This window comes from Mustela erminea, chromosome 10 (genome assembly GCF_009829155.1).
Source record: "Mustela erminea isolate mMusErm1 chromosome 10, mMusErm1.Pri, whole genome shotgun sequence".
NCBI lineage: Eukaryota > Metazoa > Chordata > Mammalia > Carnivora > Mustelidae > Mustela > Mustela erminea.
Window position 1 is genome coordinate 81,094,211 of NC_045623.1, and position 138,749 is coordinate 81,232,959.

Consider the following 138,749-nt stretch of genomic DNA (forward strand, 5'->3'; position numbering starts at 1 on the left):
GATGGCACCAGGGGTCAATAATGGACTCTCTTCAGGGCAATTGGATGCTCTCTTTCTGGAATGGGCTAGGGACCCTGGGAAACAGAAGTGGATCCTGGGCAGCTACACTATAAGGTGGCAAAGAGTTGAGGCTGTGTTGCGCCATGAGTGGCCATGTGGAAGCAGAAGAAGCGGGTCTTCAGAGAGAAGTCACCATTGCACAGAGTGGCGATGAAGGACCAGGTGGCCTCATAGAGGGAGGGATGGAGAATGATGACCCATCTCCTCTCTGGTCCCCAGGAAGCAGCCCATCTCTCCTATGTTTTTTAAAGATTTTATTTGTTTATTTGAAAGAGAGAGAGATCACAAGTAGGCAGAGAGGCAGGCAGAGAGAAAGGGGGAAGCAGGCTCCCCACTGAGCAGAGAGCCCGATGCGGGGCTCATACCCAGGACCTTGAGATCATGACCTGAGCTAAAGGCAGAGGCTCAACCCACTGAGCCACCCAGGCACCCCCCCCCCCATCTCTCCTATTTTTGTTCCCTGTCCTTGGATGCTTGCAGATCATGGGTTGAAGCCTTCCAATAACCTCCTTTCTCTTGAGCTGGCTTGCCACCGATGACCTTGAACTAAGACATGAACATTCTATGTTAAGGGTAAAGTTCCTAGGGCAAGGAACATAGAATGTTCATGTCTGGCTGCAGAAAGTGGTAGCTATCATTACCTCATTTACTCCTCAAAAGAATCTGACAATGGGGCGCCCGGGTGGCTCAGTCTTTGAAGCACCCAACTCTTCCTTTCAGCTCAAGCACCACATCAGGTTCTGCGCTCAACAGGAAGTCTGCTTGAGGATTCTCTCTTTCCCCTCTCTCTGCCCCTCCCCCCACATTCTCACTCTCAAACAAACAAATAAAATCTTAAAAAAAAAAAAAAAAGAAGGTGATGAAACAGAATGTATGATTATTGGGAAAACAAGGAGACCAATTCTCACTGATATATTCAACGAATACTAGTTGAATTCCAGGATCGGTGACACTGGAGTGACAGGGTCCTAGCTTTGAAGATGTCAGTATTCTAATGGGGAAGATGGACAACCAACAAACAAATAATCCACAAGAGAACATCAGGCCAAGATTAAGGGCAATGAGGAAAATAATTCAAAATGGGCTGTGAGCGCTACTTTGGACTAGAGAACGCCTCTCTGAGGAGGTGACATCCGAGCAGAGACCTAAATGACAATAAAGGAGCTGAAGAACACTGAAGGAAGAAGGGAAAGCGTGTTTGGGGCACGCAGGGGACAGCAACGTAGCTGCCACAGCAAAGTAGGTGAGTAGGGGCAGACCCCAGGGGGGTTTTGAAGTGGGGGGGGATATCTGTCTCTAATTCTAAGTGCAGTGGGGGACCCATTGGGAGGATTTAAGAGCTGTGCTAGACATCCCCTGAAGATATCTATATCTGAATCCCTACAAACTGTGCATATGTGAAGGACCTTGAGATGGGGACAGTATCCTGGGTCATCCGGGGGGCCCATACAATCGCAAGGGGCCTTGTAAATGGCAGGTGGGAGGATCGGCATCAGAGGAGATGTGGTGATAGGAGTGAAGGTCAAAGTGATGCAAGGAGGGGTCATGAGCCATGTGCATGGGCAGCTTCTGGAAGGCGGAAAAGGCACGCAGACCTAGTAACCCATCTCAGACTTCTGACCTCTAGAGCTGTGAGATGATACATTTGTGTGTTTGAAGCCGCTGAGTTGGTGATAATTTGTTACAGCAGCCATAGCAAACTTATACAAGGGCTATGATGTGATTTATGTTCTTTAAAAATCAGAGCGATTTTACAGATCCGTCTGGCTGCTACAGTTTGTGGGGTAGGAGGGAAGGTGGGAGACAGCACCAGTGGGCAAGTGCTGGCAGAATGGATGGAGCCCAATGTGTGCATCCGGGAGACCCTGTGGGGTTGGAAGGGAAACAGCTTGTTGTGGGATCAGACCTGGGGAGTAAAGGAGATGCCAGCCAAATCTCTGGGGTTTTATCTCGAGCAGTTGGACAGCTAGAGTTGCTATTTAATGATATGAGCAAGACCGGGACTTGGATGAGAGCATCCACTCAGCCAGTGGCCAACCTGGAACAAAGACTGGGGCATCTGGACTCTCAGACCCAATGGGCTTGGATCTGTGAGAGTAATTTCATTAAGGAAAAGAGTTTGGGAGGGTTTTAGTTAACATTTAGTCATCGCTTAGTATATTAGCGTTCCCAGGGAAACAGAAACAATTGTGTGTGTGTGTGTGTGTGTGTGTGTGTGTGTGTGTGTGTATTTTAGGGAATTGTCTCACATCATTGTGGAGGCTTGGCAAGCCCAAAATCTGCAGGGTAGGCTGGCAGGCTGGAGACCTGGGGAAGACTTGGTGTTACTGTTTGAGTCCAAAGGGTGTCTGGTGGCAGAATTCTTTCTTGATCAGTGGACTTCAGTCTTGGTTCTATGAAGGCCTTCAACTGATTGAATGAGGCCCACCCATGGCATGGAGGGTCATCTGCTTTAGTCAGAGTCTACTGACTTAAATGTTAATCTCATTTAAAAACTACCATCACAGAAACATCTAGAATGATGTTTGTACCATGGCCTACCCAAGCTGACATAAAATTAACCATCACATTTACTTCTCTTACTATTGGATATTGTGCCTTTTATCTGTATTACTACATGGTTGAAGGGAAGGGCAGAGGGCCGGGGATAACCTTGCATCTGCCTACAGTTAGGACCTGGAGGAGAGGTGGGCAGGAGGGCAAGAAACTGGAACCACGATGGCGGAGAGAATCATTCCAAGAAGGAGGGGGTATCAAGGGTTGCAGAGAGCTAGAGAGAAGGAGAAAGACATAGAAGTTGTTGAATATGGTGATTCAGAGCTCGTTGGTGACCTTAGCAATGTGTCCTGCAGGGCAAGATGTCTGTGAGAGAGAGGAGGACTCTCTCACACACAGGCACCGGGAACCCTAAGCTGTGAAGGGAGCAAGCAGGAGATGATTACCAAACACGCACCCAATAGAACGAAAAGGAGAAGGAGTCAGTGGTTGGAAAGGATGGGGGAGCTACCGAGATGGAGTGGTCAGGATGGTCCTTTCGACAAAGGGATGCTGAAGCTGCCCATCTGAAGAGCTGTGCAAAGGCCCTGAGACAAGGAAGTGGTCAAAGACTTGAAAGAAACCCAGTGAGGCTGAAGCCAAGAGAGGAGACAGATGAAGCCGGAGGGATCCGGCCTTATAAGGGATGGTGTTTGGATTTGATTCTAAGTACGATGGAAAATCACTGGAAGGTTTAAACAGGGTTGTGAGTGATGGGATCTGCCTTATAATTTTTAAGATTTTTCTCTGGCTACTGTGTGAAGCCTGTGCTGGTTGAGGGGGGAGGGGGAGTGAGAGGAAGTCGAGGGAACAGTAGGGACGCTTCTGTGCAGGCCAGGTATACAGCAGCAGTGAGGTGAGCGGTCCCTGGGTTCGTGGATGGTCCACAGGTAGCTCCAACAGGATTTGACAATAGAGTGGTGTGGGAGGGCTGAGGGGTGAGAATGGAAAGTATCGCCAGTTTCCTGTTTATCAGGTTCACTGCTGTTTACCAAGAAGGGGAATGTGGGGAGAAAGAGGTTCTGAGTAGGATTCACGGGTTTAGGGGAAGCAAAAGGAAATCGAAGGAGTCCCCTAGCTGTCCCAGCTGTCATGACCAGCGTGGGGCCCCGGGTGGCTTGAGGGGTCCACACTGGTGGCCGAGGGTCCAGCTGAGCGTGGCTGTGGATCAGCAGTGAGACTATCCCAGGTAGCGGGGGATGAGCCCGCGGAGTCTGGCAGGAAGAGGCAGAGGGTTTGCCGTTGAGACGTTGGGGCAAGGTCAGTGCCTGAATCACTACTGAGTGGTCCAAACGGGAAGAACCAGGATTAGGACGAAGGGAGCAAGAGATCTGGAGCAGAAGGAGGTTATGGTGAGGGTCGGGGGGTCTGGGGGCCTTAGAATCTGTGGTCTCAGTGAAGGAGCAGTTGGAGGTCAAGAGGGAGGGGCCGTGTGAGTGGGAGGCGGGAGGAAAGCAGATAAGACTAGCACTGTCCGCGAGGTCCAAGAGTGAGAGCGGCTCAGACATGGACAAGGAGGTCTTGAGCCTGCCATGGAGAAGACCTGGAGACGGTTGTCAGAGTCCCGTGTGAGCGAAGCAGGCAGCATGGGCTGTGTGGCAGGGATCTTAGGGGAGGAGAAGAGGGAGGTAGAACAGTAGGAGTTTGAGAAATTCGGGGGCATTTGGAAGATGGTGGAAAAAGGGCCATGAAGGGAGGGTCGGGGGGTCAGGGGGAAAGGAGGCGGAGACACAGGCTCCTTACTCCTCATGGGAAAGACTGAGCGGTTTTCAAAGACCCCTCAGGATGAGGGCTGCATGTCCCAGGTGTGTGTTAGGGGAGCCCCATCTCTGCTACGATGAGGTAGAAAATCTGGGAAGGTGTATTTCTGGTGTACTGGGCTTCTGGAGGACATAGCTGGCCTCTGGAAGGGATACTGAGGAGGGAAAGGGGAAAAGGAGAGCAATGCTCTTTGAAATGACCTTGTCCCGTCTCTCCCCTTCAAACTCAGCCTTCACAAGAGCTGCCAGGCAGCCCCAAACCCCCTCAGAAATTCTAGGGGCCACCCACTGTCCTCAAGATGCAGTTCCTGCTCTTCAGCTTGGTACACAAGACCCTTCTGGAACCATCTCTTCTCTTGCCCGCCTCTCACTTCTCTTATCCTAAGTCTCCGTACAGCAGAACCACTCTGGTCTCCAAGGGTGCCATGGCGCATGTGGCCTCTGGGCCCTCGCACTTGTCGTCCCCTCTGTCTGGGACAGTTTTTTGATCTCATGTGCCTAGAAAATGCCAACAAGCCTTTCAAGCATCTCCTCCTTGGAGAAGCTTCTCTGACTCCCTCAAGGAGTTGAGATCACACCTTCCTTCGTGCTGTCACTTGACCTCATCTTCCTTGTCTTATTAATCTCTCTCTCCCACCAGACCTGGAGTTCCTTAAGAGGATAGACAGAGTGATGTTCATTTCTCGGTCCTCTGTACTCAGCCTGGTACCTGGGATACAATCACACTCAGTTAATATTTAATGAAGGAAAGGACAAACAGATAGCTAGTTATAAGAGCCAGCATGTACTAAATACTTACTACTATCATTCCCAGCATTGTGTTATGCTCTTTGAATCCATCACCGAATGTTATCCCCGTAAGAAGACTGGTGTACATATTGTTCCTTTACCCATTTTACAGATGAAGGAACTGAGCCTCAGGGAGGTAAAGTGACTTGTCCCAAGGGCGTTGAGCTAGTTGGTGGTAGAAATGGGCTCTGAACTCAGGGCTAATTCCAGTGTCCGTACAGTTAGCCATTATCTATGGCCTCTATGAAAGAGGGAATACAAGATCTCAGAGAGTAACAGGATCACGGAGACTAAGGGTGCAGGGGACTCCACGACAAACTGACAACAAAGTCAGCCTTTTTTTTTTTTTTTTTTTTTTTAAATAACAGTGATGGTCACAAACACTGTTGGTTGCCTGCCCCAAAGCCCATTTTTCCTTCTTCTGTGCCACAGAGTTCTGCTTTAATCTATGAACACTCTTCCCCATATAATCCTGACTGGTGTATGCTAATCCTAGCAGCAGCATCCTTCTTGTCTGCAATGGGTCCATCCAGTTAGCTTAAAATTTTTTTTTAATTGTGATAAATACACATAACAAAGAATTTATCATTTTAACCATTTGAAAATGACAATTAACTCTTTAAAAAGAGACTACTGGACTTGTTGCTGGACTCCGTCGATGAAGATGTGTAGCCTGGAGCTGCTGCAGCCATCTTGTGATCAGGAGGCCAGTAGCTGATGTGCTGAGGATGGTAGAATGAGAATATAGGAAAGAATCTGATTCTTGATGTAGTTGCTGAGCTGCTGGATCCTTCCTACCTCTGCCCTTCTTGATACATGAGATAATAAACCACGCTGCTGTTTAAGCTCTTTTGAGCTGGTCTTCTGTCACTTGAAGCTGAAAGTATACTTGTAAAGGGACAACCCAAATGGGCCAATAGTTCTCACCTGGTAAAGGATGACAAAAATGATAAGGAATTTTGTTAATCTCCAGGAGCTACTGCCCAGGTCTGGATCCACTGTCTTCTAATGAGAATGGTGATCTTGGTTTGAGTGAGGAATGATAATGACCTGTGAATAAGCGGTCGGAATCTACAAAAGGTACAATCCTAGCCATCCGGAGGTTCAGCTCAGGAAACATCAGTTAGGCATGTCCATGGAGCTGGGATCCCAAGGATGAATCAGACACTGTTTTTGCCCCCAAAGGGGCTCATAGTGCAGTGGCAGACAATCACGGGCCAGTGATGAGTGATGGACAGATCTACACAAGGTCCAGAGCCTGACATGCAAAGTGGCTGGGTGAAACTTCATGTAGGCATTTTGAAGGATAATAAGAGAAGGGTCAGAGAAAAAGGCATTTCTTGGCAGAAGAACAACATATGCAAACTCAGGGCAACACTGCTGTCACAGGGAAATTACAAGCCATTTAGCATAATGGGAACCGGGCTGGCCTCTTGCAGGTCATATGTCTCTGAGCAAATTGCTTGATGTTTTTGAGGCTCAGAATTCACATTTATAAGAAAAAGAGAAAAGGGAAAAAGGAGGAAAGTAAAGTGATTGTGAAATTAGGCAACAGAATATATATGCCAAGCCCAGGGCATGTATATGCCAATGCCCTGGAAGAGGCATATAGTAGCTGCACAAGAAATGTCCTTTATTTATTGTCACATGGTTCTAATTCATTATCTTCCCTGACCCAGGTGGCTTTCTTCCCTTACTCATTCCTGAGCCTAGTAGTGAGGCCCCCCAACTCCCGCAGACTTTTCCTCAGGCAGGAAACCCGAGCCCATGGTCTGGCCTTAGACATCTTCTAGGGCTGGGTGGTTTGTGTGATTCCTTCTCTTCTCTCTCTCTCTTTTTTCCCCTAAATGCAACAAAATAAAACCAAACAAAAAAGCCCAACGCCTGGCGTGGCTTGTCAGGGAGTTATGCAAGTGTGTAAAAAAATAAAATAAAATAAACATTGAGTTTTCAGCATTTGGGGCTTGTTTGATTAGGCGCAGAGCAGAGCCAAGGGCCGGTGAGACATAGGGAAAGCTCAGGGCAGAGGGGAGAGGGGAGTTGCTTGAGAGGGAATTGGGGGTGGGGGCAGGAGCAACTTGGAAGTGGCTTTTAATCCTCCTGCACACTTGGCAATGCTGTGGCTGAATGAACCCAGACGCTGGGCACTGGGGACCCAATCGCTCCACATGCTCTGGCCATCCACCATCCCTGTTCCCTGGTCATCAGGACACCCCAGGGGTCATTCCATCTATTCCCGTCACTATAAAACACCCTGCACCCTTGTCTCAAGGGGACTCAAGATTTAGGGCTCCCACCTCCCCCTCCTAAGCAGATTCCACAGCCTGTCTTGATTGCTTACCACCCCTATCCACCTCCCCCCATCAGTGTAGCTTTTCTGCTCTAACTTAACTCCTGCTAACTACAGCTTGAGCCCATGTTCCTTTTTCCAATCTGAGCTAAATCTGGAGAAGAGCTGTTTGTGGCCCCGAGAAATGTCTCCCCGTCTTCTTCAGGCTTGACTTCAACATCATCTGGGTCACTGCAGGTGTCTGCAGCCCTTTGAGACTCCTTCCACGCTCATGGATAGAGCCCCTTCCATTTGCTAGGCTGTTGGATCTTTCATTTCACTAAACCCTCCAAACAGATGAGGCTCAGAGAAGTTAGGTAACTTCCGTATGCCACACAGCTGGTAAGTGATGGAGCAGGGATTTGAATCAAGGGTTTTTCTTTCCAGATTTCCCTCACTCTTCCACAGCAGCTCACCCGGATTCCCAGGATCTTACAGCCTCACATTTCCTTTGAACTGGGAAGATGCTCTGGAAGACTTGACCCTGAGAGGAGGAGGGCGTGGCCAGGACCACAGGCCCCGGTGAGCCTGGTCCTTGTCACTTTCTGGATTCCTGATAGGGAAACTGAGGTTTCTCGAGGCTCTCAGACCCTGTTCTGACCCCCAAGATGCCTGGAACTGCGGCGGGGGCTGTGGCTGAGTGGGATCCCCAGGGTGCGGAGCGTGGGGAGGGGAGGAGGCTAGGGCAGAGGGTCTGCGCCGGGGTCCGGAGGGCGTGTGCGGCTGGTAGCCCCGCGCTCCAAACGCAGCGCCCCAGCTGCTGTGGGCGAGGGCTTGCGGGAGGGGGCTAGGGACTCCCGGGCCTGGCACTCCAGTCCGTTTTTTGCTGCGGATCCAGGCAAGGGGGGCCGGCTCGGGGGGTGGGACTGCAAAGGGGGGGATTCCCTCCCTCGTGCGAGCAGAGGACTGGCCCCTCTCCGGGCTGGGAGCTCCGGCAGAGCGGAGGCGCGACGGAGAGCACCAGCACTGGGCGGAGAGCGGGGAGCGGACCGCCGGAGTGGGGCATTGCGGAGAGCGAGGGCCGGACCGAGCCGCCCCAAAGGACCGATGCGCCGGGTGGGGCGCTGGCCCCGGAGGGCGTGAGCCGCCCGCAGATTGAGCAACTTAGGAACGCGCAGGCGGAGCGCGGGCGAGCCGGGCGCCCAGGACAGTCCTGCGGCAGGCGGGCGAGCCGGCCGCGCCCTCGCCCCTCCCGGGCCTGCCCCCGCCGCGGCTGGCAGCGCGGAGGTGAGTCCCCCCTGAGCTGCTCCGTCCTCCTCCCTAGCGTCCCCTTTCCCGGGACCTGGGGTGCCGGGGACTTCCCGTCGGGGCTCGGTCGAGCTGAGTGCCGGGGGGACGAGGGGGGGAGGGGGCGACAGCGAGGGGAAGGGGACTTCTGGCTGCTGTGGGGTCAGAGGGCGGGAGAGGGCACCTCCTGGAGCCTCTCCTGCTAGTCTTTGCCGCCGCCATCCGCGTCATCCCTCAAGTCGATGGGCAGCCCCCTCCCGGTTGCTGCCTCGGGTTCCCCTCAACCCCGCAGCCCCCGGTGATCGTCCTCACTCTGGATTGATCTCATCTGACTCTGAATCTGAAACTGATGGAAACTGATCGTTCTGGATTCCCCAAGCCCATCAGTCTTGTTCACCCCTCTTCCCCCAGCTCTTGATCCCTGGTGCTGTCGGCTCGAATTCCCCTGAGACCCGTGGCCCCTGATTCTTTCCACCTCAGTCCCACAGCCTGAGTCTGGGTCCGACGTGGCAGGCTGCGAGCACGACCGCCCCCAGTGCGCTGCGAGGTGGCGCGACTCGCTGGCCCTCGGGTCGGTCGCTGAGGGACGGATGGTACTGCTTGGTTGAGGAGAGGTGGGGGGCTGTGTTCGTCCGGGGCTCAGAGGAGGACAAGGACGGATTCTGGGTGCGGGTGCTTGGGGGCTGAGGCTTTCTTGTGAAACTGACCTCTTGGAGAATTCTCTTGGATTTGGGGGGGGGGGGAGACAGTGAGAGGGACTTCTGATCCGCCTCCCCTCCCCCTGCACCTGCTGGGCCTCTCCGGGACAGGAGAGGGAGGAAGAATTTGCGCGCACGGGGCAGAGATGGAGGGACGTGCAGGAGCCTTTCCCGGCTGCCCTCGGTGTTCGAAGGGTGGGGGGCGGCCCCAGCACCTGGCTTGGCTCCGGCCGACACGCTAATCCCGACAGGTCGGGCAGGCACGTACTTGGTCCCGCCCCCCGCCCAGCAATACCTCTGCCCCCGCCCGCCAGCCCGCTCCGCTGCCGAAACTCCCCACCCGTAGCCGGTCCCAGGGAGGGTTAATGAGACATTATCGGGATGGTTTACATTTTTGGGTCTGTATCCGGCCCCGGACGGAGTACCAATTTATCCTGATAGTGTTACAGGGAAGAAGGTGAAAGTTATTGCAACCTTGCGGGGGCACCGAGTCCCCGCCCTCGGCTCCCCGCCCCCCCTCCCCCCCCCCCGCCCAGCTGTGTTCCCCTGGGCAGCCTGTGCCCTCCCCTCCCCAGACCACCTAGCCTGTGCGCGGCCTCTCCCCTCAGTCTCCCGCACCAGCTCTGCCTCTGCTGCCAGTTCCTTCCCCACCTCCGTGGTCAGCTCCCTGCTCCCCTGTCCCGCCCTCCAGACACCCAGTCCTGAGCAACAAACCCCACTCGGTGTTCACTGGGCTAGATCTGTCACCCTGAGACCCTTAACCTCCCAGTGCCAATACAGTGGGAATAATTCACTTCTTTCCTAGAGTTATTCAGAGTAAATGCGGGCCCAGCACATGTCAGGTAGGTCAGGCATCTGATGAATGTGAGCCCTTCACCCTTACCCTGGCAGAGACAAAATGCCCTTCCTTCCCCCCACAGATGCCTGAGACCTTGATTACTGCCAGCAGTTCCCATTGCTGGCTGTGCTCATCCAGGGTAGTCTCTGTATGTGCTTGGATGGGATGGGGAAGGAGGGAGGGGTGGAGGGACCTGTGACCTTCTGGGGGCTTTTTCCGCAGCATCCTTAGTCTGAGACCTCTCCAGCTTTTAAAATGGGATTTCACATCAAATTCTGAGTTTTCAACTTCTCTTTTAAAAAAAAATCAGAAGATTTGACAATATTTAATCATTATCTCTGCCCATCGACAGTCCACTGGAGTTGAATAGCACCCGCTCCCTTTAGATGAGACATTTGCCCCCCAGCACACCCCCTCCACAACTGGCTGGCTGCCCTCCTATTTGTTGCTTATCCTCCTGGCCTTAGCTCCTTTTCGGGGTTGATTATATGTGTATATACTTCTTTTTAAAAATATTTTATTTATTTATTGGACAAGTAGGCAGAGAGAGAGAAGGAAGCAGGCTCACAGACCCCAGCTTTAACACCAGGTTGGTCGGATGTGGCCTTCTCCTCCAGAGAGAGAGAAGGAAGCAGGCTCGTTGCTGAGCAGAGAGCCTGATGCGGAGCTCGGTCCCAGGACCCTGAGATCATGACCTGAGCTGAAGGCAGAGACTTTATTCAACTCACTGAGCCACCCAGATACCCCATGTATATACTTTTTAAAGTGCTTGATTCTCCTCCCATCTAGCGATAGGTGAGTGAGGTCAGTGTTAGCTGATCCCGTGTTATTCAGATCTGAATCCTCCTGTCCGTTTCCCAGCTGAGATCATGGTTCCAGTGATTCAGGTGGGAGTGGGCCAGAAGGGCCTCACCGGTGAGGACCGGAGGAGCATGGCCAGAAGAAGGCTGAAAGCTCAGACGTAGGAGGATTGAGGGGAACAGAGGCAAAGGAGAGGGAAGGCGAGGAAGGAAGCTGACCTTGGTTGAGCCCCCCAACCTGGTGTGCCAGGCCCTGGGCCGGGCAGGCACAGGAGAGGCAAAGGAGATCTCTTCTGGCCCTAAGATCCCATGGATAACCGAGCTCGCAGTAAAACCAAATTCTCACAGACCCCGGCTTTAACACCAGGTTGGTCGGATGTGGCTTTCTCCTCCAGTGTTTGTCCAGTGTAAGGACCCACGGCACCCCAAGAATGTATCTGCCAGGAGTCTTCAGTTTCACAAATGCCTCCGTCAACCCTGCCATAGTGAGTGATCCCACGGGGATGAATGCGAGTATGGAAACTGCATAACAGGTCTCAGTATTAAGGCCCGTATCCAGATGATACCAAAACAAAACACCTGTATTGCTTTTTGGATGACCACTGGCATGTAGACACAAAATTGTGGCTTCCTGGTCATAGAAAATACAACCATGATGAGTGAGTCCTCCTGACGTGCCAGGTGCCCTTCTAAGGCTTTTCATGTATTGGCTCATTTAAACTATAAAAACCACCATCCTGTCACAGATAAGGACCAGCTGAACAACTAGGCTGAGGTAACAGCTAATACACAGCGCTACCCACATTAGAAGCCCAGCGTTCTGCTTCCTCCCTTAACCATCATGCTCTCTACAGCTGGCCTCTGGCTAAAGACCCCGGTCTGATAAGCTCAGCTGGAGGACCGACCACAGTTTGCAGGTGAGGGAAGTGTGTGGTGGAGGCAGGGGAGGAGAAGGGCTCCGGCAGGGCACATGGGGAGTCCTGGAGGGGCACGCAGAGGCTGGCGTTTGGAGGTGGCTGGGGGCATCCCCGCCCCAGCTCGGCTAGGCTGCAGGGCCAGGTGGGACCCGTCAGCCTCGTGTAAACACTTCTCACAAGGGCAGCTTAACCACTTGAGTGTGACTGGCCTTCAAAGCTGGAGGGAGAGGCCGAGCAGGGAAGTGCCGAGCTCCCTTGAGGGATAACGATTTATCTCCCGTGCAGGTGGGCTCCCTGGGGCCTCCCCCAGAGGCCAAGGGGAAAGGGGTTGGGACCGTGCTGGAGGGGCACTGCCGCTCCAGCATTTCAGATTTCTCATTAGTAAGCCAAAACTCAGCCAACTCTCAGAACAAGCCTGTGAAACAGGCATCTTTATTCCCATTTTAGAGATGAAGAAACTAACGTTCAGAGAGGCTGAGTGATGTGTCCAGAGGCATCTAGCTGGCAGGTGGGAGGGCGATGCTTCCTGGGCATCTACGAAGCTTCCTGAAGCCTGGCTCTTTTCCTTCTGTCCCTGGGCGAGCATGGGTGGGTCTGCAGCCAAGTGTTCAGGGCAATGCTTTCCAGCATGCCTGGGCTGGGAGAATGTGCGGGAGTAAGTGATCCCAGAGTGTGAAGCTCGGTGTTCGGCTCGGACTCCCAGGTCGGGCTCCAGACACACTGCTCCGGGGAGGGACCAGCTGCCCCTGCCCCCATCACCCGGCCAGCAGGCCAGCGGGTCCAGAGACCTGGCTCTCGCTGGGCCAGGGGATTATCCCCATTCTCTGTGTCTCTGGCCAGGGCGGGCACTGCTGCCTCTTTTATCCTCTCACAAAGGCCAGGCCCCCAGGGCCTGCTGTGTCAGAGTTTCTGTGGCCGGGGGAAGCCTTACTTCCTTTTCTCCCGCCAAGCCCAGAGGGCCACGCAGAGTCTGCCCACTTGTTGGGGGGCCACCACTAGAGCTCCACAGGTGAAAGGCACAGGGGTGACTCAGCACTGGGAGGAGAGGGCTGAGGGGTCACTCACAGAAGGACAGAGAGCTCCTCTTCAAGACAGAGGCTATTCCTGCAGTATGAGGTCAGAAGGGTAGATCTAAAGAAGCACTTCCAGTCAGAGCTGGCCAATATCGGGCAGGGGTGGGGCCAGCTGGTTCACAGGGATCCACAAATTGGATGTGAGAGTCTGCCATAGTCCAGCTGCTTGGGTAGCCGGCTCCAGTCCCAGGTTAGGGCGTTCTGTGAAATTCCCAGGAAAAGGTGCAGATTTCTTCTACAGGGTGGGGGCTGCGGCGGGGGGCAGGTGGGTAAGTTGTCCTATTCAACCATTCGGAGTTCTCACTGTCTTCTGGGTAGGAGACCACGTGGGACGGTAGGAGACATTAGTTAGCGGGACCCCAAGGTTCCCCAGAATTAACCTCTCTTTATCCTCCCCCAACAGGTTGGTTTTTGGAGGTGTCCCCGCTGAAGTGGCAAAGAGCTCTCCCATGTGACACACCTGAGGTGCCTTTGGGGAAAGCTCTCTGGACCTCCCAATGGGCTGATGAAGAAGTGGGCTCCCCACACCCTCTCTGCCCCCAACTGAGATTATGGTGGATTTGGGATACGGCCCAGGCCCGGGCCTCCTGCTGCTGAACCAGCCCCGCAGGTGTTAGCAAGAGCCCTGCGCTGTCCACCCCCCCATCCCCCAAAGACCACCCCTTCTACCGGGGGCCTGGAGCTGGCAAGTGACTATGCGGCTTGGGCTGTGTGTGGTGGTCCTGGTTCTGAGCTGGATGCATCTCGCTGCCGGCAGCCGGGGGATCAAGGGCAAGAGGCAGAGGCGGAGTGAGTAATGGAGCAGGGCTGGACCACTGCTGGCCTTGGGAGCGGGAGGGGGCCGCCTGGGGACCTGAGGGCCATCGGCGGTTTCATTCGGTGATGACCATGGCAGATTTTACTTTGTCTATTACAGCTGTGTAGATTACTCAATAGATTATCCTGTTTGTGGATTATCCGGTGTGTGGATTAATTTGTTGAGATTAGCCCCTCTGTAGATTACTTTTGTCTATTTTCCCCTTTGTAGACTCTGCTTTCTAGATTAACCCCTCTCTTGTGAGGATCCAGTGTGTGGATTATGCCTTTTGACATAACACCAGCTTTGTGTGGTATCCATGGAGATGGGGTCCCCTGCTGCTGGGGCCCCAGCTTCAGGGTGCTTGGCCCCCTCCTCACTGATAGGAGTTCTCAGCTCTTTTCTTTGGGTCTTGGCTGAGTGTGGGCCCCCGGTAACCCCTTGGGGCCAGGAGCTCTACTAAGCTTGGGGAACAGCTTCCCTGCCAAGTTCATGGGGGCAGATACAGCAGAGTAGGGAGGCTCATGAGACTGTCCACTCCCATGGTTTTTAACTCTGCACAGTGGGATTCGGGGAGCTGCACTGGGGGCTGAAGGGGAGGTAGTGGGAAGGAGTGTGGCCCCACTGCCTGTCCAAGCAGAGGACTGCTAACTCTTTCCTGTTTTCAGCCAGATTCCACATAAGATGTCACTGGAAGGGGTTCTCACAGTTTAAAAAAAAAAATTAAATTTTTTTGTGATACAGATAGGCCTAAGGACACCTGGTTGATACTGGAACCCAATTCCCATGAACCCTGTCTTCCTAAAAGCAGAGCTTGACAGAGCTCATGGTGAACCTGTCCCCACAGAATCCCATCCCTGGCAGACCTGAGAGCCCCCTGGCCTCATCCTGGCTCCTGCCATGGGGGGTGGGGGGTGGGGGATGGGGTATGCGAACCTGCCTAGTATGTGAAGGGAGTCGATGCTGGCTGTGCCAACTGGCTAGGGAGAGGGAGGGGCCCTCTGGTACAGACCCCAAGGGCTCTCTCCCTTTCAGCGTCCCCCATAAGGCATGTCACTCCCACAGGTGGGAGGCTCCTCTGAAGTGCAGCACAAGCCCCTCTTGCTTCCTCCTGAGGCTGTCAAACCCAGCCCCACCAGGAAATTCGGGAGGCAGTGGAGTTCTGTTGGGTCCCCACCGGTGCGGTCCAGGCCAGAACCCAGCCCAGGGAGAGAAGCTCAGAAAATTGGTGAAGCTGAAAATCCCTGGCTTAACACACAATTAGAGGCAGTTAGGTTTAATCATCATCGAGGCCTTGATTTTCTTCTCTGCTCCAGTATCTTGGGCTTCACAGGCCCAATGTGGTTTCGCGATTTATAACCAGTCTCCTTTGTTTCCAAGGTGGGGGGGGGGTGGGGGCATGAGCTGTGTCACACTTCCACTCACACTTTGACTCAGCCAGGGGTCAAAGACCTGGGTTCAAGTCTGTTGTATCGAAAACAACCACAACAATAACAAAGTACTGCCTTGAGCATCAGAAAGACCTGGTCCCTGCAAAGGCCAGGTGAATGCCCCAATTTGATGGGACCACAGCCCTGTACCGGGTGGCATGAGTGCAGACGTCCTTGATGGTGACATGTGAGGGTGGGGAAAGACTTGGGGTGCAGTGAGGACCTGGAGAGGGATGAGGGTTGCTAGACAATGCTTGTTGAATAAAACCCATAAAGCTGGAAGGGTGATTGCAAAGGGATATAGTACAGCCTACGGGAGGTTTTATTTATGCGTGTATATTTGGTGGGAACCCTTTAGAAAATAGCAAAGCTCTGTCTAGACTTCAGGATACATGTCGTTGTCACATGAACAATGTGTGGACTGTTTGGCCCTAGGGTTTCTGGGGAGTAGGAAGGGAAGAAAGGACCACGATGCCGTGTGTGGCTGCTTGACCTTGTAGCCACTGGGGGGGCAGTGGGGAGCCAGCGTGGGGAGGTAGGCTGGCTGTGCAGATGAGCCTCAGATCTGTCGACTCTGATAGAGCACCGATCAGGAGACATATACCAGTCTGGAGTGCAGAAATGGCTGATCTCAGACTTGGGTGATGGTCTCCCTGCACGGAGGGAGTGAAATTGAGAAAAGGGCTCTTAGCTGTGAGTTAGGAACCCTAGCGGGGTGATTTCCTCCTCCCATTCACTGAGGACCCTCCGTCCCCTCCCTAAGCCCCCTCTTCACTCAGTTAGCCTCTTGTCTCCTCACTGGCCCTCGCCTGCTCCTGAATGCTTTCCTGCCTGGGCCTCAGGGTGCCCACCTTGACTCCCCACTTCTCGCACTGAGTACTCCTTCTCCTTACTGAGACTCTTTTAGCTGATTTCTGGGTCCCTTGCTCAGTCCTGCTGCCTTGAGTCCCTCATTTCTTCACTGAAGCCCGGCTCTCCCGTCTGACCCCATCCAGACTTTGTGGGGCAGTGAGATCAGGGGAGACTTCCTGGAGGAGGTGGCTTTTGTTTTGAGGCTTGAAGGAGTTCATCAGGCTCGGGAGGTGGAAGAGAATGTTCCAGGCAGAGGGACCAACTTGACCAAAGGCACGGAGGTGTGCAATGATGTGATGTGTGCAGACAAATGAAAATAGTTCTGTTTGGCTGAGGGGTAGTGTTGAGAGATGAAGTGGGTAGGATCAGCTCATGAAGGCTTTTCAGGCCAGGTAAAGAAGTTAGTAAGACCAGACGGGTCTCAGTTCTGCTGGTGATAGGGAGCCATCGATGGATTTTAGGAAGGGGTGTTTTGGTTGTAGGAACATCAGTTTGCAAGGGTTTTGTGCAAGAATGGATGAAGGGGCCTGAGAAGCCCCAGGGAATGGAGGGGGGCACAGCCTTGCCTTCCCAGCCTGGGGAAGTGGGCTTCACTGAGGACTTGGCGGGGGCAGAAACATGTGAGGGGGTTTTGTGAAGAGGTCGGGAAGTAGGCTCCATACTTTCTCTGAATGCCCTCCACTTCCAGCCCACCCAGCCTCCACAGCGAAGCTATAGCCCTACAAGGCTGCCTCCCCTGCGCGCCTCCCTCCATCATGGACATAGGAACCTTGCATGTGGTGAATCTGGCCATGCCCTTCTGAGGTCCCCTTCCCTGCCAGTAGCATAAAGCCCTATTTTCCATTCTGTGAATGCACTAAGATGTTCGGTGCCTCAGAGCCTTTGCACAGGCTGTTCCTCCTGTGTGGCACACCCTCTTCACCTAGCCTGCTGGGTAAGGGAGTGTCTTCCATTACTCATCCACTCACACAGCGTGAGCCAGCCCTGCTTGCCGCATCCCTGGGTGGGCCTTTGTTTATGCCTCAGCTCTAGCTCTAGGTCCCCAGCTCCCAGCCCTTCTGGGCACAGGTTAGGTGTGCAGTAAATGTCTATGGAATGAATGAGCCTCACTTTTTTCCCTTTGAATCATTAGGCATCCCCCAACACCCACCATCTTCCTTGGACCCCGTTTCCCGCACATAGAGCCCCCCTCCCTGTGGCTGTCTATTTGCACCCTACTGCCCATGCACCTGTCTCATTAAGCTGAGAACACCCTTGGGTTCCTATTCTTCTTGACCAGCATCCCCTTCCTCACTGAACTGACCCCTGCCTGTCACCGAACTCCTCTCCTCCTTGATAAGCTCTCCTTCTCCTTCCTGTGTCCCCAAACTTCATGGAGCTCAGTTCCCTTTGTCCTTGTCTCAAGCCCCAAGGCCACTCTGCTTTGCATTGCAACTCTCCTGTATCCTCGGGTCTTCACTCCATCAGTTCACCCAGCCCCGGAGTCTCAGAGGCGCGTGATCACAGCCCCTGCTCCCCGCTGCTCTCCCCTCTCTATTCCTATGTTCTCGGATGCTTTCTGGCCCTCTCCTCCCTTTACCTCCATCTCCACCCCTTCCACCCGCTTCCCTTCCCCCACTCCACCAGAATTGCTCCTTTTGGGGTCAGCCAGTGGGTCACCTCCCCATGCCGGTATGTGGCTGTGACCTCCTCCCGGCTGTCTCTGCACATCTCCCCCTTTGCAACTTGGCTCCCGTGCCCACTCTCCCTCAGCAACCCCCCACCCCTACCCCTGGATTCTTTCTCAGTTCTCTCTGAGCCCCTCCTCCTCGACTGGCCTGTTGAGTGAGTGTTGCCCACTGCTTAGGCTCTGCCTCGGGATGACTCCCTGTCCCATGACTTAACCACTGATGACCACAGCTTCCAAAGTAGGATCCCTGCATTCTCTCCCCTGCTCCACAGCTGATTTCTTGAATGAGATGACTCTCCTTCCTCTGCTCCTTGACCCCTGCCTTCTGCCCTCTGCCCCTGTCAGGGGCACCATTGCTGCCTCCTTGGCTGACACCTCAGCAGCTTTGGAACACTGACGCCTCCCTGGCCTGCCCAGTGGGCTCTGCTCTTGGCTTTCATATTCACTGTGCCTTTGAGTGACCTTTCTTTCTTCTGCCCTTCCCTTAAATTCCTGGTTCTTTTGCTCATTCTCTTGACCCACTGTCCTTTCTGTCTTGTGGACGCTCATGCCTTTATGACTGTTTTCATATTAAAAACGCCACATTGAAATCTCCAGCCAAAATATTTCTCTTGACTTCCAGACCCACAGGTTCAACTGCCTAATAGACACCTCCCCCCAGATATCCCACAGGAGCCACAACGTCACCACATCTAAAACCTGACTTCTCATCCTTCCCCCACCCAAACCTGCTCCGCCTCCTGTGGTCCCGACTTGGTGAAGGGCGAAGGGCCACCTTGTCACACAAGCCTAACACCTTGGAGTCACCCTCAGCTTGCACTTTCCCCAGCCCTCAGCCCCATGTCTGGCCCACATCACCTGGTCTTATTGATGCTCCCACCTGAGTATCTCACCTGTGTCCACTCCTCTGCATCTTCTCCATCCAGCTGTCTCTTTGGGCTTGAGGTATCTTCTTGTCTCCAGACTTGCCATCCCTATGACCCATTCTCCCTATCACAGAGTGATCCGACCATGTCTCTGATTTTAAAGCCCCCAGTAATTCTTCACTGCCTTTAGGACAATGTCCAAATTCCTTTGTCCAGATTCAAGACCCTTTCTTATCTTGGCCTGTCTCCCCTTCCAGCTTCACATCTAACCCCTCCCTCCATGCTCCCTGCCCCCACGCTGATTTCAGATCCTGAGGGCTCCACACTTTCTCTTGCTGTGTCACTGAGAGATCTGAAGAGAAATGCACACAGAGATGTGCTGGTTGGTTGGGAGATGGACAGCAGGATTCTGAGAGGGCCTTTTGCAAATCTGTCCTTAACAAAAACGACAAGGATGAAGACACAAGCATGGGAACATAGTTATATGGCTGGCAAATAGGACGCTCGGATCAGTTCAGTTATTGAAACCAAGGCAAGGATAGAGGGGACATTCATTTCAACAATGAATTCAGTAGAAACTTTGAATAATAGAGAATATATCTTTGAAGTAGAAGCAGTACCTAAAATTTAAACAAACTTATTAATTTGTAATACAACCAAATAAAGGACCAAAGTGGAAAAGGAAACCCAAGGGCTCCCTCATAATGCCAACGCAACACTTAAATATTTTTGCTCCTAGAAGAACTAAACCAAGAACAATATTAATTTTTAAATACATTGATTAATTAACATCGGCTCTATACAAATCAATTCTATATATATATATTTTTTTTTTTTTTTAAATCAATCTACCTGAACTTCTGGTCTCCACATTACCTCATGTGGTCTTGCCCTTGACCTTCCTAAACTTTGTTCCCTCTGCATTGGCACACATGCTGGCTGCAAATCCTTGTTCAAGTCATTTCACTTCCCCGTGCCCTCCTCTGTAAAAACAAGGCTTACAAACTAATAATCACACCTGCTGCGTGGGTTGTAAGGATTTAGTAAGTGAACGCATGAGGAGACCCGGGAACAGAGTAAGCGTGCCACATGGGGAGTCAGCAGCCGTGGTGGTTGTGAAACGGCTGTGTTTTTTCCAGCCCCTTCCCCTTTTGCTCATGTCCTTAACTCTTTCTTGCTCATTCTCTGGTTCTTGAAATCAGGGATCGCTCCTGCAGCTGGTACTTCTCCCAGTAGCCCTCCAGAGTAGACATCCTCACATCCGTTTCCAGTGGTGGGAAAGGAGACACAAGAGACACCGTGTTTTGCCCCAGGGCACAGGTCCAGCCTAAGCTCGGGGTCCCCTACACTCCGTGATCTCGTGTCGTCTGTTCTGATTCCCCCCGGCTCTCTACCCCAGCCTGCATCGCCAGCTCCTTGCTTCATGCTTGCTTCTAAGTGGCTCATATCCTCTCTGTGTGTTACCTTCTCCACTTGCTTTTCTTCCTGTGGGGAGGACCTCATTTAGTGACCAGCCCCACTGTCCCACCACCACCTACCCTCACTCTGGCCCCAGACTCCTCCCTCCTGTTGGTCTTCTCTGCCAAATTCTCTCAAATCTTTTTCTGTCCATCTCCAACTTTGCAGAATTTTATTTAAGACGTTCTCTTCTTTCTCACCTGGTTGATCTGATCAGCTTCCTTGAAGATGGTCCTTTGGTCCCTGGTCTCCATCCAGGCTGCCAGAGGAACCTCTCAACATGTAAATCAGCTCAGGTCCTGCACCTTGCCAATAGCTTCCTACTGTCTAATCAGTTATGAGAAAGCTCCCAAGAAAAACTCTGCGAAACAGGGGTCCTTTGGCCACAATATTTGGCAAGTGAAGCTTCCTCTGTCCCCCTCTTAGGAAGTCACTCTGCACAGGAGCCTGGGAAAGCCTGAAGAATCCTGTGCTAAAGAACCCTGTTTAGACCCATGGACCCAGTGTTCTGTCTTCCCTGATGTCCTGGCCTTTTCTCTATAGCCTCTAAGGAACATTTAGGAGAAAGTGTGTTCCAGGAATGCTCTTTGGGAAACGCTGCCTGGCAGGATCAAGTTCAAGTTCTTAGCATGATTGTCTTTCACCATTCCCCTCCCTGTCCCTTCTGCACCCCAAATCATCTGTAATTCCCTTTGGGTTCTTTTCTACCTCTGCGGGCCTGCTTCTAGAAGGACCCTCACCTCTACTTCATGATGGACAAATCTCTACTAATTCTTCAAAAGTTGGCCCAAAGGAAACCTTCTTCATGACTCCTTCCTTCTTTTCTTTTTGGGTTCACTCTTACTAGGCCTTGTGGCTGTCAGCGTTTACTTGTTTGCAGGTCTGCCTGCATCACTGAAAGATCGGTTTGGAGTGGTCAGGAGAGCCTCCCTCCATGTCCCCAGTGCTCACCGGGCACAGGATACTTGGGAGGGGTGCAGGGAGTTTTGGTTAAACAAGTGACATCAAAGGGTTGAGACCCCATGCTGGGGCTGGAGGTCACACTGCCTCAAAGGAAGGCCAATGTTTCCCAAACTTAGCATCACCGACATGTTGAACCAGGCAGCTTGTTGTGGGCCCCCCACCGCATGCCTTGTAGGATATTTACCAGTACCCCCAACCTGTCTCCCCCAGATGCCGGCAACAGCCTCTTCCCCAGTATGACTATCAGAAGCATCTCTAGATGTTTCCAGATATCCCCTGGGGAACAAAATCATTTCTGGTTGAGACCACTGTTCCAGAGCCAAGTTATTCCATTTGTCCTCCTGTGTCCGAGCAGATGATCTTTTTCTCAGATAGTTTAACCCGTTGTCCTTCTTGACCTTAAAACTTTCGCAAGGATAAAAAAAAAATCCCCTTCTTCCATACCTGAGGCTGAGCTTTTCTTCTTCTTGGGAGGGCTGGGGAAGGTTCCAGGAAAGGTGCAGCTTCAGGAGCTCCTCGGGGAATGGCTAAGCAAGCCTGGAGAGTAAGCCAGTGTTGTGCCTGGAGGCGGGGCAGACATTTCGGAGGGTTGGGGGGTCTCTTGCTTCAGACATCTGTGCCAGTTCCCTTGAGGGATGATGCTTGGAGGCTTGTCAAGCGGCCTTACAAGGAGTGGACATCCTGGCCTGTACTTTCTGAAAAGCACATTTGTCGTGTAGGAAGAAACTCTTTGGCTTGCTTCCCACCCTCGTGGGAGCCTGGGAAAGATGGAGGTCTCTCCTACAGCCGCCTTCTTACCCCTCTTCCACCCTTGCAGTCAGTGCGGAGGGGAGCCAGGCCTGTGCCAAAGGTTGTGAGCTCTGCTCTGAGGTCAACGGCTGCCTGAAGTGCTCGCCCAAGCTGTTCATCCTGCTGGAGAGGAACGACATTCGCCAGGTGGGCGTCTGCTTGCCTTCCTGCCCCCCGGGATACTTCGATGCCCGCAACCCCGACATGAACAAGTGCATCAGTGAGTGTGGGGAGGGCTGGAGAAGACGCTGGACACTGGGGGAGGGTGCTTTGAATGGTTGGTGGCAGGCAGGAGGAGGAGAGGGGACATGGAGAAGGGGAGATGAGGCTCTGTGTCAAGTATCCAGCAGCCAGCCAGACATCTCAGGGAGTCCCTCCACCTTCCCAGCTCATATATCCATATCAGAGCCCTATCTCCCGCTTCCAAACCTGTACCCACCTGCACTGCCGTGGTGTCCTGGGCCACTCACGCCATCGACTCGAGAGCCAGCTTGTCCTTCATGTCATCTCCCGTCTGTCTAATGACCAGATCGTGCCTGCTGCCTCTCGTTTCCGCCCTTACTGCCATAGTCTCGCCCGGGGTCCCTGCTGCCTCTCTCCTGGACTGTCTCAGTAGCCTGCTTCTCTGTCCTCCAGCACGTATCCAGTTCCCTTGAGCCCTCCCTCCGCATGTCAGCCAGAAAGATGCTTCTGAGACACGTGTCCTGTCCCATCACACTGTGATGTGAAAACCACCCCGGCCCCACGGACCGCAGGGAAATTCAAGCCCCTGCCAGCCTGTCCGTTCCCCGCACCCTCCTGCCCCACCCCCGTGTCCAGGTCTTCTTGCCGGCTGGGCTGGGCTCCCCCATAGCCGCTGTAGCTCTGCATGTTCGAAGGCACATTCTGCCCCACCTCTGTTCAGGCTCACTGTGACATACTGGGGGACAGGCAGGGAACACACTCCAGTGAACAATGCCAGTGCCCCTCCCATTCGCTCAGGGCCTGGGAGATTAGAATGCATTTCTAGATCATGTGTCCGTTGAGCCTCACAACAGCCTTTGGAGGGAGATGGGACCTAAGTGACAGGTGCCCTTTTTTCGGAGGCTGATAGCAATGAGGCCTGCAGGGGAAATGGCTGACCCGAGATCAGCCTTGGGTTCTAAGCTTAATTCTGCTTCTTTCTCATTGTACAACTTCGCGTGTGTTGCAGCCTCTCAAAGCCTCATGTCTGAAACGAGAGTGCTAGTTTTCCCCCTAGGGCTGTTGCCAGAGGCATATAGAAAGCCCTTAGTGGCGACCCTTACTGTAGGTCCCCTGCAAGCAGACCCAGGAGTCTGAGCAAGGAGGGTGGAGTGGAGGAGAAGGAGCCTCCAGGAGGCACAGAGGAGGGGTCGGGTGCAGTGGGATGGGAAGACTTTGGGGATGGAGGGGGGACCCTGGGGCTGCCCTTTTGGTCCTCAGGGTGTTTGGGGTAGGAGTTCCTGACTGAGCCAGCTCCCGCAAAACTGGCAGCCCCAGCTGCAGGTGCCAGAGGCTGGGAAGAAGTCAGCCTTGCCCACAGTCTGGGAAGGGAGAGGTTGTGAAAGACTCTGCCTGCTTCCAGCCGGGGCCCTGTGACCCTCCCTCCCCCAACTTCCCCAGAGGAGGGAGAGCTGGCAAGAGGGGATCAGGGAGGGACCCAGGAGTCCAACCAAGGTGGTTCCTGGAACTGGGCCTTGCAGAGGGAGAGGAATTTGCCCTGAGATCTCTCCTTCCCCCTCCAAGCGGATTCTTTTCTCAGGGCAGGAGGGGAACCAGGGTTTGAGGTGTCATGGATGTCTAGCTATGGTGAGAGGAAACCATATAGCTGTGAGCGGGGATCATTGTATTCCTCAGTTCAACTCTGATTAGGTGGTCCTCTGGTGTGCCATGATGCGCTGGGACCCTTCTCCCCCCCCCCATCCCCCAACGAATCCCAGAGGGTCCCACCCTGCTCCTCTGAAACCAGCTCTTCTGTGCCTCACCTTGGTTCCAGGGCCTGGGATTGGGTTTGGGGTGGTGGTAGCTGACCGGCCCAGCCAGCCCTGAAGAGCGACACCTTTGGCTTCCTCTGCTCACCCTTCCCTTGCCTTCCCTCCCTCCCAGGACTCTCCTGCGGTCATGGCAGCTCAGGGCCAGGGTCCTGCCCTCAGGGTTGGGGGGGCTGCCCTCAGGGTAGAGGGGCCTTGGGGATGGGGGTGAGCCAGAGGCCCCCAATCTGGCCCTCTCCTCAGAGTGCAAGATTGAGCACTGTGAGGCCTGCTTCAGCCACAACTTCTGCACCAAGTGTAAGGAAAGCTTGTACCTGCATAAGGGCCGTTGCTATCCGGCCTGTCCTGAGGGCTCGGCGGCCGCCAACGGCACCATGGAGTGCAGCAGTCCTGGTGAGTTTGCGGGGGTGCTACGGGCCAAGGGGGTTGGGTCCCCGGGAAGGGGCAAGGAAAGCCTGCTTATCCTCTACCTGCAGCCCCTCCCCCGACAGCCCTGTGGGGTTTGTCCCAAGGTTTTTCTGGCCTCTGGACCAAAGATGCCTCCAGCCTCAGGCTCAGGCAGAGAGCAGGTGGGAGGGGCTCCCCTGGGGCATTCTGGGGTACCCAGAGGTGACCCCCACCTCCCTTTCTTTCTCTCTCTCTTCCCTCCTTTCCTGCCAGCGCAATGTGAAATGAGTGAGTGGTCCCCATGGGGGCCGTGCTCTAAGAAGAAGAGGCTCTGTGGCTTTCGGAGGGGCTCCGAGGAGCGGACTCGGAGGGTGCTCCATGCCCCTGGGGGGGACCACACTATCTGCTCGGACACCAAGGAGACCCGCAGGTGCACAGTGCGGAGGACACCCTGTCCAGAGGGTAAGCTGCGTGCGGCCTGTGCCTCCCCGGGGCTGGGAGTTGGGGACAGCCATGGAGGTTTGATCACTTCTGCCTCCTGCCTGTCACCTAGGAAAGGGCCATAGGCTGGGGCCAGATGGGAACCTCCAGTTCAAGATGCCATGCTGGGGGAACCAGTGCCGGGTTCTGGCAGAGAGCAGTCCCCAGAGCTCCATGTGGTGGGAGCTGGAAGCTTCAGTGTCTGTGTCTTCCAGTTTCCCCATTTTCTCTGAACCAGCACGTGATGGCATCAGAGGTTTCCCTCAGAGGTCTGAGGGGGGCCACAGAAGCAGGTGCTAAGACTCAGAGAGGTGTAGTGATGTGACCAAGGTCACACAGCCTGTAGTTGGCCATGAGGTGGCAGCTGCCCCCAGAGGCAGTGGAGTGGGGCACAGGCGCTGGGGGTTTTCCTGCTTGTCCTGAGAGCTGCACCAAACATCTTGGCCCAGTGGGTTTCAAGGTCTGTGAGAGACACAAGCAAGAGGAGGGTATCTGGTTCATCAAGGGATGGGGGGAAAGGCTCCTGGGACCCCCGTCTCCATAACCATGTTGTAGGGTCCCCTGAAGTGGCCGCTAGTCTGAAGAGGCCTTGAGGGGGACCGCCACAGCCTAAAGGCAGTAACTCCACCCCCCCGCGACTTCCTCCCCAGTCCCCTCCTCGAGCCCTGGGCCATGCCCGGGGCCTCCTCGCTTGCTGCAGAACGTCCTTTGTTGACTCTTCCTGCTGTTGGGGTTGCAGGGCAGAAGAGGAGGAAAGGGGGCCAGGGCCGGCGGGAGAACGCCAACAGGAACCCGAGCAGGAAGGAGAGCAAGGAGGCGGGCGCCGGCTCTCGGAGACGCAAGGGCCACCAACAGCCGCAGCACCAAGGAACAGTGGGGCCGGTCACGCCTGCGGGGCCCACCTAGGGATGATTGTCACCTCCAGGCTCACGCAGGAAGAGTCCAGCGCTGCTCTGTGTGATGGAAGCTTTACCGAACTGGAGCGCTGGGAGCAAAGCGTGTACACGCTCTCCATGCATATATGGACACACAGACACACACACACAGGGCCCATGTTCAAACATGCAACATACATACATGTATGTGCACATGTGCACGCGTGCACACACACACACACACACAACCAAGGCCACCAGAAGACACGTCTATCTCTCGGACATCACCGCAGGAGCAGGGTGGGGAGGTAGAGGGGGTCCCCTTTGCCTGGTAGAGGGCCCAGCGACACAGACTTGGCTTGCGATGCTCCCAAGGGACATGTCAGAGGAAACATTTCCCAGCTTCCAAGCCCAAAGAGAGTGGATCCTTCTGGAGGAGCTGATAGGATCGGCCCAGCATGGCAGACAGGAGCCAGAGCTTGGGGACTGTTCAGCATTTCCAGCTGTGTGACTTTATCCTTGGAGAGTACTGTTACACGCCCATGATCCGTATCAGGGCTGCCCCGACTCTGAAAACTGTTCACAGGTTTATTTCAAATTAAAAACAAAACCAAATGACAACGGTAGCCACAGGCACCACATTCCTTCACAGGGGACAAGGATTGGTGGGTTACCTGGGAGCAGGACAGGACAGGGCTGAATTTCGAAAGACCCCCTCATGGGCCCCTGGGCAGAAGGCCCAGAGCAAGAAGAAAACTTTGAGGCTACTCTGAGGGTGATAACCAGGTTCTCTGCAGCCTTATTTGTCACTCAAAGTGTGGTTTGTGGACCAGCATCCACGTTATCCCTGGGCAGTTTAGAAGGGAGAGTCTCAGGTCCCATCTCAGACCTGATGAACTGGAGTCTGCATTACAGTGAGGTCCCGGGTCACTGGCACGCGCATTCAAGTTTAAGAAGCTCTGCTCTGATCACGTCTATGGTGGGAACCAAGGTCCTGGCCAGCTTATCACAGGAGGGACGCTGGTCCTCCTGTTAAGGAAGACTTCCCATCCAGGAGAGGTAGAATCTGAGTCCTAGAGCACTTAGTGACACCCTGGTAGGAGGGAGTGTTCAGGCTCTCCAAGACAGCTGGAGACTGTTGGATCCAAGGACAGGACATCAGACAGCATGACCTCCTGTGGCATTCTCAAGTGTCCACTGATAACCATATGTGCCATATGGGCCCTGGACTGAGGGGTTTCTAGGGGGAGCCAGGAGTTAGAAGTTGGTCAGGGTAACAGGCATGAACAAAAGGAGCATCCCAATAAATGTGTAATTACCAATGGGTAGGGTTAAGACCAGGCAACTACTGGCACATACACAGAGCTATAAAGGTAAATAAAAATAAGGCTTTATCTCAGGGAAGCTTTCCAGAGGAGGTGGTATTTGAGCCGAGCTCTGAAGGATGAGTAGGTGTTAGGACAAAGACAAGGGATGGTGTTCTAGACCAGTGCTGTCTGATAGAAATACCAGATGAGCCACTGACATAATTTAAAATTTTTCTAGTAGCCACATCTAATGAGTAAAAAAGCAACAGGTGAAGTTCATTTTAATTATAGCCATTTATTAATTTAATTACTATGACACCAAGTATATGCTCAAATGTTATCTTTTTAACATGTAATCAATATAAAAATTATTAACATCTTTCACATTCCTTTTTTTTTTTTTCCAAACTAAGTCCTCAACATTCTGTGTATTTTTGCACTTCACAGCGTATCTTAATTTGGACACTAAATTTTCACCAGAAATAACTTGACTTGTATTTAGATTTCATAAAAATGGAAAAGTAGACTCACATACTGAATTCCTCCTTCAGGAAGAGTTAAAAATTTTCCAACAATTTGAATTGACTAAATTTTAAATTTTAAATTTAATCATTAAAATTAAGTAAATTAACAATTTGGCTCTTTGGTTGTACCAGCCATGTTTCAAGGGCTCACTAGCTACATGTGCCTAGTGGCTACTGTGTTGGACAGCAGAGCTCTGTATAGATGGCATTGCACATGCAAATGTCCTGTGGCAGAAGGGAGATTGGTGTTCAAGGAACTGAAAGAAGACCAATATAGCTGGAAAGTCTGGAGGACAAGTGAAGTAAGATGATTCTAGAAAGGTCTCCTGGATTTGGGTCTTTTTTTTTTTTTAAGATTTTATTTATTTGTTTGACAGAGATCACAAGTAAGCAGAGAGGCAGGCAGAGAGAGAGAGAAGCAGGCTCTCTGCTGAGCAGAGACCCCCAATGCGGGGCTGGATCAAAGGACCCTGGAATCATGACGTGAGCTGAAGGCAGAGGCTTAACCCACTGAGCCACCCAAGCGCCCCTGATTTGGGTCTTTATTCTCAGAGCCAGAGAAGCTGCTAAAGAGTTTTAAGCAGCAGACCAAGATGAACAGATTTGTATTTTACAAATACAAATACAGATTCTGATGGCTGTAGTGTACAAGGCAGATTGAAGGGAAGCTGCGTTGGGGGCTATTGCTGTCATCCAGGCGAGAGGTGTTGCAGATACAGGCTAAGGTGGAAATGGAGAGATGGATAAAGTCACAAGGCATTTGGAGAATAAAGGTGGCAGAGTTTAGTGATAAACTGGAGGTGGAAGAGGAAAGAAGGGGAGAGAAAGGGTCAAGCACAAAATCTCCATTTCTGGCTCGAACACCCCCAGGGGGATGGTTCAGTGTTCTGAGATGGGAAACTGGTCAGGAAGCCTGGTTTGGGAAGACAAGGTTTTGATCATGTTGAGTGCGAGGTGACTTTGAGACATCCTGGTGACCATGGCGAGTAGATAGTGTGTAGACACAAGCGAAGGTCTAGCCCGCACAGGGCAAGTTGGAGCTGGAGCATGAACTGATGTAGAGAAGGTAATTGAGGGTTTGGAAGAGAGAGCATAAAATGAGAGTTGGAGGAAGAGAAGGCTGGGGGACTCAGCTGTGCGACCCTCCAGGTCCAGATTTCCGAAGATGGGGATCAATCAGCAGAGAAGGCAGAGCAGGAGGAGGAGAGGGAATGAGGGAGTCCTCAAGCAGGAGAGAGATCACGAGGGCCTAAGGTGCTCAGGGACCAAGCAGACAAAGACTGGAAATTGTCCATCAGACCTACAACTCGTGTGCCGATGGTAACCTCAACAGGAGCCATTCGTAGCAGGCGCGGGAGCCGAAATCAGTACGCACCATTCCTTCAGGAAGTTTAGCTGAGAAATGGGGAGAAGCCCGACAGGGGCCGGAAAGAGAGATGAGGGTGGAGAGAGTCGTTTTTCCTTCCCTTCCCTTCTCTTTTCTTTTCTTTTTTCTTTTTTTTTTTTTTTTTTTTAAGGTGGGAAAGACTTGAACATGTTTAAAACCCACTGGGAAGCGTCCAGTTTAGAGAAAGAGGCTGAATCCACGGGAAAGGAAAGGGAAAATCAGTAGTGGAGGGCTCCCAGTGACGGGACAGCTAGACGGGAGCCAGGAGAGGCTGGTGCAGGTGAGGGAAGGATGGAGGTTTGGAAGGTGGGGGACCTCAGGTGTGGGCACCTGACCCTCTGCAGGGCTCTTCCCATCCATACCGGATAGCCCCCGCACTGCAGGCCAGGATTTGGAGGCTGAGCTATATCGTGGGGGGTCCGGCTGCCCACAGCCCCCTCTCCCTGACCCTGGTGCTATCTTTGCCATCTCTCTGGTCATCTGTCTTCCATCTCCGGTTTTGGTCTCTGCCTCTGCCCCTCCCTGTTTCTCTGACTCTCTCCTTGTCTGTCCCTCTTTTCGCCATTGTGTCTTTCTCTTTTCCTACCTCAGCCTCTGATTCTAGTCTCTCTGTGGTTCTGCCTCTCTTCTGGGCATCAGCCTCAGCCCCTCCACATCTTGGCTGCCTCTGGCTCTGACGTGCCCTAATGTCCCAGATCCCCTCGGTCCTGGATACTCAAAAGTGTGGCCGTGGATCAGCAACCTCAGAGCCTAAAAGTCCAGAATCTCACTCCCCTCCCCAACCTAAAGACTCTGAATCTGCCTCAGATCCCCAGGTCCTTCACATGCATGTTAAGCATTTGAGAAGCATTGCCTTAAGCTTTCCTCTAAAACAACATCAAAGCAAAAATCAGAATCTTAGAACCTGGAATAATTTGAATCCTCCTGCATCTCCTGCGTCACCTTGGCGACACTCGAAGGCATTCACCTTCTCTGCATCATCTCCTCGTGCCTTCTAGAGCTGCTCGTGAAGCTCTAGGCCACTGAGCAAGGGAACATAATGTGGGTTTCTGTGGGTCTTGAGGGCTTCTGTGGGTCCTGAGCTTCCACACCTGCAGAATTACTGGTGGGAGGGAAGTCTCCTGATACCAATATGCTGGTTGCTTCCCGGTGGGACTCCAGTCCCTCCTTGAAAAGTTAGCCCGCCCGGACCTGTCTCACCCCTGTCTCACTCTTATCCTTTCAAGACTAAAAATGGTTTTTTGTTTTGTTTTGTTTTTGTTTTTGTTTTTTGAGCTGGCGACAAGGTATATTTTTCATGATGGGGTTCAGTTACCTGCACGCAGCCCCCAAAGCAGCTCACCTGGGCCTGGAGACTGTATGGGTTGGCCAGAAGTCCCACCTGGTACGTTTTAGAGTGAGCAGGTGCTAGAGAGAGGGAGTCCTGTCGAGATTCCTAACCCTACTCCCCGGTTTAGGCAAACACAACCCATGATTCATATGTGGCTCTTATGTTCCCACATTGTCATTTGGGAAGTGTTAGCTTTGCCCTCAACAGGGTCACCTTTCTGCTTGGACTAAGACATTTCTGGCCACCTTACCCAGTGCCAGCTCTGGTATGTTTCAGACCAAGTCTCTAGAGCATGGATTTGTTTTCCACTTCAGTATTTTGAGTGATGGAGTTGTTTTCTGGATTTGTTTTTTTAGGTGGTTTTTTCCCCCCTCTCTGATTTGTTTGGTTTGGTTTGGTTTGGTTTGGAAGGACTGAGAGAGAATTTAGGAAAAGGGTCAACTTCCTGGGCCCCATTCAAGCCTTTGAGCCAGGGCCAGTCACAGAGGTGCCGCCTCCATGCCCCGACTCCTCCAGTTGTGGTCCAGACCAGACTTACGCGGACCGCTGGCGAAACCCCCCCGAAGGTGGTAAGGAAGCGGAAAAGCCACCAGAGAGCACAAGTGCCATTTTGGAGGATTAAAGAGGTTCACAGCAAAGGGGTTAGAGCCCTGTCTGGCTAGTACAAGTGAACGGGAACAAAAGCCTTGTTCTAGGAGAGTAGAGGAGATCTAAAGATTAGCTTCCCCCCGGGGTTGCTGAGGCCGAGCATACCAGAGCTGGGCGCACCTGCTTTGGTGTGGTGTACCTCCTGGCTCTCCCGAGGCAAAGAACCGACACGGGTTGAAGAATAAACAGGTTTTGGCTGGAGGCTTGGTTGAGGCTCCTTTAGCATGGCCGCAGAGACCCTGCACGTGAAGCCACGGACAGGGAAGGTGGGAGACATGCCGAACTGGGACCCCCTTTCTCTGGCACCTCCAGCCTGCCACCAGGTCGGTGGTAAGAAGGATAAAAGACCCGGGCCGGTGGCGAGAGAAGGTGGCTTGGGTCTTACCCTAGAGCCTTCCAGAACTTAAGTAGGAAATTGCGAAACAGAGCTACATTTTGAAAGAGAAAGTATGTGAAATATGGCTCCTCCCTTGCCTGTTCGCTCTCCCGGAGCTTGGTGCAGGGAGGTGGGTGAGATGGATTCCTGGCTAGACTCAGGCTGGTGTGGGAAAGAAGGCAGAGCCAAGCCCCCCAGGGCCCCTCGGGCCAGGCCACACCAGCTGCCAGACTTTGATTATTGATTATTGTGATTGGGGTGTACTTTCGCCATCTGTTGAGCGTCAGCCTGGCCCATGGAGAAGGCCAGCTCCTTCCTCTGGCCGAAAAGGCTGGCTTCTGAGGGCTCCCTCTGCAACCCAATATGTACCATTGCTGCTGATTAAATACTTGGAATGTGTTCAGGTCGAGCCAGGCCTATCCATAAAATGGGAGGCATTTTGGCAGTTCCGAGGCCCCTGGCACCCAGTCTTGGCACTAGCCCGGCTGTCTTCTTCAAGGAGCTGGGGTGGGCTTCCCGCCAGCATGCTTCCCTGGGAAACATCGAAGTGAGTTAAAGTCAACAATGAGTTCATCTCCAAAAGGAATAAGCCGGCAGCCTTCAGGGCAGGGGAACAGGATTGGGGGGGCGGGAATCAGGGATTGGGGGCAGCAGAGGGGGTTAAGTGATGCTGGAACAGCCAGACCAGATCCAAGCCTGTCAAACAAGTTGACAGCTCCAGGAACAAAGAAAAGTGCTTTCCCAGGCCAGCCCTGGAAAGCTCACTTGGCAAAGGTGGTCACAATAAGGATATTACAATCCCAGGGACCATGAGAAGTGTCCTGTCAAGGATCAGGAGCTGCAGCAAGACACCGACATGGAAGAGGCTCGGGCGGTGGGGTGGGTGGATCCGTGAGCTCTGGGTCTGTGGGCCCGTGCCTGTCCTGGGCACACACAAGGATGGACACTCGGGCTGTTGAACTCTACCGTCTCATGCTGGAGGATGGACACAGGAGGGCCTCCGTGTGAAGGCCACGTGAATAGCCGGTTCATGATAGCAGAACCTGGCATTTTGTTTTATTTTATTTTTAAAGAAAGATTTTATTTATTTATTTATTTGACAGAGAGAAATCAAAAGTAGGCAGAGCAGCAGGCAGAGAGAGGAGGAAGCAGGTTCCCTGCTGAGCAAAGAGCTGGATGCGAGGCTCGATCCCCGGACCCTGAGATCATGACCTGAGCTGAAGGCAGAGGCTTTAACCCACTGAGCCACCCAGGCACCCCAGAACCTGGCATTTTAATCTGAACATCTCTGTCACTGCTTTTATTTATCTCTGAGAGCTTTGCATTTGGATAATGGTTCCTGAGCTGAGCCAGCCGCTGGCTTCTGTGCTCTTGACCGCCAGGGGCATGAGGAAACCACACCCTTAATGGCCCTGGGCTGCTCTGGGGCTCCCTGGATCCAAGGCGCTGTGGGACAGGGGAGCCCGTGACAGAGCAAAGCCCAAAGCGAGCCGCACTCTGGGACTGGACTGAAGCCAGGGCCACCTCCCTCTCGGCACTGAGTGGCGTTAGGGCCTGCTGGGGCCACCGCAAGTGCTGGGCTCCGAGTGGAGGGTGGGGAGCAGCGCCTGGGACACAAAAGCCTAATGACGGCCCAGCAGCAGCAGCCTGTGCCGGTGAGATACAGAGAACCAACCCATCCTGTCCAGCCCTCCTGGGATCCGCCCCGGGGTCTGGGAGCCTGGCAACAACCACCTCGAATCTATACTTGGTTTTTCTCCCAGGGGCAGGACCGCTGCCGATAGACTATGTTTGAATTCTCTCCTGCCCTCTCACTTGCTCTCACAAGGTACTTTATTGTAGGAAGTATTTTCCTACCATGCATATTTATAATTCTTTTCCTGCCACCAAACCAACTGAATGTCCCCAGACATTTCGGCTCGATTTCTCACAAGCACATTCTCATCATCACATTCCCATGGCTTACCTTTGCCTAGTTCCCTCTTTAAAAACAAAAAGAAGAAAGAAAGAAAAAAGAAAACACAAACCAAACAACCTGTTCAACTTTCTGGTCCTCCTGATTGCTCTTCATGTCGGCCGAGTGGGCATTTCTGCTCTCCCGAGAGTTTTTCTGGGGCCCTTCCCACCTTTCCTTTTGATGTTCTTCCCAGCCCGTATTTCCCCTGAGTTTTCCACCAATTGCACTTGGCTTAGATGTTTGTTGAATGAATGAAAAAAAAAAAAAGTGAATGGATGAGAAGGTCCCCCTTAAGTGGGTTTGTTGTCCTCTTATCCCCGGAGAGCATACTTATTGATCGTGACTATTTTTTCCTTCTGGGAGAAAAAATGAGGCCAAAAGCAAAGTTCCTGAGGACCCTGAACCAAAAGAAACCTGACCTTGATCTTTTGGTCATTTGGCCACCACCAGTGGGGACAACCCAGCTTGTCAATCATCACCAGTCACTCCCTCCCCGCTCCTGTCTACTGATCTACTGAGAACTACTCATTGGGGCTGTACAAATTAACTTTCAGAGTTTTTTGGTCTGTGCTGTTCCCTCCTCCTAAAATGTGCTTTCCCCTTGCTCTTATCTGGGGATCTTCTACTTATATCTCATACCTAGACCGAAGAATTGTGCAAAGATGTTCCTCCCCTTGCGGCTATCTCTTCCCTTCTCCGTATGAAACACACCCACGTCGATGCCCCCAGTCACATGCCAGGTCCTGAGAGCAGGGACTGTGCGATTCCTTGCTGCATTCTCTGCTCTAACCCACATCCCAGCAAGGTGTGTGTGCTGTCGGAAGCATACTAGTAATAATCATAGCAAAACGTTTAATCAGAGAGTAGTGTCAACTACTCTCTGCCTTTTACGTGCATCGCCTCACTTAATCCTCAGCCCAGCCCTGCCAGGTGAATTCTGTGATCATGCCCATTTTGCCGATGAGGACACCGAGACATAAATTGGTGAAGGTATGTGACCAAGGGCACACAACTGGTGAATGGTGGAGGCAGGACCAGAACACAGGAAGTCTGGCTGGACGACCGTCCCGCGGGGTGAAAACTCACATTTTTTGCACATGCTCTTCCTCATGCCGTGATTTCCAGCCTGTTCAGATCTCACTTGTTTATTGGGAAGAGGAATGGGATCTAGGGTACAGATCCCATGAGCTCACCACTAATGCCAAGAGGGGCCTCACAGCCATCCTGCCAGGCTCTGCCTCTCCCCTTCAGCCCCTCACCAGGGTCCATTTCTCATGAAGCTCTTCAAGAATGCTTTAGCATGGCTGCCACCCTGGGGGCCAGCATCGGGCCACAGGGACGGGGACTGCCTCGCAATGCTCTGTTCCTACAGTCGCCCATGCTGAGAGAAGCTCCTGAAGATTCCCAGATACCAGAGCCACTTTGGGCCAAGCTGAGAGTCTCTTCTCTACCTGGGTTATACTTGGCCTCAAGGTCCCCAAAGGTGGTCCCATAAAGACCCTGGGCAAAGGGGCTCTTTGGATTTCTGGTTGAAGCTTCATTCTCTTTGGGGTCCAGAAAAATAATCCCAGGGATCTGCCAGGGGACTGATAGACCCGTGCTGCTCCATCCAGACCCCCCTTCACAAGGGTCCCTCTGCCCCCTCCCCAGGAAATGTAAACCTCTGTAGAGAGTCCTCTGCTAATCCACTAGTATCACCTGCATTCGGGGGTGCAGCCAACCCCCTTGTTTGAATCCCCTGGTCAAGAAAAAACAAACAAACAAACAAACAAACCTAAATGTACCTTCACATGGGGACAGACAGGGTTCACTCTCGGAGGGCAGTGGCAACTGACAGCCCGCTAGAGTCAGGTACATTGCTGCTCCATGCACAGAGCATACACCAGACCCCTAACATGGGGTATGGGCAAGCTTTTCCTACAGAGAGCCAAGAGCTACTTGTCTCTGTCCTTGCCGTGCAAAAAAGCAGGTGTAGATCACATGTAAACCAATGGTGGCACTGTGTTCCCATAAAACTTCATGAACACTGAAACTCGCATTTCATGTCATCTTCACGTGTCACAAAACTTTATTTATTTATTTATTTATTTATTTATTTATTTTTAAAGATTTTATTTATTTGCCAGAGATAGAGAGAGAGAGTACACACAAGCAGGCAGAGAGGCAGGCAGAGGCAGCGAGAGAAGCAGGCTCCCCGCCGAGCAAGGAGCCCGATGTGGGACTCGATCCCAGGACCTTGGAATCATGACCTGAGCCGAAGGCAGCGGCTCAACCAATTGAGCCACCCAGGCGTCCCCAAACTTTATTTTTTTTAAGTAGGCGCCACACCCAACATGGAGCCCAACGTGGGGCTTGAACTCATGACCCTGAGGTGAAGACCTGAGCTGATTATCAAGGGTCAGATGCTTAACCAAGTGAGCCACCCAGTTGACCCAAGAAAACCATATTCTTATTTGATTCTTTCAACTATTTAAAAATGTAAAGATTATTCCTAGCTTGTGGGTCATAGAAAAAAAAAGCAGCTGGTAGGATTTGGTGGGCAGGCTGTGGTTTGCCTACTCCTTGGTTTATGCCTGGTACACCCGTGGTGGGGGTGCGGGATGAGGGGTACGCAGCAGAAACCTAGGTCCCTGGGTCCTGGGCACATCATGTCCAGGCACTCTGTTAGGAAGCAAAATGATCAACTCTGAAGTCTCTCAAAGGGAACTTTAAAGCATTTGGAATTTTCCTGCAACCTGGTTTTACATGGAGTCAGAAGGACTGCTCCCCCCTCCACCCCACCAAGGTGGGGGAGTGGCAGACTTGTCATTTTCTAATCAAGCCTCTATAAAGTTACATAAATCAAAATTTTCATCTGTTCTTCCTCTGCTGCTTGAAAAGGTATATTCATCCTGACTTTCTTCTACACCTCAGCCTTCGTCTCTACGTCGGGCGGCAGATTTTGTTTCCAGTCTAGACTAGACCAGACAAGGGGGCAAGAGGGTTGCAGGAGGCCATGGAAAACCTTAGTGTCTTGCTGGGCAGAAGCCCCCTCTAGGGCAAGAATGACCTTCTGACAGACAGAGGCCCTCTGACACCCTGGCTTTAGGAGTTGACTTTGCAGATTCTTGAATGTGACATTATTCTTCTGGAAACAATCCAAGGGACCTGGTTAACATTTTTAGAAGTGTTTTCCTAAGGAAAAGGGGGGAGGTAGGCAGGAGAAGAGGGGGTAAAGAATTACACACAGATTTAGTCTAACGGCTTAAAAATCAAAAGGATCATTGGACAGATAGATATCGAGTGTAATAGGAAACACACTGATCCTGGGGAGATGACTTAATATGGACCCTTCAGTCTCTTCGGAGCTTAAACAATTACCTACGATTTGGAATTACACTTTAAATTCCCACATCAGTGTGTGTTCTGGATCCATTTATCGGGACGCGGCCAGCAATCTCGAGTTATCTAAACTAGGCCGAAAATTAGAAGCCATTAATAGCCTCTCATAAAATTGCTTCTCAGATTTTCATAAGCAGAATCTGCTGAGGGCCACAGGGATTCAGCAATAGAAAGGACCAAAATGCTGCTAGTTATTTTTCTGAGGCTTAATCTAGGGATCTTTTTGAAGAGCTCCTTGCCCAGCAAGACGATGAGTGCCAAGACCAATACAGACCATGTTTCTCCCACTTAGAAGTGGTGACCAGATACACTGCTCATGTGGAGAAGCTTCCTGAGGTTCCCAGAGGTGAGCCCCCTCGGCCTACCAGCTTGCTGGACTCTTGACCCCAAACTTCCCAGGCATCCTAGACGGAAAACAGTGGGCAACCTAGCCTACAAAACTCAAAGTTAACACACCTTCTTTTTCTTGTATTCCCTTATGAAACATTGAGGTTATAGACCGAGGATTCTTTCTTTTTGTTTTATGCAGATGATACAAAACAACGAAACTCTGAACCATATCTTCCGAGGGCTTCTCTGTTCTTCCAGAGTCCCAGACCCTCTGCTGGGGTTGGGGTGGGGGTGCGGGGGGGATGCAGGGCCCCAAAACTGTTTCACACTGAGCAGCAGCCAGCCAGGGGCCCAAGCCTTGGTCCCAGCCGGTGGGGGCAATTCATCAGGGACTTGCCAGAGGACAGACACAGGGGACTGAATAGAGAAGCCTCCTCTCAGTTCAACTGGGAAGGATAAACCAACAAGCTGGCATTAATTAAGAGCTAATGGCCTTACAATGGAGCGTTGCCAAAGGATAACGACCCTCGGGCTACAGCATAAATATCAAGGCATTTGGGAAAGAGCCAAGACATATATTTTCAGAGTGCATTAGACACTGCTGCAGCCTTCCTCACCCTGGCTTTGCAAGAAAAAGGGATTTAAGACAGGTGGGGAAGGAGGGTGTTGTGCTCCTAGGGTTGCCTTCTGGTCAGTTGTCAGAAAGCCTCAGGGTGACTTTGGGGAAAGCCATTGCTTTTCAGATCTGCTGCATACCAGAATTACCTGAGGAGCTCATTAAAATGCATATCTTACCCCACCCCACCCCCTTTCCAGGTCCAGTGAGTTTGATTTCGGTAGCTCTGGGGCAAAACCCAGGAGTCTGCATTTGTAATCAGCTCTCCCATGTGGTTCTAGGATGCTGGTGGTCTTCAGACTACACTTTGAAAAATGCTACTGAGGAAGCTGCTGTTGTTACTTGCCCGTTAGATCCTAAAGAAAACGTTTTTACAGAACAAAGAAGTGAGGTCAAGGAAGATTCTCCAGTTCCTGTGAACACGGCCGCCCCGTCTTTCCTATCAGAACTTGGCACGAGGCTGTATCAGAAAGGTGGCATCTCCAGCCGCTTCCTGTTGCGATCTTCTCATTCAGATCAACCTGTGGTTCCTGGGAGCAAGCTTCCAGGGATCTGGAGGCTCCAGAGTCAGGAAAGGAAGGTCTAACCATAGGTCTGGAGGAAAAGATCAGACAGCCCATATGCATGATGTGTAGCATGTCTGTAATGCTTTCATATACCGTAATTCAAATGACCATACTGTAACCTTTCAGGGTAGTTAAATAAATACATCTGTTTAAAAGTTGAGGAATCACAGGCCTGGAGGTGCGTCTTGCCTCCTCTGGTGACTATGACAGGACGAAGGAGGGTGAAAAATGGTCAATGTATTACAATTACATGAGCAGGGCAGGCAAATCAAACCAACAACTTTGGCCTGACCTTCATAGATCAAACGTATTATTGGCCAGTTGAACTGAGGTTGGTTGTTGGGATCGGCAAATACTTGTAAAAGGATTGATGGGTCAGATTATAAAAATAGATGGGAAGTTCGTACGATAAACGCAGCTGAGTATGAGAACAGGAGAGAAACAACCCACCATATCATCTGGGAAAATGAAACTCCTTGGCAAGACTTCACAACAGCCTGATTCAAAATTTCATAATGAAATTATGTCTCTGATCAAAGCCTGAATGAGCTCATGGGCTGATTTTTGCCATTCGTGTTTATTCTGGTTCGAAGCAAACTGAGGCATCAGAAACACATTATCCTAGTCTTTTCTCCAGGAGTGGGCTATTACACCCATTTTGGGGGGGCAAAGGGACAGTGTGAGGAAGAGGGGGACAATCTCTGGATCCTCACTGGGTAATGAGGTTGTTTCTGACCGTCACTCAAACACTCCCTTGGGACACCACGTCTGGGTCAGGGCCTTTGCGGCAAAGTTGTGTTTAATCTCATGATACTTGTCCTTGGGGCAGTAAAAGGGAATCTCAAGGAAGAGAAGGTCTTTCCCACTGCTGTCCAGGACGTAACCTGCCTTTGCTCTCCAAAGAATGTTTTTTGGTTTGTTGTTTTGGTTTGTTTCAGACTCAGAAAATAAAGACTCGATCATCCCTCCACTCCCACCCCACAGAGTACCTTCTTTATACCAAGTTGTTTGTTTTTAGGGACCGAGCTACACCACTGGTGGGAATCCACCTTCCTCCCGCCTAACCACCTCATTTCTGGCCTATCCGCAAGGCACAGCGTTGGGCACTTTCTGACAACTTGAAGGGCGAAAAACAGAGGGAGGCCTTCTTGGTTGAAACACAAGCATCTAGAGATTTTCCGTATTTTGGCTGTAGAAGTAACAACTGCTGGGTTTTACCTTCAGGGCAAGAAGCATTCCCGTCTGCTGCTGACTAAATGTTCGTGTTCGCCTAAAATTCATCCACTGAAGCTCTAATTCCCAGCAAGAGGGTGTTGGCTTGTGAGACGTAATTAGGTTTAGATGAGGTCCTGAGGGTGGAGCCCCTGTGATGGGATTAGTGCCCTTATAAAAAGAGGAAAAGAGACCACAGTCTTCCTCACTCCACTCTAAGGACACAGCGAGAAGACAGCTGTGTGCAAGCTGGGGAGAGAGTTCTAGGAATGCAACCATGCAGGCACTCTAACTTTGGACTTCCCAGCCTCCAGAACTGTGACAAATGAATGTTTGTTGCTTAAGGCACTCGGTCCACAGTATTTTGTTACAACAGCTAAAAACACCATCTATTCAGTCCTTCATTCTGTGAATATTTATGAAGACTTTACTGTATGTCAAGTCCTAGTCTAAGTATTGAAGTTACAGTAGTGAACAAACTTACAAGATCTCTGCTCTCAAGAAACTTACATTCTAGTTTTGGAGAAGCTCAGATAAACCTGTAAATAACATAATTTCAGCTAGTGATAAATGCCATGAAATAAATAAAACAGAATAACTGCTGAAGGGCAGAAGAAGGCTGATTTGGAAAGGACAGACAGGAAAGTCTTCTCCCAGTAGAAAGGACTGCCAGATAAAATCGTGGATGCCCAGATAATTGTGAATTTCAGATACACTATTACTTTTTTTTTTTAAAGTAAAATTAGGTCCCAAATAATGCACGGGACGTACTTACACTAAACATTATTATTTATCTGAAATTCAAATTTAACTGGGTATCCTGTCTTTTTCTTTGTAAAATCTTGCAGCCCTACCAGTAGGTGACATCCCAGTCAAGAACAGAATGACCACAAGGAACTTGCTATGAAAGGTTCAAGGAAGAGTGACTCAGGGGGACGGATCCAGTGTAAATGTCAGAATAATCAGAGGGAGGGAGGTCCAAATCAGGTCGGATAAATAGGCAGGGGCCAGATCCTGCAGAATTCTGTAGGGATGGCTAGGAGTTTTGAGTTTCTCTCTCTCTCTCTCTCTCTTTTTTTTTTTAAGGTTTTATTTATTTATTTAACAGACAGAGATCACAAGTAGGCAGAGAGACAGGCAGAGAGAGAGAGAGAGAGGAGGAAGCAGGCTCCCCACTGAGCAGAAAGCCCGATGCGGGGCTAGATCCCAGGACCCTGGGATCATGACCTGAGGAGAAGGCAGAGGCGTTAACCCACTGAGCCACCCAGGCGCCCCTCTCTCTTTCTTTAAGTGTGATGATGCGCGACTGGAGTTTTAAGAAGGGTGACGAGGTATGACTGATACTTGGCTGCTATATGGTCAGCACTTTTGGAAGGGCTATAGGACAACCTCAGGAGATAATCGAACTTAAGCTTGTGCTACTGATCTGGGAAGTGGGGGTGGACCCACTAGGAGCTCGGGGCAGCGCGTGCCGGGCACCTAGGCAGCCGCTGGGGAGGAGCAGCTTGGCGGTTGCTAGGCAGCGAAAGGGGCAGGGGCTTCACGCAGGGTGACGGCTAAGCGACGGGGACGGGGGCGGAGTCAGGAGAGCGGCGGCGCGCGCCGCGCGTTCGCAGGAAGTCGCTCAGGGGAAGCAAGGGGCCCGCGAGCGGAAGTGACGTCGCCCGCGCCCACGTGGTCAAGCGTGGTTCCTGAGGGTCGTGTACTGCAGGGCCTGGGAAGTTAGGAGTTCGTGTACTCGTCCAAGACCTGGCCTAGCGCTCCGGTTCCGGTCCCGTCGGCAAGATGGTGAAGCCCAAGTACAAAGGACGGAGCACCATCAACCCCTCCAAGGCCAGCACAAACCCTGGTACCGGCGGCGGGGCTCGCGGAGGGTGGAGCTTGGAGGAAGTTTGGTGGGGAGGGCTAGGAGGAGGTCGTTGGGGAAGGAGGGACACTCGGGCGGCGTTGCTTGGAGTGGCCTCGAGCCGAGCGGCTACTGGGGACGAGAAAGGAGAAGGTGGTTTTTTCATTCGGAGGCACTGAGGAGTGCTGTCGTCTTGAACGCTTCTCAGGGCCAGGTGCCAGGCACCCTGTCTAACGTCGGGAAAAGTGAACACTTAGGCCTGACATCCTTGGGGCGTCTCCAGTTGTGAGGTGCGGAGACTGGGAAGCTCTGCGTTGGAAGGGACAGTGATCTTGATCTCCTCTCCTGTTCCTCTCCCTCTCCCCCAGCGTATTTCAGTCTTGTATGATTACAGTTTTCCAGCTCAGGGAATTGTTAGCAGTAAATTAGGTAAAATCAGATTACAAGTAGGTCGACCCAGCTGGCGTTTTACACTTGACCACACTTGCCTGCCACTCTTGCTTGGACCATTTAAATGAGATAGGGATCCTACTTTGGCTCTTGGGAGCCATCCCACCTGGTAAAGGGCACAGAAAACCCTACAGATAGATAACTAATGAACATTTCAATAAAGATGTTTTTAGAGATGTTTATGAGTTTTGCTGAGTTTGCACCTGCAGGATGAACAAGGTAGTCTTTGGGGGAGTCCTTTCTATTGGGTTTAGTTACCAGAACTTTGTTTTAAAATATGGTTTAAAGTTTTTTTTTTTTTTTTTTTTTAAAGATTTTATTTATTTATTTGCCAGAGACAGAGGAAGAGAGAGAGAGCGAGCGAGCACAGGCAGACAGAGAGGCAGGCAGAGGGAGAAGCAGGCTCCCCGCCGAGCAAGGAGCCCGATGTGGGACTCGATCCCAGGATCCCGGGATCATGACCTGAGCTGAAGGCAGCTGCTTAACCAACTGAGCCACCCAAGCGTCCCTGGTTTAAAGTTTTTGAGGACTTGAACAAATCCCATGGAATGTTTTCTCTGGATTGCTGATAAATTATTCAGTTGGTGTAGACTGGAATCTTAGACTGTTAGACCCAAAAGGGCCCTGAGAAGTTACAATATAGGTGAAGAGGTGGGGCCAAGATTGGGAAGTGGCTCATCACGGTTGGCACACTTGGTGAGCAGTAGAAGCACCAGTGCTGGGATTTCAGCCTGTTTTCTACTGTATCACTTCAGGGGTAGGTGACTTGAAGGTAGCCCCAAAAAGAAAAGCTAGGCTAGTATCAGCATGCCTATTTGTCCTTCTCTTTCTCTCCAAGATGTAAGGCAAAAATCCCTACTTAGCTGTTGATTAAACTAAAACATTAGGAAATTAAGAAACTGGTACATAAGGAACACTTAAGTATCAAAATCGTGGTCTCTGCATGTAGCCAGCTCAGCTGAGACCCACAGTCAGAGCATAGATGGCGATCGAATGTTTTTGTTCAAATTCTCACTTTGCCATTATCTAGCTGTGTGATCGTGGGCAGGGTGCCTGACGCCTGTGCCTCAGTTTCTTAGCCTGCAGAATGAGGATAATGTATCTCTCTTTATAGGATTATTCCATGGATTACGTGAGGCGATGGCTGTAAATGTGGGTCCCACAGTGCCACAGTTAATACTCAAAATGATCAACTCTTACCAAACACTGTCGTACTGAGGATCAAAGATTAGGTCAGCTTTGTCAGACCAGGTAGCGTCCAGTGATAAGAATTCTGTTGGAATGATATAGGGAGAGAGTAGACATTTTGCAGCAAAGTGGCAGCATGCCTACTTTGAGTGAATTAGTTAGTGTGTTTGAGGCAGCGACCATACTTAAACTTGGTGATCAAATAGTTTGCGGTCTACTTCTGTCTTTCCTAGATCGAGTGCAGGGAGCAGGAGGCCAAAACATGAGGGACCGGGCCACAATCCGGCGCCTGAATATGTACCGGCAAAAGGAGCGCAGGTGAGTATTCCACACTGCCATCCTGTCCTTTCCTTCGTGCCTTGGATTCCTAGCTCAGACCTAATCCCCACCCCCTCTTCCCCCAGATAGGAATAGCATATTTTCATATATCGTCTTATGGGGGTGCTGTTAAGAAAGATGGCGAATTTTCGGTTCAAGACGTGGGTAGCGGGTGGTGAAATAGTGATTGTGTCACAACACTGTACGACCAAAGGAGGTTTCATTCCTCAGCGGCCTCAGCCTCCACGGATAGCGCATTAAATCTCAAGTTAAATATCCCTCAAGTAGAAATCTGGTTTCTTTAACAAAGCATATAGGACTGTAGTTAGTGAGAGCAGCCAGAAAACTTGTTTTTTTAATGCCAAACTTTAGATCACAACATTGTGGCACTTGGAAACTCATCACAACTGTAAGTTCTGCTGAGGCAGCCTCTACCATGAGGACTTGCTGAGCCTGGCATTTTGCTGGCTGGTCTTAATTTGTTTGGTAATTAGATTCTTCATCCGTTCTGAAAGATGTGTCTAAAACACAAACGTCAATGAACTTAATCTGCCTTAGTCACCTACTCTTCTGTTTGTTTTAGAATTTTGAGTTCCAGCATAAATCACCCTCTACTTAAAATTCATTTAAACCAGTCTTCAAATAATTACCCAAAAAACTCAAGTATGTGGTTTTTTTTTTAAGACAAATAAACAATAAACAGATTTTTAAACATCAGCATTATTTGTTATTCATCCAGCAGAAATCATTACGTGCTCTGTTGCAAGAGGTTAAATGACTTTTGAACAATCTGTTTCAAATGTAGAAGTACTTTTTGTTTACTGAAATCTGTGTTTCATGATCATTTAAAACCAAAAAAAGAAAAAAGTTCCTTTTGATGGAAAGGGTGTTCTGGAAACTTTGCTCTTGCCTTTCTTCTGTCATCAACCAGAATCTGTTACTTCCTCAATTTAGGAACAGTCGTGGCAAAGTGATTAAGCCTCTGCAGTATCAGTCAACAGTGGCTTCCGGCACAGTGGCGAGAGTGGAACCAAATATTAAGTGGTTTGGTGAGTATCGGCCTCTGCCACTTGTGCTCTATTGAACGTGTGCTGTATGGAAAAAGGTAGGCTTAAAAGGTGTCTAAAGGGCAGAAGTTTGGGGGTGAGTCGAACTGTCAAGGATTATATGAGAAAGGGCTGAGAAGTGCCCATGGTGGGAAGAGTGCTGAGAAAAGTAGTAGTAGTGGTGGATCCCATAAACAGGTTCTTTTTGTAGAGCGTTCATCATTGTTAATTGTAAGTGAACCCTCTAAAACAGATGAGCCCATCCTTTACATGTTAGTGACCAGCCTTCCCAGACCAGAGAATTCTCATCTTTGCCTTTCTGGTGGCCTGGAGAGCGTGGTTGTTTGAGAGTGGCCTTGCAGATAGGTTGGTAGCTTTAACTCGAAGTGTAAGTGCATTCGCTGGCCATTCCTTTGAAATGTTTCTTAATGGGGATTTGGACTGACAGTGGAAGGATCTCTTTTTGGTCTTTCCCAAGAATAACAGAATGGGATCAGGGCTTCTTTCTGGGAAACCCCACCCACACCTCAGTCTGGGCTTTCCCTTAGTCCCTGCGAGGTGCGCAGTCAGATGGTCAGACCCCATCATTGGCCCAGTGCTTGACCTCCGTGGTTGGTGGCAGATGGCAGCTACCTCTCGGTGTGTCTTACATCTGTTGACAGGATACGCTCTAGGAATCTGCCACTCAGGAAAGTGTCAAGGAAAACTTTTAGAGAGATGTTTATCATGGTGGCTGTTTATGGTGACTAGGTCTAGGTTCAGGCTGTCTGAATGTGAATCCTAGTTCTTCCATTTCTGTGACTGGGGGCAAGTTACTATATCTCTCTGTTCACCGGTTTCCTATCTGTAAAATGAGGATAAAAACAGTCTGTATCTTGGAACACTGCTGTGGGGATTACGTGGGTGAGCCTGTGTATGGTGCTCAGGGCCGTGCACAGCAGGCCGTGAGCCCTGTGTCATCGGCGCATGCATCTTAGCCCTCATCACCTTGGGTTCTGCGTTTGTGCTGCAGCATGCTGTTCCGTTGCCTATGTGTTTCGGGCCCCCTCACTTACAAATTGTTCTCCAGGTAGTGTTACGTAGCTTTATTTGGTTTCCTTTGCATGGATTTATTGGCTAATTTAATAGTCCTTTCAAACCCTTATAACTGTAAATAGCAGCAGCGCGACCTGGGTTCTGGGCTTCAGCATTCTCTCCGTAGACTGATAGATCAGCTCTGGTTGGCTCCGGATTTCTTTGCCAGATGTAGCAGGAAGTGTCGAACATTTGTCAAATCTCCGTTCCATTCAGTGATGTTGATTTTTCGGTTTCATCCAGTCAGGAAATTGGGCTTGGAAAATTCTTGAAACCCTTTGTGTGTCCGGGTTGGTGGATTAGTTCATAGTCTATGAGTGCAGGAGAGGCAGTTTTTTTTGTTTTTATTTTTTCCCCCCCGGAGTTTGAAAACGGATACATGGGATGGGCGTAGCAGGTGTTTGGGTGAAGCCAGGCTCATTCGGAGGTTTGCTTTTCCCTGTGCCATTGGGAAGAAGGATACAGAAGCAAAAAGGACTTCTTCATTAAAAGGCAACGTTCTTCTATAAAACAGGAAACACACGTGTGATTAAACAGTCATCATTACAAAAATTTCAAGAGGAAATGGGCACAGTTCTGAAGGACCCATACAAAGTTGTCATGAAGCAAAGCAAGTTGCCCATGTCTCTTCTCCATGATCGGATCCAGCCTCATGTAAGTTGGAGGATATCCCTGGCAATGGAATTTCTTAGGCACAGTTGATGCCAGTCCCTTTGGACCATCTTTGTCTTTCTTTCTTACATAGAGAAGAGTGGCTTTGATGCAGTCCTGATAAGCTTTCCCTCTGTCGGGGTCTCGCCTTAGTAGGAACCGCATCGTGTCAGGAAGGTGTGGTACCTTGTGGATCAGGGCCTTGGGAGTCAGGCCTGACTTAGTCTTTGCTCTCCCCTGACCTAAAGCCTTCATCGGTTTCTCCCTGAGCCTTCACTTCCGTGGCTGTAGAATCAAGAAAATCCGCCTCCTTGGGTGATCCGATGCAGATGAGGCATTTGGTGCATATAATGTGCACATAGCACACCGCCCGATAGCTAAATAGGCTGTGGCTATTATTAATACTAGTTGTATGGTTGTTTTTGGTTAGGCAAACTAGTTTAGGTGGTGACTCCAGCAGACTTCAGGGACATGTAGGGTCAGGATTGGGTTGTAGGAGGGAGGCCTTTGGTGCTGTGTACTTTCAGCTTCTGTGAGACCCTTGGAAGTCTTTCCGGCGAAGGAAAGGGTGCTGGTCAGATTGGTTCTTAATGATCGCTGGAGTTGAAGGACAGTAAGGACTGAATCCAGCTTGAAGTGGAATGAGTTTCACACAGAACCAAAGAAATGGCCTAATGTTTGCACGTTTCTACTCGTATTGAATAATAGTTCCCAGAAATGTAGCCAGTGTATAAGCCTCGGTTCCAATGTAAGGAGGGGAAGGAAACATTGACATGCATACATGGATTAAACAGTTCAAAGAAAATTGTTTACTCGCAGAACAAAATAAAAACCGAGGCCTGGTTATTGCCTCAGGTTTTGTCAATTATGCTTTGTTTTATGACAGACGAGAAGAATGGCGCCTATTAGTGGAATGACTGTTTTCTTTCAGGGAAACACATGAGTGTAATTCATGAACCACAGACAAGTTGCTCATTTCCCTTGTTCTCTTTTGTCTGTTCTCCCTAAAGCCATCTTTTAACAAACTATTGAATCCTGTTTATGAGAAGAACTGAGAGGTTTTTTATTATGGATTTATTGCTTTGTTGCCCATCCCGGTTGTTCAGTGCTTCTAAAATTCAGACGTCAGTCGCTGGTCCGGAGTCCGTGGGGCCCACAGCTGCAGCGCTCAGCTGGGGTTTTGGTGCAGCTAGGTGCTCAGGGTAAGGGAGGAGCTTTGTGCTTTGGCCTTGAAAAACCTTCCCTATTTATTTTAGTGCGGTATCTACTACTGGTTATAAAACTTAATTCTCAGATGGCCACACAGGGCAGTCTAATCAGATACGCTTTAACTTTTAGCCCCGTGCACATTACAGTCACTGATTCTGTAGCAATACAGCAAAAATACTGTAACTGATTTGATTTGCGTCCTTTATTGCCCTACTGCCTCTAACTGCGTGGCGCTTGTCAATGTACAGCTTTCCACGCACACGTCTTTGTGTCTACGGTGCTCTGTGTGCTCTGTAGGTGACTTGTGAGATTTCCAAGGATAACTGTGATCGCAGTTTTCACGGCGACGTTAATATCTAGTTCCAGTGTGAAACCCAGCCTTCTGTTCGGGGATGTTCCCTTGTGGGAGGGTAGCGGGTAAAACTGAACTAAGAGATGGGTCAGAGAATCTGAAAAGGTGACTGTAGTGGGATGCTGGGTGGCTCAGTGGTTAAGCGTCTGCCTTCGGCTCAGGTCATGATCACAAGTTCCTGGGATCAAGTTCCACATTGGGCTTCCAGCTCAGCAGAGAGCCTGCCTCTCCCTCTTCCTGCTTCTCTCCCTGCTTGTGCTCACTCGCTCTTTCTCTCTCTCTGACAAATAAATAAGTAAGATCTTTTTTAAAAATTAAAAAAAAAAAAAGTGACCATAGCTTAAGGATCTGGGAATCGGAGGGGGTAGGATCAAGGTCAGAAGCCACAGGGGAGGCTTCGTCATCCACATTTAGTAACTGGTGCTTACAGAGGAGCTTTGTACTGAGGGGCAGAGGCCTTTTTTTTTTTTTTTTTTTTTTTTTTGAGGATATTCTCTGCCGGCTGTTAACATTCTGTTACGTGATAGATCCTAACTCAAACTTTGACTTTTATCCTGCTTCAAAAATTCCTATGCCCGTAACTCCTTTACAGGCACAGCAAGTTCTAGTTAGTATCAGGTTCCTTTTATCACATCTGAACTATTATTTTGGACTCTTGCTAGATGTTTTTCATCTGAAGACTTTCCATGTGCATTTAATAAAAACGTTACCTAAATTAGGGAAAATGTTATCTGAAACTAAAATGCATCTTACAAAACAAGCAATTCCTTTTAGCCATGAAAGAAATTAACTTCCAAGAAAAAGTTGGCATTTACAGTTGGTTTAAAAAAACACACAAATTTGAGTATGATTGTCCTTGACAAAATCTGTGAATTTGGCGAATTTTATGCACTTGTCTGAAAGCTCAAAAAAAAAGTCGAAAAGATAAGTTAATGTTCATCATTGTAGCCTTAATTACATTTGACTGTAGTTTATGATAAATGAAATAAAGCAGAGTTTTTGGCAAGTATTACACAACTGTTCATACTTGCTTTGACTATTTATATTACTTTGTATTTCTCCAAGGAGTCTTCTAGAACTTCAGAATGGGGGAACAAGTGCTTTTGCGATTTCAGGCTGATTTGAAACTAGGCTGCATCCATGTTGTAGTTTTTGGTATGGGTTGAGCTTTGGAAAGATAAAAGAAGAAAACCTTTCCCGGGTTGGTTTTTAACTTTTGCTTTTGCTCAGTGCCTTCCTTAGCTTTATGAATAATTCTCTTTTCTCTTTAGAACTCAAAGGTGCACATTCTTGATACTGAAAGCTTTGAAACTACATTTGGCCCGAAGTCACAGAGGAAGCGACCAAACTTACTTGCTAGTGATATGCAGTCTCTTCTAGAAAATGCAACAATGTCCACTGAGAGCTATGATCAGGGCAAGGATCGTGACTTGGTCACTGAAGACACTGGTGTCAGGTACAGTTTGAACGTTCATACCACTCTCATTTTCTCTTCTGCAACAGAACATTGTCTTTACCTTTATTGTACCTACATAAATACCAAGTTAAAGCTCAGTGCTTTAACTCCTTTTTTTTTTTTTTTTTTTTTAAGATTTTATTTATTTGACAGAGCATACAAAGCAGGGGGACTGGCAGAGGGAGAAGAGGAAGCCAGCCCCCTTGCTGAGCAGGGAGCCCAACACAGGGGTTGATCCCAGGACCCTGGCATCATGATCTGAGCCAAAGGCAGACACTTGACTGAGCCACCCAGGTGCCCTGGTGCTTTAATTCCTAGAAGGAGAGTGTTCTTCCCTTTGACTAGAAAAGTTTGTGAAGCTGGGGCCAGACGGAAAATAATTTGAGGTGGCTGGTTTTTTCTAGGTCTCTTTTTTCATTTCCAAAATAAAAAGAAACTTTTTTTCTTCATTATAACAGCAGTGAAGTCTAGGATAGACAATTTAGAATATAGGGTTGAATTAGAAATGCAGCACAAAGAAATTAAGAGCTCATAATCTCAGCGACCATATTATTGTTAAAATTTTGAATGTCAGGGCTTCCTTAAACAGAGACTCTAGACCATGGGGATTCACGGATGGCCTTTGAGTTTCCTTTGACCCTTTGAAGAGAACATGGAAAATGTATGTACATGCATAAAGGTGCCAGTGTTTTGTCGGTCTTATATTTGTTTTGGGGAGAGGGAGGAAAAGGATCAGTAGCTTTGTTATATTCTCATAGGGGTACATACCCAAAAGAAGGTCAAGAATCAGTCACTGTTAGATATATTATTCTAGATCTTTTTTACATTCCGTGTTCATTTATAAATATCTTAAGACTGTATTTTAAGATTTTTTAAAAATTTATTTATTTGACAGAGATCACAAGTAAGCAAAGGCAGGCAGAGAGAGAGGAGGAAGCAGGCTTCCCGCAGAGCAGAGAGCCCGATGCGGGGCTCGATTCCAGGACTCCGGGATTATGACCCGAGCCTAAGGCAAAAGCCCTGAGCCACCCAGGGGCCCCTTAAGACTGTATTTTAACTTGCCCTTTATATTTTTAAAATATTTTATTTTAGTTTTTAAAAAATTTTGTTTATTTGAGAGAGAAAGGGCGAGAATGTGAGAGAGATATGGAGATCATGAGCCCGGGGGGGGCCAGGTAGAGGGAGAAGCAGACTCCCCACAGAGCAGGGAGTCCAGTGCAGGACTCAGTCCCAGGACCCTCGGATGGTGACCTGAGCTGAAGGTAGATGCTTAATGACTGAGCCACCCAGGCGCCCTTACATTTTATTTTAGATAAATATTTAGAAAAAAATTTTTTTTAATTATTAACAAAAGATTTCCATGTCAGTACTTAATCGACAGTCCCACTGTAGAACATCTCTATTCTTCCTTTGCTCATTTGTTTTGTTTCTGAAAATCCACACATGAGTGGCATCCTGTGGTATTTGTCTTTCTCTGAATGACTGATCTCACGTGGCATTATACTCTAGCTCCAGCCATGCTGTTGCAAATGGCGCGATTTCATTCCTTCTGGTGGCTCAGGGGTGTTCCGTCGTGTGTGTATATCGCAACTTCTTTATCCATTCATCCGTTGATGGCTGCTTGGGCATCCACCTGGCTATTGGCTACTGTAAATAATGCTGCTGTAAACATAGAGTTGTCCATATCTTTCCAAAATTGGTGCTTTTGTGTTCTTTGGGTGAGACCCAGGAGTGTAATTACTGGATCACGTGGTATTCCTATTTTTAACTTTTTTATTATTATTTTTATTAGCGTATAATGTATTATTTGTACCAGGGGCTCAGGTCTGTGATTCTCAGTCTTAGACATTTCACAGCATTCCTCTTTTTAACTTTTTGAGGACCCTCTGTCCTGGTTTGCATTCCCACCAGCGGTGCATGAGGGTCCTTCTTTCTCCACGTCCTCGCCAACACCTGCTGTTTCTTGGGTCGCTGTTTTGTTTTGTTTTGTTTTGTTTTTAAGATTTTATTTATTTATTTGACAGAGATCACAAGTAGGCAGAGAGGCAGGCAGAGAGAGAGAGGGGGAAGCAGGCTCCCCACTGAGCAGAGAGCCCGATGTAGGGCTCGATCCCAGGACCCTGGGATCATGACCTGAGCCGAAGGCAGAGGCTTTAGCCCACTGAGCCACCCAGGTGCCCCTTGAGTCACTGTTTTTAAGTTAAGTCTTTCACTGTGGTGAACTGCATAAAGACTATACCAGTTCAGTCCCTTGGAAGCCTGCACTGCAGTGGCACTGGGCACATCCATCTGGGTATGCAGCCGTCACAGCTCCTTGTCTGCTTCCAGAACTGTTCCATGTCGTCCTGAGCCGAGAGTCTTCACCCCATAGACAGTAACTTCCTAGTGCTTGGCCGCCACCCTACTGCGGTCTGTCTCTTAGCAGTTTGACTGCTCTGCTGAGAGGTACTCGGTCCTACATGCAGTCCCGCAGTCTCTGTTCTTTCATGACCAGAATGTCGCTGGGGCCATACAGGTTGTGGCCTGTGTCAGTACTGTGTTCTTCTTCGTTGCCGAGTAACAGTCTGTTGTGTATACTGCACATTTTTAACCCATCCCTCCACTGATGGGCATTTGGCTTTTTCAGTGAAATTTGCTTTTGCCCCATCTCCAAGTAGTTTTGATGCCCTTTTCCTGCGGGGCATCGTCATGTCCTCCCTAAACATCCTTTTTGTAGGGTTCACTTGCTCACCTGGAGTGTTTTCTTATTTAGAAGTGAAGCCCAAGAAGAGATCTATAAGAAGGGACAGTCCAAAAGAATATGGGGTGAGCTTTACAAGGTAAGACTTTCAGTTCCTTCTTGTTGTGAGCTTCCTTTGGCTTTCATTATCTTATATGAGAAAACTGATCTTAATATATGGAAGCTCTCACAAATAAAGCACAAACTCTGCTGTTCATTCCATCCATATTCCCCTCCAAAACCAGGAAAGATGTGGCTAAGCACATGCTACCATTGTTCTGGATAACTGTGCTTTGCTTTTTTTTTTAATGATAATAAAAGCTATGTTCCATAGACTTTGGATTTATCATACATGGTTAGAGCTGCGTGGGGGGGTTTTAAGTTACTTAGCCTTGTCATTTATAGATGAGAACACCCGTCTAGAAAGGTTGAGTACCTTACCCAGCTCACCCCACTGGTTCGTGGAGGAGCCTTCGCGTGTCCCGAGTCCTGGTTCAGCTGGCTGAGTTTGATATCCGAGTACTCGAGATAATTCTTGGTCACTAAAAGCTTCCCAGCACAATCTCATAATCCAACAGTAACCTAACAGGAAAGTATACCCTGAAGGTAAACTAAATGTTCTAGATTTTTGTAGAATACACAAAACCTGTGACAGTAGAAACTTTTAGAAGTTTAAGAAGTAAGTGACTTCATTCAATAATGAACAGTAGTTGTGAAGTAGTATGGGTTACATCTAAGTTAGTTTTCCTCTTTGAAATTCTACAAGTTTCTCCTACTCACAGGATGGAAAAAGTTCCAATCATTGGACACTGAGATTGGCCACAACCTATCCATGTTTTGAAGTTCTCACTGTTTTATTTTTCCCAGGTTCCTTTAAATGTCCTCCATCTCCCACTTCTCATCTCTACTAAAACAAATCCTTTTCGCTTCTTTGAATCGCAGGTGATAGATTCTTCAGATGTTGTAGTTCAAGTTCTTGACGCTAGAGATCCGATGGGTACCCGTTCCCCTCACATTGAGACTTACTTGAAGAAGGAAAAACCCTGGAAACACCTAATTTTTGTTCTTAACAAATGTGACCTTGTTCCAACCTGGGCGACAGTAAGTATGGCTGCTTATCCAGAATAGACTTGCAGAGGGAGGCCAAGCTCTCTGTCAATAAGGATGTTTCACTTCAAATGAGATCTGAGACCTTAAAGTACTGGACTTTTTGACCTAGTAGTTGTGGAAGCTTTCTCACTGGAAGCAAAACGAAAATGTGCTTCACTGACCGTGGGCAGAGTTAATGTTTTACTCGCTGATGGTTGGCGAAGGGATGGCTGCGGGACCCAAGGGATGGGCGATATGGCCCCTTTGGGAGGAGAAGCTGCTGTAGCTGCTGGCCTGTTCCTCATTCTGTTACATTAGTTGCGTTCAGTCTCGATGAAGGCGTTTTTGTAATTGTTCCATGTTTGTGAGACAAAAGAAAAAGCATTACTTTCCATTCTTTAAAAATAAAATATTTTAAAGAATTATAGCTAAGGTTTTCCTTAGCTCTGTATGTAAAAAACAGTGTGTAACTTAAGCTATGAGTTTTCTTGGCTTACGAATAAACAAGTGTCTTGTCTTTGCCTTTTAGAAACGTTGGGTGGCTGTCCTCTCCCAGGATTACCCGACCCTTGCCTTCCATGCAAGTCTTACTAACCCCTTTGGCAAAGGAGCCTTTATTCAGCTTCTCCGGCAGTTTGGAAAGGTACTGGACCTGACCCGCCTCTCCTGGAGTGTGTAGCTGTGGGTCCGTGGGAGACTTTCTCTTGCCAGTTGCGTTAGGTTACACACCTCAGTTCTGCCATCTTGGTAATGTAATAATAAGTATGTGTCTGAGAGACGTAAAAACTCCTAGAGCCTTGGGGTTGTAAGGGATTGTGGAAAGTGTCTTCCAGCTCAGCCGTAGCCCCTACCTTTTACAAACATTGCTTCCCTTCCTGCAGTATCCCTGGCTCCTGATGGTCTGTCCTCTGCTTGAGAACGGCCCCTCCCCCACACCCCTGTGTTCCCCATCCTGCTTTGCAAGGCCTGCAGTGCCTCCTCTGCCCTCAGGCCTGTGCAGTTTCTGAGCACCCCCCAGGCCCCCTGCTGATCCCTGGTCTGATGTCACTTTCTCTGGGAAGCCCTGCGGCCAGGTCACCCTCGCAGATGTTCTCGGAGCTTCCCATTCTGTACCTGCAGTTAGGTCTTGGCATGTCTCATTCATTCTACCTGGCTTCAGACAAAGGACGCACATCCTCTGCCCCACCCTTCCCCAGTTCCTGGAAGCAGACACTTCAGCTCGTGGCTGTTAGTTACCTCCCTTATTTTCTTCCATATTTTTAGTACCTGCTTTTGATTCTGTTTCTGATCTCCCCTACCCTGCACCCTCCCACTCCTCAGCACCTGCCATTTTGGACACTTGCTAAGTCTGTGCTGTGGAAAATGTGTATTAAGTTTCTTACAGCTGTCCTCTCCCCACACGTACTCCCCTCCCTCTGTTCTCTCTCTGTTGTTATATGTCATCTGGCTAGATGATCATTTCCTTCAGCGTGTACATTATTTTGACCTAGAGCATCAGTCACAGTCACCCACATGGTGCTGTGATTGTAATTTCTTTCTAATAGAACCTTCTGTCCTCTCTGGTGTTAATTAGCTCCTTGTCCTTTGTCACTAATGTGTCACCAAATCCGCTGGCAGAGTGGGAGCTTTGAGAGTGTTAGGGACCCTACCTTCCAGTCGGGACTGCTGCCCCCCGGGCTGGCTGCAGAGTTGTCCTCCTGGGATGTCCTTCACCGTCATCCTGAGCATTCCTGTGGCTCTCTCCTGGGTTGGTTACCTTGTTCAGTGGGATCAAGGGATCCAACAGGGGATCTTCTTTCTTGGTTTTTCTTCTAACCTGGTTTACTTTTTCCTTTTAATGGAACATATTTTCTAAAAGCTTCTTAAGAAGCTGAGCTTAGAAGGGTACCTTTTTTGAGACCTTGTGTTTTGAAAATACCTTTATTCTGTCTTCACACTGTTCTCCCTTGAATGCTGAGAGCACCACTGTGTTATCTCCTGGTGGCTTCTGGCGTGCCGTAGAGAAATCCGAGGCCATTCTGACGCCCAGTCTGTTGTGGCTGGGATCTCCAAAAAAAAATTTCCGTTTTAAAGTTTTATAGTGATGTGGTTTTAGGTGAGTCACTGTCAGTGAGATAGGCACTGGACAGAACTTTGTCTGATGTTGTCCTGTATTATTTCTTAGAGATCGCCCACCCTCTACCCCATCACCTATTCTTGTTCAGGAAATTGGTTTTATCACTTGGTTTAATTTTTAAATGTTCTTTGCTTTACTTTGGTGCCTTTGTGATGTTTTGCTGTATATCATGGGAAGTTTCTCTGACTTGACCATTTAGCTGTTCTTTAGTAACATTTATTTTGCCTCTCACTTTTAAGCATTGGCCTGCCTCTCTTCTTGTGTCACAGATGAACTTCCATCTGTTTCTGAGAAGTGTAATGATACTGTATTTTGAAATTTTCCTTTCTTCCCGCATTGACTCTGTTTCCTGCCAGTTTTTTTGTGTTTTTTCTGTCTTTTGTACTAGTCACAGGTTAAATTTCTGGTTGTTTTTTACTTTTTGTTCATATATAAAGGTGAGCCACTAAAAACCCAATGGAAGTTTTATTTGTTTGGGGGTGGGGGGGTGACTATTGATAATAGACTTCACTGTAGGGTAACTAGGCAGAAACCCAGTATTTTGTTGGAGGGCACCCTCGGTGTCAGTGTCTGTAGGTCTTTACTCCTGGATCTGAGAGTTTCTCCGTAAAGGAGTGTTCTAGTTGAGCGCAGGGATGTATAAGCTTGACTGCCGGGGTTTCGGGAACTCAGCGGGAGGAAGGACGTCGATACTTAGATTTTCAGGTAATCACACTGGGAATGCTCGCCTTTAGCTGCTGTTATCCCTAAACATAGGTTCCCATTTAGGTTCCCATCTAAAATTGAAAGATATTTTCAGAGATGCATGCAGGGTTTCCAAAAAAATCCATATCTGGAAAGGCAGTGGTGCAGAGAAGCTGGGTGCCTGTGCTGGGGGAGGGAGAGGTAGAGTGGTGTCCCTGCTCCGCGGACTTCTCACTGGTCTTGATTTCAGAGTCCCTGAGCGGTAGCTGTCTTGCCAGTTCCTGAGGGCATTTGTGATTCTTTGGCAATATTTTTGCTGGGCTTTTAGTTTTCCTACCTTAGCTTTCATCTTTGTAGTGGGCCAAGTCAGATACTACTTTCTAGCCGCTAGTATTTTGCTAACATTGTCTGTTTGTTTTTATTGTCTCATTTCCAGTTCATTCTTTGGTTTTATATGCCGGGTTCCATGGGTTCCCGTGTATTCATTCTCACTGCTGTCCTCGTAGTGGAGTCTGCAGAGGGAGTGAGGCCGGTGTGGACGTTCAGTCCGCCATCTTTAATCGGAAGCCCTCAGCTGGTTGCAGGCTTGTTGTTGAGTTCTGGTCTCCTTGAGACTCTCATCCAATGGTCTAACTTCTGCGGTTGCTTTTTTTTTTTCTTCTGTCATTTGTTTTTGGCAATGAAAATGCAAAATGTATTGTGCAGAGAAAAGTAGGGATGGGTGTTGGGATTGCCAGTTGGTGTTATCTGTGGATGGTGTTAAACTGATGACTAACAAGTTCTTTTTCCCTTTGATTTTCGACCTATGTACTTTTAACCTTAAAACATTGAAGAACAATAGCACATTGACAATTGAGGAAATGAGTCACATCTGATTGATTCATAAGCGTGTGTATGTGCAGCCCACTCAGATGACATAGTTGGTGTGTGTCTAGGCTTTAGATCAAGTTCTAGTGACACTTTTGCCCTGTGTTCTTTGTTTTATGAGCAAAGTAACACAACCTATTTTTCTGAGGGGATGTTCATGACCATGTGTATGTGGTGTGTATTCTCTTTAACAGCTACACACTGACAAGAAGCAGATCAGTGTCGGCTTCATTGGCTATCCAAATGTTGGCAAGAGCTCTGTGATAAACACATTGCGCTCCAAGAAAGTTTGCAACGTGGCCCCCATTGCAGGTGAAACAAAGGTACGTCTGGCTCAAGAGGGCCTTATTTATGTCTCCATATTTTATTTTTACAGAGGGTGGTTGTTTAGGTCGTGGAGCTATCTATCTACCTCTCTTGAATGAAAGCCACTATTGAGAGTTTAGTCTCTATGTGATGGTTTGGAGTCTGCCAGAGTTGTCTCTACCCATTTGGGTAAGACTGAGAGTACTTTGTATGGCACTCTGTGCCTTTGCCATTCATTTTAAGTCTGTTTTATTTATTTTTTATTTTTTAAAGATTTTATTAATTTGACAGAGATCACAAATAGGCAGAGAGGCAGGCAGAGAGAGGGGGAAGCAGGCTCCCTGCGGAGCAGAGAGCCTGATGCAGGGCTCGATCCCAGGATCCTGAGATCATGATCGAGCTGAAGGCAGAGGCTTTAACCCACTGAGCCACCCAGGTGCCCCTTTAAGTCTGTTTTAAATTGTTACTCCAGCCTTTCTTTGGCAAGTAAAACTAACCCAAGAATATTGGTGCCTGGGTTATGAAAGAAAACTCAGTGTTACAGTAGATTCTGGCAGTTGGGGACAGACCCTAAAGCACAGAGTGTTAGGGGAGCAGCATGAGTTCTGCTGAAAGCAAGAGGAGTCAGACAGTATTAATCTTCGAAGAGTACTTGGAAAAATTAGGAAAAGGTTGACTCGGTATTGACCGGCCTCACTTTTAGACTCTTTGCCGGTGGCAATGGTAGTTGATACTTTGTGGAAGTGCCTCATGAGTGGCCCAAGTAGAGGATAGCCTTTGTAGCTTTGTGAGATCAGACTGAGGGTTTGACCCAGGGGTCTCTGGCTTTCTGCCTTCAGGTCTGGCAGTACATCACCTTGATGCGTCGGATATTCCTTATCGACTGTCCAGGTGTGGTTTATCCCTCCGAAGACTCGGAGACAGACATTGTGCTGAAAGGAGTGGTGAGTACTTTTGGTCCCGACAGGCTCTTTGTTTGCTCTTCGTGGGGAGCTGTGGGGCGGCGGGGGGACCTTGGATACCTTTGCGTTTCACTCATGGGGGAGGCTGTTCGGGGTCCGCCCGTCTGAACAGACTTCAGGAACACGACACTCAGCAGGGCGGCCTCTCCATTCCGCTGTAGCCTGCTTGGGGAGTCTGGAGCCGCGGGCAGATCTGCTCAATGTCATCCCACAAAAGAGTTTGTAGTTTCCACGCAGGATCCAGAGGGAAGCAGGGCCTGTTTATGTTTAGTGATCATTCATCTTCGAGGGTTTATGGGCTGAGTCATTTTGGAACTCAAGTGTTTCCTCACTTGTTTCTGAATATGACCAAAACCTTTAAACGGCTTCACTTAACCTTAGCCAGGGCTGCTGGCCATACATCCTGAGCACATTCCTCCCCTCTCTCCTTAAACTATCGAATTCTCTCTGTGTCGTGGCATTGGCAGGCTTTTCGCCATTTCTGCAAGTGAGTAGCATGAGACGGTCCAACTTGAAACTGCTTGCAGAACCACACAGTGTGTGGTGAGCAGGGATCAGTGCCGAGTCCTAGGCTCTGTGGTGGTGGCCGGCATGCAGGGACCTTCCAGCCGACCGCGGCTGGCCACTTCGGAGACCGGCCCTGCCAGGCTCCGCTTGCACAACGGTGTTGAAATCTATTTTCAGATATTGTTACAAATGTGAACTTCACTGCTTCCATATAAAGTCTATAAGGCTGGAATTTTCCTGTTAATATCTAGGTTCAAGTTGAAAAAATAAAGACTCCTGAAGACCACATCAGTGCTGTACTTGAACGAGCAAAGCCAGAATACATCAGCAAGACCTACAAGATTGATTCTTGGGAGAATGCTGAGGACTTCCTTGAGAAGCTGGCATTCCGGACTGGGAAGTTACTGAAGGTGAGCGAGGGTCTGTGCAAATGCAGACCAGGACACGTGGCAGGGTGGGGAGGTCGGGGCGGGGGGTGCGGGGGGTGGGCAGGGGGTGGTGTCGGGGGTAATGGGCTTTCTTTTGTTTTGTGGTTTTGTTTTGTTTTTTGGGTTTTTTTTGTTTTAAAGATTTTATTTTTAAATGGGCCTTCTTTTATTTTTTTGTTTTGTGTTGTTTTGTTTTAGAGATTTTATTTAAGTAATCTACACCCAGTATGGGACTTAAGCTCACAAGCCTGAGACCAGGAGTCTCATGCTCCACCGACTGAGCCAGCCAGGCTCTGCTGGACGTTTTTTGTTGTGAACAGTACGGAACTTAAGCAGATGGTGATGAATAACTGGGGCGGCTGCATCTCACGCTGGGAGATGAATTTGTTCTTGATTTTTTTTTTTTTTTTTAAGATTATTTATTTATTTGACAGAGATCACAAGTAGGCAGAGAGGCAGGCAAAGAGAGTACGGGAAGCAGGCTCCCTGGTGCGCTGAGAGCCTGACGTGGGGCTCCATCCCAGGACCCTGGGATCATGACCGGAGCCGAAGACAGAGGCTTTAACCCACTGAGCCACCAGGCGCCCCTTGTTCTTGAATTTAACCGGCAGTCTTCCTGTGACATTTCAGGGTGGAGAGCCGGACTTGCAGACTGTGGGCAAGATGGTTCTCAATGACTGGCAGAGGGGCCGGATTCCTTTCTTTGTCAAGCCGCCTAATGCAGAGCCCCCTGCGGCCTCCCAGGTAAGAGACCAGGGTGGGCCTGCCTTCTGGAAAGTGTGGTTACTGACCTAGGTGTAGTGCCTTTGATCGCCTTCCGTTATGAACCACCTGTTTTCTTTGGGGCGTTTCCCTCTACTGTCTCCCATCCCATAGAGCTGTCATTATGACCTTCTTGGGGTGGGGGTGGCATTTGGAAACTAGAAAGTAGATTTGTGATAGAAGACCAAGTCTGAATACCAGTCTTTAGGGCCTAGAACAAAGAGGGCTCTTCCTGTAAGTGCTCTTCCGATCCTGTGTATTTCCTTATTCATGAGGAGCAGAGGCATTTCCAGGATTGGCTTTACATTTATCTGTTAGGCCCAGCCATGTGCCTGGCACAGGGAATATAAGAATAAATAACAGTCATTGCCCTCAGGGAGCTCGTGCTCGGGTGGGAAAGGAGAGTGGTACAGTTTGTAGCCAGGGAAAGAAGCCTTAGATTTCGGGCTTCTGGGCTGGACTGAGAAGCTTCCCTTCTGTTGCGTTTCCTTCTCCCTGGCAGTGGACTGCCGCAAGGCTCCAGCTGTGGCCCTTTGCTTTTCTATTTCTAGGCTCTTTTTCAGAGCTCTGCTAAGCCTTTGGAAGAGGTGGCTTTAGTTTCGCTTCCGTGCTGGTGTTCGGTTTCGTGTCATCCTGGTTCCCTCTTACCTGAACTCTGTTCCCAGAGTTTCAATTATCAGCTAGAAACTTTCGGTTGAATATATTTTCCAGCATTTCAGAATCAACGTACCTGCAATATATGTTAACTTCTCTCCCTCTCCCCGCTGAACCCCCCTCAAACAACCAAAAAAGCCAAAACCTGGTCCTCTCCCATCTTCTTGGTTTGTTAAGTCGTTGGCTGGTTGAGTCGTTCCGGTAGCACCAGCGTGCGGAGAATGTCCTCTGTGCTCCGTACTCCGCTGGGCGCTGGCGGTGTTGCAGCGGAAGCAGACGGGTCCCCGCCTCATGCCCTTCCATATCTCTGGGCACTCTGATACCCATACCAGCTCTGCAACTCTCTGACTCCAGTTGAATATCCAGTAATTCAGTTCAGTTCTGACACTTGCTCCAAGAGTTAGCACAGACCTACAGGTTAAGGGTTTAGTCCCACAAAGCAGCCCCCACTTCAGAGGCCAGCTGCAGGTGGGGTTCTCAGGCTGCCCACGCTTCTGCCCAGCCAGCTACAAATTCAGAGCTTCTCAGGTTTGATGATTTGCTAAAACGACTCCTAGAACTCAGAAAATGGTTTATGATGGCCACCTTGTTATAGAGGATATAGCTCAGGAATAGCCGAATGGAAGAGATGCCTAGGGCCAGGTGTCGGGTTGTGGGTGGAGTTCCTGTGCCCTTTCTGGGCCTGGTGCACTCCTGGCACATCACTACATTCGACCCAGAAGTTCCCCAGACCTTACCCTCAGGGCTTCCCACGGACGTTCCATTATATTGGCCATCAGTGATCGAACTCCTGTCTCTCGCCCTCTCATCAGGTGCTTGGGTCTTTTGGTGACCAGCCCCCATTCTGAAGAGAGGCCCCCCCCCGCGAGCATGTTATCAGCATAAACTCCTGCGTGGTGGAAAGGGGCTTGTTAGGAAGAATGGCAGGCACCCTTTTTTTACTCAGGGGATACTAAGAGGTTTCAAGCTCTTATGCCAAAATCAAACATGCATTCTGATACTATAGACAGACAGACAGTAAACAGATAAATAGAAAAATGTCAGGAAGCACTGCTGACTGTGAGGAAGACAAAACCAGGGTCGGGGCGTGGGAGACAAAGGAGTGTTCTTGTACGTGGGGTGGGCGAGGGTGGCCTCTGAGGAAGTGGCATTTTGGCAGAGACCTTAATGGTGTGAGGCAGGAGCCGAGCAGCTGTCTTGTTGGGAGAAGGGACTGGCCGAAGGTGGGGCCTGCCTGCTGTGAGAGGAAGTCATGGGGCTGGACCGCAGCGGCACGAGGCACAAGGGACTCGCGGTGGGGAGGGTGTCGTGGTAGGAAGGAGATGTGGCAGGGTCTCTTGTCACCCTGTGTGCACATCATAGGGTTATCTTGAGCGCTTCCTCCATGTCTGGTCATTGAGTTTTAGATCATTATTTCCCCCAGTCTGCGATTTTCTTCTTTTTTTTCTCTTGATAGTGGCTGAAACTCTTTCAGAATCTAAAAGCTAAAAACTTAGCGTCAGGAACAGGTATAAAAATGTACCTACAAATTTTGTATACAATTCCCTGAATGTTCTGGATTCCTGACTTATTGAGCACTTGTTGTGCAACCACTCTTGCCTTCGGAAAATCCCTGAAGGTTCGTGAATCTCTGTTGCAAGGATAAAAAGATACCACCAATGCGAGGCGCCAGGATAAAGCCTGCCACACACTTCTTCTTTGCCTCAGAGAGGCGGCTTGTTTCCCTGTCCCCCAACTCGCCTCCTCATGGTCTCTCATCACCAGCTTCCCTTTTCTTGGTCATCACACCTTTCCTCTGGGGGCTTCCCCTGCACCCCACCGCTTAGCAGTCTGCTTTCTGTCTGGGGCACTTGTGTGTGCTCGCCTTGGGTGTGCCTGTCTCCACAGCCCCAGTCCTTCCCCTCCTCGGGGAGGGTGGAGGGAGGCAGATGCTCTGTGGGACATGGCAGATGGTCTGAGTGGTTCGATACTCACAGTGGGCTCATCCTTTGGAACCGCAGCTGAAGGCCTCGGAGCTGAGTCGCGGCTTCTGGGTGCAATGGAGCTTGGCCTGTGGTAGATGAACGACGGGATTCCAGTGGGCGGGTTTTCAGTTCTTTCCCTTAGTGCCGAGAAGAGGACTGCGTCCTTCAGGAGCAGGCTGTCAGTTCGGAAATGGTTTTTATTTTCTGATCCCATTTCTCTCCCTCGCCTGTCCCCCTTTTTGGCCTGAATAGCTCCCGTCCTCCTCATCTTTGGAAATTGCCACAGAAACCAGCCAGAAGGACGCTGAAGAGGAAGTCACCGCAACTGTAGGGGAAGCCTCAGAGCCTGTCACTGAGAAGGAAAACGAGAACAGTTGCTGTGACACAGACTCAGAAATGCAGCAGATTCTGGCACGGGTTCGGCAGAATTTCGGCAAAATCAATGTCGTGCCTCAGTTTTCCGGGGATGACCTGGTCCCTTTGGAGATGTCCGATATCGATGAAGAGCTTGAGAGCTTTTCCGGAGAGGAGGAGGAGGAGGAGGAGGAGGAACAGGAGCAACCGGAAGACGAGGAAGAGGAGTGTGGCCCAGAGTTCCAGGGAGAACACGTGGGAAATGACACCAAGGCCGTTATTAGAGCGCTGGATGAAAAGATTGCTAAATATCAGAAGTTTTTAAACAAAGCCAAAGCTAAGAAGTTTTCCGCAGTCAGGTAGTATCCTCGTCTTCTCACAAATTTTAGTTTGCTCATTCCTTTCTGAGATGCTTGCCACGAGGACTGGAGCAGTATTTTTATGGGAGGTGGAAAGGAATTAGTGCCGTTTTTTAAAAATGTGGTTTGTCCATTTATGAGAGGGAGCTCCCTGAACTGTGAGTGGCTTAAGTCCGCCTCTGCCGAAGGCCCAGGGAGCTGCTGGAACTGTGGGGCTTCACCGCCTGCCGGTGGGCTGTGGTGGCAACCATGGGAAGGAGGGTGGCTTTCTGCAGGCTTCGGGGTGGTCCCTGCCCCTGGGTTGGCACATGATTTGGCAGCTGAGGGGAGTGATGGGCAGCTATGTTACTTGGCTTTTCTCTTGCAGAATATCCAAGGGACTAAGTGAAAAGGTTTTTGCAAAATCTGAAGAACAAAGAGCAGCTGAGGAGGTTGCAGAAGACACAGGTAAAGTTAAATTCATCAAACCGCTTGGGTGCGGTGTGCACCCTGTGGGACTGTGGGACTGTGGGACGTGTGACTTTCATCTCGACACTTGGGGGATTGTGGTGTTCCCCGCACGGTGCTTGTCATTATGGGCAGGTGACCCTGTTCTGTATACTGTTTGTTGTACAGCTTGGGTTTATTCGCATTTCATTCTGCACATTTCTTGGGATTAATTCAGGAGGCTTCCTGTAAAAAGAGACCATTAGTAACCTTACAGTCTAGGGGTGAGTCAGCCAGATTTTTTTTGTGGGAGGCAGGATGGGTCAGGTATCTGTTCTTTACTCCATTGGACTCACAGCTTCTATGTGAAAATGTGTTTCCGTGGCATAAATGCAAACCCCGGTATGGCCTGCAAGGGTCCCCCTGGCTTGGCGCCCTCCCAGCCTCATCCTGCTTTTGCCTCGCACCATGCCTGCCACACTCCATGCACACTGGCCTTCTTCCTCCAGCACAATCAGGCTCATTCTCATGTTAGCATTCACAGACCGAGTTTTGAATAGAAAATTCCTGATTCTTTTCTGTATGTTCATGTGTCACGTTTCCAGCACCTACCAAAAAGGGAAAGAAAAGGAAGGCACAGAGGGAAGAGGACCGTTCAAATAAGACTCGTAGAATGCTTACATCTAAGGAAGTAAGTGGTTTTGGCCTTAAATGTCACCCAGGAAGTAAAGAGGAACAATCCATTTCCTAAGAGACATGCTTTCCAGAATTGCTGGTCTGGAGTTGAATTTTCAGAACCCCAGTCCTAAGCGACCTAGTTGCGATTAGTTCAGTAGGATTAAGAGTTGGCCTAGTGGATGAAGGTCCTTGAGTTCTCGATCACTGTCCTCAGACAGGTGGGCTCCCCTCTAGAAGGGTCCGCTGGTTTTCTGTGGTGAGCAGAGCTGTTTTGGCAGACAGATTCTGCCCACAGCTCTGTTACTGGGCTTATCAGAGCTGGGGTGGCCTCCCCGGGGAATGAAGAGCTTGTTACTAGAAGTGTTCACCCTTAGAGGACCACTTGTCAGGGGTGCGGTAGAAAAGATTCCAGCATTGGAGGACAGTTGGACCAAATGCCCGTCTAGAACATGGCACGGTCACGAGTTACTGTGCAAGAGCACACTTGGGTCTGTGAGGGGAGCCCTTCCTTGTTACTAGCACTGCTTCTGGTACTTGGGGGAGCAGCATAGGAAGGGAGCACAGAGAAACAGAGGGGCTCTTCTGGGACTTTTCTATGATTGACTGGGTTTGTTGTGGGTTTTTTTTGGTCATTTTGGTTTTTTTCTTTCTTGCCATTGTTTATAGCGGAGGCGAGCGGCACGGCAGCAGCAGTCCAAGAAAGTTGGTGTACGCTACTATGAAACACACAACGTGAAAAATAGGAACAGGAACAAAAAGAAGATCAATGACTCAGACGGACAGAAACACAAACACAAAAAATTCAAACATAAGCAGTAACATTTTAAAAGTTTATTAAATTATACAAAAATATGCAATTAGAAACTGTGTTCTTCTCTTCATGCCCAGTTGGCATTTCTAAGGCCCTGATGTATTCTGAGGTTTGACAGTTGAAACCCTTCACCAGTGCTGTTAAAAGAAAGTCCCTGCAACCCCAAGGCTTTAGGTGGTGGGGTCCAGGGGCACTTCTGACACCTCCACGAGCCCTCTTAGTTCCTCCAGAGTGTTAACGTGGCATGCAGGTCTCTGACAGAAACAGGGATGAGGTCTACAGCATGGAAAAGGTGGTATTTCTGTCGTACCGGCAATTAGTTTGAAACAAGTGTGAAAACAAAATCTCAAGGATGTAGTGTACATGGCCCAGGCTTTAAAATAGGAGGGGAAAATGCCACTCGAGCTGTCCCTGAGTCGTTAAGGACATAGGTGCTTCACTGCCAAGGACACTCGTGTCTAGCCCATCTCAGCGAGCGGAGCTCTTGCCCACGAAAATGGCAGCCCACAGGTGATTGTAGTGGTGCCTTAGACTGCCCGAGGACATGTGGACAGGGGTAAAAGCTGGCTTCTGATCTTAGAGGAGAGGGGCAGGCTTGACTTGGAACTCAGCTCTTCTTGTCAGACTGCCCTTCCAGGGAGCCTTAAGAGGGACGATGTTAGGTTAGAGGTCTGTTACAGAGAGTCTCTCCTGGCCCCTGAGGGCAGTACTGAGCCACTGGAGACAGCATAGCCCAGTGGACACACTCGTGCCCTCCTAAGTGTGTTCCTCGTGCAATCTGCATCTGCAGGAAGGAGGGCAGTCACTCCTCTTGCTGCGCTAGCCCACTCCGGGCTGCCCTGAACGAGAGATCTGTGTTGCTCACGTACTGTACTGCCTATGGAACCAGGAGCAACCCTGGGCCTCTGAACTCCGGGTTGAACTTGGGAGGAGTAGTAAAATGCAGTCTCCAGGCCGCAGCCTCCTCATGAGTAATTAGACCTGCGTGTGAGGTTTGGGTGCCTCTCCAGGCTAGCTAGAGGGCTGTAGGGTTGCGGTGTGATTCCCTGCCGAGTAAGATGAACAAAGGAACTCAGGGCTGCTGAGGTGCAGGCAGCTCACGGACATCGTGGCTTGTGTTTCTTTCCCACAGACGTTAGAAGCCGCGGCTTTGACTCTGCCATTGCTGCCTCACCTGGGCAGCCTGAGACTAGGGAAGAGGCTGTGGTGGGTATGGTGGGCAGGTGTAAAATGACCTAGTATAAACGCACAGCTCCTGCAGCAGTCCCTACAACTGCACTGGGGTGGGGACGGTGAAAGACCTCAAGGGAAAGACTGAGGCCACAGCAGCCCAAGGTCAGGTACAAGATGCATCACGGACCAGAGATGGGACAGGGAGGCGGTCCATTTGGCTAGGAGTAGTTGGTAGGAGGGAGCAGTGGTGGGAAGGCAGTTGTTTCACCTGCAAGGGATATGGCAAAAGGCTTAACTTTCTGGGTTGGCAAATCCCAAGGCTGGCCACCTACAGAGACTGTTGGCTGCACTGCCTTCTACAGCCCAGCCAGGAGCCTGGCTGCCAGACTTGTGTTCCATGCCACTGGGGCAACGTGTGACTTCTGACAAACATGTAGTTGGGGGTTGGGGAGAGGGTATGGCCTGTTCACTCAGGAAACTAGCTTTTTTTTATTACAACGGGCTTAGGATGGGGTAGCAGTGCTCGCCGAGACCCATGTGGAAATGATCACTTCTTTGGTGCAATAATACCTTCCAGTTGGGCCTGAAAAACAAAAACAAACTCCATTAATATTTCAAGCTTGCAGCCTTTAGCTGAGAGGTGAGAAAGCCCTGGGAAGAAGAATTCAATGCCGCCTGGCCAAGTGTTTTCCCCTCCATTCCCAATTCCGTATTTCCTAGATTAGCTGGTTTCGGGCTTGGCATCCAGTCTTGCTGCAGGAGGAGAAACCAGAGCTGTCCTGGTTTCCATATGATAATGGTTCCGTGTAGAATATAAAGCATAGAAAAGGAAATTGAATAAAAGTTGTTGAAATAGTGGTTTTTCACGGCTCAGATTTCGGGCCTGAAATGCTAAGGTAAACATCTGGCTCTCTGGGTTGGGATCCTGGGAGCTCTGTGCTGGGACGAGAGGTTTGGGAAACAGCCATCTTTCAGCCACCGAGACAACTTGACACCCAATTAGAGGAAATTGCTACCAGTAAGTAGGGAGCTGTCCATCTTGTATGTAAAGCTTAACACGCTTGGGAGTTATTTACTCTGCTCCTCCGGCAGCCAGTAAAATAATTTACTATCATGGTGTGTGGACAGCTCTTTAAGCAGGTCTATCTTGGGGACTACAGGCACTGCTTTATTTGCAGTGCAGCTTGGAGCCAATAAAAATAACTCACTTCTAAAGAGTCCTACACCCTGGGGATGACAAGGTTGCTTATAAATGTCAGAAGCCAAGGTATTCCACTGTGCTCCTGCTGCTGGTAACTGCAGGAGGAACTGAGGAACTCGGGCTTACGGTGAAGGTAACACCGCAGATAAGGCACGCAGCTTCAGAAGCTGCTAAGTAAATAGATTTCATGTCTGGCTGTGAAGTTTCTAGCTTTTCTTCGTTAAACTCAGCAACAGGAAGATCTGTCGTCTCGCACTAGCAGTTCATACAAGCCCGTCTTTATCTTAAGTGCCTGGCCTTGGTGGAGCCCCAAGAAGCCTGCCAATCACAAGAATGTAAACTTCCCACGAGACTAGGGAGGAAAGGGAGACAGCATCCAGGGGCCCTTCTGGCCAGGGCCATGGGAGACCACCACCAAACACGAACAGGTCCGCTCTCTAGGAACAACGGTCCTCAAACTTCCGCTGCAGACCTTGTTAGGTTGCTGGACCCCAGCCCCGATGTTTCCAACTCAGTAGATCTGGGATGGGCCCAGTGGTTTGTATTTCTGAAAGTTCCCAGGTGATGATGCTGGTCTGGGGCCCAGCCTTAGGGAAACTTCAGATTCCACAGAGAATGTAGAGTTTCAGGGGACTGGCCCCACTTCAGCTCGGCTGGGTGAAAGCAAAGGGACTTGGAAGAAAAACACCTCCAGCTGCCTTCCCTTGACCATGCACCTGGGGAAAGTTCCTAATTTGAAATGGTTCTCCCTCTCAAAGGGCCTTCCCTGCCCACCCCAAAGGCTATCCCTCAGAGGGGCCGCAGGTGGGAGAAGCCCTCCCAAGAGAGCCTGCTGAAAAGATCCAGCCCATGCTGTCATGGGAGAGAAGTTCCACTTTCTGCCCTATCTGCCCCTCCCGGGGGATGGGTGACTTATTTCCAAGGGGAAAACACCCTCCACTGGAGAGTCGGGCTGATGTGTTGTGGGAATCCAGAGCCCGATGGCTGGAAAAGATACATAATAAATCTTCACCGTCCCCTCCCCACCCCACCCCATCCCCACCGCTGCTTCCTTTACTCCTTGGCAGCGCGTGGGCCTGGGGGAGGCGGTGGGGGGGGCCCACCTTCAGCTGCTGGTTCGTCCGCTTGAGGAACTGAATCTCCTCGTTGTGCTTCTTCTCCTCCACCAGTCTCCTCTCAACCTCCCGCTTCTCGATGGCCTCACATTTGGCTTTCTGCTCGTTCACTTGCCTCTCCAAATCTTTCTTTTCTGCTTCCAATTCTGCAATCTGAGGACAGAAATTTGGGTCATCCTGGGCTGCCACCAAGGGTCAGTGGAGGGGACCTGGGCACAGCTGTCCAAGCTGACATTATCAGGGTCTGTGCTGCCACCCAGTGGGGGGTTTGTGACTGGTACAGCACGTCCACTAGGAGTGGGATCTGCCGGCGCCAGGCTGACCAGCCGCTCTGAACCCAAGGGTCCCCGTTGGCAGGATGGCCGGAGCCCCCTCAGAGGCCAGAGTTTCATCTGGAATGGCAACCCTGTGGCCCTGAGATTGACAGAAGAATTCACAGAGGGCTGAAACCTCATGGTCAACCCCACTCACTTTCCTCTCCATGTCTGACTTCCCCTGTTCAGCCTGCAGCGCCTTCCTCATGCCAAAGGCCACACTGCTCTCATACAAGGTCTGGTAGGCGGCAATGGTCATGCGGATCTCGTCCCGGACTCGAAGCAACAGCAGCCCCCTCTCCGCACAGTTGATGGTCACCTCTCGGATCAGCTCGTCTTCCAAAGTGCACACACAATGAGTTCAGGAGGGCAGGCGGGAGGGAAACCATGCCACGTCTATGGTTCACCACCCTTCCTACTGGGGACAGCATAGCGTGTGTCCTCTCCACTTGGGGACAGAGGACCCAGGAGCCTTGCCAGATAGCCGCTGCTCTGAATTTAGCACTTGGGAGGACAGGCAGTCAGCGAGCCCGGGGCAGAGGGAGACAGGAGGCCTCAGGTTTGCTTGTAGCCGGAAAGCCCCTCTTAGCCACCCTCAGAAAGAAAGCCCAGGGTACTAGTCCGAGAAATTTGACTTTTCAGTTTGAGGATGACGACTTTAAATTTAAAGCAGCTGGGAACTCCGGTGTGCCCCTTTGGCTGGACCGGCTTGGGGCTGCAAACAGTAAGAATCCAAGCTTGCCCACCCATCTCTCCCACAGATGCTGACCTGGCCGGCAAACCCTAGTCACCCTCAGACCGAGGGGAGCCTGCTGGCTGCAAAGTGTGGTGGCAGTCTGAATGACAGAGTCCACTCAGGCCAGGGAGTGTGGGCTGGGGGACAGCCATTTGACACTATCACTTAACTCTTTGGTGACTGTTGGTTAGTAGCAAATCACCCTGAAATATTTTCCTGGGCGAAGGGCTGAATGTTGATGGGTGGATATAAATACGGAACATTAATCTTTCTAATTAAAAAACTAACATGCTTAATATTTAAAAAATCTTTTTTTACAAAGATTTAAAATGGAAGTTCTGATCTTTAACCATTAGCTAAGAGGTTAGGAATCAGGTGTCCAGGTTGGCTGGAAGATGGGGGGACGAGGACACCTTTAGCAGTTCCTGGGGTTGGGGGGCAGGGAGTGGGAGAGAAGACAATTCCAGGATGGGGTGGGCTTTGGCTCGGGGGTACTCAGAACTCGGGTCTGTGCTTATGGGGAAGGGCAGGAGGTAGGAGAAGACCGCATAGCCCCGCAACCGCAGCCCCTGCCAGGCTGCTCACCAAAGCACTGCGAGTAGAGCTCCCTGCGCACGGGGCAGATGCCGGTCTCCCTGGCCTGCCGCTGCTGCAGCTTCAGGTCCAGCTGTTCCTGGAGATGCACCACATCCATCCTTGTGCTGGGGGTGCTGGACACCTGCTGGATCCATAGCTGCGTGTCCTCCACCCACTCCCTGTGGTACAGACACAGCTGGGCTGAGCAAACCCACAGCTACAGGGGCCCCGGAACCTGAACAGAGCTGACCTTTTGGGTCCTCTGCCTGAGCAGGAACAAGGGGCAGCTCTGTCACCAACCCACCAGAAGCTTCCATCCCTCTCTCTTCTCTGAGGAGTGCAGGGCTTCATAGCCACACCCACTAAGCCACCTCCATGGGGCCTCTACCTGGGAGCTGGGCAATCTCTACCCTCCTGTGGCTCTCTGTGAAATCATCACCCATGTTCCAGATCTTACCCTCCTAATGAGTGGAGTGAGGGCAGCTTCATGGGCCTTGTTGCTTGATTGGAACAGAAAGGCCAGTGAGAATTCCCCACTGACTTGTGGGGTAGGACACACAGGGCACCATAAAACTTGTGCCAGCCAGAAAGAGGCAAATGTGTGCAGCGGGGAGCTTCCTGAAGGCATGCGCCTCCTTGCTCCCCGCCACCGGCCTGCCCCCCAGTAAACCTTATGTCAGAGGCATGGCCAGGTTCCAGAATCACAAGAAGGGAGCCTGAGGGAAGAATCACTGTGGGGAGAGAACTTCCATTTATTGACAGGAGGGAGTCACCTGAAAAATCTCCCCTGCCTTCTTTGACTTCCATCTTGGATGAGTCTCTTTTCATCACAGCCTTAGAAACTGTGCTGTTAACTTATTACATAAAAATAGTCAACAAAGCATGTCAGATAAGGAGGAAGCAGGGTAGGGGGATGTTGAAGAAGGGAAAATGGTTGGTTTTTTTTTTTTTTTTTATAAGGATTCTCAAGGAAGGCTGCCTTGAGGCAATCATGTTTGAGCGAGACCCGAGTAAAGAGATGGAAGGGAATGAGGTGGACGTCGGGGGAAGAGTATCCTCGGCAGTAAGAACAGCAACTGTCAGAGCAGCGTCCAGAGACAGTGAGCAGAGGCCTCTGTGGCATCACCCCCCTGAACAGAAGGAGAGTCATGGGAGACAAGATCACGGATATACGAGGAGCCAGATCATGCTAACTCTTGCAGGTCATTGTAAGGACTTTGGATTTTAGTTGGAGGGACATGGGAAGCCATTAAAGAGTTCCTGGCAGAAGACTGGCAAGATCTGGCTTAGGAATGGAAGCAAGGTTTTCAGATAGGAGGCCAATGTAGGTGACAAACAGTGATGAGGAACAAAACAGCAGAAGCAGAGGGGGCAGAAAGTGGTTGGATTTGGGATATAAATTTGAAGGTAGAGCCAAAATAATTTGATGAAGGGTAGGACGTGTGATGTGAGAGACCAAAAGGAATGAAGGGTGGCCTGAGCCACTAGGAGAAAGAAGACTGGGGGTGAGTAGTTTGGGAGGGGGAACATTGTGATTCAGTTTGGACATGCTGAGTTTGAGATGCTCAGGAGACACCTTCATGAAGCTAATGAGGAAGCAGTAAAATATATGGGTCTGGAGCTTAGAGAAAAGAACAGGGCTGGAAAAACACATTTGGGAGTCATCAGCATATAGATGGTATTTAAAGTCATGAGCTTGGGTTTGAGCACTCAGGAAAAGAGGATGATAGAGAAGAGGTCTCCCTGCCCCCCACCCTTCCAGGATCCAGCCATCTGTAAGCTCTAGGAGTGCTGGATTACTGGGAGGAAATCCTGGCCAGGGGCAGAGACAAGGTGCCTCTTCCTACATTTCCAAGTTCTGGGATAGCAAAGCCTGGGCTTTCTCCCAGTCATTGCTCCTAAATTTTTACCTTGGGGGTAGGATGGCATTTAAGATTTCTTCTGCCTGCTTTGTAGGATCTGGGACAGAAGAAGTTGAGGGGAGCTTGGTCTTTGGTGGCTGTGGGACTGGACCGGAGGGTCCAGGCTGCTGGGGGCTGACTTTCAGTGGCCGTGCCTGAGAAAAATGGACAAGTTAGGGCAGACACTGAACTCCACATACCCAAGCCCTCTGAGTTGCCCCAGGTCTTCTAAACACCCTTCCTCTCTTCCCAGATCACTTTCTCCATCTGTCTTCTCAAAAGTTATGTCTCAGCTTAAGGAAGCCATGAAGAGTCTCCGGTGCCACCCCAGTACAAGACCTGTTTCTCCTGGAACAAGTGTTTCCAGCAGGGGTGCTCAACCCTCTAGTGATGGAACGAGCAGTCACTACCAGATCTATTCCTGGACCAGACAACTACGAAAAAGAATGAGCCCCATCCACCTCTGTGACTTTCTTCCTCATCCTAAATCTGCCCTCTGGGGTCACCCATCTGGGTTCCTTGTACAGCTCTCCCATGTTCCTTCCCCCATCCCAAGTCCCTTTGCTCCCAGTTGCTGCAGCCCACGTCTCTCTGGACCCCGGACCCTCACCGCAGGGATCTTTCCCCATCGGAGCTCCCGGGCTCCCCCGCCCCGTGAGACGGGTCCTTACTTTGGGGCTCCGCTTTTCCGTATTCCGGCTCACCAGCACCGGGGTGTCATACTTGAGCAGAGAGTCTGCAGGGGGAATCATGGCGGCGACGCGGGTAGGAGCCCGGCTGCGGCCCCTCAAGTGTGCGCCTTGTTTGCTGTCACCATGGAAACCTCCTCCCCCTTCCTCGTGGCCTGGGCGGGGCTTCGGAGTGGGGCGGGGCCAGCAGTCGTGAGTTTCCGCTCAGCCTTGGCGAAAAATTCTCCTTGTGCTTTACGTTATCAGGGTTCCCGCTCCCCGGGTCGCCTTGATACTTTTGGAAACGGGCAAAACAGGAGCTGGAGTCCTTGTGCTGCATCTTGTTCTCAATTTGAATGAGATGGCAAGTCACCTTCGCTGACCCCCAGTTTTGTCGCCAGCAAAATGGGAGTCAGGTGACTCCTCAGTGAAGGCCTGGAGAAGATCCCCAGAGAAGGGCATCTGGAGCTCCAGATTTTTTTTTTTTAATTTTATTTATTTATTTGACAGAGAAAGATCACAAGTAGGCAGAGAGAGAGAGAGAGAGAGAGAGGGAGGAGCAGGCTTCCCGCTGAGCAAAGAGCCTGATATGGGGCTCAATCCAGGGACCCTGAGATCATGACATGAGTGGAAGGCAGAGCTTTAGCCCACTGAGCCACCCAGGCGCCCCTGGAGGTCCAGGTTTTAAAAAAGTATTTGTTTTGGGGGTGCCAGTCTGGCTCAGTCAGTGGAGCGTGAGACTTTTAATCTGGAGACGGTGAGTTCGAGCTCCACCGCTGGCTATAGAGATGACTTGAAAATAAAACATGTTTAAAAAGTGTTTGTTTTTAACTAGATGTTGAAATGACAGCATAACATGAAGTTCGAGAATAGAGGGAAATACTAATGACTGGCCCACAGGCAGTACTGTGATTCCATTTCCTCCTCTCTTAACTTCGTATTTCCAAGCCCAAGTGTAATCACCGTTTGCGCACCATTATTGATCCCGCTTCTTTCGTTGAACAAATCAGGGATTCCTCCCTCGGTCACAGAGCTTGTAAACCGCATTACGAAAGGAGACAGACCATTCGCCCCTTGGCTAAACAGTTTCCTACTGCTGGGCATTCAGACTGTCTCCGTGTTTAGTAGTTACTAATAACGCGACAACAAACAGCCTCGAGGGGAGCTGTTTCCCGAAGTTTCTTTCTTTCTTTTTTTTTTTTTTTTAAAGATTTTATTTATTTATTTGACAGAAATCACAAGTAGATGGAGAGGCAGGCAGAGAGAGAGAGAGGAAAGCAGGCTCCCTGCCCAGCAGAGAGCCCAATGCGGGACTCGATCCCAGGACCCTGAGATCATGACCTGAGCCGAAGGCAGCGGCTTAACCCACTGAGCCACCCAGGCGCCCCCCCGAAGTTTCTTTTTGACACTTAAAATTCCCGCCACCGGAGCGGGTCCCTACGGTCCTGCCAGCTGCGGAGCCGTTGTCACGTGCTTAGATCTCCGCCGCCAGGGTTTCTGGGAGAACGCGCACCCGGAAGCGGAAGTTCCGGGGTCAGGGCCGTCATTTCCTTCAAGGAGCTGAGCGCAACGGACTTGTTTTTCCTTCGCTCGGCTCGTATCTCAGCATGAAGGAGGTAAAGAGCGAGCGGGAGCGGGGGAGCCGTCGGAGGCACCGCGACGGGGACGTGGTGGCGGCGGCGGTGGTGGTGAAGGTGAAGCAGGAGCGCCTCAGCCCGGAAGCCGCGCCTCCCGCCCACCGCCGCCCAGATTCCTCCGGGGGTAGCGCGTCCCCGCCAGCCGGCGACCCGGGCCGCCCTGGTCACCGCGGGAACCGAGCCCGAGGAGGTAGCCGGTAAGTGGGAAGGCGCCCGGGATGGACTTGGGTCTGGCTCCTTGAGAAGAGACAGGGCTAGCGTCAGAAACACACCTTGAATGCCGCGCGCTGCAGCTTGGATTTAATCGTAAAGCGATGGAAGTGAGCCTGTCGGGTTTGTGCTGAAGAATGTTTACTCTGGTACCTGTCACTTGGGTTAAGCGCCTGATGCCTAATGGGTAGGATCCCACCCCTTCATCTCTGTGCCCAGCTCTTGGCCGAGTACGGGCCCAGCAGATAGCACTGATCCAATTGAAATGGAAGATTTTCCCCATCTGCCTGCAAATGGAGTGCCGGCTTTGTTTTCCAGTTATCTGCCCCAAAAGTTTTCCACGTTGAGAGCTTAGGCGATCTACCTGGTAGAGATTTGAAAGGAAAATTATCTCTTGCTGGATTCGTTGATTGATTCCTTCAACATAGTTTTTACTGCGGGCTAAAGAGTGTCCTAGGTACAGGGGCCTCAAGGGTGAGCAGTGGTCTTTGCCCTGGGGAAACTGATGCGCTCTCACCTTGAGACAAAATAGTAAGCGGATAAAGAAAATAGTTTCAGTTAGTAACAAGTATTAGGTTAAAGAAGAGGTTAAAACAGGCAAGTGATGGAGTTCGAAGGGAAGTGAGAGAAGGGCTCCCTGAAAAGGTGCCATTTGAATTGAGACCCAAATGATAAGACTAATCCTGCCTCTTAAGGATCGGGCTGAGGAAACAATGCGCTCAAAGAACCTGAAGCAGAATTAATGTGATTGTTCTAGACATGGGGGGAAATTATCCGGTAATCAAGAGAGTCGTAGGAGTGAGGTGGGAGAGGGAGGAGATAGAGCTGCCGAACTCACTGATGGATTAATGTGGTTGTTGGGGGAGGGAGTGGGGAGCTATTGGGGGTGAGGGGAAAAAAAGAGTTAGGGCGTCTTCCAGGTTTTTGTCTTGAGGAGCAGGCTGGAAGGTGGTTACTGAGATGGCAGAGACTGAGGGAGGAAAGGGTTTTGAGGGGTTGGAGAAAGCAAGAGTTATGCTTTGTGAGAAGGTTTAGTAGATAGCCATGTATGTGGGTCTGGAACTCAAGGTAGACGTCAGGGCTGGAGAGTGAAGTGCTCGCTTCCTTTAATGTGAAAAGCAGAGCCCTTCCCAAATGTGCTGTTTGTGTTAGTAGGTAAGCCTGTTACTTGAAGTGAATTTATTTGGGGGAAGGGAAATTGAGATAAAACCCTGTGTGTACCATGCTCTGAAAAGGTCCCCAGCCAAAAAGAAAAACAAGTCCTCAGGGAGAAGAAGCAAGTCTCCTCGGAGTAAGAGAAGCCGAAGCCCTCACCACTCAACAGTCAAAGTGAAGCAGGTAAGTGGATTGAGATGTTTTGATACCAGGTCCAAATCTAGAACCTCCTCCCATCCTGACAAACACGTAATCATGTGTGTTTACGTGTACTGTAATGGATTTTTCTAGAAATGGGTTTTTGTTTTCTTTGTTTGGTTTTTTAAACTTAATTTTTGAGGTAATTGTTGGTTTACGTTCAGTGGTTAAAAAGAAAAATACAGAGGTATACTCTTTACTGTTTTTCCCACTGGGGACGTCTTACAGGATTCCAGTACAATATCACAGGTGACACTGTTGTAGTCAAGATACAGAACATTTCTATCATCACGAGGATCCATCATGTTGTCCTTGTGTAGTCTCACCCACTTCTCTCTCACCCTTACTCCTCAAGTCCTGGCAACTTCTAATCTGTTCTCTGTATCTATAGCGTTGTCACTTCAAGAACATTATGTCAGGGGCGCCTGGGTGGCTCAGTGCGTTGAGCCTCTGCCTTCGGCTCAGTTCATGATCTCAGGGTCCTGGGATCAAGCCCTGCATCAGGCTCTTTGCTCGGCATGAGCCTGCTTTCCCGTCTCTCTTTGCCTCCTGCTCTGTCTACTTGTGATCTCTCTCTCTCTCTCTCTGTCATATAAATAAGTAAAATATTTTTTTTTAAAAAGAACATTATGTCAATAGAATCATACATGTATCCTTTAGAGATTGGCTCTTTTCACTCAGCATAATTCTTTGGAGATTCATTCAGGTTGTTGTATCTGTCAGTAATAGTTCATTTCTTTTATTGCCGAGTGATACTCAGTGACATGGATTTAACCATTTGCCCACAAAAGAACTGTTTCCAGTTTGGGGCTATTATATGTAGAGTTGCTGTATAACAGTTGTGTATAGGTTTTTGTGTGAACATATCTTCATTCTCTGGGGTAAATGCCCAGGAGTACAGTTCTTAGGTTGTATGCTAGTGGCTGTAGTAGTTTGCTAGGGCTTCCATAACAAAGTGGGTACCTTAAACAACAAATTAATTTTCTCACAACTCTGGAGGCTAAAGTCCCAGATGAAGATGTCAGCAGGTTTTGTTTCTCTTGAGGCTTCTTTCCTTGGCTTGCAAATGCTACCTTCCTGTCTGTGACCTCACATGGCCGTTCCTCTGTGGGCTCATACCCTTGGTGTCTCTCCCTCTTCATACAAGGACACCAGTCCTACTGGATTAAGGCCTTGCTGTCATCTTAACTTAATCACGTCTTTTAAGACCTTACCTCAATAAGAAGCAAAAACAAAAGCAAAAAAAAAAAAAAAAGAAAAAGAAAGAAAAGATAACACAAAAATGGTTACATTCTGAGGATGGTGGTTGGGACCGTGACATATGAATTTTGGGGGGACACTATTCAGCCCTTAACAGTGACTGTACCATCCTACGATTCCCACCTGTATTGTGCGTGAAACCAGCCATTTCTCTGCATCCTCACCAACATTTGGTGTTGACATTTTTTGTTTCAGCCATTCTAGTAGATGTGTAATGATACTTCATTGTAATTTTATTTACGTTTTATTTATTTTTCATTTTATGTAGGCTCCACGCCCATCGTGGGGCGTGAATTCTAGAGTCCCATGTTCTACCACCTGAGCCAGCCAGGTACTTCTTTCATTGTGGGATCATGACCTGAACCAAAGGTAGACACTTAACTGACTGAGCCACACAGGTGCCCAAAGAATTGGCTTTTTTTTTTTTTTTAAAGATTTTATTTATTTTATTTGACAGACAGATTACAAGTAGGCAGAGAGGCAGAGAGAGAGAGAGAGAGAGAGGAGGAAGCAGGCTCCCTTCTGAGCAGAGAGCCCGATGCGGGACGCGATCCCAGGACCCTGAGATCATGACCTGAGCCGAAGGCAGCGGCCTAACTCACTGAGCCACCCAGGCGGCCAAGAATTGGCTTTTTATCATATCAAATCTTCCAGTCCATGAGCACTGTTTAAGTCATTTATTTAGATCTTTGTTTTTTTCTTCAGCGTTTATAGTTTTTAGCACTTACGTTCTATGTATATTTTATTAGATTTACATGAAGTTTATTCTTTGGGGGAGTGATTATAAGTGATATTTTAAAGTTTTGGTCCATATGTTCGATGCTAATCTATAGAAATAGAATTGATTTTTTATTTTTCTGTGTTTTTCTTACTTATATCCTGTGACCTCATTGAACTCAGCTGATTTAGTCCAGGAAGGTTTTTTGTAGATTTCTTGGGATTTTTTTTTTTTTTTTACATAGACAATCATATTTTTACATAAGGAGTTTCATTTCTTCCATTATAATCTCTATGCATTGTATTTCCTTGTCTTGTCTTATTGTACTAAATAGGACTTCTAGCACTGTGTCGAATGAGAGTAGTGAGAAGGGACACCCTTGCTTGTCCCTCAAACTTGAGAGACAAGCATTCCGAGTTTTTAAAGAGACTTTGTTACAGTGTGCAAATAGACATTAAAAAAATGGATTTTCCTGTTACTTTTTGAGAGACTGTGGACCAGCTTCCTAGTATCTTAAAGATAGAAAGCCAGACAGCCTTGGTGGTGTGCAGTGTGAATTGATCAGGCCCTGCTTTAGCTCTCTCAGAATGCAGCTCCCAGAGCCATACCACCAGGGTGAGGTCTTTCGTTTTTTGGTTTTTGTTTTTTTTCCACTGTACAACTGGCAGCTCCCTACCTGCAGTTTCTAAATGAACCTTTTACAGTAAGTTCTGGGACTTTTAGAATGAAGCTTTTTTTTTTAAAAAAAAATATTTTATTTATTTATTTATTTATTTGTCAAAGAGAGAGAGAGAAAGAAATAGCAAGCATAAGCAGGGGGAGCAGTAGGCAGAGGGAGAAGCAGGCTCTGCTGAGCAAAGAGCCTGACTCCAGAAGCCTAACCGACTGAGCCACCCAGGCGTGCCTAAAATGGAACTTTTCTGTGTTTATTATTGTTTTGATGTGTCTTCATTTGTTTATGTATGTTAACTTCTCTTCTGACATTAAGTTATCTCTTTAAAAGCTAATTTTTGTGTGTGTTAATTAGAAAAATTGATTTCCAGTTGGAAACTTGGAAATGGCTCTCAAGCAAAAGGGCTTGACAGGCAGTTGACACTGAGTGACTTTCACATGGGTTAATCCTAAGGAGGAATACACAGAGCCTCTGACTTAAGCCTGATTTGTGCTTGCAGGCATTCTCTTCTCCACACCTGACCCACCATTTAAAAAATAAATTTGATTGTGTGCTCATTGTAATAACACAGAGATATATAAAAGTGTATAAAGTAAAAAGTGAGAGTATGGGATCTATAGTTTATGGTTACTTTTCCCATTATCCCCAAAGTTGCAGGCTCCCTTCTCCCTCCCAAAAAAAGAAAAAAATCATCTAAGTCCCCAGAGGCAACCATGTTAATAGTTTGATATTTATATTTCACGGCTCTCTTATACTTACATTCTCCTTTTTTCCTTTATGTTTTAGTATGTATCTCTGTGTGTGTTCCATGCAAAATTTTCAATTAAAAAAAAAGGAACCATGGGGCACCTGGGTGGCTCAGTCAGTTAAGCATCTGCCTTTGGCTTGGGTCAGGATCCCATGGGATCCAGCCCCATTTTAAGGGTTCTGCTCAGCAGGGAGCCTGCTTTTCCCTTTGCCCCTCCCTGCTGCTTCAGCTTTCTCTCTCTCCCTCTCAAATAAATAAAATCTTCTAAAAGAATTTTAAAAAAGGAACCATATTGGGGAGCCTGGGTGCCTCAGTGGGTTAAGCCTCTGCCTTCAGCTCAGGTCATGATCTTAGGGTCCTGGGATTGAGCCCTACATCAGGCTTCCTGCTCAGCGGGGAGCCTGCTTCCCCCTCCCTCTCTGCCTTCCTCTCTGCCTACTTGTGATCTCTCTCTCTTGCTCTCTCAAATAAATAAATAATAAATAAATAAATAAATCTTTTTTTTTTTTTAAGGAACCATATTATATATATTATCCTACTTAACCAATAATTGAAATCTTAGTTATTTTGTGTCATCTGGCTATATAATTTGTCCTATCCTTTTCCATAGTTCTTACTAATTTTGCCTGGTCTACCCATCTTTATTTATTTACCCTGTGTGACAGGGGTTGGGGGGGCGGGCAGCAGGAGAGAGAATCTCCGGCAGAGTTCCCACTGAGCGTGGAGCCTGACATGGGGCTCAGTCTTATGACCCTACAATCATGACCTGAGCCAAAATCAGGAGTCGGGCGTTTTGACCGACTGAGCCACCCAGGCGCCACAGTCTGCGCCTCTTTAAAGTGAGGACTGAGGATTAATTGGTCATTGGAATAGTGGATATACAGAACCTTATGGGGATTAGGATATGGGGGAGGTGGGAATGATGACTTGGAGTCTGGGACTTCTTTTAGTGACTCATTTAATCAGGGATAAAGGGCATAATGACATTAGTTCTGGTAGGTGGTGGTGGCAAGCTTGTGAGTTCCTTAAGGTAGGAAGGATGTGAGTCTGAGGCTCCCTCTTGATGCTTGTCTTTGGAAGTTAGGAAGTCTAGAAAAACTGAGTCCTGCTCTGGGTAAGCAAGCCTGCACTTGACCCCTGTGTGTGTAGCAGGGAGAAGCCCTGGGAGTAGGGGAGGTGGTGAGATCTCAGTGCTCAGATCCTCTTTATCCTTTCTAGGTAGGGTGGCCTTGTTCATAGCGTGCAGGGCTTTCTCTTGATCTTTGATGTTTTGGTTATTAGTAAGGATAAGTTTACTATATTTGTGTGTTCATTAGATACTTCTTAGAAAAATTGTTAATATCCTTTGCCCATTTTTTTCTCTTGAATTGTCTTACCGATTTATTATTGATATATTAATAGATGTTATGTGTTGCAGTTTTTGCAAAGCTGATTTTCAATACTGTTTTTCAAGAAACCATGATGTTTATTAATTTTTTTCAGATCTTAAAAAAAATCAATAAATTTTTACAAGTTTCTTCTTATATGTCTTACATATATCTGAAGTATCTTCCTTGGTATTGAATAATTTTTGTTACTGTTGAAATGAGATATTTTAAAATTAATTACATTTTCATTTTTGTCATAAGAGAAAACTAGCTGTTTATCTTTATATGTTTATCTTGTACATGACTACTTAATTCCATTCGTTCTGTTTTATCTGTATGCTTCCCTGTGAGTGTGCCTGTAGCTCCTCTAGTTTCTAGGGCTCTGAACCTGGACTTGCGGTGTTAGAGCTGTAGTCAGGTGACTATGGAAATAGTGTGTGGAGCCTTGCAAGGGAATACAACCACCACTGCTAACCTGATTTCTGTGGGACATTTTGCTCTGAATGCCAAAGACCAAATCACAAATGGCTTTTTGAATGCATCTGTTGACAGAGTGTGGACTGCCTCTCATTTACTGGATCTGTTTGAATTTCAGGAACGTGAGGATCATACCCGGAGAGGACGGGAGGAACGGCAGCACCGGGAATCATCAGGCCAGGAACACAGGCGAGCTAGAAACAGTGACCGCGACAGACACCGGGGCCATTCTCACCAGAGGAGAAGCTCTAATGAGAGGCCCGGGAGTGGACAGGCTCAGGGACGGGACCGAGATGTTCAGAATCTACAGGCTCAGGACATAGAGCGGGAGTTTTACAACGCCCGAAGACGGGAGAATCGCCAGAAGAACGAAGTTAGCGCTAGTGGTAATGAGTCTCAGGGGTCGGTTCCCCGACCTGGGGGTAACAATAAAGACAAAGAGCCACCCGCTAAAGAAAAGCCAAGCTTTGAACTCTCCGGGGCACTTCTCGAGGACACCAACACCTTCCGGGGTGTTGTCATTAAGTATAGTGAGCCCCCAGAAGCACGTATCCCCAAGAAACGATGGCGCCTCTACCCCTTTAAAAATGACGAGGTGCTTCCTGTCATGTACATCCATCGGCAGAGCGCCTATCTCTTAGGCCGGCACCGCCGCATAGCGGACATCCCGATCGATCATCCCTCCTGCTCAAAGCAGCACGCTGTCTTTCAGTATCGGTGAGTACACGTTTGCAGGAAGAACCAGAGGCGTGGGCAGAAGCCGAGAGTCTCAGGATTACTAACATTTGTATACACGTGTGTGCAGAAGAATCCCATGTTCCGCTGATCTAATCTTTGTATTAAGTTTATGAATCTAACTGCCCTTTGGATTATCACTTACATGTGTCTAAAAGCATCACATTTGGTGTCAGAGATCCAGATTTTGAATCCTGCCACTGCCACTTCCCAGGGGTTTGGCCTGCGGCAAGCCACTCTCTGTACCTGTTTCTCCCTACCTCAAAGGGCTATTTGGGGAGTTAAATGGAAGCGTACCTGAGAGTGGCTGGCATGTGTGTCCACTAAGCTGTATTTGACCGTTTGTGTAGACATCTGTTACTGTTTGATCATCACAGCACTCCTACGAGGAGGATAGGTCAGCTGTTAATATCCCCATTGGACGGGTGAGAAGATTGAAGCTCAGCAGAGCCTAGTAAATGATCTGGTTCAAAGTTAGCTCCCTTGACTCTGAAGTTAAAATCCACTGCTTTATTCCCATTGGGACAGGAGCTAAAATATGTTCAAATAAAGGTGAAAGCATCATCTTGAATATAAACATCACAAAAGTGTATTTTCTTAATCATGGCAAGAGGTCCTAGATTCTGACTTTAAGCTTTTGATATACCATGAATTTCTCTCCTCTACTCCCTCAGCAACCAGTTCCTGCCTTTTCTTCTGAGTATATTTAACACTCCCAATTTCCAGATCCAAGCCATACCTTCCCCTTGCTTTCCTAGAGTTTGAACTTGAATTGCGTTCAAGCCAAATAATTTACATCACATAGGCTGTGTTAGCAAAATGCCAGATGGTCCCAGGTGGGATTTTGCTCATTAGTTTCTCTTTTATCTCTGCTAGGCTTGTGGAATATACCCGTGCTGATGGGACAGTTGGCCGAAGGGTGAAGCCCTACATCATTGACCTTGGCTCAGGCAATGGAACGTTCTTGAACAACAAGCGCATTGAGCCACAGAGATACTATGAACTAAAGGAAAAGGATGTACTTAAATTTGGGTTCAGCAGCAGAGAGTATGTCCTGCTTCACGAGTCCTCTGACACCTCTGAAGTAGACAGGAAAGAAGATGAGGATGATGAAGAGGAGGAGGAAGTATCTGACAGCTAGCAATCTCGGAAGCAGCCCAAACTCTCGAGAGACCTTTTCTTTCTTTAAAGGTTTTGGGATTGAGTCAGAGAGCACCACGGTGCTCTCTGTTAATGCCTCTTATTGCCTTAAGTCTTCGCTCTGTTGCTGACCACCTTATGTTATAGCATAAGAAAACTGACTTCTGTTTGGTTGAACTTTATTCTGTGGCACATCAGCCCCTTGCCTGTGGGCATTTGTTTTCAGAACAGTCTCACCAACACATCGTGTTGCAGTAGAAGCATCGTGGCTGTCCTTGGTGCTTTCAGAACTGCTTCCTAGGAAACCACAGACCCTTGGCTCAAGGGGAATCGTGGCTTGTTCTCGTTGTACAGTTACTTTATTTATATAGGTGTTAAGCTTTGTGGACTGGGTTTGTTTTTGTTTTTTTGTTTTTGGGGCAAACCCCAATACAGAGAATCTTACTAAGCTTTGGTTGTCACCAAAACAGCCTCCATTATATACCAAAGCTTTAACCTGGTTGAGCTCTTGAGTCACAGAAGTTGATTTTGCACTTCATTTTTGGGGGGTGGGAACTTACCACATGACCTCATTATTAACTGTTGGACTTAAACAGATGCTTTATGGGACGAGCTGAAGCTGCGACTGGGCAGGAGGATCCTGGCTCCTGCCAGTGGATGCTGATCTAACGTCGAGAGGTTGAAATGGGTCATGGATTGGTTTCCTGTGAGAGAATTCCGATTTCTCCATAAAGCATGTACATAACCATTTTGATCATCGTATCTGTTCACTTTTGCATTTTTATTCAAATGTTCTCTCTTTCCTTATTTGCAAAACAGTGTCGTTCATGTAGCACGGTCCTTGCTTTATTCTAACAACGTATGTATATGTGTAAAGGAGGTTGTATAGTTGACGCGTTTCATCTTTTTAGAAAATGTTCAGAGAGGTTGTATTTACTTTCCCAAGGCCGAGAAGCAAGGGAGTTGCCCTGTTTCCTAATTTTCCACAGAGGAATATGTGTAAGTAGCAGAGTCGTAACTACTTACATACACTGTGTGTGTGTGGTGTGTGTGTGGGTGTGTGTGTGTGTGTATACATAAAAGTGTGAGTGAAAGAGCTGCATACTGATTTTCATATGAGAATGTTTTGTGATGTAAATGTGATACTACATTATAGGCGAAGGCCTCCCTGCATTTGAATAGCAGGTTTTCATTTATATGTATTTTTGGGATAAAAAAATAATAAAATTTGTAAATATAGCCCCATTTCAAAGGGTTTTTCTTTCTTGGCAGAAGGACCTTGTGTTTATAAGTCTGTGTGTAGCCACAGTCATCTTTGCGTCAGGACTTTGGAGGTAAAAAGTAGTTTACTAGTTTACCTAGTAAATTCCTAGTAGTTGCAGAGGGTGTGCTGTGGTAAGACCAGGAAATAGTGAAGTTGGGGCCAGCAGCAGCTCTGGAAGCCAGACCCTCACACGTCAGCAAGTGATTCCTGGTCCCGTGGCAGTAGCAGTGTTTTCTGAGTTGGCAGCAAAGGGGTTTTCCTAGTCTGTTGGGGCAGGTTCTACATAGCAGGGCTTGTACCAGTGATTCCCTGTCCCTGCTGTGTTGCTTGCGGGGTGGCGGGTGGGGAGGGGGTAATGCTGCTCAGTGCTGCAGTCCTCTGTTAGCTCCTCTTGGAAACTTGTGATGCTGTGAGATGGTCTTTCTCCCACCTACCAAGGGTAGGTCTCACCTACCCATGTGGACTCAGGACTAAGTGCTGACTAGTGTGGGGAGCGGCAGCTGACTAGCGTTTATGCCAAAGAAAGGAAAAGGTCCCCTTAAAGAGTGAATACTTAATGAGGTCAGTTAGACATAGGGAAGCTCTAATGTCAAGAGAGCAGTTAGCATCCCCGCCCCCATGTGCTCCACAGTGGGCACTGTGACTGGTATTTTCCTATCTGCCATAGAGCCTCTATAGCATCTGTGTCTGTCTGAAAGGTTTTGCTTTGACGGATCCCAGCTGATGGATTTCTCTTGTTGGAATCAGGTGCTAATTTGGCCTCCAGGGCCTCCTGTTCAGTTTGTGCTCCTACTATTGCTTTCAGGTAGCCTCCAGCTTTGCTGCAAACACCATCCTGTTGGGCAGCACACTAGGTGTGACCACTTGCCTCCATTCTTCAGTAAAAGGTCCCAATTGTGAAGTAAACTTGCTTTAGTGGAGGAATAGCTTCTTGCATTAAAAGATTCATGCCAAACATCTGGGAAGGTGCCCCCCCTCACCCTCCTCCAATATGCTGACATGCTTTTTTTTTTTTTTTTTTTTTTTTTTAAACTAAAGAGGGTCAGGACACCTGGACAGCTCAGTCAGTTAAGTGTTGTCTGACTTTGGTTCAGGTCATGATTTCAGGGTCCTGGGATCAAGCCCTAGGTCAGGGTCCTCACTCAGCACAGAGTCCACTTGGCCTTCTTCCTTCACCTCCCTCCCTGCTTGTGCACGTGCTTGTGCTCTCTCATAAATAAATAAAATCTTTTTTCTTTTTTTAAGGTTTTACTTATTTGAGAGAACACAAGTGGGAAGGGGCAGAGGGAGAGCTCTCCCCATCCCCCAGAGCAGGAAGCCAAATGTGGGGCTCGAACCCTGGACCCTGGGATCATGACCTGAGCCAAAGGCAGATGCCCAACTGACTGAGCCACCCAGGCACCCCATAAATAAATAAAACCTTTAAAAAAAAAAAAAAGGCTCAAAGAAAAGACACTACCCATCTCCAAAGCCAGGTATCACTAGTGGACTTCTCATTTGAAGTTGATATAATCCTACAGCTTTCTTCTTGAATTCTTTGCTTGGTAACTCATATTCTTCCTAGCCATTTGCAACTTCTTTTTTCTCTACCCGTTCTCCCCACTGGCTGCAAAACATTGCTGTCAAAACCAAGCTATCTATAAAGCAAACCTTTGTTTCTGAGCTCCTCTCCCAAAACCTCTGTGGTGATCTGCAGTACTGCTGAAGTATAGGATAGAATCTTCAGGTTTTTCCCATCAGACCTCTTCCTAGTCACCTAGTTCTCTCATTCGGACATGGACAAAGGAGACCTCATTAAGAACAACTAGTGATGTAGCTTTCAAATACTTTTATTGTATTCTGGTGATAAGTAAAAACAGAGTAATTAATTCAGATATGAGATTTGTTTTGTTTTTATCATTTTTGTATTAGTGTATGGACTGTGCCAGTATATAATATAGCTTGGTTTCAAAAGGCTTAGAACATACTTTGGGTTGCTGTGCACGTTATGTTTTTCCCTTTGTGGAAATTAGTCATGAATGTGAGGAATGAGGTGAAAACATGTTAACGAAAGCCCAAGTGTGACTCGCACACATCAACAAGCAGTGCCTGCTTGTGTGATGGTGTTCCGAACCCACAGCATTCCTGGGTATGTATGTTTATGCAAGCGAGAAGCCTGCTTGACTTAAAGCTTTGGAATTTAAAGCTTCATCTGGTCTCTTTGGGTAAAGTTTCCATTTATCAAGTGGGAAACAATTGAAAAAGACAGTTGATTGGTTCACATTTACTCTAAAGTTCAAGTGAGTTATTCCAACAAATGATTGTATAAGTTTACTGTGCTAACGGCTGAATTACAACTGTGAGTTAGAAACAGAGCAGTCATCTAGAAGTGTACCCTGTGCAAGAGTTGGCATTTGTGGTGTGTCTTAGAGAACAGGTTGGTTTTGAGCCATTGGTAGAAGAGGGCATTATTATAGACCGAGCAGTCCAGGGGACCACAGGAGTGGAGTAGGATATGCGGAAGGAGTTCTGTAAAATGAAGCTATTTTCCTGAGGTCCCACAGCAAGGCAGGTGTAGAGCTAGGATGAAAAATCACCTCAGTCCTGGTTCAGTGGTCTTTGCTCTAGACTATTCCCTCCCAGCAACCTGGCGGTCCTTAGTGGACAGATTTGAGGGAAAAGACAGCTGGTGGATTAGGCTTCTTGATTCATAGTGGGTTCAAAGAAATTACGGTGGATGGGCCATTAAGGGGTAGACAGTGGCTCAGGCAAATCACCTCACCAAGTCAGAGCTGCTTGGAAATCATCATGTTGATTCATAAAAGTATATAAACATTTCAATAATCAGGTGCCTGACAAGTGCTATGAGGTAAGACATTGATAATAAAGTTGGCCAGTACTTAGGAGAACCTTCTCTGTATGGGCACAATTCTAACCATTTTTCATGAGCATTAACACAGCCTTGTATTATTCTGTTTTGCAGATTCAAAAACCGAGGCACAAAGAAGGTCACATCGGGATTCAAACCTGCTCTGGTTCCAGGTGCCACACTCTTACCCACTGCAATATACTGCCTCCTAAGTAGTTGAGAGATGTACAGGGTCTGGCCCTTGCAGAGCAATGTAACTAGCAGCTTCCTAGACAGTGCTGGGAAGGAGAAGCATTGGGGATTGTGGAATCATGGAGAGATAGGATTTAACAAAGCCTCGGGAGTCAGAGAAGAATGAACAGCTAGCCAGAAGAGGTCAGTGAGGTCTAGGAAAGAAAGCAGTATTTCTAGGCAAAGAGGCTAGCACTTAGAAATGCCCGAGGTGATGAACTAATGAGGTTTTGGAAGTGCTGGAAGTTCAATAGGGGAAACAGTGAGTGAGACTTCCGATTTCTCTTAATGATGGACTAAGTTATTTTGTCTCTGTGTGAATCCTCCTGCTGCAAGAAGCCAACATTTCTGGATAAAATACAAGCAAAAAGATTTCTGGAAGCATTCAAGAACTGACAAATTATTAAAAATGTCTTTAGGCCAAAAGCGAAGATAAACAAGAATTCAGGGAGAAATGGAGCACAGATGCCTGGAAACCACATTTGATCTAATGGCAAACCACATTTGATTCTAGCCAATTAGACTTCACCCAATGTTGAATGGGACAGAATCAAAACCCAGAGCCCACATACAATGAATAGACTATTAAACATTTCCCATAAAAAGCTAGCATGCCAAAGGGCTATCGTTTCCAGAGGTGATCAGAAATCAGATCCTCCCAGGGATTTGTAGCCTGGGAGCTCAGAAAAATTCAAGCCTTGAACCTGGCTTAAGATGATCCTGTACTCCAGAAGTATGACAGAAGTGAATGAAATCCTTTTTGGAGGCAGGGACTTTTTTTTTTAATCTCCCTTGTTACTTCTACATTTTTTTTTTCCCCTGCAAAGATAGTTATTTTTTTAAAGCACACCAGAAAAGTTACTATAGGTGAGAACCAACAGGAATAGCAAACTGATTTTCAAAGACTAAATACTTGAATTACAAGATACTATAAAATGTTCCATGGTTACTATTCTCAAAGAAATGATAAACTTGAAAATAGAGGGAACAAGAAATGGCAACAAGCAAAAGAACATAAGCTTCAAGGAGACTTAGTGAACTGGAAGATAGAAGTTATCCATGCACATAAATTTAACAAATGGTCCAATTTCTCAAAAATCATAAGCTGCCAAAATTCACTTGATATGAAATAGATAAACTGAACAGTCCTATAATTATTTAAGAAACTGAATTTGTAATGGAGAAAGCTTCCAGGGGTGCCTGGGTGGCACAGTTGGTTAAATGTTGGACTCTTGGTTTTGGCTTAGGTCGTGATCTCAGGGTCATGAGATGGAGCCCCATGCCAGGCTCCGTGCTCAGCCTGGAGTCTTTCAAGTTGTCTCTCCCTCTCCCTTTGCCCCTAGTGCTCTCTTTTTCTCTCTAAAATAATTAAAAATAAAAGCCTTCCAAAAAGAAATGTTTAGGTCCAGACGTGATGGTTCCACTGAACAAGCCTACCAAATTTTAAGAAGAATTAGCACTATTCTATACCATCTCTGCCAGAAATTAGAATATCAGGCAGTACCTTCTTAACTCATTTTATAAGGGCAGTATTACTTTGATATCAAAGCCAAATAGGATAGTACCCAAAAAAAGAAAAAAAAAAAAGGAAGAAGAAACAACAGAAGCCCTACAGACCAATATCCCAGAAATTTAGTCACAAAAATTCTGGAATTAGCAAATTGAATCCAGCATATATAAAAAGAATTAGGCAATATGACCAAGTGAGGTTTATTCCAGATATCCAAGACTGGTTTAACATACAGGAAGAAATCTATATAACCCACTATCCCAAGAGGCTAGAGAAAAAATGATCATGTCAATTGGTGTAGAAAAAAGCATTTGACAATTCAATAGACATTCATGATAAAACCTATCAGTAAGGGGGAAATTGGAAGGGGAGGTGAACCATGAGAGACTATGGACTCTGAAAAACAATCTGAGGGGTTTGAAGTGGTGGGGGGGGGGTGTGGGGGGTGTGGGGGGTGGAGGTTGGGGGAACCAGGTGGTGGGTATTAGAGAGGGCACAGATTGCATGGAGCACTGGGTGTGGTGCAAAAACAATGAATACTGTTATGCTGAAAATAAATAAAAAATAAATTAAAAAAAAAAAAAAACCTATCAGTAAGCCAAAAGTAGAGTGGGAACTTCCTCAATAAAGAGCATCTACAAAAACCCACAGCTAATGTACTTAATGGTGAAAGACTAAATACTTTCCTTCTAAGATAGGGAAGGAGTCAAGAATGTGTACTGTGACCATCCTTATTCAATGTAAAACTGGAAGTCCTAGCCAGCACAGTAAGGCAAGAAAAAAATAAAAAGCATATAGATTGGAAGTCGGGGGGGGGGTACCCCAAACCAACAACCCTTATTTGCAGATGAAATGATTGTCTATGTAAAAAATCCTAAGGAATCTGCAATAAAACCCTTCTATAATTAATGAAGTTCAGCAAGATTTCAGGTTACAAGGACAATACACAAAAGAAATTCTCCAGAATGCAGCAGCGAGACAAAAAGATGGGAAACAGTCGGTAAAAAAAAAATAGAGATTATGTTCAATTTGAGTTCCAGAAGGAGAGAGGAAAATGAGGCAGAGGAGTATCTGAAGAAAAAGAGCTGAAAATTTCTCAGCTAGTGGAAGATACCAATCTACAGATTGTACAAACCCAAAGACTTCAAGCAAGGTGGAAAAAAAAATGAAATAATGAAGAAAAAGTCCTGCTCATGATCGTGAAATTACAGAAAGAGAAGTAACCAAGAGCCAAATGAAAACCAAGCTAACGATGTCGGACTTAATGATAAAAACGAATGTGTGCACGATCTTTATTACTTGCCAAGCCCGTAGGCGAAGTGATTTACTCCTCAGGACAATTGTAGGGGTAAAAAGTACTGTTATTCCCTCCATTTTACCGATGAGGAAGTTGAGATGAATGAAATTCATTTACTTGTGCAAAATGGCATAGAGTGGCAATGGTAGAGGTAAGATTTTGAACAAGGTAGTTCCGGCTTCGGTTTGCGACCTTAACCACTGCACAACTCTTCTCTCTCAAGGGCAATGGGAAGCCATCTAAAGGTTTTAACCACAGGAGTGACCCCACATTTGCTTTCCAAACACCAATCATCCTGGCTCCACTGTGACTAAGGATCAAATAGAGCTAAGGGTGGAAAGGGGGGGGGGACTGTGGGAATAATGGAGCCAAAAATAGGGAGGGCCTGGACGAGGTGGGTGGTGGCAGACAAAAGCCAGTGGACTGCGGGCTCTTCCGGAGGCGAGTCCTCAGGACCTGGCTTTATGGGGGAGAGGAGATCGACGATGATATTCACGTTTCTGACTTGGGCAATTCGGCGGACAGTTCAAGTAATTCACCGAAGTGACCTGGAAGGAGCCTGGCTTTGGATAAGGTGAATTTGGGGTGTCTGTGGCGCACAGCCGGCCGCCGAGGAGCCACGAGCGGCTAGGACGCAGAGCAGAGCGCATCACCGGCCAGTCCAGGAGGGGCGCGCGCGAGCCCGAGGGCCCCCAGCGCTGCGCTGCGCGGCGCGGCGCGCGGCTCCGGAAACCGCGCGCGCAGGCGCAGTGCTGCGCAGGCGCCCCCTAGCGGGCGGCGGCGCACAGGGACCGCCCCCAGCCTGGCGCCGCCGCCGCCGCCGCCCGCCTCAGCCCAACATGGCGATGCACAACAAGGCGGCGCCGCCGCAGATCCCGGACACCCGGCGGGAGCTAGCGGAGCTCGTGAAGCGGAAGCAGGAGCTGGCGGTGAGGGGCCGGGCGCGGGGGCGCTCGGTGCGGGCTCCGCGCCCTCCCCTGCCTCCAGGCCTCGGCCCGATCGCGCCAGGCCGTTATTCCCCCGGCGCAACGCGGCGGCCGGGAGCCCGGCGGCCTGAGGCCGGCTGCGCGTTCCGCGGCCCGCCGACCGCACGGCTTGCAGGCAGCGCAGCTCGGGAGCGGGAGCGCCAGGGCCGGGGCCCGGGCTGGGGGGGCGGGGCACGGAGCGGGGGAGGGGAAAGGGGCCGGGGACAGCGGGGGCGTGGAGGAGGGATGGCGCCTGGGGTGGGGGCTTCTGTATGGAAGCTCGAGGAAGGCGAGTGTCTCTGAGCTTTGGGAATGGGGGCGGTTGTGCCCTTGGCTTTTGCGGGGTGGGTGAGGGCGGACAGGTCTGTGGTCTTTGATGGGTGGGTTCGGGAGTGTCTGGGGGGCCGTAAGCCACCTATTCGGGCTTGCCAGTGGGCTGAGGGGGTGGGGTTGGGGGCGAGTGTGGGATGGGGACCCAGTCATCCAGTCCGGCCTTTGGAGGATGGAGGGGCGCATGTCCTTTTGAGGACTAGGAGATGCGTTGAATGGGGTTTTTGACGGGCATGGCTGTGATGTTTTGGGGAACATCTAGAAGGTGACAGACGAGGGGAAAGGACTCAGTCCAGGGAATTGAGAACTGTGATATGCACCCAAGGTTCCAGGCACCCTTGTGGTCACCCCCTCCCCTCCGCGTTTAGGCTTGGGCACCGGGAAGGCCATGTCACCTGAAGCTGCCCTTCCAGGTTTCCATGGCAACTGACAGCCCATTGCAGGCGTTCTCAATGCCTGCGGGGAGGGGAGCGAGTAGGCGCTGGAAGGCTGCTCACCCTTTCCTCTTCCCAGTAGCAGTACCTTGGTGCGTGGGAGTGGAGACTGCTCACGTTCTGCCTGAGCGGTCGTTCTTGACAGGCTTTTCCACGAGCCCTCCGAAGTATATGCAGAATTTTGCAAATTTTTTCAGAGACAGGGCCTGTACCTTCCCTTCTGTTCTCAAAGGACTCCAACAAGCCAGGTCTAAGCTCTAGACTGTCTTAGCCTAAAATAGTCTTCCTCTCCCCATGTCTTATTTTTCCGACTGGGGTGGCTTAGTGTAGTGGAGCTCCAATGTCTAAGGCTGATATTCAGAGTTTGACTTGGTCATAGTTAACTTTTGCATTTAAAAGGCATTATCCATTTCCTTGTTTTTCATCTCCCAGGAAACACTGGCCAACTTGGAGAGACAGATCTATGCCTTTGAAGGAAGCTACCTGGAAGACACTCAGATGTATGGCAATATTATTCGTGGCTGGGATCGGTATCTGACCAACCAGAAGTGAGTGTCAGAAGCCTGTGGTGTTGGCATTGTGTCCTACTGATTGTTTTTTGGACGGTGTTCTTGCTAGCAACCTGGCAGGGGGCAGTAGTAGAGTGGTGGTATAGAAAGCCTTGTGGGGTTCAGCTTGGACTCTGGCTCAGCCTCTGCCTCACAGAGTGACTGTGGACAAATCCTAACATTTGGGAAATGGGGAAAGTCGAGCCCCTGGAACAGGGTTGTGTGAAGCATAAACAAAGTGCAGCAAATGACAGTACCTGACGTATCACTGTGTGAGTGTTTTCCATTTTTTTTTACTCAGTCACAAGTTTGACCTTTATAAGATTTGCCACACCTGTGTCCCAACCATACCACAATTTTATTTAGTAACTAAAAACTATTCTTGAAAACTGCCCAAGCTTTTCAAAAATTTTCAAATTTGAGACACTTCAAGTTGAAATAGTATTGTGCACACTTGATACCCTTCACCTGCATGCATCAGTTGTTACCATGTTGCCACATTTGCTTTCTCTCTAATGTATATAAACAGACACACCCCTGTAGCTCTACTTAAAATTTTTAGAGGCACCTGGGGGGCTCTGTCCGTTAAGCGTCCATCTCTTGATTTCTGTTCATGATCTCAGGGTTGTGGGATCGAGCCCCAAGGTGGGCTCTATGCCAGGTGTGGAGCCTGCTTAAGATTCTCTCTCTCTTTTCTGCTCCTGCCCCCTCCTTTCTAAAAAAATTTTTTTTAAAATTTTAATATAATTACAGGTACATAGGAAGTTGCAGCAATATTAGAGTCCCATGTACCCATCACCCAGTCTTCCCCAGTGGTTGGGTCTTAGGTAACTGTAGTAGAATATCAAACTCAGGAAACTGACATTGGTACAATGTGTATGTGTAGTTCTGCCACTGTGTAGATTCCTGTAAGCACCACTGTAGTCAAGATACAAAAGTGCTGGGGTGCATGGGTGGCTCAGTTGTTAATCGTCTGCCTTCGGCTCAGTTGCATGGTCCCAGGGACCTGGGATCAAGCCCCACATTGGGCTCCGTGCTCGGTGGGAAGCCTGCTTCTCCTTCTCCCACTCCCCCTGCTTGTGTTACCTCTCGCTGTGTCTCTCTCTATCAAATAAATAAATCTTAAAAAAAAAAAAAAAGATACAGAAGTGTTTGATCACCACAAAGATTTCCTGCCTGCTACCCCTTTATAGTTATACTTTCCTTCCCCCCCACTTTTTTTTTGCCAATCATTTAAGCAGAGAGCATGACACTTTGCTCATAATTATGTCAGCAGTTACCTCCTAAGAATGTGTTTCTTACCTAACCACACATAGAAAATTAGCGTTACACTAATAGTATCACTTACTGTAGTCTATTCAGTTTCCCCAAATTGTCCCCAACATTCTTTGCTGCCTTGTTTTGATCATCCGGTGTTCATGCATTGTATTTGGCTGTTACCACTCTTTCATCTCTTCATTTAGGAGAGTCTCCTACCTTTTTTCGTGGCAAAGTTGTTCATGACATTGTCTTACAGAATGCCTCAATTCCAGATTTTTCTGTTTGTGGCCTCATGAGAGATCCTTTAAGGATTTTTGGCAAAAATATTACATAAGTGACTTGTATGCCTGGTGTCTCATTTACCTCTATTTGATTGGGAGGCACATAATGTCATATTGTCCCATTACTGGTACGAAGTTTGAGCATATGATTTCTCCCTTGTAAAAATTCATTTTTTTCTCTTTGTGATCAGAGACTATACTTTTAGACAGTGTGAATATATTGCTCCTCCGAGTTTTTATTCAGTGGTTTTAATATCCACTGTTGATTTTTACCTGACTCACTTAATATACTGCTGATTCTGATCCTGGTATGTGGACTACTGGCATTCGGAAGGAAGAGTCTTCCCTTCATATCTTCTCTCCCTTTCATTCTCTATCTCTGGCCCTCTCTTCTTAATATCACTAGAGACCAGTGCATTTAAAAAAAAAAAAAATCAGAGTGTTGGAATGGAGTGCTGTCACTTTTTTACTGTAGAGGCATATTTTTTACTCTGAACTTACTGAAATATACACAGAGAAGTGCGTACATCATAAACATACAGACTGGTGGCTATCATTATCCTTTCAGTGCTTGGTTTGCCCTACATGTAGACAGGGAGCCTCCTTTGCCTTTTTGACATGACCCTTTAATCTTTGAGCATTTTGTTGCTTTCTGTCCCAACAAGGTGTCTTAGACTCACCTTGGCCTTTTCTTATCCCAGAACTGATACCAAACATTTCCTTAAGGAACTCTGATTTGTTCTTTGAAATTTTTATAAAAATATTTTATTTTTTTAAGTTGTCTCTAAACCCAGTGTGGGGCTCAGACTCACAACCCGGGAGAGCAACAGTCACATGTTCCCCTGAGCTAGCCAGGTGCCCCATGTTCATTAAATTTTTTCAGTTAAGCTTATATGACAAACATTTCATACCACTAGTCTCTGCTAGTTTTTTTTTTTTTAATAAGCATCAAAATAAATACATATTAAAAATACAGTGACTGGGAACCAAGTAAGTAATATCCCACAGTGGAGCCCCTTCCATGTATTGGAAACTGTTGGTGTCTGTGTAGGCATTCAGCCTAAAGGTCATTTTGGTCAATCCAAAAGGTGTTGGAGGCATTTCCGTCTGAAAGTCGGTAATTTAAAAAAGAGAGACAATGAGAGAGAGAGTTCCTTACATAGGCTTGGGCTGTCCTCAGCTTGAGCCATAGATACAGCTTGGTGCTTATGAGTTTCTTGTGTGTGTTTTAGAAACTCCAATAGCAAAAACGATCGAAGGAACCGGAAGTTTAAGGAAGCTGAGCGGCTCTTCAGTAAATCCTCAGTTACTTCAGCAGCTGTAAGTGAGGTGGGGGGAGCTTTACTGTGGCCCATCTCGGAGGAACACCTCAGTTAAATTTCTGCAAGTTTTCTCTTTCCCAGCTGTCTGAGTGCTCTCTGGAGGTCTGTGGTAATTTTTCTAGTAACGGGTGGTTTTTTTCTTTTAGGCAGTAAGTGCGTTGGCAGGAGTTCAGGATCAGCTCATTGAAAAGAGTAAGTCTATTTTTTTACTTTTTTATTACTTAATTTTTAAGCCACAATAACCCTTATATTTAACTCCTGTTCAACCTAGAAGTTAGGAATCCTTTGAGTCTCCTTAATCATATCTTTTTCCTCTTTTCTTTTTGAGGAGGAAACCATGTCCCTCCTGCCTCATCTGTCATGAGAGGTTGACTCTGGCTGCTCAAAGACACAAAGATATGTCTTCCTTGCTGATAAGTGTTAGGGAGTTTTTTTGTTTTGTTTCATTTGTTTGTTTAATTTAAAAAGAAAACCTTTTATCATGGAAAAGTTCAGACATATATGATAAATCTCCATGTCCCCAGTTTAATAATCTTGAGAATCTCATCCTGGGAACAGAATGTACCTATGTGTTCTTAAATATAAAATGCAGAGTAGATAGTATTTACTTTGTAAAGAAATTGTATCGTTCTCTGTAGGTAAGCCATATAGTCTAATTCTATTCTAATGTCTAGTGATGGGATATAGATTGTACATTTATTTCTCTGAGTCAGGCTCTATGGAGCTATCTGTGTTGGACACTGCCTGTGCACTGGGCCACTCTGAAACATGACCTGCTTTTTGTATTTTGGTTGTGTGCTTCTTTCAGGTGTTTTTTTTTTTTTTAAGATTTTATGTGTTTACTTGACAGATCACAAGTAGACAGACAGGCAGGCAGAGAGAGGGAGAAGCAGGCTCCCCACGAAGCAGAGAGCCAGATGCGGGGCTCGATCCCAGGACCCTGAGCTCATGATCAAGTGGTCTATCTTGTGGGATCCAGTTGTGTTTGCACTGGGCCAGTGATTTGAGGAAAATCCATTTTGGTAGTTTGGGAATTAGAACTACTCAGTGACTTTGATTTTTATCTCTGTGTACAGATTTCTTAATATCTAGAAAATTCTGGAAAATGTCTTCTAGTCATTTCTGCTCAGATATTCAAGCTCATACATTTTATCTAAAACCAAATTGTTCTGTTTCTTTCAAAACTTGTCTGCTCAGTTTTTCAGTTATAGTACTTCTGTTCTCCCTCATTCATCCCTGAAGGCATCTCTGATTCCTTTCTGCCAACCAATTAACTATACAGAGTGCTTTTGATTTTTCTTTTACTGTGGCTTAAATAAGTTAAATCTTACTTTTTTTCAGTTAATTGCCACTTGTAGAATGTGGCGCTAGTATTGTCTGCTTTCTGAGTCATAAGACTGGTTAAGGAACACCCTGGACCTCACTTGTGTGAGTTGAAATGGAATGATGTCTGACTCCTTAGTTTTCAAGAAAAGCCCATAATCCTCCTCCTGGCCTGGTGGGTGGTTCAACATCTGGCTTTGGTCTTAACTACATAGAATGGCTGCACCTAGATACTCGTGAGGAGATGAGTCTTAAAACCTCAGCTTTCAGAAGCTTGGCTGAGACAAGCACTTATGTATTGAAGGTTTTCTGAAGCAGGTGTAGGCCATCCGTTCCCCTGAGATCTTCCCCTTGGTTTGAGCCACATCCCTCGCATATGTCAGAGTGGTATTTCTTGGTCTTCCCTATCATGTTGCATTTGATGAATTATATTTTGGTCCTGTTAAATGTGCTACTGTATTTATTGTTAAGAGAATGTCACAGATGTTTACTATTATTACTAATTATTATGATTTTTAGGAATAGTTGCTTTCCCTGAGGGGACTCTGGGTGGCTCAGTTGGTTGAGCCTCTGCCTCTTGATTTCGGCTCCGGTCATGATCTCGGGGTGGTGAGATCGAGCCCACTCAGCTGGGAGTCTGATTCTCTCCCTCTCCTCTCCCTCTGCCCCTCTCCTCCCCCCCACTTGCACACATGCACACTCTGTCTCTCTTCTCTCAAATAAATAAATAAATCTTTAAAAAAAAAAAAAAGGAATAGTTATTTTCCTTGAACAGCTGGTTGGTTTTTACTGAGTGTCTGGTAATGGACTGTTTCTTTGTGCAGGTGCTCCAATGTTTAGTGGTTCTCCTCTGTAAGGAAGTATAAATGTAGAGCGTGCATTTGGAGAATGAGAATATAGCATGCATTTGGAGAATTAGTGTTGCATCCAGCTTACTTAAGTCTTCTATCCCTCTTTGTTTTACTTGTCTCATTTTAAGTTGATTTTGATATATGAATCTTGGTAAACTGCTTTGAATTCTTTTTAGAACAGAGAATTACGTAAATACTGGAGTTTATCAGTTCAAATGGTCAGAGCCCCTTTAAAGTAATTCTTTTGGGTTCTGTCTGTTCTGTCTCACCACCTGTCATTACTGTTTCCTCCTGCTGTTCTTTTGGGAGGGGGGTGCAGAGGGAGAGGGAATCTCAAGCAGTCTCCCTGCTAAGCACAGAGTCCAACATGGGGCTTGTCTCAGGAACTGGAGATCATGACCTGAGCCAAAATCAAGGGTCAGACGCTTAATCGACTGAGCAACCCAGGTGCCCCCTTACTGCTATTTTTTTAGTTTAGTTTCATCTTGATTTTTTTGTAGTCACCTACAGTGTGTCTATGAATTTTTTTTTAAAGATTTTGTTTATTTATTTGACAAAGGGAGAGATCACAAGTAGGTAAAGAGGCAGGCAGAGCTTAGCTCTCTGCTGAGCAGAGAGCCTGATGTGGGGCTCAATCCCAGGACCCTGAGATCATGACCTGAGCTGAAGGCAGAGGCGTAACCCACTGAGCCACCCAGGAGCCCCTATGTATGAATTTATTTGTAATTATCTGCTTGGGTTTCATTGGACCTCTTGAAATGGTGCCTTGGTATTTTTCATCAGTTCTGGAAAATTCTCAGCTATTACCTCTTCATATACTGCATTTGCTCTGAGCTCTGTCCCATCTCTTCCCCTTCTCTGCTTACATGTATGTTAAACTTTCTCCTTGTATCCTTTATGTCTTTTATTAGCCTTTCCATGTCTTGTCTTTGCCCCTGGGCCTCCCGCCAGTTCACAAATCTTTTAGTTGTGTCTCATTTGCTGTTAAACCTTTCCTTGATTTTTTGGGGGTGCCTGGGTGGCTCAGTTGGTTAAGCAGCTGCCTTCAGCCCAGGTCATGATCCCAGGGTTCTGGGATCAAGCCCCACATCGGCCTCCTTGCTCGGTGGAAGCCTGCTACTCCCCTGCCTGTTGTTCCCCCTGCTTGTGCTTACTCTTTTTCTCTTTTTCTCTCTCACTCTCTCCATGTCAAATAAATAAAGTCTTTAAAAAATATATTTAAAAAAATTATTTTTAAACTTTATTTCACTTCTTTAAGCAGAGTGAGCCCGGTTGTTGCATATTCTGTGTTTAATTTCAACCTCTGAAGTCCTTCAAGACGAGTTTGTGTTGTCTGTTGCTTCCTCTGGTTATTTCTCATAAAGTCTAATTTTCCTGTGTGCCTGGTTATTTTTGACTGTGTACTGCTCATTGTAACCTCAAGTATTTATAGAATAATTTGAGGGTGAGGAAGAAGGTACTGTCTTCCAAAGATGTTGTGTTTTCTTCTACTGGGTGTTTAGACATCTAAACCAAGTTGAGGGTCCCTGAAAGACCCAAGTGATTCAAACCAAGCTTTAATTCCATGAAGAGGAATGGTCTGCTTCATCTTTTGCTCTTTTTCCTTTGTACAGAATCTCTCCAATGTCTCAGAATTTCTGTATTAACAAATCTTGTGGAATGACTCCTGGTTCTTGCTTTTTGGTGGTGATGAAGTACAGATTCTTTTCTCTTAGAATTTTGAGTTACACATTCTTAGATCTCAAGGATTTTGGAGATCAAACCATTCTGAAAACTTTTTAAAAAGATGCATTACTGGGACGCCTGGGTGGCTCAGTTGGTTAAGCGGCTGCCTTCGGCTCGGGTCATGATCCAACATCGTGGGATGGAGTCCCATAACGGACTCCTTGCTCAGCGGGGAGCCTGCTTCTCCCTCTGCCTCTGCCTGCCACTGTCTGCCTGTGCTCACTCTCTCAAATAAATAAATAAAATCTTAAAAAAAAAAATGCATTACTTTCTGCTTCCTTTGACTTATGTACCCAAACTAGCATGATAGAGTGGATTAGCAGGATCCCCAAAGGGGAATTTTATGCAAATTACTGAAAGAAAAACAAACAGCCAGATTTTATCCAGTTTCCTTTAAAGGATCAGCCTAGTTTCTACTGTTTGTTTTACCAGACTCCTCTGAAGTTTTCATCAAACCAGATCTTTCCTCAGCATTTAAATCATTCCAGTGGATAAATAAATGGCTGCATGAAGCATAGTTGAGTATATTTCTTTCATCTTTTAAGTTTTTGTGCTTATCAAAGTTAGTGCCTTAGCACTATTCAGTAGGTGTTTTATTGTTGTTGTTTAAGAAGAGTGTCTCATTTGTAGGAGTATTACACTTAATCAAAATCTGGCATTCTTTACTCTAAAGCCAAGTAGCTTAACTTATATGTCAGTGAGAAATGAACTTACGTGTCTTTTCCTGGTGACAGCATCATAGAGTTGACTGACTCACTGCTGTACTTTGGGGTGTTATAACCCACCCCTTTTGCTCTCACTTCTCTCCTACTTCCATGAGCCAAGAAAAGACAATTATTGGGGCACCTGGGTGGCACCTGGTGGCTCAGACGCTTAACCAAGCGTCTGCCTTCAGCTCGGGTCATGATCCTAGAGTCTCAGATTCGAGCCCCGCATCAGGCTCCCTGCTCAGCAGGGAGTTTGCTTCTCCCTCTGGCCCTCCCCCTTCTCGTGTTCTGTCTCTCTCACTCTGTCTCTCTCAAATAAATAAATCAAATAAATAATAAAATATATAAATATATAAATAAAATAGAAATAAATAAATAAGAAAAAATAAATAATTAAAAATTTTTTTCTTTGTGGTCACGCTTTGTATTTTAATAGTGTTTAATGTGGTCTCCCTGGCTGTGGCCCCTCTCATAAACTACTTTGAGCCCAGTAATCCTAAAACGCAGGTTTGCATAGAGAACTCAGAAAACATTTGTTGTTTGATGTCGCTTCTCTGTTTATAAGTACTCGATGACTTTATCTTATGTCCTGCTAGCGACTGTTTTACTATTTTACGGCAGATTGTTTACTGTTGAGAATTTGACTTGCATGTTTGTGGATCTCAAGGATACTGAGACTTGAACACTTAACTGTGTTCTAGATACTACGCAGCCACTTGCATTGATCTCATTTATTCATCAAAGCTACTTCTTTTTTTTTTTTTAAGATTTTATTTATTTATTTGACAGACAAAAATCACAAGTAGGCAGAGAGGCAGGCAGAGAGAGGGAGAAGCAGGCTCCCCGCTGAGCAGAGAGCCCGATGCGGGGCTCGATTCCAGGACCCTGGGATCATGACCTGAGCTGAAGGCAAAGGCTTTAACCCACTGAGCCTCCCAGGTGCCCCTCAACGCTACTTCTTGAAGGATAGATACAGATTATAGGCTTGAAAGTAGGGAGCATCGCTGTAGCTCCAGCGTTGACCCCAGTGCCTGGTCTCTAAGAGATTTTCAGTGTAGAGAAGGAGTTCCTATTTTATGGGTGGAGAAACAGGGTCTGAAAGGTTAAGCGACCAGTCAGCTCTTAAACATCATCTCACACTGTCTCCGTAGGTCGGATCCCTTAATCCGATACTCATGTCTCTTCCTTACCCTGTCGTGCTATTTCACCTCTCATTCCTCAAGCCATCTGCTTAAGAGATGTTGTTTGATTCATTTGGCCCAAGTGTACCTGGTGTTTTGTTGTCTCTGCGCTTTCACTTGTGCTATTTTTTGTACTTATTTTGGCTTCTCATTTTTCAAGGTCCAGCTTAAATTCCACCTCCTCCGTGAAGCTTTTCCTGAATAATTCACTCTTTTTTCTCTGGCTCCCGTGGTGCTTAATATCCATATCTGTCCTTTGGGACACCGGTTACTGCTGGGGATGTTCTCTCTTCAGAGAAGTAACACAGGTGGATTCTCCATTCACAGGGCTTTGATTCGATTTTACACTCTTTTGTATGTGTTTGCCCATGGGTGCTGACAGAATATGACCGGCTCATCCATTTACTCAGTCTTCCCATAGCAGCGGTTCCAAAATGAGGAAATGATTGATTTGGTTCACTAATGTCATTTAACAGAATTGCAGTTTAGGCAGAAGTTGCTGTATCTAACTTAACTTTCTGACTTGTCTCCCACCTTTTTAGTTCATCCTCTCTTTCTTTGCCCAGCCCCCTACTCAGTCCTGTGCCCCTTCTGTCACCCTGTCTATGATCCAAAGCATTTGTGACCTCATGCCCCATCAGCCTGTTCCCTCCCTCACCAGTGCCTCTGTCATTTGCAGTTTTAGAGATGACATTTTTCAACCTACATAAAAACAGGAGTGGCTATGGGAGAAAGCTGTCCTGATCATACGTCTCCATTTTAGACTCATCTTTTTATATTTTGTTAGAGGTTTTTTTTTTTAATTAGGAAAGGATTATATTCTGATTTTATTCAGTCAGACTACTTAGAAGTAAATATGAAATAGGTTCATTTCCTTGTGTTCTACTTCAGCCCCAACTTTCTGAGGTAACCGTTAACAGCATGATGTCATCCTAACCTAGCCGCCTGCACATTCACACACTGCACACACACATACACACACATGCAGACGCACAGAGTTGGGTTTTGTTTTGTTTTGTTTTTCACTTGGAGGGTTTTTTTTTTGTTTATTTGTTTTTTGGGGTTTTTGTTTGTTTGTTTGTTTATTTATTCTAGGGCTTTTTTAAAGGGTTTTATTTTTTTATTTTTTATTTTTTTTTAAGATTTTATTTATTTATTTGTCAGAGAGAGAGAAGCTAGAGCGAGCACAGGCAGGCAGAGGGCAGAGGGAGAAGCAGGCTCCCTGCCAAGCAAGGAGCCCGTTGTGGGACTCGATCCCAGGACACTGGGATCATGACCTGAGCTGAAGGCAGCTGCTTGACCAACTGAGCCACCCAGGCGTCCCTAAAGGGTTTTTTTATTAAAAAAAATTTTTTTTATTAACATATAATGTGATTTATCCATCTTACACAATTCACAGCACTCACCATAGCACATACCCTCCCCATGTCCATCACCCAGACACCCCATCCCTTCCACTGCCCTCCCCTCCAGCAACCCTGTTTGTTTCCTCAGATTAAGAGTCTCTTATGGTTTGTCTTCTTCTCTGATTTTATCTTGTTTCATTTTTCCCTCCTTACCCCTATGATCCTCTGCCTTGTTTCTCAGATTCCTCATATCAGTGAGATCATATAATTCTTTCTCTGATTGACTTAATTTTGCTTAGCATAATAACCTCTAATTCCATCCATGTCGTTGCAAATGGCAAGATTTCACCTTTTAATGGCTACATGATATTCCTGTGAGTGTCTGTGCGTGTGCATGTGTGTGTGTGTTTATGTGTATGCACACCCACCACATCTCCTTTATCCATTCAGCTATTGATGGACATCTAGGTTCTTTCCATTGTGTGGCTGTTGTGGACATTGCTGCTATAAATTTCGAGGTGCACATGCCCCTTCGGATCACTACATTTGTGTCTTTAGGGTAAATACCCAGTAGTGCGATTGCTGGGTCATAGGATAGCTCTATTTTCAACTTTTTGAGGAACCTCCATCTGTTTGCCAGAGTAGCTATACCAGCTTGCATTCCCACTAACAGTGTAGGAGGGTTCCTCTTTCTCCACATCCTCACCAACATTTGCTGTTTCCTGACTTGTTAATTTTAGCTGTTCTGACTAGTGTGAGGTGTTATCTCATTGAAGTTTTGATTTGTATTTCCCTGATGCCAAGTGATGTGGAGCACTTACATGTGTCTGTTGGCCATTTGGATGTCTTCTTTGCAGAAACATCTGTTTATGTCTCTGCCCATTTCTTGATTAGATTATTCTTTGGGTGTTGAGTTTGATAAGTTCTTTATAGATTTTGGATACTAGCCCTTTATCTGATATGTCATTTGCAAATATCTTCTCCCATTCCGTCAGTTGTCTTGATTCTATTGACTGTTTCCTTTGCTGTGAAAAAGCTTTTTATAGTGAAGTCCCAATAGTTCATTTTTGCCCTTGCTTCCCTTTTCTTTGGCGATGTTTCTAGGAAGTTGCTGTGGGGGAGGTTGAAGAGGTTGCTGCCTGTTTTCTCCTCAAGGATTTTGATGGATTCCTGTCTCAAATTTAGGTCTGTCATCCATTTTGAGTCTATTTGTGTATGGTCCAGTTTCATTCTTCTGCATGTGGCTGTCCAATTTTCCCAACACCATTTGTTGAAGAGACTCTTTTTTCCATTGGACATTCTTTCCTGCTTTCAAAGATGAGTTGACCATACAGTTGAGGGTCCATTTCTGGGCTCTCTGTTCTGCTCCATCGATCTGTGTGTCTGTTTTTGTGCCAGTACTGTACTATCTTGATGATTACAGCTTTATAATAGAGCTTGAAGTCTGGAATTGTGATGCCACCAACTTTGGTTTTCTTTTTCAACATTCTAGCTATTCAGGGTCTTTTCTGGTTCTATACAAATTTTAGGATTATTTGTTCCATTTCTTTGAAAAAAGTTGATGGTATTTTGATAGGGATTGCATTAAATGTGTAGATTGCTCTAGGTAGCGTAGACATTTTCACAATATTTGTTTTTCCAGTCCATGAACATGGAACATTTTTCCATTTCTTTGTGTCTTCCTCAATTTCTTTCATGAATACTTTATAGTTTTCTGAGTACAGATTCTTTGCTTCTTTGATTAAGTTTATTCCTAGGTATCTTATGGTTTTCGGTGCAATCGTAAATGGAATCGACTCCTTAATTTCTCTTTTTTCTGTCTTGCTTTTGGTATAGAGAAATGCAACTGATTTCTGTGCATTGTTTTATATCCTGATACTTTACTGAATTCCTGTATGAGTTCTAGCAGTACTGGCGTAGAGTCTTTTGGATTTTCACATAAAGTATCATATCATCTGCAAAGAGAGTTTGACCTCTTCTTTGCCGATTCAGATGCCTTTTATTTCTTTTTGTTGTCTGATTGCTGAGGGTAAGAACTTCTAGTACTATGTAGAATAGCAGTGGTGATAGTGGACATCCCTGCATTGTTCCTGACCTTAGGGGAAAAGCTCTCAGTTTTTCCCCAGTGAGAATGATATTTGCTGTAGGTTTTATAGATGACTTTTATGATAGTGGGGTATGTGCCCTCTGTCCCTACACTGTGAAGAGTTTTGATCAAGAAAGGATGCTGTAGGGGTGCTTGGGTCGCTCAGTGGGTTAAGGCCTCTGCCTTCAGCTCAGGTCATGATCCCAGGGTCCTGGGATGGAGCCCCGAATCGGGCTCTCTGCTTGGCAGGGAGCCTGCTTCCTCCCTACCCCCCGCCTGCCTCTCTGCCTACTTGTGATCTCTGTCTGTCAAATAAATAAAATCTTAAAAAAGAAAAGAAAAGGAAAGAAAGGATGCTGTACTTTGTCAGATGCTTTTCTGCATCTGTTGAGATTTTCCTTTTTTAAAAGAAAGGCATTGGATCCAGCAGTACATTTTATCTGCTTTTTCACCTATGCCCCTGCAGGTTGAACACATCTAGATAGAAGTGTATAGAGTAGTGATGAAGAGCGTGGGCTTTGGAGCCAAACTGTCTTTAACTATGAATCCCGACTCTTTCCCTTATTAGCTGTGTGACCTTGGGCAGATTTCTTAAACTCCAGCCTCCTCGGTTTCCTTCTCTGTAAGTGGTCATCATAGTTGCAGAGGTTTCTGTGAGGGCTTTAGGCACGATGTATGTAAAGGGTATAGAGCAGGCCAGGCTTCTAGTTAGGACTCTGTTAGCTATTGTTACAATCTCACATTCTTTTCAAATGCTGAAAATACCCAACAGTCTGGTTGTGCCTCCTCCCCTTTGGTGCACATTCACACTCTCCACTTTCCCCACTATAAACAATGTTGCAGGAAACTTCCTCGTACACTAGCTTGTGTGTAATGGGCTTTTTATTTCTATAGGTTGGTGTCCCGGAAGTGGCATTGTTGTGTCAAAGGGCGATTTTCATAAATACAGCACAGTTACTTTCTGTGGTGTGGTGGGAAATACATAGTAGGTCTTTGTCCCCTGCTCTGGCACACAGCTCCTAAAACCCTTGGAATCTCCAGAGTGGTAAGAATGACTAGTATTCACTGCATACGGAAGAAATTGTTGAATGCTAATGGAGATGACTGAGAGTTGGGGGGCCCTAGAGAGTGTGAGGATGGGGGCTTAGAACTCTCAGCCCTACCCCAAAACTCAGAGAGGGGAGGAGGCCTAGTGACTGAGTTAATCACCAGTAGCCAATGACTTAATCATGACTGCATAATGAAACTTCCTTAAAAACCTCTAAACTGTGGGGCACAGTCGGTTAAGCATCTGTCTTTGGCTCAGGTCCTGATCTCAGGGTCCTGGGATTGAGCTGTGCATCACCCTCCCTGCTGAGTGGACAGTCTGCTTCCCTCTGCTGCCCCCGCCCCGCCATGAGCATGTTTTGCATGCCCTCTCTCTAATAAATAAACAAAATCTTAAACAACAACAACAACAACAACTGAAACCCTAAACTGTGGAGCTTTAGTTGGTGAATGAAGTGAGGAGCTAGGAGGGTGGTGTGCCCAGAAAAGGCATGGCAGCTCCCCGCCCCTCCCCATACCTTGCCCTATGTATTAAGCTGTTGCTGAGTTATAGCCTTTATAATAGACAATTAATAGTAAATAAATCATATTCCTGAGTTCTTGGGGCTATTGTAGAAATTATGATACCTGAAGAGGGAGTTTAGGGTACCCCCTGATTTATAGCTCATTGGTCAGAAGTGTGAGAGGCCTGGGACTTGGGACCGAAGTGAGGGAGGCATGCTTACGAGACCGAGCCTTTAACCTGTGGCTCTGCCCTAACTCCAGTAATAAGCGTCAGAATGGAATCAAATTGTTGGTGTCTGGAGAATCAGGGAATTGGTTTTTGGTTTTTGGAAAACACCCTAGACTTTCCAAAAAGAGTATTACCACTTATAGTCCTTGGGAGGACCTGTTACAGATATCGAAATAAACTATAGGGAAAAGTGAATACTTTTTATTAAACACTCTTTATTAAAGTGAGTTTTTGAATCTATACAAATAAGGTAAAAAACCAAACCCCTGTGTACCCGTTACACTGCCCCAAATCCCAGAGCATGCTCAGTGCTCCATCCATACCCCTACTGTCACTTCCACCTCCTGTGTTACATTGAAAATCCTAGACATCATACCATTTTCTTGTATGCATGTTTCTTATGTCTCTCCAAATGATAGGTTTTTTAAACGGTGGTAAAAACACTAAAAACAGGGGTACCTGGGTGGCTCAGTCAGTTAAGCATCTGCCTTCATGATCTCAGGGTCCTAGGACTGAGGCCCACATCAGGCTCTCTGCTCAACAGCGAGTCACCTTCTCCTTTTCCCTCTGTAATGTCTCTCAAATAAATAAATAAAATCTTAAAAAAAAAAAGTTGAAAATAAGTTAACAGGTTTTTTTTTTTTTTTGAGTAGGCTCCACATTCAACGTGGGGCTTGAACTCACAACCTGAGATTAAGAGTTGTGTGCGCTGGGACGCCTGGGTGGCTCAGTTGGTTAAGCAGCTGCCTTCGGCTCAGGTCATGATCCCAGGGTCCTGGGATCGAGTCCTGCATCGGGCTCCTTGCTCGGCAGGGGGCCTGCTTTTCCCTCTGCCTCTACCTGCCTCTCTGTCTGCCTGTGCTCACTCGTTCTCTCTCCCTCTATCTCTGACAAATAAATAAATAAAATCTTTAAAAAAAAAAAAAAGAGTTGTGTGCCCTAACGATTCAGCCAGCAAGTTCCCCCGACTTCCACAGATTTTTAAGTGCCTCCTATAGTATTGTTAACTACCGGTACAGTGTTGTACGGCAGATCTCTAGAGCCTATTCATACGTAATTGAAACTTTCTACTCCTCCTTTCTTCTTCCCCTTGGCAGCCACCATTCTACTCTCTGCTTCCCTGAGTGTGGCTGTTGTAGCTGCCCTTACATAAATGGAATCATGCAGTATTTGTTCTTCTGCTACTGGTTTATTTCATTCAACATGATCTCCTCATTCATCTGTGTTGTAGCATATGACAAGATTTCCTTCTTTTTTTTTTGAGACTTTTATAATATATTCCACTCTGTGTGTGTGTGTATATATATATATATATATATATATATATATATATATATCACGTTTTCTCTATCCATTCATCCATTGATGGGTGTTTAGGTGGTATTCACACTTTGGGTAATGTGAATAATGAATGCTTTAGTGGACATGGGAGTGCAGCTGTCTCTTCAAAATCCTGATTTCAGTTCTTTGGATAAATACCCACAAATAGGATTGCTGCGTGTTATGGTAGTTCTATAAACAATAGGCTCTTACCACTATAATGACACCAAGGAAAAATAAAAAGCCCTAAACAAAACATGTATTACTATTACATTTCTTTTTAATGCTGAATAGTACTTCATTGTATGGATATACCACATTTTATTTATGTATTCATCAGTTAGTGGTCATTTGGCTACTAGGTTTAATACTGCTGTGAATATTCATGACAGGGGCGCCTGGGTGGCTCAGTGGGTTAAAGCTTCTGCCTTCGTTCGGCTCGGGTCATGATCCCGGGATCCTGGGATCGAGCCCCACATCGGGTTCTCTGCTCAGCAGGGAACCGGCTTCCTCCTCTCTCTCTGCCTGCCTCTCTGCCTACTTGTGATTTCTCTCTCTCTGTCAGATAAATAAAATCTTTAAAAAAAAATATTCATGACAAGTTTGGTGTGAACCTGTTTTCATTCCTCTTGGATATATACCTGGGAGTAGAATTGCTGGATCATTTGGTAAGTCTGTCCTTAGGCTTTGAGGTACTACCAGACAGTTTCCAGGTGGCTGTACCATTTTCTATTCCCATCAGCAATGTGTGAGGGTGCCAGTTTCTCCACATACTTGTGTATTTTTTCTTGTTCGGCTGCCTTTTGTGCTCCTACCTAAGAAACCATTTACCTAATCAAGTGGGTTCTAAGAGTTTTATGTTTTTAGCTCTTACATTTAGGCCTCTGATACATTTTGAATTCATTTTTGTGTGTGGTGTGAGATAGGGGTCAGACTTCATTCTTTTCTTTGAGGATGTCCACTTGTCCCAGCCTTATTTATCAAAAATACGATTCACTGAATTGTCTCATCACCCTTCAAAGCCATTTGACCCTAACTGTAAAGGTTTTATCTGGACTTCGATTTCTGTTGATCTGTATGTCTTTTTTTTTTTAAGATTTATTTATTTATTTGACAGACAGAGATCACAAGTAGGCAGAGAGGCAGACAGAGAGAGAGGAGGAAGCAGGCTCCCCGCTGAGCAGAGAGCCCGACGCGGGGCTCGATCCCAGGACCCTGAGATCATGACCTGAGCCGAAGGCAGAGGCTCAACCCACTGAGCCACCCAGGCGCCCCTGTATGTCTCTTCTTAACCACAGTCTTGGTTACTGTAGTTTTGGGTACTAAGTTTTAAAGTTTGTTTTCCAATTTTTATATGAAATTGGTTTAGGAGCAGGATTCATCAGCATACTTTTTCTAGCTTCATAGCCATAGAGCTCCCTCTTCTGTTGCACTTGTGACATGTTAAAAAATATGGTCTTGTGATTTCTGAGATCTGGTTCCACTGCTTCCTTCCGCTTTCTGGGGACTGTCTCTTTCTTTTACTCTTGTGCCCATGTGTGACTCAACTTGAAATCCCCTCCCAGCATTTTATAATACAAAGATATAAAAAGAAGAAAACTGGTCCCTGGTCCTGTTGTCCACATAACTGCTTTTGACAGTTTTTAGAAACTGATAGTGTACAAAAATTAAATAAAAAGAAAAAGAAACCATGTACATATTTGGGCTCCTTGAGTAGTTGAGTCAATTGAAAGTATTCTTCCATCCTTATCTATTATGGTTTCAAGAAATTCCTTTCAGGAAAAAATAGGTATACCTTTACTGGAATATATGTAATTATTCTTTTTTTTTTAAGATTTTATTTATTTATTTGACAGACAAGGATCACAAGTACGCAGAGAGGCAGGCAGAGAGAGGAAGGGAAGCAGGCTCCCTGCTGAACAGAGAGCCGGATGTGGGGCTTGATCCCAGGACCCTGGGATCATGACCGGAGCCGAAGGCAGAGGCTTTAACCCACTGAGCCACTCAGGCGCCCCTTTCTTTTTCTTTTCTTTTCTTTTTTTTTTTTTTAAGATTTTATTTATTTATTTGACAGACAGCAAGAGAGGGACCACAAGCAGGGGGAGGGGGAGAGGGAGAAGCAGACTTCCCATGGAGCAGGGAATCCCAAGCAGGCTCATGACCTGAGTGGAAGGCAGATGCTTAATGTCTGAGCCACCCAGGCACCCCTATGTAATTATTCTTAAAAATACATATTTATGCAAATTGTTTTTGAATTAGCTTAATATATATAAAGAATTTTTTTTTAAAGATTTTATTTATTTATTTGACAGAAATCACAAGTAGATGGAGAGGCAGGCAGAGAGAGAGAGAGGGAAGCAGGCTCCCTGCTGAGCAGAGAGCCCGATGCGGGACTCCATCCCAGGACCCTGAGATCATGACCTGAGCCGAAGGCAGCGGCTTAACCCACTGAGCCACCCAGGCGCCCCATATATATAAAGAATTTTAAAATTGGGAATGTATGTCAGCTGAAGAGTATTACTACCACTTTTTAAATACTTTTTTTTCTTTTTTAAGATTTTTATTCATTTATTTGACAGAAAAGTAGCACAGGCAGGGGGAGAGGGAGAAACAGTCACCCCGCCAAGCCGGGAGCCCAGTGCGGGGCTAAATGCCAGGATCCTGGGATCATGACTTGAGCCGAAGGCAGATGCTTATAGACTGAGCCATCCAGCCGTCCCTTAAATACTATTCTTAAGACTTCTCAGAATAATGAGGCTCCTGTCCTCTTGCGCTCCCCCTCGATAGGATTCCTGTACAGTTTGGGGAAGGAACCCAGGCTTCTTGTATAATCATTAATCCCATTAGTGTATTTGCTGTATAAGTGACCTTAATGCATCCAAGAGGAGGGACTCCTGCTTGTATGGTCCCATCCCCCAGCTGTCCTTAGGTAGGTTGCTTCTGGTTACACTATTTCAGGTTCCTTGAGTTTCTGGAACTCTGGTAACTTTGATGCTTTGACTGCACATATCTTCTCTGGCAGCAGGTATTTTCCTGTCACTTAGAATGTATGGTCTGGAAGATGGGAAGTCGTCACATTTTTATCTGTTAGTGCTCAACAACATCTTTCCTGGCTGACGGACAGACTGCCTGAGAAGTGCTGCTGATGCTTCTGGGACTTGTGTTTATTCCCTCCAGGGGAACCAGGAAGTGGGACGGAAAGTGATACTTCTCCAGACTTCCACAATCAGGAGAATGAGCCCAGCCAGGAGGACCCTGAGGATCTGGATGGATCTGTGCAGGGAGTGAAGCCTCAGAAGGCTGCTTCTTCTACTTCCTCAGGGAGTCATCACAGCAGCCATAAAAAACGAAAGAATAAAAACCGACACAGGTCAGTGGCAGGGACCTCCCCCACTCCACTGCCCCTACTCCCCTGCCCAGAGCGGCCATGATCATTGCTGCAAAGGGGCTTTACTAGGGTAAAGACGCGTCAGGCTTGGTGCCATCTTTCTGTTGCAGGTGGGGAGAAATTGCTTTGGTCCAAATGAGACAGGCAAAGTTTTCTCCAGTGGAGGAATGGGTGGGCATTAGAGTGATGGTAAAGGAAGACAGCCTTCTCACTGTTCTGGTGTAAAGAATTTCATTCCATATTGAATCTGAGGAGGAAAGGGGGAAGTCTGTAGAATAGGACTTGGAATATGGCACTTGTACATGTTGGGAAGCTGCCAAGTGGGAGAGAGTCTTTTGCTCCTAATCCTGATCCCTGCTTACACTTACTCCCTTGTGGGTGAACAGAGCTGATCTCTGATAGGCCTTTTTTTCTTTTTAAATACAAGTGTTTGATTGCTTATGATTTCTTTGTTTTCTACACCTCTGTAGTTGCTGATTTCAGATATCAGAGAGGAATAATATAAAGTCATAAGATATGAGAGTACCTTTCTAGATAATGTTTGTCCACTGTGTGTGTTTTTGTTTTGTTTTTGTATTTTACAGTGCGTAATGAGATAGGAATGACATCAGTGGACAGAGAGGTCAGGTGTCACGCAGAGAGGATTTTAGCATTACCCTCTGCCTGGGGTTTGTATGATAATGCCAGGGCCTATTAACTCATAATTGTACAGCTATACTCAGGGAGGGGGATGCATAGCTTCTAGAGTGAGCAGTCTTTTCCTGACCTCAGACTGTCTTCTGGCAGGCATGAAAACCAGGTGTTCATAGGCTGGCTTTTGTCCTGCTCCTCTTGGGAGCTCACTCGAGGTGAAGGATGCAAGCAAGGAGTGGCGGGGTTCCCTGTGCTCCAGTACCCTTCTGGTTGGGTTGCTCTACAGACCTGTGGGATATTCCTTCACACACCCAAGGCATTCACATCGTTAGCTTTGTGGTTATGGCACATGGCGGTAATACAGAATGAACTTGAACTGGTTTAAGCCTCGTAGGCATCAGCAGATTCTCTAGTTTTTTAAAGAATTTTTCTTGTCAGTGGTGGCGGTGGTTTTTAGACTGCAGAAATAGTATTTCCTCCAAAGAGTGACTCAAGATCACTGTTTAATACTTTCCTGCAAACCAAAAATCACTATGCCAATCTCATGACTGCAGTAAGAAATAGCAAGATCTTAAGATTAGTAAGGTTATAGGCTATTTAATCACTGCGGTAGGACTAATGCTAGCTCATCACAAGCAGTAGCCGGGAGCTAGACTCTTAAAATATTTTTTTAAATTGTTAAGGTAATTTAAATGTCATGTTCTATGTTACTTTTATTAAATTTACTCCAGTGCTATTTTAAAGTAATGATTCTTTTCCTATTTCACAGTGTCTAGAGTAGGGGGACGATTCCTTGAAAGTTTCTGGGACATTTTTTCCATTAGTGATTCAGTAGGTAGCTACTGTTCATTGTAGGTGATACTTCCCCTTTTCTTAAGGCCATGATCAGCAGACTGATAAAAGGGAATTAGACATGAACTTAACTTCCTCCTGTGTGTTTCTAGTAGATTTCCATAGGAACACTACTCTGTCCTACCCCTTTTTCCTCTGGCTCCTAGAGCTAACGCCTTCCAGAAAAATAGAAGGATTTATAAAGATCTTGGGTATTATTTATTGCTTTCACAAATTGTGTTTTCTGTTTGGAAAGCCAGGACCCTTTTGTCATCCCGCTGCTGTAATACCTGGCTGGCCTTTTCCGTTGGCCGAAGGCGCCTACATGCTCCAAAGGGGCAGAGTCGGGCTGATTTGCCTTCTTTCTGGATAAAAACATCCCGTGCACCAGAGTGGCACCTCGGGGGCCAGTGAGGTTTCTCCAATTCCTACCATCTTCAGTCAGGAAGTGTCCAAACTCCTTGTCCCCGACTCCTGTCTTTGTGGAAGGGTGGAGAGTGGAGCACTTTGTTCACACACATGTGTACATTTGCAGTCAGTACCCTACTGGTTTCTCCTCCCAGCTTGCCACGCCCCAGATACTCGCAGAAAGTTGATAGTGAATTATTTCAACAGATGTCTGAATGCCTGCTGTGTGCCAGGCATTGTGTAGGGGTGAGTAAAGCAAAGTGGAAATGAATACGGTACTGTAGCAAAAAGGAGTAACTTTTGGATTACTCTTGAGGAATATGAACATATGTCAGATAATTTTTAGCATTCATAAATGATCACAGTATTCTGAATTCGTATATTTTATATGTTATCTGAATAAGTCCCAGTGACTTTAAAGAAAAAAGTAGAAATAATAACTTATAGGTGCTCTTAGAGGTTTTTACTAATACACAGAACTCTAGAATTCTAGGTAGTTTGTGACATTTTCATTAAGTAGGTACAGTCTCACTTGTGAACAAATTTAGGTTAGGCTGAAAATTAAATTCTTTTTGAAGTTTTATTTACTTGAAGTAATCCCCACACCCATCGTGGGGCTCAAACTCACGACCCCGAGATCAGGAGTCTCTTCCGGCTCTTTCAACTGAGCCAGCCAGGTGTCCTGAAAAGTTAAATTTTTGATGGTTCCTGGTTTGTACGCTGCGTACTCTTCCACAAATGACTTAAGTGAGGCGGTTGCCTAAGAGATAGTGAAGTTATGCTTTCTTCCAGCTTCACTCTTGCAAACATGGGCCAGGAGGAAGATAGAGCATTTTGCATATTGTTTCAGCACCTGTCTACAGTGTGAAAGGTGTTGGAGCCAGCCAAAGAGCTGGAGTCATGCTCAGGGTTAATGTTTGCTTTGGAGGTCGGCCCAGACCATGGCCTGTTAGCAGTGATGCCCTAAGCAGCCTCCTCCCCTGCACTGTTCCTTCCAGATCCCTGAGGCTCAGGTGCTTGTAGATGTCGGCTCTCCTTTGTCTTACTGGGGGAGGCGGGGGCTGTAGATTTGGGTGTTCTTAATCCTAGCCCTGACATAAACAGTTACCTGCCATCACCAGTTCAGGGGCAAAGTGATGGGACCGTGCAGTCCTCTGGAACAAGACTGTCACCAAAGTTTATTCATTCGACCCTTGGCTTTCTAGGATGAATGCTCTAGAAAAAGAGTACCATGTTCCCTGGATATTCTTAGAACTTAGGATTGGGTTAAAAGTTGCAGAATGTTTTCTTTTAAAAAATGTATAATGTTTTTATCTTTCATGTTAGTCAAAGTGTATTGTGCTGAATTGTTAGTACTATCTTTAAAGCACCCTTTCATTATATGACTAAACCCTTCTTTCTCTATTTCTTCTAATGTGCTGTTTATATTTTTCACTACAATTACGTATTTTAAAAGTTCTAACTCTGAATCTGGCAGCTAATAGACGGCCTGCAGGTACCTCGTTTTCTAATGCAATAACTTTTCCTTTCTTAGTCTGTTCTTCTGATACGAAATCCAGTAAGGGAAGGGACTCTCCCAACCACAGAATCTTTGGTGCTTTGATGTTTGAAACTTTATGGCTTAAGATTCTTAAAGCTGATATTGTTTCTATGAATCTTGCTAGGGTGGCTAATCGACTAATTTATTCAATTAGTATATTAATTTCTACTGCTTTCTTCCTTTCAAATGCTGCCCCTCAGCCCGTCTGGCATGTTTGATTATGACTTTGAGTAAGTTTGATTTGAATTAGTATTTGTGCTGTGTTGTTTAGTGTGTAGAGACCAATATGCCTTTTTGAGACCTTTCTAACCCATAGTTTATCTGTTTAATTGTAGGTATGTATATTAGGTTAGGCTGGGAAGTTTTTTTTAAAAACAGAAAAACGTGATGGAGGTAACATTTTATTTAATAACTTAAGCAAAATTAAGTAAACTTCACTTTTATGCATCTTAATTTCTTTAAAAATAGATAACCTTTACTTTAATTCACATTTAAATTGATTTTCTGGCTTTGCTTCATAAGGAGATTAATAGTTTAAGAACTTGATATTTTGCTTCGGAAAGATTTAAAAATTGAAATTTGTTTAATTTCTTTTGTGTTTCATGTCCAGAAATACAAACTCCTAGTCTCTTTCCTGTTCTTAATCATTATGTGTCTCAGTGATTATCAGTGATATAGTTACAAAGCTAACACATTAACATAGAGCATGCCCTCTTAATCCAATCTCTTTTTAACGCATAGTTTTGAATAGTTTTTAAATTATATGGCTTTCATAACTGCTGTATATTTCTTTTTGTCATCTAAGTTTGCCTTGTGGCGAAAGTATCTGCTTATGTTTTTAAATACTTGCTTAATAATATCTGGGTAAACAACTAAATATGACATAGTCTAATGAAGAATGTGGGTTTTACTTAACCAAATAGTCTTTGTTATAGCTTGTGCCCTATGCAGTAGCTGATTCCTGGCCCCTCTTTCTGTAAATTAAAATGCAAATGTTTATCTTTTCTATCACAGGATTGATCTGAAGTTAAACAAAAAACCACGAGCTGTAAGTATCAGCCAGACCATTTCAGAGAGGCTGGTGATTTTGTAGATGATTAGAAAAATGTGTTCTCTTCAGAGCTGAGTGTTCTAATCTCAGATTACAACTCTCCATTTTAAAGGCTGGGGTATCCAATTGGATATACTTCAACTTTTAAGGGTTACTTAGTTTTTTTTGCTTTTTTTTTGGTTGTTGTTTGGTTGGTTCTTGTTTTGTGTTTTTTGTTTTGTTTTGTTTTGTTTATTAGAGAGGTCACACATTTTTACTGAAGAAAAATTCCCTTTGATTAAAGAATGAATTGTTAATACTAGTTTTTATTTTTGTTTTGTTTTGTTTTGGATTGGTGAGCTCAGGGGGCCTAAATAAGGGCAGAATTAATGTTTAAGATGTGAAATATTGTCTATTATATTTGGACTAGAATCTTTGGCTATAGAACAATCCCCTAGCAGGGCTGTTGATAGATTATTTTCTTAGGTTCCAACTAGTGTTCTGAGAGTAAGTTGGGTCTCTCTCTTTCTCTCTTCAGGATTATTAGAAGACTCATTAGTGCAGAAGCTGCAGAAGCTTCCAGGCTGTAGAGCCCTGCTTCCCTCCTCCAACCTCACAAAGATCCATATCCCTCACCTGAGTGCGCAGCCATCCACCTCTGCTTTCCCAGACCCAGTGCCTGTGACTCTGAATAGTTTGTTCTGAAACGTGGTGACAACTCATTTCTGTAAGACCACATTGGTTCATTTACTCTGTGTCATTTTTAGTAACAGAACTGCAAGAAGACCAAGACATGGTTATAATTCCAGCAAGTTGCTAACTCTGCATTTCTCCCTTCTTGGAATGAATGTGTCCCCCCCCCAAAACTGGCTGGCACCAGCTTCTTCTGTGATACCCATCAAGAAATGTTCTCTGGTTTTGTTTTATGCTGAAGGTAGAATGTAGGTCATGTTTCAGAGGGAGGCTGTAAATATCGGGCATTTTCTTATTTTGTTTGTGTTTTATTATTTTTCTATTGTTTTTACCATCTTCTTTTCTTTGGGGACTTTTTGTAATGCCGTTGTACAGCACATACCTTCCTGCCAACATATCTGATCATCTGCTTCGTGCAGTTGCCAGTATTCTTAACTGAAAAGAATCTGGTTTACTATAAAGAAAATGGGGAACTTGGCTCTGTGTTTTTGCAGGGGGAAGGTAAAGAGGGTTTATTTAATAATTACCTATCTTAAATCTTTCTGCGTTGGAAGCAGTTTCATGTTCAAGGAACAGGAAAAGCTGAAAAACCTAAGTTTAAATCAATCCTTTTAAAATAGATATTTTTATTCTTTTATATAAATAAAATTTCACAGGTGTTGACTTCTTATGCTTTACTTTTAAACCTGAGATTGTTTTTTTCACTTATTTTATTTATTCGTATCATGCCTTATGCAAATCTCTTCCTTTTTCCACTTTTCTTTCTTTCCTGGTATCTGCCTGATTAAACATTGCTCTAAAAATCACTAAGGTATATGGAAAGGCTCAGCATTACCCCCAGAGCTGGTAACGTTTAGAATTCTTGAGGAGAGTGAGAGATAGGATCTGCGAGAGGCAGCGATGCCCAGCAGACCCCCTACCTCACAGGGCTACTCTGGCTGGGGAGCTTGCCGGTTTATCGAGCTGTTAATCTGCCTCTGGAGTGGGGCTTGACCTCGGCTGCTCACGGGAGTCACCTGGGAAGCTTAAGGACCTGCTGGTGCCTGCGTCCCACCCCCAGAGACTCCCAACTGGGGTGTAGTCTAGTGGCTGGGATTTCCTTCCAAAGAGTCCCTGGGATTCTGATGAGAAGCCAGGCTTGAGAACCACTGCATGAGGAGTGTTTGATTGAAATCCTATGTTGTGAATCAGTCTAGGAGATAAGATTTGGGGCCCCATCTTTCCTTTGATGCTGTCTAGTCATAGTCCTTGACTTAGGCCCATATCTTTGTTAGAACAAGTATGTTCCATTGTGATAATATTGGTAGAGCTGAATACGGATGGCATCTGTTAGCAGAACGAGTCTACCTTGTCAGATGTGCGAAAGCTTTCACTCTTATTCTCAAATAAACTCTCTCTTTTTTTTTTTTTTTTTGGACTCTGTGGCTAATTAGATGTCTTTGGTAGCAAGAACTCCAATGTTAAGGTTTTTAAGAAAATAGTTTCTTAGATTTAGATTGATCCTTAGAAAAAGGAAAAAAAAAAAAACAATTATAAAGCTTCAAACCATGGGGACCAGCAGATTTCTATACCCTCCTTTGTCAGTTTCTCTCCTTTCCTGGGAGAGAAAAGTGGGGCTTCCTGTGGTCTCCGTGGCCTAGAGGAGAGCACACAGCAAACCTGAGAATATTTCTCTCATAGTTTTGACATTTGCTTGAGATCTGGTGGGATTGCTCTTAAAAAGTTATATTATATAAAAACATACCTGTGTATATGAATACACACATATGTATACGATCATGGTTAGAGGTAGGCTGCTTGCTTTATACTTATTTTCTCTGTAAAGTTTTCAGTCATTGATTAGGGGACCTCCCAAGTTTTCCTGTAAGCTGGCCACAGACTAAAGATATTTAAGTCATGAGGGAGTGCTTATGTTCTCTAAATCGGAGACATTTGGGCAGAAACCCCAAGAGATGCCTACCATGCTTGTGATATTTGTTGCTTTGGTTATTAACTAAGTTTGTTGAAAGACTCAGACCTGACCAGTGACCCTGCCAGAGTGGCTGCCAGGACCCATGAGAGGGACTTCCTTCTAGGCAGGCCTTCACGGGATTATCAGGGTCTGGAATAGTATTTGCTTTAGGCCCTTAGGCTTCTTATCTCCACAATGGGGAGAAGTTGCCCTTAGCTCCTGTTCGAGGTTATGACACTGAAAAAAATCCAGTCTCGTGGTAGTTCTATTTCATGTCTTCTCCCGGGAGGATGGTGTCTGTACACAGCTCCCAAGGGAGTCTCAAGTATGCTTGCTTTTCCCGCGGCTGAGAAATTGTTTATTTTGTTGAAACTCCGCATGTTCTAAATAGCGTCAGACCCTGCAGGCTGAAGATGGAGAGTGGGGACGACCCACAGAGGAGAGGACTGCTTGTTCTGTGGGGCCAGCGGGAGGGCCTGAGGGAAGTGCCGGGAGTCGGACGGGGTTGGCAGGCCGAGGGCACAGGAGTTCAGTGCCGCTGTCCGCTGTCCGCGTCTTGGGGGCCTCCGGAATGCTTTGAGAAATGGAGCCTTTGGGGGCTAGAGAATACTCTGGAAGTATCCTACAAGGAGGACTGTTGATACCGCAACCTGTGTGGTGAAGAAAGGAATGGAAACAAGTATTTAAATGGCCTAACTTTGAAAGGAGTAAATACGCTGTTTTGAAACACTCTGCGACCTAGTTTTTGCTTTTATTCTGCTTGTCTGCCCCTCATCCTCGCTCCCAACTCCTGAGGCATGACTGCACGTCAAAATCCCCGTCTGAAGCCCGCTGCCAAGGCTGCTGCACTGGGGCGGCGTGGAGTGTGAACGCGCGGCGTGTGTGTTTGTACACGGGGACCTCTCCGGGCCGCTGTCCTGCTCGGGGCCTGGGAAGGTGACTAAGGAGAAAGCATTGCGATTCTCCCCTGTCCATGTAAATGTTACTGTGTCTGAATTTTCTAAGTGGTAATCTTCAGGATTGGAAGCAGTTTTCACTTTGGAAAACTTCTGTAGAGTAAAATCACAGTAAAATCGTCACTGCCAAGATGGGCTGTGGTGTTGATTCCGACCCCCACCTCAGCGCAGGGCGGTGGTCCCCAAGGAGGAGGGTGTATGGAGGATGGCCTGTGGCTGGGAGTGGGGGCGGTTGGAAGGGTACATTTCAGGCCTTCAATTTGTTTTTATTTTCTGGCTCAGCCTTTTTTAGTTGTCACTTTGAACGTGGTATATAATAACATGTAAAAATATTCATTAGTACATGGAGATAGTTGATGAATAAACCTTAGGTTGAACCACAAGCAGTTGTTGCACTTCAGCCATCCTGCTCTTTAGAACGGGCAGTTATCCTGATGTAACACCACCTAAGTGTTAGGGGGGTGTGTGCTCCAAGCGTTTACTGTCCGTGGGCAAGAAGAACCTTTGGAGGCCCCTGGCCGACAGAACCCTCCTCAGATCCCCATCCCCGTAACTTATTCCTGTACCCTAAGGAGGTGTTAAAAGATTTCATTTGAATAAATAATACGTGCAAATGGCATATATTCAAATAGTACAGGAGTATGGTCAATGAAAAAAAAAGTCCACCGTCCCTCAGCAACCATCTGTCCTTCCCAGAGGCGGTTCCTCACGGGCCCTTCCAGAGGAGCTTTGTACACAAATGAGTGATATGCACACAGCTATGTGCCTAGTACCAAAATGGTAGCTAGTCGTACAGCTTAGAAAGTGTTCTGTGAATGCAGCTTGTGAACCTCATTTCTGTCGGCTCTTTGGCATTCCTTTATGTGTGTACACCACAGTTTATTTAACCAGTCCACTGCTGATGACATTAATGCTGTTTTTCATCTTTTGTCATTTTGGGCAGGGTCATAGTGCCTTATGTTTTGCAAATATGATTCTTAGTGGTGGGATTGCCGAGCCACCGTGTCAAAAGGTAAAAACACAGATTTCCCTGTGACTTGATTGCCCAAATCACTTTTTAAATGTGAATACATGTGTTTTTTTCTCCTTTTCCATTCCTTCTTATTCCTCCACTTCCTGAGAATTTTTCTTGGGTGATTTGTTACCCATAACAGTTGGAATTTTCTGGAGCTTTCAACTTTGTAAAGGGCAGTACATAGAGTGGGCGACTCTTGATCTCAAGGTCATGAGTTCAAGCTCCACACTGGGCACAGAACTTATGTTTAAAAAAAAAAACAGCAAAGAAAAAAGAATTCTTATTTTTGCCTTCACTTTCTATATTATTATCTTTAGAATCTTGTTTTCGGTTCCTACTGGAGATGCTTGTCTCTGGGCATTTATTTGGTTCAGGCCCGTTGCTCAGCGACCTCCTGCCGCACAGACAGTCATACCAGGAGGCGCCAGCAGGTGGCAGGCAGAGCCCCACAAGCACCCCTGGCCTTTAGTGGGGCTCTAATCTGGAGAGCCGCCAGAATCAGCCAGAATCAGAGCGGTTGGACTCTTCCCAGACCCAGCAACATGCCCAGCCCAGGGTGGGGTGGGGTGGGTTGCCTGATCCTTCCCTTCTACCGAGTTCGCAGCCATTTCTTAAATGGGTGAGCAATTTAAGATGGTCAGTACCTGCCTTGAGATGTCCTTCAAAAGGCCATATCCCAGGATGACAGCCCGAGGCCAACTCCCCATCCAGGAACTAGCTGGAAGGATTTACATACCATGGCCTGGGATGGCCCGTGTTCCCTGAATTGTAGGGCTCTACTTCCTGTCTCTTTTCAGCCAAATCTCCCACACCCTTCCCATGAAGAGGAGGTCCTCAGAACAGGCTCTTACTCACCACCCTCTACTCCACCCACTCTGCTATGGTCTAGGGGAAAAAAATGAGCCAGAGGTTTGAGAAGCCCTGGAGCAGAAGTGCTAGGATCCCAGGACTGCCTTATTTGGGGGCAGGAGCCTCTGGGGACCAGCGAGGCCCAGGGTGTGAGGCGCCGGCTCCACCCGCTTTCAACTCCTGGATTTGTGTCCCACTGAATCCCAGTTTTCCTGATGGAGACCTGCCCAGCCTCACCTTGAAGGCAGGGGTCTTGCCCTTCTGTGTAGGGGAGGAAGTGGCTGCACAGGGGGCGGTGTCAGTGGTGGCCTTTTCCCAGTCATTGCTCCACACCAGCCACCCTGCTGGGAGACCAGGGATGTGTGAAGTGCTGGCAGCACAGGGGGTATGGGCCCTGGGAGGGCTGCTTCCCCAGCCTCAGTGCCCTCGGGCTCCTTGCTGAAATGCCCCAGATGTTTAGGGACCGCTGGGTTTTCCTCAGGCCAGTGGAGTCGGATGGGGACAGAGTGGGTGGGGACATCCAAGGAAGGGAGCTTCATCCATTTGGGGCCAGTTTGTTCTTTGCCAGGGAGGCTGAGGTTTCCGGAGTCCCCCTACGCCCCCCACAGGGTTAACCCACCTTTGAGACTGAACTCGGGAGAGCAGACTCAGGCTGGGGCCCCTGCTGCTGAGAGCCCCAGGGTGAGGCAGGGGACCTGTGGAGGTGGGGAGGGGCTGGCAGCCGGCCATCCTCTGGGAGCTCCCCGGGATCATTTCCCAACAATGCAGGGATTTGCATACTCACTGGTTTCCCCATCAGCTTCTCGGCTCTTGGAACCAGGAAAGCAGAGGAGGAAAGGGCAGGCAGGGCGACAGCCATCTATCTGAGTCCCAACCCCTTAGCGCCTGGGCAGCTGGAAGCTGGGTCTTGGGATCGCTTCCAACCCTGCCATCCTCACCTTCCCACGAGCCCTGGGGGGAACCTCACACCGCTTTTGAGAGGCAAGCCAGGAAGCTGGGGCTTTAGGAGGGCTAGTGAGTTGCATAGGTCCCCCCCAGCCAGGACCCTTCCCTCTCAGGCTGGACACCCACAAACTGAGGGGTCTTCTTGTCCATCTAGAGTGATGCAGGGTTCACTGTGTCTGTTGGATGGGTGGGAAGCGTCGAGGCCCTGTGAGGGAAGGGGCTTCAGTGGGTGGGGCAGGAGCTGGTCCGGAGAACTCCACCCTTGAAACCCACGTCCTGGGGAGGACATATACATCCGGGTATTTGGGCCTGGCAGCCAAGTTGAGGAAGAGGCCCAGAGGAGCGGCTCCAGGTCCTGGAGGGCCGGCGCAGCACAGCGGGGTGAGCTCAGACCCGCAAGGCCCGGGGCTGACGAGCCACCCTGGAGCCTGGCCTTGGCTGGCACCTGCCGCGTGGACTCGGCCGCCCCTGTGGGTGCCCATCAGCCAGCCAGTGGTGCCGTGCCGCACGCAGCCTGGGCCCGTCACCTGATGCCCACCTGCCTGGAGGGTCCTTCCCCCGCACCCCAAACACAGAAACAGCAAATGACCCAGAGCTCAGCTCTGGTCAAGGTCCAAATGTGAGCCCTCGAATTCTCTGCTCCTTACAGGCTGCTCCCGAGGCCTCGTGGCCTTCGCGTCCCACATGATGTGCAGATAGAGGGGGGCTTGGTGGGTTTGGCTGCTGGGGTGCCCACTGCTGAGCGGTGGTGGGGGGGTGGTCCTTTCACTGTCAGGCTGGAGGGATTCTTTGTGGTGGCTGTATACCTAACAGGGTTGGGAGGTGCGGGCTGAGGGTACCCCCTGCCTCCCTCCTTCTCAGGCCTGAGAGTTATTGCGAAGCAGCTGCCTGGGGTCCTTCCTTCTGGTGTGTGGAGCCGGGGCCCCAAACTCGAGGGCCTGCTCCAGCCTGCCCTCATCTCTGGGACCTCAGGCAAACCACTCAGCCTGGCGTTGCCAGTGGCCTTCCTTTGCCAGGCCAGTAGCTGATAATGAACTGGACAGTCTGGTCTTTTAGCTTCCTGTCCCATAAAAACAAACAAAGACCCACAAATAGCCTTGTAATCTGGAATACAGTACTTGACTGGAGAAAATATTTTATAAGGAAGGCAATGACTTTTCTCAGTGCAAATAAAACCTTCCAAGGATGCTGGAAGCAACGAGCATGGGGTGCCTTCAAGAGCACACGTGGGGGCTTCGAGATGTTTGCTGAGATCATTCCACTTTGCATCGGCTTCCTGCTTTAAATGCAGGCCTCTAAAGAATGTCTTGGGTGAGGTGCCTGGGGTGGGGGGGCTCAGTCGGTTGAGCATCCGACTCTTGATTTTTAGCTCAGGCCATGATCTCAGGGTTGTGGGATCGAGCCCCACATCAGACTCCCCGCTCAGCAGGGAATCTGCTGGACATTCTCTTTCTCCCTCACCCTCTCTCAAAATAAATAAATAAACAAACAAACAAATAAATAAATAAATCTTAAAAAAAAAAAAGTGTTCAGGGTGAGGAGCACAGTTGGGGCCCAGTGTGTGGGGAGATGGCCACACCAGCATTTTCCTCAACATGATGCACAGATGTTCTGTGGTAAAGCAGTTTCTAAAAAAAGAAAAAATACAGATACTATAAAAGCTTCACAAACAATAAGTACAGATTAGGTGACATGTTCAGCTAGAGAGTTATTAAAACTGTATTTTTTCTGTTTTCTTCTGCTGATGGTGTTTTGTTTGGGGACCATTTTTGATAGCCCGGCTTTTCACTTAAAATCTTTAACATTTATATCTCATTTTTTCACTGGAGAAAAGTGTTTTTCCTTCCTGGCTGCCTTCCTTCTAGGGGCCGCTGAGAGGGTTGAGATGGTGAGGTGAACATAGCCCAGAGAGCGACACCAGAGGCCCCTTAGATGAGCACTTACTATGTGCCAGGCCCTGGGTCATGTGGCCAAACACATGCTCTCACGTCCTCTGTACAATCCTGTGAGGTAGCTACCATTAGTATCTCCATTTCGTAGATGAGGAAACTGAGGCCCATGGAGGGGCAGTCACTTGCCTCCGGTGAATCTGGTGACAGAGCCAGTTCCTGAGTTTGGGACCAGAACCCCTACCCTCCCGCATGGAGGCTACCCCGGCGTCGCCTCTCCACGATGCTTCCACACCCCCTGCTTCACTCGGCAGCTCTGCGTCTAGGACTCTGTAGTGTCTGGGAGGGTGGGGCCGGAGCCGGGCACCTAAAGGCTCCCCCACCACCCTCTCCTCAAACCATCCCGAAAGCCCTCTTCTCAGCCAGATGGTTTTCTGTCCTCAGCTCTGGTCACAGGGCAGAAAAGGGGAACAGCTGGATCCCAACCCCCACCCCCTGCCACCCCACTGCCTCAGGACGGACATCAATTCCCCAGCCCCCCACCCCAGGGCCTGGCCCTTGGCCTGTTAGGAAGGCCCTGCTCCCAAGGGACCAAGCACCTTGAGTGCACGCCTGCTGACTTTCCGCTGCACAAAGCCCACTCAACCTCCAAGCACAACCCAGACCATCATCTCCTAAAGGGGCTCACATTGTACTTTATTGACGTGTTGGGGAGGCAGGGACTTACAAATTTAACGTTATACTTGTACACATACATATATGCGTTCCCACTCTTGCGGAAGGGAGAGATGACTTGGAGTACAGAGGAGCGGAAGAGAGGGTGGGGGCAAGGAGACAGGCGAACAGAGTGGGACAGAAGGTGGGTTATTAAGAAGCATCTTGCTTACTAACATGAAGCCTGGTGCCCCGCGAGAGCACGGATGAGGCCTCATTGGCGTACAGGAGGGGCCCTTGGAGGGCAGGCACATGGTGCCTAACTAGCCAGCTGAGGCCGGCATCCCAGGGACGGGGCGGAGGTGGGGGGCCGTGCACAGGGCCCCCAGCCCAGGCCTCTGCTCCCCACCGCCTCCCTCCCCGCCCTCTGAGAGAAAGGAGGGTTTGGGCTTCAGCCACAGACTGATGCCTTTACGGCAGCGTCTCCTTAAACTACAGATACAATGTGCATCAACAGGGTGATCGCTCCTGCCCCACACGGCAGCTGGCTGCAGGTGCCGGGTGGGCCAGAACCAATCCTACAGTATCTTTGGTTTGCAGGTTCCCTTCCCTATTTCACTCCTCCCACAGTCCAGCCTTGGGGGTGGCTGGCGCAGCACAGCTGGCTCACTTGCTGGGGTGCCGGGGCTGGTAGGAAAGGATCTCGGCAGCCAGCCGCTGGGGGTCCAGAAGCTGCGGGAAGCGCCCCATCACAGCCTCTACCAGGTGTGGGGGGAAGACCCCGCACAGCTTGGTGTACACGCTGGCTCGCTCCTTGGCCAGGCTGCTGGTCCCGCCCCACGGGCCCCTGTCAGCACCCGGGCCTGGCACCTGCTGGTCCTGCAGGACTGGGGTGGGCGGGGGCAGCTGGTAGGGCTCAGACCAGTACTCTCGAGCTGGGAAAGCAGCTGGCGGGGGGGCGTAGTCGGCAGGGACACTGAAGTGGCCGGCACCCACGGCCCCTCCAAAGGCAGAGAAGGCCCGAGGGGTTGGGAGCTCGGCCCCGTAGGGGCTGTAGCCGGCGTAAGGGCCCCGAGGAGGGCCGGGCTCACCAGGGCCTCCTCCACGAACCCCCCACAGTTCTGACATCTGGCTCTCCAGGGAGCCGATGCCTGAGTCCAGACACTCTTGGGAGGTGTATGGGAGAGAATCTGGTGTCTGGGAGAATAGGTCTGTGGGCCCAAAGCTGCTGCCACTGCCCCCATTAGGGGGCAGGATCCTGCCCGCTGGGGCGAAGGGCTGGGTCAGACCCTCTCGGTGCGGCCCCGGGGATGCCTGGGCTCCCAGCTTCTTCCCATCCAGGCTACACTGCTCATGCTCTGTGGGCACAGAGCTGGGCTGGGATGAGGGTGAAGCCCGCTGGCCACTTTTGTCCTTGCCCGGGGCCCTAGCGGGTGGGAGGAGGGCGTTGGCGCGGAGCTCGTCAGCCACAGAGCGCTGTGGGCGGCTCGGCCGCTCCGGGTGGAAGAATCGGCACTTGATCCCGTAGGTGCATTTTCTCCCTGCAAGACAGTGAGGACAGCTCTGAGCTGGGGGGTGGGAGGCTCCAGGACCAGGGCCGGGAGAGGAAAGGGAGTGGCATGGGAAACTTGGGGTTGGGTAGTCTCTGAGAGGAAGAGCTCTGGGCCCATGTCTCTTACCGTAGGGACAAGGCTGCTTCCTGTGCTCTGCTGTGAGTGGCTTCTTACGAAGGAAGTTGTCCAGGCTTGGCCCGTGACGGCCCAGAGGGTCATCAGGTGGCATGAACCTGCAGAGGAGGTGGGAGGCATGAAGGGAACTTCCCGGGGCTGAGTGGGGGCAGGGAGCGGGGCTGGACAGAGAGCCTCACAAGGAAGAACAAGAGGGAGTGCAGCTCCTAAAATTGGTGAGCATCCTTGCATGACATCCCTCGGCCCCAGGTGGGACTACCCCAAGGGAGGGGAGGAAGCCCCAGCTGGAGAGGCCATTAGAGCAGCTCTCCAAGGCCATGGGAGACCAGCAACCTGAAAATCCGAATCAAAGGCTGCATCCATCCACTGGCTGCTGATCAGGGGCTGAGTGCCAGGAACCACTAACTATAAACCATCACTGCTGCTTCTACCCAACCCTCCACATTAACCCCCTCCCACCCTGTGCCCCCATCCCCAGCCTGACCTTCCTACCTGGTGTCAGGTCCCTCTCACTCCCAAAGCTGCCTGGATGCAAGGCCGTGGCCCCAGCAGAGCTCCTCCTAGCCACCCCCAATGCCCAAGGACACATCTGGCTTCCCCTCCCCACCCTGGGACCCCAGACCATACTTGACCCTGATCCCCAAGGACCAGGACCGTACTTGTCGTTGACGAAGGAATACATGAGCAGCCGCTCCTCAATGAAGCGCTTCCATTCCTGCCGCTCGCTCTGGAGGTCCCGGTACGTGTCGTTGGAGACCACCACCCCGTCAGACTCGAAAGCTAGCTTCACAATGAAGCGGTCATCATAGCATACCACGCGCTTGCCACCCACGCGCCGAGACGGGGTGAACACCAGGATCTTCTTCTTCTCCAGCTCCCGCAGGATGTGCTGGTCTGTAAGACAGCGCCAACAGAGGTCAGGGCTGCCGAGGCCCTGGAGCTCCTGCTGGCCAGGCACAGAGGCTCTGAACCCCAGGTGTCCAGCAGGAGTTGCTGAGCGCAGAGGAAGCTGGGAAAAGCAATGCTGGTCCCTGCTTGAGGCCTAAAAGCGGCTGTCACACCCAAAGGGTCTCTGCTGGGGAGAAGCCCCGCTGAGTGGGGTTGGAGGGGGCAGGATATCCCCTGCCCCTCACCCCCCCTCAGAGGTGCTACCCACCTGTGATGGGCACATCGGGCCGAGGCTGCTCCTTCCTCCAGGATGGCACAAATACTGTGATGTCTGTGTGGCCCCGCTCCAGAAACCAGTTCACTGCCAGGAGGATGCCCCGGCAGGAGAACACTTCCTTGTTCCCGTGACTGGGAAGGAGAAGAGGGGCAGGGTCAGCCTGCGAGGGTGGCTGGCCCACTCTCCCGTAGCCCCAAGCGCGAAGGCCTTGCTCCCCAGCCCCTGGCCTGGCCTGGGTGGCAGGGAGGCCAGGCTCAGACCACTGCCCTCTGGCCTAAGGCCTGCATTCCCTGCTGGTTCCCACAGTGTCCGGGATGGCCTGACCAGGGACTTTCCCTGACGTTCCATCTCCCGACAGTGAGGAGCCGCCCAGGAATCTGGTGGCACCCGCTCCCCATGTGGGGGAGGGTCAGGCTGCTTGCAACACACCTGGGGGTGGGGGAAAGGCTCCAGGAGCCTTCTGGTTCCTGCCCCACCCGGGGGTGCTGGGACCACGGGGACACAGATGTACACAGGCACACTGAGTCACCAGTCCTCCCTCGCCCCGCTGGGTGGTGCTGTGGGTGGGGGTTGGCTGGGACAAGCCCCAGCTAACTGGAGAGAAACCAGATTGCTCCGGATTAAACCTGGATTAAAGTTCAGTCCCACAAAGGCCCCAGGGCTGGGACTGAGGAGGCCGAAGGGGAAGGAGGCACGATCCACTGTCCCACATAGGGCAGCCGCTGACCCAGTGGGAGAGGCACGCAGAAGCCTTTCAGTCTGAAAGTGAAAGAGCCATTCCTCCCAAGACTGCCAATTCCCCCAAATGCCTAGACTGCTCTGTGCTCTCCTAGCCCCTCCTGGCAGGGCAGGAGCAGAGGCAGAAAGGCCATCTGGAAGCCACCAGGGGACTCTCTGTCAGGAGAGATGGGAGGTGGGCCATCCCGCTGCTGTGGTCTGACAAGGTCACCCCCTCCAAAGGTGGCTGGATCCAGAAGCAAGCCTGGATCGGCTGCTGGCTTGCTCTGGCTCAGTTTCCCTAGCTGAAAAATGGGCCTGGCAGTCTGCAGGGCTGTGTCAGTGGCTTCTTCACTTTCATGTCTGCTTGAGGCCAGAGACAGTCCAGCAAAGGGAGGTTCCAGCTGGCTTCCTGGGAGGGTTGAGGGGTGGGAGCTCCCGGGGAACCAGTGGCTGTTGTACAATGCCTCCATGCCCAGGCTGGGGGCCCTGGACGAGGCCAGCTACAGCTCCTCCCCAACAGCCCCCGCCCCTAAGATACTCATATTTGGCAAATAAAACAGAATAAACGTTACACAAAAGAGGCAAGTCCATGGGCAACCACATCCTGTGGGTGGCTGGGGTGGGGGGAGGCTGGCAGCTGGAGTCCCAAGAGAAGGGAGAGATGGGAGCAGGGTAGCTGGGGGCATGGAGGCTGTCTGGGGCTCCCAGTCTGAAGGTCTCCATAAATTGTAGGGGAGGCAAAGTCCAGCTGAAGGCAGTGCTCATGCCCACCAGGTGGTGGGGCCTCCCCTCTGTCCACCAGCCTGTTTATAATGAAAGTTAACATTTACTGAGAGCAGGGAGCCCAGCCCTGATCTAAGAGCTTAGCAGGGAATCATCAGCAGCCTTCTGAGAAGGGTCCTATCATTAAAGGCCCCTCTCCCCTCCATTCCCATGAGAAAACTAATCCACGGAGTACAACTCGTTGCAGGGACTGTGGAACAGGGACGCAGCCCAGAGCCTGTGCTCATTCTCAGGCACAAAGCACCAACCCTGGCTGGGGGAGGGGGCAAATGGGGCTGAGTGGGCACCAAGCTCCTTCTGGAGGCCAAATGGGTCCCACACCTGCTTTCGTCATCCTTACACGGCCACAGTGAAGGCAACTGGGGATCCAGAACTCATCTAAGGCTCCCCGGCTAGCGGGAAGGGGCAGAACTTGAACCCACATCTGGGGCTCCTGGCTTGCCTTCCTAGTCCTAACAGCAAGACTGGAAGTTTGTGCAGTGGAAAGAAAAGCTCCCCAATGTGAGCCCGAACAAAGTGTTAGGAGGTAGGGACAGGCTGGGAACAGGAGACAAGGATGCATCTGGCCAACTCCAGCTCTTTCTCATGACCCACGAGAAACGGCACTGCCTCTGAGAAGCCTTCCAGGACCTTCCAGGATAGCTCAGATCCCTGGTTTCTCTTCAAATGCCCAGTGCTTCTCCTGTCACATTCCACCCCGCCACTCCCTGAGCCTCTGCTGCCTCCACAGGACCATGGGAATGTGATCATCCCCGGCTTGGCTCCCTGACTCAGGAGAGCAGCCGGCGCACGCACACCCACCGTCCCCACGTCTGTACACACATGTGTGCGTGCACATGCCCCATCCTAGCCAGCATCTGTAAACTCAGGGATTTAATCCAGGAGAGTTACTGCCTCTGGGCATGAAAAACCTGTGCTGGGGACAAGTCTGCTTGCAGCTGTCCTAGCCCCTAAAATACTTCGCACGCAGGTAGTCAGAGTCCTGCCCTTGGAAGGAGCTGAACCCGAGGCAGTTCCGCAGGTCAGGCCAGGCCAGAAGTGCCTCGCTAGAGCTAACTTTAGTCCGTCTTGCTGCAGTGAAGGAAGCTCTGCTGGCACAGGAAAACCAAACATCCTTCCTCCCCACCGCAGTCCTGTTTGCCTAGAACCTCAGGCACCCCCAGTCTGGCTAACTAGACACTGGCTAAGTTGTGGGAGGATGTAGGGCACTCCGGCTCGGCTGCTCCCACCCAAGGACAGAGGGCAGGGCCAGGCCAGGCTAGGTGAAGAGATCTGCCTGGGCTGGGCCCAGCTAGAGGAGAAAAATTCCCTTAGAAGGAAACAGAGGTGAATTTCCCCACGATTTGCATACGCTGGGGGCTGGCCTGCCTGCCCTTGTGGGGGGAGGGGGCAGCAGGGCAGGAACCCAGCGGCAGCTGAGACCGGAAGTCTGAGGCTGGAATTCCCCTCCTGCTACAGCCCCAGCTCAGAAACCCCCCCGCGGCTGTGCCCCTCCCGGCTGGCTCCTCCGGCCAGCCCCCTCCTCCCGCCCAGGCCCCTCCTCCTCCCGCCAGGATACAAACACACAGAGCACATGGCTGTCCCGGGGGCGGGGGGTGTGTGTGGCGGCAGATGGCCAGCGCAGCCTGCCCAAGGCTCCAGCGGAATAAGTCACAGACCCGCGAGGCTCCTGGGCCAGCCACAAGCTGCTGGAGCCAGAGAGGGGATCCCTCTCAAAGCACAGGTTGTGACCAGCTGCCGCTAGCATGCGGGAGCCAGCTTTATCCAACCTCCCAAGGAGGCTCAGCCCATTTCAGAGGCAGGAAGCATAATCCCAAATTGGCGGAACAGGTCCCCCTGCACAACGGCTTAGCTGGGCCGGGACTGGCCTGACTGCTGACTTGACCCAGCTGGGTTGGGAGTGGGCGGAGCCAAGGGCACTGAAGCCTTAAGCAGCCCCCCACCCCTCCCAGGGAGACCCCTCAGGGCAGCGGGGGAAGGAGCCTTCTCCAGGCCCCCGACCAAGGGCGGGGCGGGCCGAGGCATGGAGGAGGGGCTCCCTGACCACGCCCACCAGAACTTTTCCCGGTCGACGACCCACCCAGCCCCTACCTAGAGGGCGGGGCCTGGACTGAAGGGAGGTCTGGGCTCCCCAGGCTCAGCCCCGGCTGGGGTTCACCTGACCCCATTCCCTGTAAGAGTCTTGGCGAAGAGGGGAGGACTGCTGGGGTGGAGTCCTGGCTCTGGCCCTGGAGGGGGGCTCGGGGGACTAGGCCCAGTCTAGCACAGGGAAACCTGGCTGTAGCAGAGGTGACCCAAGTCACAGCTGACCAGCCCCCACCCCCATGTAAGCCAGATCCTGGGGGTCACTCTTGGTCACAGCGACAAAGGTCCCAGTACCTGGGCCTACTTCCACAGGAGTCCAGGTCTGGCACAAGGCCTCAGAGGCCCCAGATCCCGAAGTAACAGTGGTAACAGCTACTGCTTGCTGAGCTTGGGTGTCTGCAGGCTCGGTGCCTCCTCTCCTCACAATGTCACCTCAGTAGGGGTTAGCTGGGTCTTACTGACAAGGAGAGAAAGCTCCAAGACATTAAGTGACCGACTCCTACACGGGAGAACTATAATCCCTTACACCATACTGCTTCGTGTCTCAGGAGAGGAATTAAGATTGAGTGTTGGTCTTTAGGGAGAGATGAAAAGCCCAGGGTGAACATCAGAGACAGGGGGACCCGAGTTCAAATCCCAGCTCTACCACTTACCAGTGGTGTGTGCCCATGGGCACATCTCTGAGCCCCTGTCCTCATCCCTAAAGCATTCCTAACAAACCCACTTCCAAGAAGCCTAAGTATTAAGGGAGAGCCTCAGTAAAGAGCTTTCCCTTCCTATCGATCCGTTTGTGAGAACAGTTCAAACGCTTTCCTGAAAGCCCCTCTACCAGAGATACAGAGACATAAGGCCACCACACCCCACCATAGGCCCTGGCCTTGGCCCCGGAAGTGACATGTACCTCATGGCCACGTTGCTCCCGTCGATGACCACAGGTCTCAGGTCACTGCCCTCCTTGTTCTCCTCTGGTGCCGAAGGTTCCAGGGTGGGAGCCTTAGGGGTGCCCCCACCCCGGGGGACCAGTGGGGGCTGAGTGCAGGGGTCTGGGGAGTCCTGGCGCTCCCGCTCGGCTGCTGACCCATGTTTGACCAGCTCGCCCAGCACTGTGTTGGTGTCGGCCTGCACCCCCAGTTTCTGCAGGACACTGTGGATCTCAGCAGATGAGTAGCCAAGCTTCCGGAAGAAATCAACCTTCATCTGCAGCTCCACAGCCGATGTCTCCTCCGCGCTGGGCTCCTGAGCTGGCCTGGGGGAACCCAGTTCCCACAGACTCATGGTGGGCTGGCTTTCTGAGTGGACCTCTCTCCACCTGCCACTCACAGTTCACACGGGTGGAAGGCACCTGTCACAGCTCCTATAGGACAACCGTAAGAATTAGAGATGGATGGGAGTGGCACTCTCTCCCACCCCTCTCCAGCCCCTACCCACCCAACAGGTTCAGGCTACACTGACTGGTGGCACCAGGCAAAGCCATCTGCGTGTGTCACCTCTCCTGCCCTCTCAAAAGCTGTCCTGGCTAGGAGGCATCATTCTCACTATATAAAGGATGAAACTGAGCCACAGACTTCAAGAACTTAAGGTCACCCAGCTGTTAGCTGGTGGCGCAAAGACTTGAACTTAGGCAGTTTGGCTCCACCTCCTACCCCGCCCCCAGCCCCAAGGCAACCCAGGGGACCTAGCAGTCCTGGAAGGCCTCGCAGGACGTCGCCGCGCCCCCACAGCTGCTGGGCGGGGCTCTCGGATGGAAACCAGAGGTTGGAAGTGCGCTCGGGGAGGGGGGAGGGGGTGCCGGGGGCTTCCCCGCTGAGGCCATCGCCTCCGCTCGCCCCGCGCTCCGAGCCCAGGCCCAGGAGGCGCAGGGCCCGCGGCCGGACTCGCGGGCCGAGAAGGGAGAAGTTTCCGGGAAGACCCACCCGCGAGAAAAGTTGCTGGGAAACTCTGGCTGGCCGCGGGGCGCGGGTGACGCGGAGGCTGTCCCGGCCCCGAGCCCCGCGCTCTCTCGGCTCCCTCTGGACCTTGCCTCTCCCTCAGACTCCCCCAACTTAAACTAAGTTGGCGGGGTTCCTGGGGACCGGCGAGATCGGAGGGAACCCGCCCCACGTCCCTCCCCTCCGGCTGGTCTTAGCCGGAGCCCTCCCCGCGCCGCCCGCCCTTCCCCGGAGCCCGTGCCCCCGCCCCGCCGCGCGCCTCACCCCGCCGAGCGCCTGCCTCGGCCCGCGGCGTCTCCATCGGGCCGAGTCCTGGGGGCGAGGCCGGCGGCGCCTTTATACCGAGCGCGCAGGTGGCGTTCGGCACCGTGACGCGGAAGCCGGGCAGTGGAGGCGGTAGCCAGCCGGGCGGTAGGGGGCGGAGCGGCCACCGCCCCTTCCTGCTCCGCCCCCGCCCCGCCCCGCCCCACCCCCGGCCCCGCCCCCGCGGCCAGAGCGCGGCCGCTGACCCGGCCAAAACCGGGGGGTGGGCAGGGACGCGCGGGCAGCCGCGGAGGCAGCGCCTCCGTGTGCCCGGCCGCGGCGCATCTCCCCGCCGGCGTCAGGGACGCGCGGGCCGGGCCAGGTGCACACGGCCACGCGGGGACCGGGTCGGCCGCGCACATTCAGACCCAGGAGCGCCTGACAAGTACGCCCGGACTGAGCCCGGTACAGTCACGGTCGCGCTGAATGAATCAGGTACCCAGAGGTCGATCCACCCACCGCTGGTGGTAGGTCCTTAGTTGCAAACACGGGCATCTTTCACACCGATCCAGGAGCACTGAACAGGTACACCGTGACTGGAACAGGGACGTGGTGAGGACACTTAGCAGGATAGGAAAGTACAGCCAGAAGTACACAGTGGCCGAGGCGAAAAACTTGGCAAAGAGGTCCGTTTACTCCAATCGCCAGGAGTGTTCACACGGTATTCTCTTGCGCAGCTCACGGATGCACCCCACCCCGCCTCCCGCCCTGAGGATGCTCCTAGGTCCCAGGTCAGGCAGTCATGGCCTCCCACTGCAGCACAGCACTTTTCGCTGTTTACCCGTGGCCTTAGGTGAGGAAGACAGATTGCTAGGCCCATTTTACCCTTGAGAAATTCAGAAAAGGCTTAATTGCCCTGTCTGGAAAGGACTGGAAGGAGGACCCGGGGCTTCCATGCCAGGGCCCCAGGAGCCACCTTTGCCATTTTTGAAACCACCAGTGACCTGGGGCAGAGGGGAGACTTTTTGGTGAGAAGATCCGGCCTGCCACCTGCCCTCAAGGGTGTGTGTGTGTATGTGTTTAAAAGGGGAACAGGGGCGCCTGGGTGGCACAGTGGGTTAAAGCCTCTGCCTTCAGCTCAGGTCATGATCCCAGGGTCATCGGGCTCTCTGCTCAGTGAGGAGCCTGCTTCCCCCTCTCTCTCTGCCTGCCTCTATGCCTACTTGTGATCTCTCTCTCTGTCAAATAAATAAATAAAATCTTTAAAAAAAAAAAAGAAAGAAAAGGGGAACACAGAACCCTCAAGCTAGAGGATGAAGCCTCAGCAGTATCACCCGCTCTCTTTGAAGATGGGGAAACTGAGGCAGCCAAAGCCCTCAAAACTGAGAGCTGACTGTGTACCAATACTTTAATTTTCTCTGCCTTATCGTAGGCATGCATCCTATAAGGTAAGTATTAGTGCGACAGCCATAAAGTTTTATGGTAAAAGACACTGTATATGCTATACAGATTCGGCTTAATGGATAATAGTAGTAACAATAAAATATCTGTATGTCCACTAGCTAGCTGAAAAACTAGACCCATACCAGTAGCTTTGAGACCCTCCACATGCCTCCACTGGAGCTTCCGCCCTTCCTCCTTGAAGGACCGTTTTCCTGAATTTTGTTTTAATTGTGCTAGTCATTTCCTTGATTTTCTCTTGGTTTTATCACTTTGGTATAAATCCCTGAACATCAGATTGTTTAGTTTAGTTTTGCTTTTTTTGTGTGCAGAGGGAAGCATTCTATAATTATGTGACTCCCTATTTTCATGCAGAATTGTTGTTGGTTTTTTTTTTTTTAAGATTTATTTTTAACTAGTCTCTGCATCCAATGTGGGGCTTGAACCCACAACCCCAAGATCAAGAGCTGCACATTCTACCGACTGAGCCAGCCAGGCTCCCCCGACATAAAAAAGAAATGTTTTTTTTTTTTTTTTAATATATTTCTGTTGTCAGTGTCCCTATAAGTTATTTATTTTACGATTGAATAATATTCCATTTTAGGACTATACCACTAGTTATTTGTCCATTCTGTTATCGGTTGTGCTTTCTGGGATTTGTTACTTATTTACATAGGTAGCTGTTACCAGGCATGTGCTTTGAAAATTCTCGTACATATCTTAGTGCGCTTGTAGAGTTGAAGCAACAAAAACTCAGGGTTTCAGAAAGGTGAAGTCATTTGCCCGGGCCCGTAGAGTTGGGATTCGCAGAGCTCCTTCTGAGGTACCCACCTCCAGTACCTTCCTGTTTTAAGAGGCCGCAGAAGACCCAGGGAGGAGGGAGCCTTCATTTCTAGCCAGGCTGGGAAGCTCTTCCTTGGGACTTGCCTGACCCTGTCTACCCAGGTCCCTGCCTTGTTGCCTCTCAACTTTAAAGACCCCAGAATGTTCCCTCCTATGCCCCCCAGGGGAGGGCCACCAGCCAAGGAGAGAGGCAGAACAAGGCCCCTTTCCATGGCCCCCCCAACCCCCGCTGGTCTCAGCTACTCAGGCTGAGCGCTGCGGATACCGAACCCCTGATTTTCAGCGCCACTCTTTTATAGTAAGGGAAAGCTCAGTGCCATTAGGCATTTATTCATCACAGGAACTAACTTTAAGATAAGAAAAATATTAAGAAACAAGCCCAGGTTAATCACTGTGATGATGGTAAGTCAGCTGCAGCGATAACGCCTCACATTTCAGGACTGCTCACCAGGCTGCAGGCACTGGGCCAGTGCTTTGCATCTGCTTCTTCCCTGGCGGGGAGTGCCCTCCCCTCCTTCCCTCGGACTGCCACCAGACCAATTCCATTCATCTTTTTGATGATGTCACCTCCTCTGGGAGGCCCGCCGAGACTCTTCAAACGCCACTCTGCTTCCTCCCTAGTGCTCCCACGGCACCCGGCCCGTGTCCCTACGTGCCGGATTGTGACTGCCTGCCTGGGACCTCCTCTGGGAGGTCCAGTGCTGTGCCAGTTGTAGCCGGCAAGACCGGGTGATGAGTCACGCAGCTCTGTCCCCTCCCCAAGTGAACTGAAGTCTCACTCTCTTCCGGCTGTTGAAGGCAGCTCTTTCCTGAGACGCTGACTCTTCTGCAGAATCCAGGGCTGCTCTGGGGAACCCCTGCTCCACTTACAGCTGGATTTTGCAAACGTTGGCCCTAATTCCCAGGAGCACTCTGGATGGAATGGTGCCCAGCCCACGCTTGTCTGTCTTTGGAGGCTGGGCTGGCCAGCTTCCTTCCTGGAGCTTGTCTGCTTTCTCGCCACCTGGCCAACCTGGGTGAAGTCCGCAGAGGTCCAGGACTGGTCACCCACTTGGTGAGGGATGGGGGACCTGGAGAGAGAAAGGTTGCAGGAATCACCTTGGCCTTTGATAGCTCCACTGGGCTGCTCAGAATGGGGAGGACTCCGAAGCTAGATCACATCTGTAGGAAGGGTGGTCAGGCTGCACCCCAGGCCTTAGCAGAGTAGCCACAGAGGTTAAATTAATCAAGGACTTCTAGAATTGGAGAGAAGAGCAGGTCCCTCCCATGTCTTAACGTTCCTAGTATATTTTAAGTTATTTAATTTTTTTTTTTTAACCTACGTAATCTCTACCTGGGGCTCAAAATCACAACCCCGAGATTGAGTCACGTGCTCCTCTGACTGAGCCAGGCAGGCGCCCCGTCTCCTAGTATATTTTAAAAAGACATCACAGTAGAGCTACAAAAAGAAACCAAACAAACCAAAAAATTGAGGTAGGTTTGAAACGGTCTTTGAACAAAATAACTTTTTTCATTATGTATTCAAATGCAGTGGACTCCTGACAAGATAGTAATTGGGGGATTGTTCTTAAAAATATGTCATTTCCTTGGAGTAATGGCTGACTGTAGGGCAGGGTCAAGGAAAAGGTGAGTTGGGAGCACCAGGAGACACCAGAATTTGAAAGCGCTCAAAACGCAAAAGGATGGTGGTGTGTGTCCCAAGGACCCAGGAGCTACGTTGCTCCAGTGGCCACAGCAGCAACCATTAGAGCAATAAAAGAAATAACAGAGTATTAGATTATAACCCAAAGTATAAAATGTATATCCATGAGTCCACGCTGGTAGAAATAACTTATTGCATAGATAGCTAACCCGGAAAGAAGAAATAAATCTTCCTTACTGGAGAATTCCAAGTAATCTATGTAGATGCTCCCTTCCGGGATCTGGAGTTCATGAGCCCCGCCCCTTCCACACACACACACCTCCCCCCCTTCACCTTAGACTTCTGACAATAGAGCAGGAAATGGGAAAACAGTAACCTTAGGGTGGAGAAGCCTGGCAGTCACTACCTTGACCAAGTGCTCAAGGTTACTTCGCCGGGAGTGAGCAGAGTGGCTGTTGTGTGAGCCTGATATCATGTGATGAGAAGGGTACGTCCCTTCTGTGATTCTTCTTCCCCAAACCCACGACCCCAGAGAAAGCCTCAGACGAACACCAACTTAAGAACATTTTACAAAACACTTGACAGGGGCTCCTTAAGACTAAAGAGCACAGAGGGGCACATGGCTGGTTTAGTCTGGGAAGCGTGCCATTCTTGATTTTGGTTCAGGTCATGATCCCAGGATCGTGAGCTCAAGCCCTGTGTCGGGCTCTGCGCTCAATGAAGAGCCTGCTCCAGATTCTCTCCTCCTTCTCTCCAAATAAATACATAAATCTCCGCCCCCCCCCCACCACCAAAAATGAAAAGTATGGAAAGACAGAAACAGTCACAGCCTAGAGGACGCCTGTAAAAAAGCCAAGTGGAAGCAGTGTGGTTCCCTGGGTTGGTTCCTGAATCAGAGCGAGGGTTGACGGAAACGCTGGTTAAGTCCACAAAAGATTGGACTTCAGCAACAAAGATGTAGCAATGTTGTGTGGTTGTAGTGTTCACAAATGGGCCACTGTGATGTGAGATGTCAGATGACAACATCAGAGAAACTGAAATGGGGTGACGGGTGTATGGGAACTCTGTATATCTTTCCAGCTCTTCTATAAATCCAACGTCAACTCCAAAAGTAAAAAAGTTGATGTAAAAAAAAATCTGTGTATGTATATAAAACATCATGGGCCTTAGAGGCGGTGTGTTTTGGCAAGGGGGCCGATGTCTTTGTTCATTTCCATGGGTGTGTGTGTACGCTGTGACCGAGTGTATTTCCATTTGGAGACAGTGTCCCAAGTCTACACTTGGGGCCTTTTTGTCTCTGAGGCCCTGGCCAGATGGCCCTCCTGCCTCCCCTCCCTAGATCCCACCTACTCCCCCTCTCCCTCTACCCAGGTACCCCTGCTCCCTCTCTTCTGAACCTTGAATTCTGCTCACATTCTGCATGGTTAGAGCTGGAAAGCCCCGGAGAGACTTCACTAGCCTGGAGTCTTTGTTTTCTAGATGGGGAGATGGATGGGGAAAGGGACTTGCCCCCGACCACACAGCAAGTTAATTCAGGCACAGCTGAGAACGGGACTGGCCGGGCTTTCTCCATTGCTGGCCTCCGTGGCCCCATTGGCGGCAGCCCTGAGGTTCAGACCCACGCAAGTGCTCGGAAGGCTTGGTGACTCACTCAGGGACTAGATCAGGGCAGTGCCTAACCAGAAGGAATGGTCGTATCTCAAGTGTCCGTTAAAGGGGGTGGGTGCAGCCGCGGATTGCCCTTTGGCCCCACTGTGTCCCCCCTTGCTGGGTGAGCCCCACCTGGTTTTGGAGATCCAGGAAGACAAGGAGGCTGAAGCGGGGGTGGGGCAGAAGGGTCAGTCCTCCGGCTCTTGCCCCAGAGCTACTGCACCGAAGGAGCCCAAGAGAATTCTGTAAAGCCTTAAGGGTGTGCACAGGGGTCAGGTCCCCAGTTTTGGGTTGAATGCTCCCTCATCTACATACAGGGGAACACAACCTTGGTGATATCCTGGGGGCTGCCAGATGGGCCCCTGGGCTTCCCTAGGGCCTGGAGAGTAAGGGCTGGGCCAAGGTGGCCTTGCTGCAGAGTGTGCTGGGCTAGCCAGTCATGCCTTCTACCCTGGATGCCCACTGTCTCCTATACTATGTTCCCACCCTTAACTGCGATGGTCTGGGACCCCCCTACCCGGCTCCCCGCCTGACTATGGCTCCCCAGGATGGGATCTGGCATGCAACGATGTCGGTAGATGCATGTTGAGTTAATGTGTGAGTGAGCTCGAGGGATGCCAGCTGTGTTTGGCATTAGGCTCCTGCGTTGTACCCTCTTTGCCAAGTGCAGCTCAGAC

The 138,749-nt window shown here is 48.7% G+C and overlaps 6 protein-coding genes across 10 annotated transcripts; 4 read left to right on the forward strand and 2 right to left on the reverse strand.

The window, feature by feature from the left end:
• The first annotated feature begins 8,610 nt into the window (after window positions 1–8,610).
• Window positions 8,611–26,203, forward strand: RSPO1 (R-spondin 1). Its single transcript, XM_032302550.1, has 6 exons — window positions 8,611–8,700; window positions 13,430–13,815; window positions 21,878–22,069; window positions 24,084–24,233; window positions 24,501–24,689; window positions 25,447–26,203. Exons 2-6 carry the CDS (start codon window positions 13,722–13,724, stop codon window positions 25,611–25,613), a joined length of 792 nt encoding a protein of 263 aa, XP_032158441.1. The 5' UTR covers window positions 8,611–8,700; window positions 13,430–13,721; the 3' UTR covers window positions 25,614–26,203.
• Window positions 26,204–40,849: 14,646 nt separating this feature from the next.
• GNL2 (G protein nucleolar 2) lies at window positions 40,850–64,545 on the forward strand. Of its 2 annotated transcripts, XM_032302202.1 has the most exons (16): window positions 40,850–41,065; window positions 42,934–43,018; window positions 43,973–44,067; window positions 45,653–45,792; window positions 48,622–48,806; window positions 51,559–51,625; window positions 52,468–52,626; window positions 53,144–53,257; window positions 56,476–56,604; window positions 57,427–57,531; window positions 58,308–58,466; window positions 59,115–59,228; window positions 62,117–62,577; window positions 62,945–63,024; window positions 63,609–63,694; window positions 64,348–64,545. In XM_032302202.1, the coding sequence occupies exons 1-16, from the start codon at window positions 41,002–41,004 to the stop codon at window positions 64,498–64,500; spliced, it is 2,196 nt and encodes a 731-aa protein (XP_032158093.1). In that variant the 5' UTR covers window positions 40,850–41,001; the 3' UTR covers window positions 64,501–64,545. The 2 variants fall into 2 exon arrangements, with proteins under 2 accessions (XP_032158093.1, XP_032158094.1); XM_032302203.1 differs by lacking the exons at window positions 40,850–41,065; window positions 42,934–43,018; window positions 45,653–45,792 and having other exon boundaries at window positions 43,989–44,067.
• A 1,072-nt stretch (window positions 64,546–65,617) lies between these two features.
• Window positions 65,618–72,337, reverse strand: DNALI1 (dynein axonemal light intermediate chain 1). The gene is made up of 6 exons (XM_032302204.1): window positions 72,180–72,337; window positions 71,518–71,663; window positions 69,617–69,786; window positions 68,453–68,631; window positions 67,970–68,134; window positions 65,618–66,248 (listed from the first exon to the last, which is right to left on the reverse strand). The coding sequence occupies exons 1-6, from the start codon at window positions 72,258–72,260 to the stop codon at window positions 66,213–66,215; spliced, it is 777 nt and encodes a 258-aa protein (XP_032158095.1). The 5' UTR covers window positions 72,261–72,337; the 3' UTR covers window positions 65,618–66,212.
• Window positions 72,338–73,701: 1,364 nt separating this feature from the next.
• SNIP1 (Smad nuclear interacting protein 1) lies at window positions 73,702–84,778 on the forward strand. Its single transcript, XM_032361528.1, has 4 exons — window positions 73,702–74,010; window positions 75,259–75,361; window positions 80,738–81,336; window positions 82,231–84,778. Exons 1-4 carry the CDS (start codon window positions 73,784–73,786, stop codon window positions 82,493–82,495), a joined length of 1,194 nt encoding a protein of 397 aa, XP_032217419.1. The 5' UTR covers window positions 73,702–73,783; the 3' UTR covers window positions 82,496–84,778.
• A 5,627-nt stretch (window positions 84,779–90,405) lies between these two features.
• MEAF6 (MYST/Esa1 associated factor 6) lies at window positions 90,406–117,355 on the forward strand. Of its 4 annotated transcripts, XR_004289875.1 has the most exons (9): window positions 90,406–90,573; window positions 91,806–91,921; window positions 94,695–94,782; window positions 94,931–94,976; window positions 110,281–110,473; window positions 114,104–114,133; window positions 114,239–114,296; window positions 114,918–114,951; window positions 115,472–117,355. XR_004289875.1 is itself a non-coding variant. In XM_032361529.1 (8 exons), the coding sequence occupies exons 1-8, from the start codon at window positions 90,484–90,486 to the stop codon at window positions 115,478–115,480; spliced, it is 606 nt and encodes a 201-aa protein (XP_032217420.1). In that variant the 5' UTR covers window positions 90,406–90,483; the 3' UTR covers window positions 115,481–117,355. The 4 variants fall into 4 exon arrangements, 2 of the variants coding, with proteins under 2 accessions (XP_032217420.1, XP_032217421.1); XM_032361529.1 differs by lacking the exon at window positions 114,239–114,296; XR_004289876.1 differs by lacking the exon at window positions 114,104–114,133 and having other exon boundaries at window positions 90,407–90,573.
• Window positions 117,356–123,906: 6,551 nt separating this feature from the next.
• On the reverse strand, window positions 123,907–132,675 carry ZC3H12A (zinc finger CCCH-type containing 12A). The gene is made up of 6 exons (XM_032301994.1): window positions 132,519–132,675; window positions 131,228–131,680; window positions 126,730–126,869; window positions 126,233–126,467; window positions 125,565–125,671; window positions 123,907–125,426 (listed from the first exon to the last, which is right to left on the reverse strand). Exons 2-6 carry the CDS (start codon window positions 131,599–131,601, stop codon window positions 124,552–124,554), a joined length of 1,731 nt encoding a protein of 576 aa, XP_032157885.1. The 5' UTR covers window positions 131,602–131,680; window positions 132,519–132,675; the 3' UTR covers window positions 123,907–124,551.
• Between the last annotated feature and the right edge of the window lie 6,074 nt (window positions 132,676–138,749).

Excerpts from the sequence above, each read along its gene's own strand:
- RSPO1 (XM_032302550.1), top strand. The coding sequence starts at position 13,722 with ATGCGGCTTGGGCTGTGTGTGGTGGTCCTGGTTCTGAGCTGGATGCAT. Across the intron at positions 13,816-21,877 it reads GGGCAAGAGGCAGAGGCGGA|TCAGTGCGGAGGGGAGCCAG; the intron begins GTGAGTAATGGA and ends CCACCCTTGCAG. Across the intron at positions 24,690-25,446 it reads GAGGACACCCTGTCCAGAGG|GGCAGAAGAGGAGGAAAGGG; the intron begins GTAAGCTGCGTG and ends TTGGGGTTGCAG.
- GNL2 (XM_032302202.1), top strand. The coding sequence starts at position 41,002 with ATGGTGAAGCCCAAGTACAAAGGACGGAGCACCATCAACCCCTCCAAG. Across the intron at positions 51,626-52,467 it reads TATGGGGTGAGCTTTACAAG|GTGATAGATTCTTCAGATGT; the intron begins GTAAGACTTTCA and ends TTTGAATCGCAG. Across the intron at positions 59,229-62,116 it reads AGCCCCCTGCGGCCTCCCAG|CTCCCGTCCTCCTCATCTTT; the intron begins GTAAGAGACCAG and ends TGGCCTGAATAG.
- DNALI1 (XM_032302204.1), bottom strand. The coding sequence starts at position 72,260 with ATGATTCCCCCTGCAGACTCTCTGCTCAAGTATGACACCCCGGTGCTG. Across the intron at positions 69,787-71,517 it reads AATGCCATCCTACCCCCAAG|GGAGTGGGTGGAGGACACGC; the intron begins GTAAAAATTTAG and ends TCTGTACCACAG. Across the intron at positions 68,135-68,452 it reads AGTCAGACATGGAGAGGAAA|ATTGCAGAATTGGAAGCAGA; the intron begins GTGAGTGGGGTT and ends TTCTGTCCTCAG.
- SNIP1 (XM_032361528.1), top strand. The coding sequence starts at position 73,784 with ATGAAGGAGGTAAAGAGCGAGCGGGAGCGGGGGAGCCGTCGGAGGCAC. Across the intron at positions 74,011-75,258 it reads CGAGCCCGAGGAGGTAGCCG|GTCCCCAGCCAAAAAGAAAA; the intron begins GTAAGTGGGAAG and ends TGCTCTGAAAAG. Across the intron at positions 75,362-80,737 it reads CAACAGTCAAAGTGAAGCAG|GAACGTGAGGATCATACCCG; the intron begins GTAAGTGGATTG and ends TTTGAATTTCAG.
- MEAF6 (XM_032361529.1), top strand. The coding sequence starts at position 90,484 with ATGGCGATGCACAACAAGGCGGCGCCGCCGCAGATCCCGGACACCCGG. Across the intron at positions 94,783-94,930 it reads CCTCAGTTACTTCAGCAGCT|GCAGTAAGTGCGTTGGCAGG; the intron begins GTAAGTGAGGTG and ends TTTTTCTTTTAG. Across the intron at positions 110,474-114,103 it reads AAGAATAAAAACCGACACAG|CCCGTCTGGCATGTTTGATT; the intron begins GTCAGTGGCAGG and ends GCTGCCCCTCAG.
- ZC3H12A (XM_032301994.1), bottom strand. The coding sequence starts at position 131,601 with ATGAGTCTGTGGGAACTGGGTTCCCCCAGGCCAGCTCAGGAGCCCAGC. Across the intron at positions 126,870-131,227 it reads GGGAGCAACGTGGCCATGAG|TCACGGGAACAAGGAAGTGT; the intron begins GTACATGTCACT and ends TCTCCTTCCCAG. Across the intron at positions 125,672-126,232 it reads TATTCCTTCGTCAACGACAA|GTTCATGCCACCTGATGACC; the intron begins GTACGGTCCTGG and ends CCTCCTCTGCAG.